A 144,179-nucleotide genomic window follows, 5' to 3' on the forward strand; every position below is an offset into this window, starting at 1 on the left:
AGAGAGAGAGTCTCTAGAACAGCCGTGGGCAAACTACAGCCCCGCAGGCCGGATCCGGCAGTTTGAAATGAATAAAACTAAAAAAAAAAAAAAGACCGTACCCTTTTATGTAATGATGTTTACTTTGAATTTATATTAGTTCACACAAACACTTCATCCATGCTTTTGTTCCGGCCCTCCGGTCCAGTTTAAGAACCCATTGTGGCCCTCGAGTCAAAAAGTTTGCCCACCCCTGCCTAGAAAGACAGTGGTGTCTTTCCCCAGAAGCTATTGTTTGTATTGAAAAGTAATTTTGCATGACAGAAACTGGCCACACCTCAATGGAATGGATGCAAAATGTTTCCTCAGGAGAGTTGGTAGTAAAATATTCCCTCCCCAGGTCCTGCAATAATGTATTCAAGTTCATTTTGTACCCTTCTGATGAAGCCAGCATGTCTCCCAGAATTGTCTTTCCTCTATAGCCATGGTTCCTTGCCTTCTTACTATTCCTCCAAGTGTGATGTACTCCCTCCTCTTTGGGACTTCACTCACTCACCATGTTCTTTGATTCTCTCACAACCTGGTCAGAAACTTAACTCTTCAAAAGGTCTTCCAAGATTAATGCTCTCTCTTCCATCATTGCTAAACTTACGAGTCCTCCTAAGTTTCAGGTCTTTAGTTGATGGTATATTATTGATAGCTGGTTATTTTTAATAACTCCCAAACTATTCCTTTTTTTCTTGTCCAGTGTGGCAGGCAATATAGTAGGAGTTGAGACCACGGGCCTATATTCTAACTGCCAAGGATCAAATCCCAGCTCTACCACTTGTTCTCTGTGTGACTTTGGGCTAGTTACTTCTCAGCATCTCAGTTTTCTCATCTGTAAAATGGGAATAATATTAGTGCCTATCTTATGGGACTGTTGCGAGTATTGGAAGACAATACAGGGGTGGGCAAAAGTAGGTTTCCAGTTGTGCGCATGTGAAACAGAGTTTATTCTTGTATTATTATTTATTACTTATTGTATTATTGATTTGTGCTACTAGTAAAACTGTAAAGCTACTTTTGTCCACCCCTGTATATATCAAATGCTCAGAAAGCACTCATAAATGTCAGCAGTAGTAAGAGAAGCTGTCTTAGCAGGACTTGTATGTGTAGAGAAAAAGGTATGATTTTGTTGAAACTCAGATCTGCAATTTAGTAGCAGAATGACCTTGGACATGTTACTTAAGCTTTCTGGGCCTTAATTTTCTGATAGTAAATGGGGTTAAGTATACTAACTTCTGGGCTGAACTGCTCATGGAATGACGGCAGGGCTGGTGCTTGGAGGTGGTGACAGAAGTCTGTTTCTTTCCTCTTGTCAACAAACAAAAACAACCACTGCTTATTTTCATCAAGATAATATTTTATTTCCTCATCATCTCCCCACCGATGCTAATCAGTTAATTTAGTGGAACTTTGGTAAAGAAAAAATTCATCAACCCGTGTATTTGGCATCTTGGAGAATGAACATACAGGTGGTTGACTTTTTCCCTCTGCAATAATCTGGATTCATATTGCTTGCATTACTGTCTAGATTTGTTTACTTTTTCCTAGAGACCATTCACATTCCCAGGTAATATTCTTGTGTCCACAGAATTCCCTGCCTTAATTAAAATACCTGTCCTAGTTATTTGTGAATTGGAGGCAGGAAAGTAGGTAGTCACAGTCGATCAGAACCAAATGGTCAGCTGCTTCATGGGGCTAGGGCAGTGGTCGGCAAACTCATTAGTCAACAGAGCCAAATATCAACAGTACAACGACTGAAATTTCTTTTGAGAGCCAAATTTTTTAAACTTAAACTATATAGGTAGGTACATTGTTATTAACTATTAATTCGGGTACTCCTAAGCTGGCCTTTGCTAAAAACGTCCTCAATCTGAGGGGTCGACCTCAGCGACCGTACCCCCACTTCTTCTAACGCCACTTCTTCAAAATAGACTCGCCCAGGCCGAAAACCAACTTCTGCGCATGGGCCACGAAGTTTCAATCGCACTGTATGTGCGTGCCTGCACGTGGTATTTTGTGGAAGAGTCACACTCAAGGGGCCAAAGAGCCGTGGTTTGCCGACCACTGGGCTAGGGCATTAATCTAAATGGCTGATCCTGGAACCTGATTTTAGTTTTGCCATGGTGTTCACATCCTCTGTGGATATGGTCATTGCATCTAGGTGCATCCCTATGGCTCTCATGACAATGATGACAATGAGACCAAATATTGTGGTTGCCTTTTTGTCATTATACACCGAGAATAAAGGTAAAGGGTTTGGGGCTTTGTCTTATCACATAATATAGACCTCAGGTTTGTGAAGTATCCTTTAGAGTCTGTGATCCATGGACTGCCAGCATCAGTATCATATGAGAACTAATAGAGATGCAAATTCTTTTTTTCTTTATTGATTAAGGTATTACATATGTGTCCTTACCCCCCATTGCCTCCCCTCCATCTCCCCACTCATGCCCTCACCCCCCTAGTGTCTGTGTCCATTGGTTAGGCTTATATGCATGCATACAAGTCCTTTGGTTGATCTCTCTCCCTTAATCCTCCCTCCCCTACCTTCCCTCTGAGGTTAGAGATGCAAATTCTTGCACTGCACCCCAAACAGACTGAAGAATCTCTGGGAGTGAGGCCCACCCATCTGTTTGAGCAAACCCTCCAGGTGATTCTTGTGCCAAAGTTTGAGAAGCCCAATGCTCCAGAATATGACTAAATCTGGGTGACTTGTAACAAAATGCTTTACAAAGAGGAAACTATTTTTAGCCCTGGAAACCTAAAGAACGTAGGCTTAGTTTAAATTTATATTGTTGAATTCTCCAAACCCTGAATCACTGATTATTCACTTCAGATTTTATTTCAGTGCTGGAGCTGTCTTTCAGTGACCTTGAAGGTTGTCATGGAATTCTAAAAAGAAATTGAAACCTTCAAAGCAAAATAAATGTTAATATAGTTAAAAATAAGCCACTTTAGGGCATAATATGGAGTCCTTGGAAATTAAACAAACAAGGGTGGTATAATTTTGTAAGTTTGAGAATGCCTGTCCTCAGTATTGGCCAGATATAGTTTATGATTGTATCATGAGTTGTACGTGCAAACATGACTTGTGCTGCTGTTTTCTCTTTAAACCTATGCTCAATTGTAATCTGGTCAATTATAGTTCCTAATGCAAAAGTGTTTCTTTATACACCAGAAATGAGAAATAAGTCTGAGTGGGACAAATAAGTACACAGCATGCTGGACTCCCATGGTCCAACTCCTTCTTGAATTAGCTTTCATTCCTTTGGTGGAATATATAATGTCAGGGCAACCTGCCATAATGAATCCAAAACAAAAATAACCCATTAGCTGCCAGGCGCATCTCTGTGGTAGAGGGAATGATTCAGACAGACTTCAGCATTTAATGAAGCCCAGTTGTTTCCTAGAAATTAACTGAGTGCTATTAAATTTTGCTTATAGAAAATAACTGCTCTGACCATGAGCCCCCTTCATTCATCAAGTTTGAAAGGCAAGCAAGGATCCTGAGTGACACAGACAAGAGAACAGAACAGAGACAAAAATCCCCTAAAGGAAGTAATCTTTTATTGCCTTGTAACATGTTGGCCTCCATATAGAGATACTGTTGATGCACTCACTGCCCTAGGACAGGCCATTTGAGTAGTTTTTACAGTGCTAGGGCAGAGTTACAGGGATAAATTATGGCTTAAACTCCTTTCAGAGGGGAAGTATTTCAGAAACAAAGCCTGGTACGCATTGTGGGCATTGGAAAAAACGACAATTGGGCAGAAACCATAAGAGGGGCTGATCTCACCCTGCTTGCCAATGAGAGACGCCTGTGACTGGTTTTATAGCTTCTTCATCCTCAGTCACTTCGTCTGTTAATGAACTGGGACACCTGTAAGCCCTCCAGTGTTTTCTTGAAAAGGAAGTACAAGGAAGAAATGATCTGAAGTGGGGCCATGCCTGATGAAGGAGCAGAAGAGCAGTAGGATGATGCCCACTCTACTGATGGGGTTGCCCTTGTTCTCCTTACTTCTGAGAGGTGAAACCTGAGGAACGGGAAGACGTGAGGATGGCAGGGAAGTGGAGACTAGATGGTGGCCATAGGTGAAAGTGGTGGGCTCCCAGACAAGTGCATTTTGAGAGTTACTTCTCAGTGGTGCTCTCCTGTCCTTGGTGATGGTACAGAAGTGTGTGTTCTTGAGTCCTTTGACTTCCATTCTACTGGGCAGTTCTTTCCTATATGCTCATGTTTCCCAAATCACTGGTGTGTGAAATTGCCTGGCGTGCTGGATATGTCAATCAGAGTCCTGTTGTAGCCACAGGCCCTACTGACACTGTCTAGCCTGTGGCCAACTATTGGCTAAAATAATCCAAACTGTAGATTGTGCTAAGTGAAATAAGCCGGTCAGTGAAAGACAAGTATCACATGATCTTACTCGTATGTGGAATCTAATGAACAACAACAACAACAAAAATGATGAACAAAATAGATCCAGAGACATGGAAGCATGGAACAGACGGTGTATCTCTGAGGGAAGGGGGATGGGTGGGAAGAGACCTACCAAAGAACTCATATGCATATATGTATAACCCATGGACACAGACAATAGGGTGGTGAAAGCCTGAGGGGAGAGATGGGAGCAGGGTGGAAGGGGTTAATGGGGGGAAAAGGGGACATCTGTAATAGTTTTAACAACAAAGATAACATTTTAAGAAGTGGCTTATTTTGTTAAACAGGGAAAGAGTATTTCGGAACTCAGGTATGTATGTGCCATGCCCTCACCTATTTTTCTCTTTAAATTGTCATCAATAAGAAATTCACTTGTGTAAAAATAAACCCAAATGCTGGCATTGTCCAGAAAAATGTAACAGGTTTCTTTGTATTTTTATAAAGTTGAACTGCTGAAACTTGTTCATGGAAACATTTTGACTTGCATTAATGCTTTATTTCTCCACGTTGATATCTAAAAATTCACACACAAATGAAAATTGAAACACTTGCCAGTATCTGATTTCTTCATTTTCCACTTGCAGTCATATGCTTAAGTACCTTTTGACCCCATGGGGAAGCTAGCAATAATAGGAAGAAGATAATTTTTTTGCAAGAATGAAATGTTTCCCATCATAGTGGATTTTTAAGCACATTCTCCAAGCTTGCGGCGTGCTAGCTGGATGTCTTTTGGCATGATTGGTACACATTTGGCATGGCTAGCACACAGGTTGGTGTCTTCACAAAGGCCCACCAGATGGGCCTCACTTGCCCCTGCAAAGCACCAATAGCTACACTCTGGAAGTGCACATCTGTTTCCCCCCCCCCCCCCAATGTTTTCTTATTGGTTTTAGAGAGAGAGAGGAAAGGAAAGGGAAAAAGAGAGAGAAACATCTATGTGAAAGAGAAACAGCCATCCGATCAGTTGCCTCCCATACGTACCCAACCGGGGATCAAACCGGCAACCAGAGTATGTGCCCTGACCTGGAATTGAACCAGCAACCTTTTGGTGCACGGGATGACAAGGCTCACCCAATTGAGTCCAGATCTGTTTGAAGTCCTGAGCAATTTCTTGCACCAGACCAGGGAAGTTTGCCAATCAGAAGTGCAGTGGATATCTGATAGCATCTAATGTCAGGAAGTGCCACAGTACCAGGCCTGTAATGATGAGGTTTCTGCACTCCTTCAGTAGAAGGCACACTGTTGTGAGTGGCTTTTGTAGTGGGCAGTTGGCTTTCTACAGCCATGGCGTAGAGACCTCCTTATTTACTCTCTTCAGCTGGAGCTCCATGAGCTAGAGGCGGTGCTAACATTAGAGAGTAATGGCTCTCTAATGTCAAAACACCAAGTCTGGGCTCCCTTGATACGTGCAGTATAAGAAGAGCCATCAGGAAGGCTGGAGTGTGGACAGAGGCTTCTCCTTATAGAGGAAGATTGCTCCTCTGCGGTCTTCCTTCTCCAGCCTGGTGCCCATAAAAGTATTTCTGTGTAGCTGTTCTTTAATCTTGGAAGTTTTGGTTCCATTCCCAAAGTTGCTTTTGGGGAAACTGACCCTACCCTTGGCACTATGGCTGAGATCTGTCACTTAGGCCTGAACTCCTCGGAGTAATCCTGTTTCCTGGTCATAGATATGGTTTCAGGGATGAATTTGTGACATAGTCCTAGGTATTCCTGGGTAAGAAGCTTCCAGGCTCTTTAAGGCTAGATTGACTCCCTATCTTGAAGAGGATGTAGCTGTGGGAATTACTAGAACTATCTTGAGTCCAGAAAGGGAAAAGCAGCTTCATAATGAAGTTGACACATGGAGGAAAGAACGTAGAACTTCAATTTCATAGAATCAAACCTGCCCTGAAATCTGCAAGCCCTGGCACTGGACTTTCAAAGTACATAAGCTTAACTTTAAGCTTTTACTGCTTAAATGATTTTGAGTTGGCTTTTCAGTCACTTGCAATCTAATTCATCCTCTTAATGAGTGGAAATGGGATTCCAGGCATGCAGTTAACTTACGACAAATTTCCATCATGCTTTGCAATTAGCAGAGGAGACGTCTTGGGAGTGTGGAATTCAGAGGTGGGTAGAAGGCATTGCACACATCAGTGTCTTGGATGCTTGTTTTGATGTGCATAGCATTTTATTCTGTCTAGATATAGGTTCCCTGGGGGTTTTCCTCTCATAGCTGCCTGTCATTGAGCAGATACTCAATGACCATCAAATGTGACTACATGAAACCAATGCTCTGCTACTGAGAAAGAAGCATGTACCATACACCTCCTCCATTCACTTGGTTAATTTAGTAGTGTTCCAAAGAGGTCATATTTCCACGGTCCATCAGATCCTGAGTCATTTGGGCTTTCTAGTGACGAGTGGATCGTTGGGATTAAGGGTGATGACCCTTTGCGGGACAGTGAAAACAGATAGTGCCATAGAGCAGAGGAAGGGCAGGCAGCACAAATTAAGCCTTCATTCTTGCTGCAGTTGCTTCCAAAATGTTTTGTTATTCCCTTGCCCCCTTGAATTCTTTTCTAAGTTGGATTGACCCCTAGTGTCGCCTGTGCTATCTACTCATTATTCCTGAATGAGTGTGTGTCAGGGAACTTCCACTTTCTGTAAAGCCAGTCAAGAAAAAATAGCACGCTGTTTGCTCCTATAGGACGTTGGCAGTCCATATTTGCTGCCAGTAAGATGACTGAGATGTGTTTCTCTTGAAGAAGGGCGTCTCCTGGTATCCTTCACAGCCTCTATCCTCACCATGGGTCCCATCACAAATCACGCCCACCACAGTGTAGGGCCGGCAGCTGATGTGAGTAGACGTTCCTTTAAAATAATTTACATAATATCTGTTTCCCCAACAGATGTTACAGTAGGCCTCCAAGTCAATGCTGCAATGAATGTAATCTATTTTTGGAATCACCAGGTTAGGTAAGAAACAATTTTAAGACTTTTAATATATAGGATACCCAAAACAATCCCTGTACGGTTTGAAATTTTAATATATTTACTTCTATATAAGATAAACTATTTACAAAAAGCAACAGAGAAAGCATGGGCACAAGATTTAACTAGAATTGTTAATGATTCATTTGTTCTAAAATTTATTTTTATTTCTTATGTTATAATCATAGCTATATACAAATATCTGAAAATGATGGCAGACATGAAAGCTAATATTACCACAATTCAATCAGCTAAATCTGGAGTTTTCCAACAGGGGTAAAATTTACAAATATCCTTTTCCATAAGAAATCAAACTTTCTTTGATTTCAGGAAATTATTTTTTACTTTTCATCATCTGAAGCAACTTACTATCTTACTAGTGAATTAGAAGCTAGTATGGGCAGGAAAAGTATTAAATCCCACCCAATTTACCACCTCATATCCCTACTTGTGTCACAGATTCTGAGTATCCTCTGTGTTTTCTTTGGTGGGTGGCTTGAGGGAAATTTAGGTGACTTATGTAGGAGGTTGGATTGTTTGCTAGGTGAGTGGATGTAAGGCATTTAAGAGGAATTGCTAGTAGTAGCAGAAATTACGACTTGTGTGCAACACCTACTAATCGAGTTCATTCCTTATAGAGGACCACTTTGCCAGATATACTATTTTTCACATGGACCAATTAAGAGATAGCGTTTGTAATCAGGCCAACAAAGCATTTTTTAAAGATCTCCTTGTGAGTAGGTGGAAATAACCTTGCTCTCTTGAACCTCTCTTATTTATTTTTTTAAAATATATTTTTATTGATATTGATTTCAGAGAGGAAGGGAGAGGGAGGGAGAGATAGAAACATCAATGCTGAGAGCGAATCATTGATCAGCTGCCTCCTGCACGCCCCCTACTCGGGATCGAGCCCACAACCTGGGCATGTGCCCTGACCAGAAATTGAACTGTGACCCCCTGGTTCATAGTCAACGCTCAACCACGAGCCACACCAGCTGGGCTGAACCTCTCTTTTACAGTGATATTATGTTGTGATCCCATTTAACCAAGAGATTCCTTGAAATAGTAGGTTCTCTAATTAATTAAGGAATTCATTTGCCAATCAATAGTCAAAAGACTGTTGGGCAGAACAATTTAAACCCAAGAGTCACTTAGTTGAAAATTAATTTCAAATTAAGAAAAAATCCTTCTGGAATGATAATATAAATCAGTAGGGTTGCAAAAGAAAACCATCCATTTAGGGATCTTTTAACAATATTATGTATTTTTAAGAGGTATGCTTCCACCATTTATAAATTGGAGAATAGCTGGAAGTTCCAAACAGCCAAATACCTCATGAGAAAAAATACTGTGTTAAGGAAATGAAATTTTTATTTTATTTTTTTATTGATTTAGGGAGGAAGAAGAAAGGAGAGAGAGAGAGAGAGAGAGAGAGAGAGAGAGAGAGAGAGAGAGAGAGAGAGAGATGAGAAAGAAACATTGACACACCAGGGCTTGAACCTGAAACCTGGGTATGTGCTCTGGAAATCAAACCCGCAACTTTTTCGTGCATGGGATGATGCTCCAAGCTACTGAGGCACACCGGCTAGGACTAAGGAAATGAAGTTTTTAAATATACAGATTAGGTACTCCACTCTTCCTCTCCCCCACACCCCTTATCTCCTTCTTGTCTATCAAATGCTCTACTAGTAATCCAGCAGTGATTCCTAAGTGACAGCCTGCCATCTTAAATTTTATGACTGTCCCTGGAGCTCAGTTCAGTTTTGAGGTGAAGCTGAGGGTTTAGAAGTGTTGCCTGGGGACTTAAAGATGCAGGAAAATGTTAAAGCTGACACATTCTTGTTACCAGGAACCAAGAGTGAGTACCTGGGAAAAATACACCAGGCAGTGTTCCTAATCGTTCAACAGCCAATTGTTCTTGTCTGATGATTTCTTCTGCTAATAAGAAGTACCATCTGGCTGCTGTGGACACAATGATGGGAGAGATGTAGTAGGCAATGAAATGTTCTGTAGATCACAATTTCTTCAAAGTAAAATCTGTGAGGGAATAATAAAGAAATGCTTCTATTTGAATACCTCTTGAAGAAATGTTGGAACTGTATGGAAACGTTTTTGTTATTCACATCGCTATTTTCTGCTTCAGATGAGAGCAGAAAATTATACAAGGGAGTTCAAAATCATTGCCTTGATCAGAGGCAAAGAGCAGCTACTGTAAAGAGAAGCGCTAGAGCAGTGGTTCTCAACCTTCTGGCCCTTTAAATACAGTTCCTCATGTTGTGACCCAACCATAAAATTATTTTCGTTGCTACTTCATAACTGTGATGTTGCTACTGTTATGAATCGTCATGTAAATATCTGATATGCAGGATGGTCTTAGGCGACCCCTGTGAAAGGGTCGTTCCACCACCAGAGGGGTCGCGACCCACAGGTTGAGAACCGCTGCCTTAGAGCATTGGCAGGTTTGGCTCAGTGGACATAGCATGTTAGCCCTTAGACTGAAGGGTTGTGGGAGGATTTTTAAAAGAGAGAAAGAGAAGCCCTAGAAAGATAAAAATTGTGAGTTTCTGGATGGTTCCTTTTTTCCAGGTTGTCCTTTAGATGCTTCTGAATACTAGAACTTACAGAGCAGCTATGTACAAATAATTGGCACTTTGTGATTTTTAAAAAAATATTATTTAAAGTATTACATATGTCTCCTTTTCCCCCCATCGACCCCTCCCCGGCCACTCCCAACCCCCTAGGACAAGCCCCCACTGCCCCAGTGTCCGTGTCCATTGGTTATGCTCATATGAAAGCGTACAAGTCCTTTGGTTGATCTCTTACACCCGCCCCCCCTCCGCCTTCTCTCTGAGGTTGACGGTCTGTTCAGTGTTTCTCTGTCTCTGGACCTATTTTTGTTCATCAGTTTATGTTGTTCATGATATTCCACAAATGAGTGAGATCATGTGATATTTATCTTTCTCCAACTGACTTATTTCACTTAGCATAATGCTCTCCAGGTACATCTATGCTGTTGCAAATGGTAAAAGTTCCTTCTTTTTTACAGCAGCATAGTATTCCATTGTGTAGATGTACCACAGTTTTTTAATCCAATCATCTGCTGATGGGCACTTGGGCTGTTTCCACATCTTAGCTATTGTAAATTGTGCTGCTATTTACTTTGTACTTTTTTTATCCTCTCATACTCCAATAGACGTAATCAAGAAGTTCTTTGTCATAAAACATGGGAGGCCCTTATTGGCATGGCTCAGTGGTTGAGCATCGACTTATGAACCGGGAGGTCACAGTTCGATTCTGGGTCAGTTGGAGCACATGCCTGGGTTGTGGGCTTCGTTCCCATTGGGGGCCATGTAGGAGGCAGCTGATCAATGGTTCTCTCTCATCATTGATGTTTCTATCTCTCCTTCTCCCTTCCTCTCTGAAATCAATAAAAAATATTTAAAAACAAAAACATGGGAACAGAAGAACTCAACTCCAGATTGCTCCCTTATCAGTGAAGAAGTGTGGAGAGAATTTACTGAGGTGCAAGGAAATCTGAAGAGTATGTAAGAGGTGACTTAGTAACTTTAAACTTCTGTATCATCAGAAAGAGACAGGGCAAGGGGAATATTTTACTTTGAAAATGGACCTGTCTTTCTTTTTGAAGAAACAACCAAGAAATGGGATCACCGTTCAGCATGAATCTGGAATATAACTAGTGTAGCTATCAGGGAGTAAAATGTACTTAAAAAACACAGGTTTTAGGTAATAGAAGTAACTTGGGAGGCAATAATTATTTTAAAATATAGTTATGGTGCCCAGCCTGCATGGCTCAGTGGTTGAGAGTTGACCTATGAACCAGAAGATCACTGTTTGATTCCCATTTGGGGCACATGCTTGAGTTGTGGGCTTGATCTCCAGTGTGGGGCGTGCAGGTGGCAGCCGATCAATGATTCTCTCTCATCATTGATGATTTCATATATCTCTCTCCCTCTCTGAAATCAATAAAAATATATTTTAAAAAATAAAATAAAATAAAATAAAATATGGTTGTGGTGAATTCGAATTAGTGGTGTGCAGCTGTTTGTGCCATTGCTGGCAGAAAAGTGGAGGCTTCTTATAGCTATGGGTGACAGTGACCTCTGTTAGGGTGTGATGGGAAGAGGCAGGGATCCCTGAACTCTGGGTGAGGAGGAAGCTCGATGTTGTATGAATGGAACATGCCTCTCTGTTGAATTGCAGGTGCAACAGTTTGTTCATGGTTTGAGGCAGGCAAAATCTGCATTAGCTGCAATATCCAGAAGAGGGTTGAGCACAAGGCTGTGGTGCCATAAGCGCTCATTTCCTTAAGTACTCATGACAGTTCTAGGGTCTTCTGCTTTTGGATATGAGTGCAGTTTGATTTTACTTATAAATACACTAGAGGCCTGGGTGCATGCATTCGTGCACCGATGGGGGGGTCCCTGGGTGTAGCCTGCAGGGATCGGGCTGAAACCAGTAGTTTAATGCCACCTGCAGCTCCTGCCTGCTACTCCTGCTAATCCCGGCCCTGCTGCGCCTGCGGTCTCCCTCGGTAGGCTCGTTGCACTCTTCGGAGGTCTCCGGGCTGCAGTGGTCAGTGTCTGGCGCCCGTTGGTCAGCTGAGTGGCGCTCCCACTGTGGGAGTGCACTGACCACCAGGGGGCAGCTCCTGTATTGAGCGCCTGCCCCCTGGTGGTCAGTGCGCGTCATAGTGACCAGTCAACCAGTAGGTTGCTTAGGCTTTTTATTTTTATTTTTTATTTATTTATTTTTTTTAATTAAATCTTTATTGTTCAGATTATTACATTTGTTCCTCTTTTTTTTCCCCCCATAACTCCCCTCCTCCCAGCTCCCGCCCCACCCTCCTCCCTCACTCCCCACCCACTGTCCTCTTCCATAGGTGCACGATTTTTGTCCAGTCTCTTCCCGCATCTCCCACACCCCTTTCCCCCCCAAGAATAGTCAGTCCATTCCCTTTCTATGTTCCTGATTCTATTATGATCACCAGATTATTTATTCACTTGATTCTTAGATTCACTTGTTGATAGATGCATATTTGTTGTTCATAATTTGTATCTTTACCTTTTTTTTTCTTCTTCCTCTTCTCAAAGGATACCTTTCAGCATTTCATATAATACTGGTTTGGTGGTGATGAACTCCTTTAGCTTTTCCTTATCTGTGAAGCTCTTTATCTGACCTTCAGTTCTGAATGATAGCTTTGCTGGATAAAGTAATCTTGGTTGTAGGTTCTTGGTATTCATCACTTTGAATATTTCTTGCCATTCCCTTCTGGCCTGCAAAGTTTCTGTTGAGAAATCAGCTGACAGTCGTATGGGTATTCCCTTGTAGGTAACTGGGTTTCTTTCTCTTGCTGCTTTTAAGATTCTCTCTTTGTCTTTTGCTCTTGGCATTTTAATTATGATGTGTCTTGGTGTGGTCCTCTTTGGATTCCTTTTGTTTGGGGTTCTCTGCGCTTCCTGGACCTGTAGGTCTATTTCTTTCACCAGGTGGGGGAAGTTTTCTGTCATTATTTCTTTAAATAGGTTTTCAATATCTTGCTCTCTCTCATCCTCTGGCACCCCTATAATTCTGATGTTGGTGCGCTTGAAGCTGTCCCAGAGGCTCCTTACACTATCTTCATATTTTCGGATTCTTTTTTCATTTTGCTTTTCTGTTTGGGTGTTTTTTGCTTCTTCGCATTTCGAATCTTTGACTTGATTCTTGCGCTCCTCTGGTCTGCTGTTGGGTGTCTGTATAATATTCTTTATTTCAGTCAGTGTATGCTTAATTTCTAGTTGGTTCTTTATCACAACATCGAGGGTCTCATTAGATTTCTTGAGGATCTCACTACATTTATCGGCGGTCTCACCAGTCTTTTCGAGGGCCTTACTAAGTTTATCGGCAGCTTCTAGACAGTTCTTAAGAGACCTTAAAAGTGTGGTTCTGAACTCAATATCCTCCATTGACAGTTTTGTCCTGTTTCTTTGTCTCCGCATTTTTTATGCTTTCTTGGTGCACCCCCTAGTGGTCTTTGTCCGCAGTCTTGTTGCCTTTAAGCCTTGATTGATGTCGGCAATACCGGGGTGATTTGACCTCCAGGCTAACTGTCTATGAGAGTCTGCTGTGTCTGTAGTGGGAGGGCTTCTGTGCTGGATCTCTAGGGCGGTGCTAATCTAGCGTTTGCCTGAGGCTATCCGGCAAATGGCGCTGCACAGGGCTTGGGCGGGGCGGGTCCCCGGGGATCTCCAGGGCGGGCGGAACAAGCAGTTATGGCGACTCTCAGTTCCTTCCCCAGGGGCTCTGCCTCTCAGAGCCCCAGCAATGGCTGCAAACCTCGGAGAGAAAGCTGCCTTCGAGTTCCGACCGAAGCCAGACAGTCCCGTTTCTCCCGTTTGAGTCTCGGTCCCCAGAGACTCGCCCGGATCTGGAGCTCAGAGTCTGAAACTCCCTCCCGATTTAAAACAACAACCGCGCCCTCCGCCGCCAGCCCGCTCCGCGCGCACACTCCGCACCTGAGTTTTTCACTTCAGCACTGCGCCTCCTCTGAGTCTGGGTATGATATTCTCTTTCCTCCTAGTTGTAGAATTTCCACTCAGCCAGCCTTCCCGTGGTTCTGGGTGATGTCCGTTCTGTCCTTTAGTTATATCTCTGAAGTGGTTGTTTGAGGCAGCGATCTCCGGCGTTAACCTATGCCGCCATCTTGGTTTCTCTCTGCTTAGGCTTTTTATATAGATAGTGCAAAGGTTAGTGGATAAGCTATTGGAATAGCATGTAGAATGGAATGGAATATAGACACATTATAGATGGGAATGTGCAGGTGAGAGAAAAGGACTGCTAAAGTCTGGCCCAGAATCTTAATTCCAGACACAAAGGAATTCCAGACACCTCATCCCTGTATAAGACTACTCATTCAAGTGTGAGCACAAATGAGCACAGTGAGGTTTAAAAAAAACCCTCATGTTTAAGATCAGACACGAGTTTTGTCCTACTGCCCTGTTGATCTTTGCCAGCTGAAACATACAGCTCTTCATCCCGTCTCTGATTCCAGAAAAAGCTCAAATACTTCTGGAGTTGTAAAACTCACCACCTTTGCTGAGGCATGTAGTAAGAAAAATCATCATCTATCATCCATTTTAAAGTGAAATTCTTTTAAAAGAAATCCAATTTTTATCTTTTTTTATGAAAAAAGGGAAGAGAATTGGAAAGTAAAGTATTCCCCCCTATCAAAAATTGTCTATAGAACGGTATCCAGGTTGCCTGATGGCATAATTGGAGGGATATGGAGAGAGGCAGTATTCTTTCTTTTTCCAAACTTAATGTAGGTTTCAGCAGTGCCCTTTTAGAGGCAGAAACTTGAGTGTTGGTCTGTCTTCAAGGGAGACAGAGACTATAGATCATTTACTAAATAGCTCCATAAATCTGGAATATGCTCATATTATTTTGCCATTAAGATGGAACCTTAACTAAGTATATGTTGAAATATTGAAATGAACTCATTCATTTTCTCTTTTTCCTTGGCTCTTATTTGCTGGGCTATTTAGGGAAATGTCAATGCTTGAGAGTAAAGCAAAGTGGGCAAAAATCCAAATGGTGAAATTTAGTTCCTGTGGATGTCTTCCTACCATAAAAGATTTCCAAGTTAGTTAACTAAGTTAATTGAACATGTGCTTAGGAAATGGCATTCTCTAAGGCAGTGGTTCTCAACCTGTGGGTCGCCAACCTGTGGATCGCGACCCCTTTGGGAGTCAAACGACCCTCTCACAGGGGTCGCCTAAGACCATCAGAAAACACATATATAATTACATATTGTTTTTGTGATTAATCACTATGCTTTAATTATGTCCAATTTGTAACAATGAAAATACATCCTGCATATCAGATATTCACATTACGATTCATAACAGTAGCAAAATTACAGTTATGAAGTAGCAACGAAAATAATTTTATGGTCGGGGTCACCACAACATGAGGAACTGTATTAAAGGGTCGCGGCATTAGGAAGGTTGAGAACCACTGCTCTAAGGCGTTGGTAGCAAAGGCCTGGTGTGATATGCTTACTTTTCTGACCTGGGTTTTTCATCTGCATTATAGGTTGGCTTCTGAAAAAGGAAGTCCGCCTGGCCTTTCTTCCATTTGTTGGAGAGTTATCACCTATGAGAGAGTGTCCACACAGAAACTATCCTGTGGATTCTCTCTCTCTCTCTCTCTCTCTCTCTCTCTCTCTCGACAGTATTTTCCTCTGAGAGAGAGAGAGAGAGAGAGAGAGAGAGAGAGAGAGAGAGAGAGAGATCTGATTTCAGTTTCCATGGGAATAGGCTAAATAAGGACTCTAACAGACAGCAGTATGAGTGTAACTTTTGCTATTCCCAGCTCAGAACTATTGAGCCAAAATCTGAAATCATTCTAGTCCTTTACATTACAAGATCAATATTGTAATTTGGTACCTGTGGCATATAAGTTTGGATTCCAGCTTTCTTTGGGACAGTGATCATCCTGCATCCATTCAGTTAGCCTTGGGAAATTAACTAAAAATAAAAACCCGCCCAGATGTAAGGGAGGCAACCGATCGATATTTCTCTCTGACATCGATGTTTCTTTCTTTCTCTCCCTTCCTTTCTCTCTCAAATCAATAAAAAACATATATATATGAAACCCCACCCCCCACCCCAAAATTGATTTGGCACCACATGCATACATATTGCTTCGCTACTCCTCTCCCAGGCATTCCTCCTCCCTCTCCATTCAGTTATTGAACTATAACTAATACATCCAGCATTTCCTCTTGCCTTTGCAAGACCAGAATTCTACTGAAAAGAGAGGCCAAACTTATATTTTTCATGGGCTTCTGTTCACTTCCGTTAAGCACAGGCAAATAGGTACATAGGGTGCTTCCTGCTACAATTTTATTTCTCTGTTTGTGATTATGTACAAAACTAAGGCCAGGACATGGGTTTTTCTTTCTTCAGGGACAAATGTATAGCATTGTGACCATTAAGCCAAAGAAGGGACCATATGCAAGGTTTTATAAAAAGACATGTGCTGCTAAACAAGCGAAACACCCAATCCCTATCTGTAAGAAATGAAGTCATATTAACTTTTCTGATTGCTCATCTGGAAAAAATAGAACAACAAAAAAAGAACACATGCCAATTGCTGTTAAAGAGCATTTTCTACATCTGGACGTAGAAAAGAAAGAAAAGGGGGAAAAGGTAAAACTGAAGATATTCCCGGCCCACTGCCATTTCACTTTTTGGTGTGTGTCTAGGAGAGAATAGGGACATCTGTAAGAGTGTCAACAATAAAAAGAAAGTAAATAAAGTTAAAAAAAAAAAGAAGATTGGGAACATGTATGAAAAAGTGAAGGCAATAAGTTTGAAATCTTTACACTTGGAATTTGCTATCTAGTTTGGAAACAGGATGCTTTATTAAAAGGTGGGATTTTAATATGAAAGGGTAGTCAATTAAGGATTGGGTGTATTTGGCATGAGCCACTTCCCAGGGTTCATGTGCTTAAATGGCTTGGGGGTTCGACAGTCTCTAAATTCCGTGTGCACACCTGAAACGTTGCCCTCTGATGGAAGCTGGTCAGATGGACAGGAACTGTGGGATTGCCAATCAGCAGGATGGTTTTCCTGCTGATTTTGTTTTTGTGTAGGTGTGGGATGACGTCAATACATATTTTAGGTGTCAGAGAAACTCAAGTCGTGCCAAATATGGGACATCATTGTTTCCTGAAAGAGCTAGTAATTTCTTATCACGTTGATTTTCTTTGGACATCTAAAAAATATCTTTTTGTGTGTGGATATTTTTCCATTGATTTTTAGGGAGAGTGGAGCAGAGAGGGAAAGACAGAGAGAAACATCGATGTGAGAGAAACACATGGATTGGTTGCCTCCTGCACGCACCCCGACAAGGGTCCCAGCCAGGGAGGAGCCTGCAAGCAAGGTATCTTCCCTTCACCTCAATCGAACCCAGGACTCTTTGGTCTGCAGGCTGACGCTCTATCCACTGAGAGATACTGGCCGGGGCTGAAAAGTATCTTGACTTTAGGTAAAAAAAATATAGTTTAATAATGCTCCTTTATGGACAAATGTTTTAACTCTCTGTGGGAAATTTTTCTGGGTAAGTTTTCAATCAATCCCCTCTGAGCAGGTGCTGCCCGTCATGGATCAAGGTGGCATGACTCACACCTTGTCAAGCTCCAGATGCAATTTTGGTAGTTTTCCGTACAGGGTTTGATGTTTATCTGTCTCCAGACTGACCACGCTGAACTAATTATGTGTCCTAGAATTTAGATATCCTTACTTGGTTTAAAAGTAATTTATTACTCCTAGAATCACCTATTTGCTAGTGTGAAGAAACCCAACTAAAACACTGGGAAGCACAACATATTGTTGGGGTCTCTTGTGGAGAAGTAGATAAGATTTCTGAATGCTGTATTAGTGATTAATCTGAATGATAAAATATGATCTTATGGCCGAAGCCGGTTTGGCTCAGTGGATAGAGCGTCAGCCTGCGGACTGAGGGGTCCCGGGTTCGATTCCGGTCAAGGGCATGTACCTGGGTTGTGGGCACTTCCCCAGTGGGGGATGTGCAGGAGGCAGCTGGTCGGTGTTTCTCTCTCATCGATGTTTCTAGCTCTCTATCCCTCTTCCTTCCTCTCTGTGAAAAATCAATAAAATATATTTAAAAAAAATATATGATCTTATGATCAATTGACATGGACACAACTTAAAAATCCATTTTGATTTAGCCAAAAATTTCATAAAAATAACATGCAATTTCAGGAATTTATTTCATTAGCCATGACAATAAGAGAGGGACCTCATTTTGCTGTTTAAACTATTTCATGTCTAAGGGTGAGGATCGTTTCCACATCACTAATTATTTGGACTCTCTTCCCTTTCATCACCCACTAAAATTGAACTACTAAAGGTACATTTAACTGTTACGACTATTTCATTGTTAATAATTATCGGGTGCATCGCCTGGCTGGCATGACTCGGCGGTTGAAAATTGACCTATGAACCAGGAGGTCATGGTTTGATTCCTGGCCAGGGCACATGCCCAGGTTGCAGGCTCAATCCCAGTGTGGGGCGTGCAGGAGGCAGCCAATCAGTGATTCCCTCTCATCATCGATGTTTCTATTTCTCTCTCCTTCTCCCTTCCTCTCTGAAATAAAATAATAATTATTATTATTATTACTATCTTTGCTGTTAAAAAAAACTAAATGCATTGGCTACTGGACACACTTTTTACAGCTTTGCAACTTTTGCACATTTAGAGGAATGAGAAATTTGACCAAGGAACTATGAAACCCAAGCTGAAACTTCTCTTGTTTGCGCCTACCATTCAATAATTCTGCTCACAGCTCTAAACTGGAGTATGAATACAGAACCAAGAGTGGGTGGTTGAATTATGGAATCATAGACAATAGGAATAGAACTTAAGTATGTTCTTGCCAAGTTACTGGGGAGGAATTATGGGTGGAGAATTTAGAAGAAAATGTGAGGTCCTTTTACTTTATTTTAAAAAGTACAGACTCAGGCTCCATATCTGTATCTTACAGAGATTTCTGAACAACTCCATTATTTTCAGTCATTCCATACAAATTTGATTCTTTTCACCTTACCATTAATTACTTTTTTCCTGTCACAGTGTCTAAGTTTTTGGAACTGCACTAGATCTCCTCTTCCCAGTTCCTCTTAATGTTCACTCCGTGTGTGTGTGTGTGTGTGTGTGTGTGTGTGTGTGTGTGTGTGTGTGTGTGACTTGTATGACTTTTCTCCCAAACTGATGTTTCCTATCACCAGACTTCCTTGGATGGTGCCTGCCTTCCCTAATGTGCATGAAACACATTGACTTTCCTATCAAACTAATGCTAGGGATAAATGAGAAATGCCTATTCCCTCTTAAGACTGTAGGTTGGCAAGATGGAATGACCATCCCATATGTCCTTCCTCCTGCCCAGACCTTGGGAGAGATCTCTGTGGTTTTGGCCTTTGCTGTTTTCATCTCTGTCTTAGAAAATTCCATCAAATGCAGTTTCCCAATATAAAGCTGCTAGTTAGCAATTTGTAAATTCTAAGAAACATTCGCTTTTCCAGCTTTGTTTTTTAGTGTACTGCGTGGCTGGTCTCAGACCAGCTCACAGGAAAGATAGAAGGGGAAGGTAGTATGTGTGATGGGTTCCTGCACATAGCTGAAGCCCTGCCCTGTCAAACCCCATAGAACTACAGGGCTGGGTCTGCTAAGGCATTTTGTTTTATTTTTAAAAAATATGTTTTTATTGACTTCAGAGAGAGCAAGGGAAAGGAGGAGAGAGAAACATCAGTGATGAGAGAGAATCATCAATCGGCTGCCTCCTGCACGCCCCCTACTGGGGACCAAGCCAGCAACCCAGGCATGTGCCCTGACTGGGAATCGAATCATGACCTTCCCAGTTCATGGGTCGACACTTAACCACTGAGTCACACCGGTCAGGTCTGCTAAGACATTTTAAATGTACCTCAAATGTGTCAGGGATGTTGTAAAAGGCAGTGTGCATGGGTGTGTGTGTTATGTGTATGCATGAATGTGTGGACCTGTGTTATAAGTGTATTGAGCGTCCATGCATTATGTGTGCATGTGTGTGTATGTGTGTGTGTTTGGGCCTGTGTTGAAGGTTCACCCTGGAATTTATACTGTTTTGCCAAAGAGAATCATGTGGGTTTTTCCAAGGATGAGCCTGGAATGGGTAATAGAAAAGGGGTGAGTCTTTGCCATTGTTTAAGGACTTAAACAAAATACTTTATAGATCTCAGTGAACAAAATCTTCAAGCTTCACTCAGATGCTACCTAGTGGGACTAATATTTCTCCATCTCAGTAGAAGCCTTCCCTTGTCATGTCTGGGCAGAGGGTTATGCAAATGGCACTGGGCAGCAGCCAGCGCCTCCCTTGTGCTTCAGGGAAGGCCAGACAGTGATTCCGCCAGCCTTGCCTGTAGGACAACCCAGGTGCATTCCATTGTGCCTGAAGTTACATCAGAAAAAGCACAACCCACAGGTACAGATAGAGTCATTTATTGTCCAACTTCCTCCATCAGTGTACACTGGATCTAGCTTATGTTGAGGAGTCAGGATAACTGGGCTTCTATTTGCATATCTGTGTCTAAGACACATCTGTCCTAAACTGTAACCGTATGTCCATGGCCATGATTTCCTATTTGCTAACATCCTACATTTATTGCCAAGATGAATGAAACACATTTTCTCCTTGTTGGAGAGTCAGAGGCTGTGTGTGCATACTCACCAATGGCGGATGTCTCAGAAAAGGGCTCACCTAGGAGCAGCCCTTCCAAGGATGGGATATGCTACTGCCATGTTCCATATACCTATGCCACTTGGAACTAGGCTGCTCTGCCCCTGGGTCTTTAACAGGGCCCACTTCTTTGTGCTGGCTTTGCTGGCTCCTCGATATATGTATGTGTATGGTATGTGGTTACTGTCGTTTTGAGGTCATATATACTTTGTTGCAACAGTGAGAATGTGGTAGCAGCCTGGTGTTCGTTCTGCCAAGAAGAGCACAGCACAGTGGGGTCCTTTCCCCAGTCCTCTCCTGGAAAGCATGCTTAACTGGTGCTGGGACAGAGACTGGACAGTCGAAATATGTTTGCAGAATAAAGGCATAAGGAACAAATGAATGGAAGTGGACACTTGGCTGAGCAGGAAGAAACCAATATTTGGCAGCAGTTTTGGCTCCTTAGAGAAAAGATGGTGGAGAAATTCTTGACTTCCCATTGGTTCAAATGAGGACACCAGGACCCCACTCTCATTGAGGTCTTTATGGATTTAGGACAGTGGTTCTTCACTCTTTTTGGATCAAAGACCTCTTTGGGGAACGGATGACAACCAGGAACTGCACTGGACATATATGCATATTTTTGCATATAATTTATTTTTAGGGAGCTCAGAGTCCCAGCCTCCCACGGACTCATTCACAGACCCCAGGTTGAGACCCCATAATTGAGATACACAGAATTTGGTAGTAAAGTGGCAACGGGGAGAAAGGACTGAGACTAGGAACTAGGAGACTTCAGTTATAGTCCTGTGTCTGCTTCTAGCTAGCTCTGTGCATGGAATTTCACTTCTCCAGGTTTCCCTTTCCTGACGTTAAAAATGAGGGGGTAAGCTTAATTCTACCCAAAGATTCACGTGGTGTCAACACTGCGGAGCGGAAGAGGCTGGCACATTCCACAGGAGCTGCATTCCTTTCACTGAACTTGCTCTGTTGGCTGCCTCCTCTGTACACATGGTTTTCTTTGTACTTTGAAAAGCCTTCTTTCCTCACTGGGTAGGTTCCTCCGAACCCTTGCGGTGCTAATTTTAATCTAACTTGAAAAATTTACACAGAGGCCATCGCTCTCTGGTCCCCTAACTTCCTCTTCCGTGCACAGTGCCCTCAAAGATATCAAAGAGGACTTCAAACACATCCCTTGGGCAGAAGCAGGGCAGGTGAGAGGCAGGCGGGGGTGGGGTGGGGGGATAGCCTCATGCTGCCTATCGAGGTGAACAGATTTCAGCTCATTCACTTTCCTCTTTGCCGTCCCCCGGACTGGCATGACACAGAAAGAAACAATTTTAACCACCATAGGGAGGAACTCTGCAATGGCCGAAGCCATTCTCAGTTCTTTGCCAGAGATTGCAGTAGTACTAATTAAATCTGTTCCATTTTGTCACAGCTTTACCCTGCTTTTCAATAAATGGGAACTTTGTTTTTAAATACCCGGCGCTTTTTCGGTAGCACAAACTTCAAAGCAAATTGCCCAAAAGGAATGTTCAAATGTCTCCAGACAAGCTGGGCATAGTAATTAAGTTGTAAGTGCCCTCCCTTCCCTGCTTCCATCCCGAAGTTCCTGGATCCCATTCCTTCAAGGGTTGAAATCCAACTCCAACATCTGGAGCTTATGCCCCCTTTACAATTGCCCTACTGAGTGGTGATCTAGCTGAATTTCAAATGTCCTAAAATGACCAGGGCAGCTGACGGCATCTTTCTGTAGCCCTAATCCTGGGCCCAAGTCTACAGAAATCTACTTCTCTGTAGCTGTGCATGTTGAGCCCCACTGTGGAACAGACACATTACAAATAATCATGTCTTCAGTTACTTTTGTATGCTAGGTCTTGCCGTGAATGTATCATCTCACTCAATCCTTCTAGTGACTCTGCATCGTCACTCAATGTAGGCTCTCCGAGGGTGGCTGGCTTGATCTGATTTGTTCACTTCTGTCCCAGTCTTGAACAGGATCTAGGTCAGTGATGGTGAACCTATGACACGCGTGTCAGAGGTGACACACGAACTCATTTTTTTGGTTGATTTTTTCTTTGTTAAATGGCATTTAAATATATAAAATAAATATCAAAAATATAAATCTTTGTTTTACTATGGTTGCAGATATCAAAAAATTTCTATATGTGACACGGCACCAGAGTTAAGGTAGGGTTTTTCAAAATGCTGACACGCTGAGCTCAAAAGGTTCGCCATCACTGACCTAGGTGATATTAGGCACTCAGTAAGGATCTGCTGGATTTAAAGATAATGACTGTCATTATCCCCATTTTACAGACGAGAAAGCAGAGAGTCACAGACACTGCTACAAGCTGCAGGACTACTTTAATAGGATCCGAAGGAATAAAGCCATTGGGAAGAGGGTACCATTTGTGTCCAAAAGGCTCTGCCTCTTGCCAAACCCCCAAGGTGGCTGCCCAGCCCACCTGTTGTTGAGATAGACACAGCTGGGGCTGGAGGAAAGTGGTGTTAGGGTCCAAGAATACCACTTAGAACAGTTGGGTGGTGGTTAGTTACAATGAAAGGGTCATCAAGGGCCTTGTATAGAGCAGTATATTGCATACATAACTGCAGCCATGGAGGATGGTTTCGGATTATTTCACTTTTCATTGAAAATTGAAGGGGTAAAAGTGGTAGGAAAGGTGAGAACAAGACAGCCAAACACAAACACCACAAACCAAACCACAGCAAAACAAAAGCCAGAAAACCTCCAACCCCAAAACCAAACCAGGACAAAACGTACGAGCTGGAACAATGGAGAGGGAGTTTCATGAGGGTTTGTCTTGTTTTCTGTGGAACACATGTAGTCCTTTTAGCCTGAGGAGCCCTTATGCTACGTATTGGACCATTGCTAAACAATAATGCCCCATTTCAAGTATCATTTTCTGTCTTGCAAAACCCAAGTTTCTTGGGAATTTATGTCTTCTGCTGAGAGAATATAATCCTTACCCTGACTTTTTTTTTTCCTTATTAGTGGCCAAGAAAGCCCAAGTATCACAGTTTTTTAAAAGTTGACCAGGAGAAATGTTTGTGATGAATGGAATATTTTCTTTGGTAAACAAACACCAACTCAAAACCAACCAAATGAGTTTCTTTGGTAAAGTGAATATTAATGCCTTGGTTGGAATTAATTGAAAACTAAAACTTTTCCAAGTGTTTGCTAGGGTCGTTCTTTCCCTCTTTATAGCAATTGAAAAAGTAAAACTTCATGAAGTAAAGACAAATTTTATATGGATGTGATTTTGAGTTACTTCTAAAGTGTCTTCTCCATGGTGGGGTTAAGCTGGGGCTAAACCAATGCTGTCAGAGCAATAATCAATAATCATTATTAACAATTAAATAATGACCTAACAATAAATAATTGGTAATAAACCTTGGCATGCAGAGTCCCCCAGTAAAAAAAAAGAAAAGTCATTCCACAGTCAGAATTTCATAAGCCTTGATTTCAAGTGTTGAAAAGAGAAGTTGATAAGGTTGAAAAGTCCCTTCGTTTAAAAGTACATTATCCCAAGGAATACAGAGTCTCAATCCAGTTGGAAAACTGTCGTAAAACAAAGTTCCACAGTAAGTCCTTCCGGTTGACCACATTGAATGATTAAATTCTCAACAAAATCCGCTTAATCGGTGAGTGTGTCGTATCAGTTTTGTGGAGTCGTTTGAACCCGAGGTGCTCCACGTGGCCGACACTAAATCAATGGCTGATTTAGAACACACTGTTCAGAAAATGATTTAGCAACATATGATTTAAGAATAAAAGCAATCCCCTCTTCAGCTGTGTTTGATAAATAATAGCCTTGTTGCAGGCCCCTTGGAGAGAGAATTGATCGCCGATCTATTATGTGAACTTGCCCTTTTTTGAGGACTGTTTTTGTCCTCAGATTAAAGCTCATTATCTTCTAGTTGAGCACATACCATGCTGGTATGATCGCTTCGTGTGTCTGCAGGAGAGATTGGACAAGTGTGTAATGTACTAGTGATGATCCCCTGCACATGTATTTACAGCTGTGTGAACAACAGTACATGAAATAGAAAGCACAGGTTTGCACTTGGTGGAGTACATCTGAATCATTTGGGCATTTTTGCTGTTTGGAAAGACAGTGGCAAATCTAAATCCCAAACAATTACCCAGACGTTTAAAAAAAAAAAAAAAAAAAAAAAAAAGCCTGCCCTGTGGCCAACAAAGTCCCGTGTTCCTTCCTTGGAAATGTACTTTGAAGGGAGTAATAGCCCTCTTATGAGAAAATCTAAAATTGGCCTGCCCTGTCTTAGACATGCTAAAATGATAGAAACCCTCTGGTGGTGTGACCCTGGGTGAGTCGCTTTATCCTCCTAGGTCTCAGTTTCCTCCTCTGTGGAGGATGGGAAAGTTGCACAGTACATCCGCTAAAGTCCAAAAAGGTAAGGTGCTTTTGGGAAATGCTTATCACTATAGATGTCTAAGTAAGCTACATCTCTAAAAGGGAAAAAACACTGTAGACAGTTGCCTCAAATGTGACCAGCTTTTAGCTTAATTTGTACAGACTTAAAGAAACGCAGGGGCCTGGGGCAACATACATAGCCTCTGCAGATCAAACCTTTTCTGTTTAGATCCTGCAGATACTGCAAGTCAACAGTATAAGCATCTAGGCTCATTGACGTGCAGACGGGCCATGCAATGAAGTAGACGGGCAGCAACGAAGGCTTGGGGCGGGGCAGGAAGATGAAAGTGCAGCCAGTTTAGCAGGAAAGTGTGACTGTCATCATTGATAGATTTATATCAGAGATTACATCTTCCGGCCATTCCATCTATCTCCCTTTCCATCCTTTATCTCCCTGCCTGCGCTTTCTTGAAGTTTCTCAGCTTCAGGACTTGCGCCCACCAAAGCACCTTGTGTCCTCCGGGTCTCTGAACAGGCATGTCTCCTGGCACAGGCGCACTGGCACTACAGTTTGGAGGCTATGGCAGATAAGCATCTCAGTGTTCCTTTCTCCTTCCTTAGCTAGGCGTGGGCAGGTTTTGTTTCTGGGCATCCACGCACAAAATGCATGCAGGGCCAGACCACAAACAGCTGTACCAGCTGGCCATTTTTTTCTTAAAATGGAAACACTGTCCCTGGGTTCAAGTAGACACCTGCTTGTCCTCCGTCGTGCCAGGTATTTGGGTTTGGCTCTGTGGTTTTGGGTACTCAGAGCCTCCTGCCAAGAGCTGTAACTAATAAAGCAGATCCATTTGGTGACAAGCAACAGGATATTCCAAAATAGAATCGCCCAACTCTGCATTGCTGGAGCTGTCACTGGTTTAAAGGTATAGTAACCGAACCAGACAAATGTGAAAAATATATTGAAGGGGGGGGGGGGCGGGGAAGGGATAGGATCAATTCATTCTACACAATAAAACTGCTTCACCTGGGGGAATTGAGAGGTGACTCGATTTCAGCCCCTGGTGATGGCTACTCCACCATATGTCTGCTTCTGAAGTTTTGGCTTGCTTTTGCTGGCCAGAGCTTTCACAAGCATCTCCTTGGGGTGTTGGGGAGCTAGATGAGATGACTGAAACCTCAAACCACAGAGCCTGCCTGGAGCTACTGCTCTGCAGAAGTTCTGGAAGCCTTACTGTTTGAACAATGCTTAAAGCTATTTCTGCCTTGGCAGCTGACCTTTCAATCAGTAGGTTTTTGTCACAATACCAGCAACATCTGCAGTGTGAATAAAATGGGATTCTGCTTGCTCTTAAGCTTTCTTCTATTTGATCTTAGTTTAGGAGACTATAAGTCTCCGTGTGTGTGTGTGTGTGTGTGTGTGTGTGTGTGTGTAAAGTCTTTCTGATAACAACCTTTTGTTTAAAAGGTTGAAAATATGCAATGCCCATTTCCCCCCCTTGTCCTTTACTTTCTTTTGGCAATCAATGCCTGTTTCTTATCCTTACAAAAGAAAGAAAAATTCTAAATCTGTTTCATTAGCATCATCGCTTTGCTCTTCGTAAGACCTAGGGTGAAAATATAACAAGCAGACACTCTTACACTGTTGTGATCTGGTCAACCACTCGGGTACTATCCATATCCACCATTTCGACACACTCAATTTCCTCCCGGTTTTCAGGATTTTTCTTATCTTTCCTTTTTTTCTTAGAGGGTGGCAGGAAAGTCAGTATCACAGGTAAAATGGCAAAGCAGTGAAAGAAGGTGACAAATGCTATTAAAAACAAGCACCTGAACAGTGTACAGGTCAGATTTGAAGGCACAGCTGCGAGAGGAATCAGACCAACAAGATAGCAGAGGTAGCTCTGTAAAATAGCTACCCCGTGCACTTCCAGGGCATTTTTTACCCATTTAGTTCTTGTGAGGTCCTTGCCAAGAACAAATGTGGATAATAGTGGAGCACAATTGTCAATTGTGTAGTTAATTCCATAAATTAAGCATAGCACGGAAATGCAGTCTAGTTCGACTTTCCATAAGGTCATGAAACCTACAACTCCAAACTCCACGGACACGACCGTTAGAGTGAGCCAGACATTAATCAGGGAATCTGCCACCAGGAATGCCGAGAAGAAGAGCAGGAACAAAGCACTGATGCAGGAGTTGTGCAGGGGGGCGCCCAAAGATGAGGCGTATCGATCCATGTACACGAAGGATGGATTGAAAACAATGAACTTCACCTTGGAGGTGACAGAAAGTCTCCTCAGGGTCTCCAGGAGATCGTAGAGTTCTTCTCTGTTGGTTTCCATGGTCTTAGCCACCAAAAACATTCTGGAGGCCACTACGTCGAACTCATCGTACTTTTTAGAGAAGATGATGTCCTCTTGAAAATGCGAATATTGGGGGGCTTTCAGGAAGGAGTTCCTCAACATGTCTGTGAAGTTTTTCTTAGGCAAGCCAGTGGACACATTGAGTTTCCGAAGGTAATTTAAATAGCTCTCAAACCAGGATATCCGCACAAACCCCTTGGTGTATTCCAGGACATCTTCTTGGACACTAGTGTTCCAGTATTCGATGGACTCGTATATGTAGAACCCAATCACTGGACTGTAGTTGCTGAAGTACTTTTGCTGGGCAGTAGTGTACTCAATGGTTTGTGTCGCAGTCGCTACGATGTTACTAAGGTCTGACCCTTCACTGACCTGCAGATAGCCCATTAAGGCAAAGGAAATATAAATAAGGTAAAAGAGAACTACAAAAGGCTTGACATAGGTGTTGGTTATCCAGTCACAGTAATAGCGTTTGAGGAAACATACCAACAGGTGACTCTCATAAGTGTTTGCTTCCTCACCGTCACTTGTGTCCTCACTGAATCTGGCTGTCAGGAGGAACCTGTACCATGCCGGCTTCTCCTGCAATACATCGGGCTTTGGGACTTTTCGACAGAAGATACTATGCTGGTAATTGTTTTCTATGTAGCCAGTGAATACCAGGCTGGAACCATAAAATGACAGTACATAGAGGTAGTTGAAAAGGATTGCAATACAGGAATTGCAGCAGAAGATTCTGGCTGCCTCAATGTTCGTGAAAGGGCTGGCCCCTATGCCAAAGGTGACCAGGTACATGGCAGTGGTGAGAGAAAAGGAGAGCATGGAGTCGGCATAGACCTCTGCAGTTCTCTCTTTAACGTGTTGGTCTTCTCTAGTTTTCCTCCAGGAGGATAACATTTCAAAAGTCCCATATAATCCATGACCTGAGGGGGCAGAAAAAGACCAGATCAAAAGTTTGAAAAATGGATCTCTTTAAAGAGAGGAACCAGCTTGGTTATGGGCAACTTACTGGGTCAAGGGGAGTAGAACCAACCCTAGTGTGACCAGTGTCAAGTAAATGCCAATGACGTCTCCGGTGGAGAGAGAGGCCTGTGTTGGGGTGAATCAGAAACGTTAATGGCTCGTCAAAGGGCAGCCAGAGGAGCTAAGATCTTTGTGCTCCCTCCTGGCTTAAGAGAACTGGATGGATTTTTGCCTAGAGCAGTGGTTCTCAACCTGTGGGTCGTGACCCCTTTGGGGATCGAACGACCCTTTCACGGGGGTCGCCTAAGACCATCAGAAAACACATATATAATTACATATTGTTTTTGTGATTAATCACTATGCTTTAATTATGTCCAATTTGTAACAATGAAAATACATCCTGCATATCAGATATTTACATTACGATTCCTAACAGTAGCAAAATTACAGTTATGAAGTAGCAACGAAAATAATTTTATGGTTGGGGGTCGCCATAACATGAGGAACTGTATTAAAGGGTCACGGCATTAGGAAGGTTGAGAACCACTGGCCTAGAGAAAGCTGAGTAGACTTGGGCCTATGTCTCTTGGGGATTGTGTAGAGTGACAGTTTAAAGTTGTTGGTGTAGTCTGCAGAGTATCTGTTTCCCTTGGTTGGTGGGACACACCAGAGGAGAAGCCTAGTCAATCATTTTGCTTGTCATCCCCACAAAGCTGGCTGGAGGTCAGCACAGAGGAAGGCAGTGGGCAGTGGGTCCTGAGTTACATCTCATCATCTCAATTAAGTCTGGCCAAGTGGAGGGATTTAGGGAGAAGGAGGCACTGTATTTACTTTGAGCATTGACAGGAACTTAAATCACATCCTCTTTTATGTTTCCTTCCCTAAATATCAGTGCAGGAAGCAATAAATCTGAGAGACAGACGGAAGCAAACACAGTAGGAACAAGTCTGAATGAGTAGGAAAAATGAAAGAAGGCACAGAGTCATATGAACTCCCCCTGCAGTTGATCAAAATCAAAATCAAAATCAAAGGGGAATATCTGTAATACTTTCAACAATAAGGAATTTAACAAAATATTTAGGTTGAAAGTTTATGGCTTGTATTTGGTCTCCAGGGATCTGTTTGACCAAGTTTTGTTATTCAAAGATGATGAATCAAGCAGGTGGTGACTTCTGGCTTCTCAGTATTATTTGGCAATGGCCTCTGAGGGAGACACCAAGATTAGTAACCTCTTTGCTTAATTCCACAGCGCCTTTGCCTCCTGGGTTGGAATAGTAGAGGCCCATGTTTTCACTCCATTCTACTGTCTGAGACCAGATCTAGCTGGACTTCTCTTACCTCTCTTGGTTGGAGCCAGGCACTTCCCCAATGGGCCTCCCATCAATGTGACCCATCGTGTTTTTCAGTAACCCCCTGTCTTGGCACCGGCATCAACAGATCTCATTTTCTGCTTCTCCGCCTTGGCATATTCAATCCCATTATTGAGGATAATAAAATCTTTACCCTGTGGTACAATAGTCTTGTTTTTAAAAAGGAATTTAAAATCTCCAGCCAAGCGTAATGCTGAGGGAAGTGAGTCACTGTGATGTTGTGTATACAATAAAACTGAGCGCGCGTCTTCCCTCGTGCCCAGGCTGGTATTTATAGCCTTCTTGTGAAATCTTGGCCTCAAACCCGAATGCCCATTTGATAGTTATTACATAGGCCTGTTTCCTCAGAGGGACTTGGCATTTATCTTAATTTACTAGCCATCGTTTTACAGCCACTTTTCGAGGTCAGGTCAAAATTGTCAATTTGATAACTAGCTCTGCGGCCCCTATTAAATTGGAGGCACCTAAACTCTCCGTATGTGAAGCAAAAAAAATGCCCTTGTTGCCTGGCAGGCTGTTGTTAATTATGTTTTAGGTAGCTAACAGCAAGTCTCAGGAGGGAAAACTGGTAAGTCTATTTCCACTGTGTTGTCAGGAAGGATCAACTGACCTTTGGTTAAAAGCAACGTATCCCTTGACAACAAAGGTAAAGGTGGGTTAATATCTCTGAGGTGTCTGCACCCCGGGGAAACAGTATTGACAATTTCATCTAGAGCCACGTAGACTAAGTTCCAATGGGCAAAACAATTTAGCGTTTCACTGAAAATGGCAAATGGAAGTTTTTTACAGTATTTACTTGTTAGAAAAAAAAAGTTTTAAAACAGGGCTTTCATACTGAATCATTAAATATGGTAAGGAAATAAGGATGCATATAGAAGGATTTTAATCAGCCATATAGTAGAATTTAAATGAAATCTGTTTCACACTCCTTTCTTAAATTTGGTGTAATATTTTATAACTAGAGGCCTGGTGCACGAAATTTGTGCACTGGGTGGGGGGTCTCTCAGCCGGCAGTCAGACATCCCTCTCGCAGTCCGGGGCTCTTGCAGTCTGGGACCCCTTGCTCCTTACCACCCACCTGCAGCGGAGGCAGGAGAGGCTCCCACCACTGCCACTGCGCTCGCCAGCCATGAGCCTGGCTTCTGAGAGCAGGGGTGGTGGCGGGAGCCTCTCCCGCCTCTGAGGCAGTGCTAAAGAACAGCAAGCCTGGCTTCTAGCTGAGCAGCACTCCCACAGGGACAGCACACTGATCATCAGGGGCAGCTCCTGCATTGAGCATCTGCCCCCTGATGGTCAGTGCATGTCATAGCGACCTGCCATCTGGTCATTTTGCATATTAGCCTTTTATTATATAGGATGATATTACCTGACCCTGATGGGAAGCTACAACAAGAATTCATTTCTTACCTTGCCATTGAATAATCTTAGAAGCTAATTGAGAAAAGATATTTGCATTAACAGAGCTATTAGGTAAAAAGGGTGGTGCTGGAGGGTCCAGAATGAAAATAAATTCAAGGAAAAGTAGAAGTAGGCTATTTGCTTGTCTCTTGTGTTCTGTTGCTACATTTTAAATGCCTTGTCCTATAGTTTGGTTATTTTTATTGAATTTTAACTGTTTTCACACATACTCTGGGGTCTGAGGGCAATTCCAGAGAGAATTCTGATTTTATTCTTAGGCTTTTGGAAACTATGCCTTTCCTTTGTTCCTCTTGCGACAGGGATGTGCATGCAGATACTCATAGAGGCCAGCAAAGGGATCCCTGAGAAAGAATATGTTCTACTGATCCCTCAGCATTGGTTGCTTGCTATCATTTGCCTTGCCCCCACCCATTCCTGATAGGCTAGGACTGTTGTTTCTCAAGCCACATCTCACCAACAGATGCCTTTACCTTAAACCCAGACCTGGAGTTGTGCAGTATCTTCACAGAGCTCTTTGGTTTTCAGGAACAGCTGCCTACACCATAACCAGGCCTCCTTCCCAAAGCTCAGTCAATCAGGGGAGGGATGAGTGCCAACAGAGCTGCCTCCCTGGGATTAACAGCCTGGAGTGCCTAGCTGGCACTAGACCTGATTCACAGCTCGATATTGATGTTGAAGAGGTCAATTTATGACCCTAAAGCAGAGCTGAACTGTAGGGCCCCTGTTTCCTGGCCTCTACTCAAGGGGAGACATATTCCCAGAGCCTTAGGACATGAAGAGTGCCCTGCATCCTGGGATGCTGGTCTGCCCATAATTATAGCCACATTCCCTTTGGTTTTGACTTTCAAGGGTATCCTTTGAAATGCATCCCTCTCCCCGGAACACTGAGCTACCAAAGCAGCTTCCCTTCGGTCTGGGGAATGGGACAGAGAGTAGAGATGAGGAGGCTGTGAAGAGGAAATCATAAGCAGGTGGATTTCGCAGGGAGAAGACTCCTTCATACTTTTCCCTCCAGCCTTGTCTTTTATAATCACTTCCGAACGTGGAAACTAAGGAAAGGCAGGGAAGAAAGAGTTCGGTAGGCTCGGTCCCTCCCCACTTTCCTCTCTCGGCAGTTGCCTCCCTTCTTCAGCATCACCATCATCCATCACTCTCTTAATTTTGGGGGCTGGGGTCCGGCAAGCAGGACTCTGAGGTGACAACTTACAGATGTAGGCGAACAGATACTGCATGTGGATTGAAGAGATTTTTCAGAGGTTTGGCTATTGTTTTCCCCATATTGCAAAGGTGCTTTAAAAACAAAAGTATTGCTCTCTGCTCTGAACTCTAGTTATTAAATTTTCTCTATGAACTCAGAGCTCTATAAGCTTTCCTATTACATCTGACCAAGGGGCCTATGTCATTGGCACAAAGCATCTCTTTGGCATGGGACCATTTTCCGTCTCCAGTGTTCACGAGGACTCCCGGGTAGCAGTGTTCATGCGGGAAGCTACCTAACAGGAAGTTCCAAACAGATTTAGCCCTTGGTGACCAAGACCCTACTGTGGTAATGGGAGCCAGGGCTCATCATCAGAGGGGCAGCTCCATGGCTGGAAACTGTATCATAGTCAGCATGCCAGGAACTGACCAATCTCCCAGGCCATTCCTCTTACAGTCACAGCATGTAAGCCCGTGAACAGTTGCCAAAGGGAACTGTTAAACAACACATACTGATGCTATCACATTCTGAAGATAAAGAAGCCCTTAAAGTATTCACTTGACTTCTCAAAGTACATTCAAGATATTTCTTTCTCTTGATTCCATTTCACGTCTGTAGAGTTACATGCATATCAGTGTGTGTCAAGACACACACCCAGGTCCAAGTTCTAATTATTCATGAGTGAATGCTTTGAAGGCAAGTGGGCTTTTAGCCAGGCTCCGGGACAAGGACAATAGACTTAGCTCTTCACCAGTGTTCAGACACAGTTTGTACCAGGAGTGCAATTGAAATTTTATTAGCAGCAGACTTTGGGATTGTCATCTAGTAAACTCAAATACTGAAGGGTTTAGGCTGATCATTTTTCTTTTTTCCCAAAGAATTTTATATCTTTATATGCAGTTACGTTCAGGCTTTGGAGCCAATGAAGAGAAAAAGTAACACAGGTGATAAATAACATGAATGGCGGCAAACTTTCAACGGGCTAATCCTGAAGCCATTTAGGGTGAGTCTCAGGAACCTCAGATTAAATCTCCCTCTAGTCCAGCCCCTTTTCTGGGGCCTGACCAAAGCCTTCAGCGTTGTTTACAATCCACTAACAGGAGGAATTCACTAACAAATAGCTAAGAATTAACCCAACTTCACCCAGTAGATCTACTTCTGGGAAGTTACTCAGAAAGTGAATCATATTTTAAATGTAGTTGATGGCTTTGCTATCACGGGCAATCTGGGTGATTTGGATTTTTTTTTTTTTGGGTCCTTGAACAATCATGGGCAAATTGATCTATTTTGTGCATGTGGCTTTTGTAAGGCAGATTTTTCTTTAGGCCCAGATTCTCCCACCTTCCCCAGCACACACTGCCATAGGCAGAGGCTGACACCTATAGGCACAGCTCACATTTTAACCCTTTCCATACTGGCTGGGTTTCCTCACCCTGGCTTCCTAAAAGTAAGCGATAGCTGAGAAGATGAGGAGGTGAAATGGGATAGTTTGCTGATGGATGATCTTTCGGTTTCAATGTGAAAATTTTTCATACTAGGAAACAGTGGAGCCAAACCTCATATAAGGAAGTAAAAAGATTACATTCTTCTAGAAAAGCCACAGAGTATAAGGACTGCATGAGCAAAATCCACTTAAGACATATTTTATTCTTAGATGAGCTTGACTAAGTAGCTCATGTTTATAAAATGCTTTTCTTTGACTGACACCCACATAAATTTATGATTTTTGTTTTTTTTGAGAAGAAATTTAAAGTGTAGGTATGTCTGGGTTGAGTAACATCTATTTTCAGGGGGAAGTTCATTAACTGGGTTACATTTACACTTTGCCAGTTATAAACATTTACTTTCTATGCCGAATTGTTTGGTTTATCACAGCCTGTTTTGTCTCACAGTTAAGAGTGAGAGTAAAGGTCTACTCTGCTTAAGTTAAGACGGATGCTCACAGCAAGATGAACACACACATCTTATTCTTTTTACCAGAGACCGGTCATATTTTCATAATTCTGATCACAGTGCTGGGTTTTTATTTGAGAAATGATTTTCCTTCACTAAGAAGCTGCAAATAAGAGTCCAAGAAATGACTTTGCTCATAGCTCTTCCTTATTTAAAGATATTTAGATACTGAGTGTGTGCAGCATTATATAAAATTGGTGTGTACAAATGTGGCCCATAATATATGCTATGGTCATTGTGAAGACATATATAAAATATAAATATATGTATATGTAGCTTATCCTATTCAAACATATTTTATATATTTACATATAAAATGTGTGAATATATACTATGTAGTATATAGATAAATATATAGTATTTGTATTCAAACATTCAACCCATATACACTACATAATATATGTTATAAACACATAAATACATCTGTATACACACAACCTGAAGTTATTGCATAATAAATCGTATCGCATATGATAGCTAATGTGATATATAATATATATTATGCAACCAGGTTATACACACCCACACCCACGATGAATAGCAGGCTGATGTGAAATTTATTTTTCTGGTAAGGAAAAGAAATGGTAGTGTTGCTACATCAATCAACGCAGAGAAGGAGCTAGATTCCCTTTCTTAGGTTCCATCTACATTTTGGCTCTTGCCTGGTGAAATAGCCTCTATGTCCGTGGTTCTCAACCTTCCTAATGCCACGACCCTTTAATACAGTTCCTCATGTTGTGGTGACCCCCAATTTCATTGTTACAAATTGAACATAATTAAAGCATAGTGATTCATCACAAAAACAAGATGTAATTATACATGTGTTTTCCGATGGTCTTAGGCGACCCCTGTGAAAGGGTCATTTGACCCTCAAAGGGGTGGTGACCCACAGGTTGAGAACCACTGCTCTATGTGAAATGCAGGGTTGCCTTAACAATGACTGCGAATCTACTTGGTGGTGAACTCCTGTAGACCCATGTGGTGAAGACTACCCAGCCAAGCACTGACTTGCTGAGATGTTAGTCCAAATGCAACACCACACTAGGTGTTTCCCATCATGGTTTAATTTTTACCAGCTTAGTGTTCTGATGTTGTACCCTACTGCCTGACCTTCGTAGAATCTGCTACTCTCCCATTCCCTAAAGTAGGTAGCTAGGCCACCCAGAGTGTACTTAAGGAAACCTGGGTCAAAAAGGTGGCGCTTCTGCATTCCTCTACGTAACTGAGCTCTGCCTTCCTAGACCTGCAACCCCAATCCTGTTCTTGGCTTCCTTTATGGTTAAGAATAGAACAATAAACTGTATTTTGTTCAAACCTATTTCTCCCCACCTACCCCTTACTGTAATAAGATTTGGTAGAGCATGAGAATAAGAAGCTGAGAACTATCCACAAACTAGATTACATAATCTCCTTGTAAATTAGTCCCACAATAACCAGAGACCATTACAAATAAGGTTTTCAGGGAAAAACAATTGAAAATATTGTATGAATTACTCTTCTTCCCAATCAGATATAAATAAACATGGGAACCACAAAACCTCTATAGCCTGGCTGGCATGGCTCAGTGGTTGAGCGTTGACATATGAACCAGGAGTTCCAGGTCAGGACACATGCCCGGGGTTGTGGGCTCAATCACCAGTGTGGGGCGTGCAGGAGGAAGCCAATCAATGATTATCTCTCATCATTGATGTTTCTTTCTCTTTTTCCCTGCCCCTTCCTCTCTGAAACAAATAAAAAATATATAAAAAAAACAAGCCTCTATAAACCAGCTTTTTCCTAGAATCTACTGAACCTATTAGTGATTTATCTCTAAGCAGAGTATTTCCACAACTCTCTATTTTACCGTGTAGATTGTCATATTGTTGCAACAATGGACTTCTACAATAATGTGTTAGGTTGAACCATAAGAAATTATTGCTTTTGTAGTTCAAAAATGGTTGGATATTGGTGTCAATTTTATAGATCAAAAATAGTTGAATATTGGCAATATCATATGGTTTGGGCTTTATTTTTTTAATCTGGCGGATTCCTGCCCTTCCCCCAGTTTCTCATGATTTTAGGAATATACCAGAATACTCATCAAGAAAGCAAAACCTTTCAGGTGTGCTTAAGTTAAAGAGCAAAAATTACTGAGTTGCAATTTCTCATTTAGAACTACATTGCTTGTATAGGAACTTTTACCCCTTTATAAGACTGAGCTCCATATACTACATCATATTCTAGGTGGCACCAAATTACAACAAATTCTTGGAGAACTGAACTTGATCTTCTAGTTTCTGCTAAACAAATAATTTTAGAATGTATATCTGAAAGAAGCCAAACATCCCTGCTATTATTTTCCTCCTAGCACTTAATCACATTCTTTCTTCCTTTCCCATCCTTGAATATGAGTGGCCTGGCTGGGTTATTCAGAAGGAAGAGGATCTGGCATTTGACCTTCTCAAAATCCTAAACATTTGAAATGACTTGAAAAATATTTTTCTTGAAGAATATTTTTGTCTCATCTGATCTTCACCACTCTTGTATCTTGGTAAATGCAAAGCAACCATTTTAAATGAGATGAACTAATACCCAAACTACCTTCTGTACAACTTCAATTCTCCCCTTTAAGTTGGTCAGTATATACATGCAGCAACAACCCTTCCAGATGAAGAAGGAAGAAAACCTTCCTCCTGTTCCCTTCTATATTCTCTAACATTCCTTTCCTTTCCTTATTTGTGTCAGATCAGCAAATCTGTGGAAATATTAAGCCTGTAAGGAGAGCTTACATGTACAAAACCTATGCTAATTTCTTAAACCACACACAACTGCAGTACAGTGATGTAAATCCTCATCCTTTAAAGGAAATTCCATAATTGGTCAAAATGATGAGTGTCTTATGTTTTCAAGTGGCAGTTCAAATATCTTAATATCTGATATGAATATAGTTTGGAAATATAAGCTATTACTTTATGCATAAGGGCTATGGATGAAATAAACTCCTCTCCAAATTGTAGTAACTAAAAAATGTCAATGAGCATGTATAATACTGTAGACCTTTAAGGATTTCAGCTCTAAATAAACTGATCTGAGTCATATGGACAGGGGTTTTGCCAGAAGTGGGATTGTCTAATATGCATGCTGCTGATTAAAAACATTCTAAATCATGATGTATCTGCTTACATAATTGCCAAAATGATTCATCTGTGTAGGATATATTCTTATTGCCAGAGATGTCACGTACCGTCTTGGCTAGAAACACACAGTCATATCCCATTATGGTGAACTCTCAGAGTTTATCCAAATTCTTTCTTATTCTGGAATTTTGTCAGGTTAACACTGCTTGACACACGTGGTCTTAAAATTTTCCATTCTAAATCTACTGCCATTTTGGCATTTGGCTGTGTCTGGCCTTATGTGACCGGCATTACACTGAGAATGTTTAGTTTCTTGAATCTATCACATTGTAGACCTGTTGTCAGCTAAGGAAATGTCTATATTAGAGACTTTTTATGAGATTATTTTCCTTCTAAATGAGGCCATATATTTTTAAATTTTTATTTGATATTGTATTGAGGTAACATAAAAAATCAAGAAGTTTTGCTTAAATCTGTTTAGGTTAAGCATAGTCATTTTGTATCATAGACAGGCAATTTAAAAAACCAGACAGTTTTTGGCTCAGTGCAAAACCCTTAGGACTGTATTTCTTCTTGGTCATTTGAAATATTTATTGGCATTTAAAGATTGGTCATCAAAAAACGGAATTTAACATTGGCCCTGAATACATTGTCATACGTGCTATTGCTTGTATTTTATTCAATCTCGGAGAATGAAGAGTTTATCTGAGAAATACAGAAGGGCAACAACCATCCTAAATCAGGCACTGTTGGCTTTATGAGCATATTAAGCACCCATTACATGGTGCAAAGTATTTATTGCAAATGGGCCTTAGCTACTAAAATGCATAGCTTCCTCTCATGATGTGACTAAGTCATTTGCGACCTCTTTGGACTGAAAATGTACAGAAAGGTTGCATACTGACTGTCAGCAGGGAAAACTGCCATCCAATCAATGCCTGTAACATTCCTCACAAATTGCAAACAAGCGTGTATTGGGCACCTGCAGCGCTGGGTCTCTTTCATTGCAAATGCCAGCTCTTTCTGAATTGAACTTGGACGTGAAGTTCAGTGATACTTGGTCTCTGCAGGGCTGTGACGCTACTATTTCTGGATTTGTTTTTCAAAGACACTCCCCTGTTAACAGCATCTTTCCATCTCTTACATCCTTCTCTGCCTCAGAACTATCTGGTCTATGCCTTTCTGTGTTGACCTCTACTTACAATATTTTAAATCTCTCTAAAAAGTACAAATGGAAGTTTTAAGAAATTGTCAGTGTTATAATTGTTTTGCCTAATAAAATTAATTTAATGAAGTTTTGAATATTTAATGTCATTTGCTTAGTGAAATAGATGTTTTAGTGAAATTAATTTGAAGAAGTTTTGAATATTACTATTTTAATATCAATATTAAGAAGCACTAAATATTGTAATTTTATTTTACTGAGTGCAATTAGTTTTTAGGGAGGTTGTGTGTGTGTTGGCTGTTGTCATTTTTTTATTTGACAATCTAAGGAGAAAGAGGTCAGTGCCCCAGACTCAGTAAGGTTCGGGAGTTTTAAATATTGTATCATACTTTGAACTCACTGGTAACTACCTAGAGTTTCATAAAACCAGAGACAATAGCCCCTTTTCCAGCCCTTTTTCTTCACCTTAAGAACCTTACTGTCTCCCTTCAGTTCCCCACCCTTTTCTTATTCCCATTTATCCCCACCCACTAGCCCCCACAAAAATAATCACAACAAAAACCACTATTTTTAAAACGAAAGCTAAAAAAACAACCCCAGCCTGTGACTAAGCATGAGCAAAACATCTGAATTTAAATCTTGACTCAAGCCTCTGTGGAAGCTACAAATACCCAGTCCTTACTCTTCAAGAAACCACCCTGTAGACCACCGTATACCCACATCGTCTGGGGGTTATTTTAAAGAGACAAATGAAGCTGCCTTCTTAACAGATTGGAGTCAGGAGGAAGCGTAGCAGCCTCCTTCTCTGTTGTGTTCAGCAGTGATAAGTAAACCGAGCTGGTAGAGCCGCAGCTTGCTCAAGTCTCTTCACAGTGCCCCACTTTCCCACAGAGGCTACTAATGGATGTTCCTAGCCTAGGTCTAAACTCCTGCAGCCGCGGAGCAGTGAGGCCAGCAGGCCATTCTGTGGCCTTGCAGCCCCGCCAGCCCTGCTTTTCACTTAACCAACCATAACGCAGCTGAGATTTCCCAAGGAAATTCTTTTCTCTTCAGCTACCCCCAACAGGGCAAAAAGCCCACTCCATCATACTTATTTCTCAGTCAACGAAAACTGCCACTTCGTTTGTCATCTGATTCCCAATATTTTAATTTTGCTAAAGGAATTGATGAGAAGCTGCCAGAGAAAAGGGAGAAAGAGAACCGTTTGAATCCTGGCCCACAAGGGCTCTGCCATCAGGCTTGCTGGGCATGCCATCTTCAAAACCAGATGGACAGAGTCACTGATGTGATGTTATGACCATTATGCCTTTGTCTTTTATTTGTTTTTTTGCTTTTTAAAATATATTTTTATTGGTTTCAGAGAGGAAGGGACAGGGAGAGTCAATGCTCGACCACTGAGGCACAGCGGCCAGGCACCTAGGCCTTTGTTTTGAGCATTATCTTTATCAGGAAATTCCTGCAGCCTCCATCATTTAAAAAAAATTTTTTTTTATTGATTTCAGAGAGGAAGGGAGAGGGAGAGAGAGAGAGAAACATCAATGATGAGAGAGAATCATTGATCGGCTGCCTCCTGCACATCCCCTACTGGGGATCAAGCCCACAACCCAGGCATGTGCCCTTGGCTGGAATCGAACCTAGGACCCTTCAGTTTGCAGGCAAATGCTCTACCTACTGAGCCAAACCAGCCAGGGCTCTTACACCATCATTTTGAAACATTCTCCTGAGTTCACAGCAAGGACAGGAAAAGTTTCCTTCTATTTATGTCTCACTTGTTGCTTTTAAAATCCTTGTACGTTTACTTATGTCCTTTTGTGTGATGTTCACATCCACTCTATCTAGAGGGCGGGGAAACTGAGGGTGGCAGACACTGTCAGTGCTCAACCCAGGTGCCCTCCTGTTCACCATTCTAAAAGTCAAGGAAGGCTTCCTACTGCAAATACCCGTGACCAGAGGGATTTCTCCAGCTGTATGAATGTGCTGGGTCTTCCCTGTAAAGAGCTTGGGTGTTAACGACCCTGGGAGAGCCTTGATGAGTCATGCACAGGGCTTCTGGGGACACAGCCCAGCTCCCAGCTTCCTCACTCCTGAAGGAGGGCCTCTCTGCCGAGTGTCCTCTGAGGTCTCTCTCTCAAAGGTCCCCAGTGGGATTAAGCCACAGATGCCCGCAGCAGGAACCTGTTCATTCACATGCCCTGAATTGTCTTCCTATCCTGTCTCAGGTTCTCATTCCCACACTGTGGCTTCCTGGGCTCACCTCCCAAATAAACGACTTGTATCTAAACCCTTGTCTCACAGTCTGTTTCCGGGGAGGCTCAACCTAAGACACTCTGGCACAAAGATGAATAGCTGCCAAATGCCACATGGCTACTTAATGGAGAGCCAGGGCTGGAGCCCATGACTTTGGACTTCTGGCACCTTTACCAGAGAAGGTTGCTTCTTGCTGACCACCAGGACTTTTTACAATTGGTCCCAGGGCTTCTAGGCAAAAGGAAGACACTGAAAATGAAACAAAGTTGTTAGATGGCTGCTCTTTGCCTTTTAGGAACCCAGTAACCATTACCAGCAGGAGGAACCAGAAAAATGAAGGGCAGTAATTACCTAGCATGACGAAAGGGACTCCCAGGAAGGTGGAATTGTATTTCCCACCAGTAAGATTGATGATCCCGGCTGCGGTGAGAGTGGCCAGGGTTATGGTCACCAAGCCGAGTAGGCCTAGCCAGGGTTTGCTGCGGACGCAGTCCTGCATTGAGCAGCAGAGGATGGCCATGGTGACCACCAGGATCAGGCTGGTGACCAGGTAACGTTCTGACACGCGGCTGGTCTTCTGGAAGTCTTCCCTCAGCGAGGAGGACGTGTAAGGGTATATTTTGATTTTGCTGTTAGATTTCTGGAATAGTCGGACAGTGTCGCAGAAGCTGGACTCCCACCTCTCAGCCACCATGTCGTTGAGACTGTTGATTGACTGCAGGTAGTAGGTGAGCTGGACGGCCTCTGCGGATTTCACCCGGTCCTTGCTGTGCACGGTGACACCTCCAAGCTGGTGCCCATTGTACACGGCCCTCCCGTCCTTTAAGTGAGTGATCGGGTATGTGATAGCAAAATTGGTCCGGTTGGTGGCCCGAGCATTCTTTAGCTCTTCCAGCACATGCACTATGTCATCCACGATGCAAGTCTTATCATTATTCAGGACACATATGTGGGCAAACGTGTAATTGAATCCAGGTCTTGGAACCTGGATCTTGGTCACAGCAGCATGCAACTATGGGGAAGAAATGAAAGTCAGTGTTTATTAGCAAAAATACACATGAATAAGGACATTAGCTCTGTGGATTCAAATATCTGTATGTTGGGGGGTGGGGAGTCATTCATGCCATCTCTATGCTAAAGAGTTCAAGTTAAATGTTATAACCTTACATCAGAAATAGGTAGTAAGGAGCCCAGCCTCCGTCAACCTATGAACCAGGAGGTCACGGTTCAATTCTCGGTCAGGGCACATACCCTGGTTGCAGGCTTGATCCCCAGTGTGGGGCATGCAGGAGGCAGCCAATCAACAGTTCTCTCTCATCATTGATGTTTCTATTGCTCTCCCTCTCTCTTCCTCTCTGAAATCAATAAAATATATTTTAAAAATAGGTAGTAAGGATGCAAAACACATATTTGACAGGTGGTTCTCATGGCGTGGTCCCTGGACCAGCACAACCTAGGCACTTGCTGGAAATGGAAACTCTGAAGCCCTACCTCAGACCTAGTGAATCAGAATCTCTGGGGTGGGGCCTAGAAATCTGTGTTTTCACAAGCCCTCCAGGAGATTCTGGTATAGCGGAAGCTTGAGAAGTGCTGGGTTAAAGTACCAGCATTATTTCCACAAGTCGTGTGCTTTGTTTGTGACTCGATTGGTCTATAAATGTCTGAAAACCTTATATAGGTCCACCGCTCAGTGTCTCTCTCTCGAAAGTGTCAAGTAAAAAGGGAATTAAGGTGCAGTCCCAGGTGCACAGGTCCTCCGCAGGCCCAGCCCTTGCTGCTGATTCACAGGCAGCTAAGCAATTTCTGCATCCAATTCAATCACTCTGTGCCATAGAAGAGGTTCACCTTGAGAGCTCTCATAGTCTCTGACTTTCCTTGTCTGATTATATGGGAAGGGAGCTGTCACTGCAAGAGTCTGGCTGGGATCCATGGGAGTTGTGCTCAGGGATCACAGCGGAATTGGTTCTACCCCCCTCACCCTCAGTGATGGTTGCCATGCCCAGGTTTGTATGCCTGCGATCACAGTGCACACGGGAATACACCCATGTAACAGTCCCTACGACATGCCGGGCACAGATTATTTCATTGAATCCGTATAAGAAACTGTGAAGTACAAGTGTAGCCTCATTTTTTATATGAGGAAACTGAGACATCGAGAAGCCAGATCACGTGCTCAAGTTCACAGACACAGTAAGAGAGTGAGCTGGGCTGTATCATGCAGTCTGGCTCCTGAACCTGTGCTCCTTGCCCCTCACACTGCACCTCTAAGTTGGCAATACCAGCAGGCGAATGAAGGCTCTTGCTAGCAACTAATTCCTGAATTTGTGCTTTCAATGCCTCACCCCTAAAATATCAGATGTGTAGGACTATGTGTAATCTACTGTCTAAGGTGAGAAAATAAGGCCTTCTGTGTGGGGATTGTGGCCAGTGTACTAAATCAGGCCAGCAGTAGACAGGAAGTTGAGTGTTAAGTAAATGAGTGCATGTAGAATGGTGCCTAACACTGAAGGGGCTCTCCCAAGAGCAGAGACAGCCATTATTGTATATCTGATGACCAAAGAAGAACATTTCATATGTAAAGGGAATAACATCCAGGGTTGCCATGCGGCCGCTATGTCATTAACTCATGACCTTCTGAGCATCTCCATGACCCTGATGTATTTTCTCTTAAATCTGTCCTAGATGGATTATTTGCTAAGACATTTTGCTCTGCGTGTGCCAGGGTGGGTGGGATATTTATTATTCTTTTTGAAAATGTCTGAGGGGTACCAGCTGTCAAAGTCCTTTAGTGAGCACAGAGCATGAGTGGTTAATCCTGATTCTCAGTGCCCCTCCCCCACATCTCCTCATGGGTGCCAACTTTCAGGTTCAGGAAACAGTTCATTGTGTTTGGCTGAAATATTTGGAGTTCATTTCTCTCTCTCTCTCTCTCTCTCTCTCTCTCTCTCTCTCTCTCTCTCTCTCTCTCCCCCTTTTTCTCCCCCCGCCCCCAGAGATACCCAGGAGACTATTTTCACAAAACTCTAACCATACGCTAAATTTTTGTTTTGAGATTAATGATGAGCAAAAGATCTTCAGTGGTTTTAAACTGTGAGAGTGTGTTTTCCTCTCTAAGCATGGCCCAGTGAATTTTGATTAAAAGAACTCATAACTACAAAAACATTCCAAAATATAAAAGGTTCTTTCGGAGGAGGCAAGAACCAAGAGGAATTTAAAGACAAGGGAGAATTTTGATGAGGCAAAAGCAAGACTTTGGGGAAAGGTTGAGAATAGACTAGAAAAGGAGTGGTATTAAAAGCATGCATATGTGTAATACTTAATGCATTGTTTGTTCCCATGAACAGTCTAATAAATCTTTCTTAGAGTGATTACTAAATATGTCAAGAGAAAAAGATTGCCAAATAAGATGGTGTTAAGCCACAGGGCCAAACCCAATTATAGCAAGGGGATGTTTTCCATCCATTCTCTAAGGTGGCCATGGCGCCCTGCTGCGTTGGGAGTTGTTAAACTATTTAGTGATCTGCTAACTCGGCTGATCTACTGCTACGACCCCGGGGATCACTGACCAAAGAAAGCAGACACCTTGTGAACCCCTGTACCACAAAGTCATAGGAGGGAGGCTTGAGAAATGAGAACTTACTGAAGTTCGGCAGGGAAGGTTTGTTAACTCTTAGTACCAGAGCTGCTGTGAGATGCAGCTGCTTGGAATTTCTGATGGAGAGGTGGGTAGAACATGTGTCACTCTTGCTTCTGAGTGGCATGGAGATGCTGAGTGACAAAGCAGCCAGAGAGGGGGTGTTGGCTGAGGCCACCCACCTGGCAGCGAGAGTCTATGGGATAAGAGGTGAGAGGTAATAAGAGGCATGGGAAAGGAGCATGAAGACTCCCTGCTGGGACTTCTGAAAAGATGCCGTTCTGATCTTTGGATGTTATGCCTACACAGCAAGCACACACACAATCTACTTACTTCTTGGCTGCCCACGTGGCCATGGGCAGACAGGCTGCACATGCTACCTGGACAGCTATCGCATAGGGTTTTAAAATGCCCTGATGTACACGTTCTAAAAGGAGCCCCACTCAGGACAGCAGATGCATTAGTGTTCTTACATATATTCACAGGGGAAAAGGGAAGCAGGAGATCAAAGTTATGATTTTTTTTGCTTTATACTTACTTTTCATTTCTGCACTGAAAAAGAAAGGGAAAGTAAAAATGATGACAAGTTGACTTACGGTGACGTCAGCTTTGCCTTTAAATTAATCTTTGGTATTGGGTGGAGAAGGGGGAAAGAAAGACAGGAAAACATCAAAGCACGAGAGTGAAATGGTGACTGAGACACCTTAGTGGACCACCTTAATCCACACAAGCTCATTACTGGGCTAGATAAGAGAGATCCTCTTCCCAGAAGAAAAAAACACAATAGTCCTAAGACTTCATACAGTCTCACTCTGTCATGTGAATCAACATATAATCCATGCTTCTATAACTGTGTACAGATTTTCAGTTATTTGATCAGCACACATTCAGTAAGTTATCAAATTTACTGTGCTGTCAATAGAAGATAATTTCTCTGAGTTTGGGGGATCACATCACACTCAACACATGGAAAATCTCACAAGTGACACAATGTCCAGTCTGGCTGGTGTGGCTGAGTGGTTGAGTGTTGACCTATGAACCAGGAGATCACGGTTCGATTCCCGGTCAGGGCACATGCCTGGGTTGCGGGCTCCATCCTTAGTGTGGGGCATGCAGGAGGCAGCCGATCGATGATGTTCCTGTCTCATCTATGTTTCTATCTCTTTATCCCTCTCCCTTCCTCTTTCTCTAAAAATCAATAAAAAAAGATTTTAAAAGAAAACCAAAAAGAGACATACAATGTCCAAAACAATGGGAAGATCCTAATAGCAGACAGCACCAAGTGTTCTATACCAGTAAAACCTAATCCGGTGTCACCCAACCGGCGTGGCTCAGTGGTTGAGCATCGACCTGTGGACTCAAGGGTCCCGGGTTCGATTCCTGGTCAGGGCACATGCCCGGGTTGCGGGCTTGATGCCCAGTAGGGGGCGGGCAGGAGGCAGCCGATCCATGATTCTCTCTCATGGATGTTTCTCTCTCTCTCTTCCTCTCCCATCCTTTCTCTCTAAACAAAATCAAAACATTAAAAAAAAACCCTAATCCGGTGTCAATCATGATCACAACATTTTTCAATTAATATTGTATTTGCTGCCAAAGAGGCCAGAACTGAATGCTAAGTTGAGATTCATTTTAAGGCTCTGAACATACTGTTTAAATCGTTGGCTTCTTTGCTCTCATCACCCTTCAGGTTCAGAATGATCATAGTCATTGTAACTAGTCTGCTCAGTACTTTCTATAGTTTTAAAAATGTACTCGATATAAGACTCTATGGAAATGCTTAAATCATTTTTCCCGTTTTATAGCTGGAGCAGTTGAGGCCTAGAGAATGGCAGTAACTCACCTAAGATGACCTGGTAAAGGGCAGATGCAGGATTCTCAGTTAGGCCCTACTCTACAGCGGGACACTTAGTCATAGACCAGCACAACTTTAGAGCTTTAGTGCATGAAGAAGACATAGGGAAGAATGAAGAATTGTCAGCCCACCCAGTTCAAATGATTGGCCGAGGACATGACTGAGCTGTAGGACAGCCACATTGGGGGATCTGGGGTCCATTCAGAGAGGCCAGAAATAATCCCAAACACCAAACCTCATCTGAGACAGCAACATTACATGGGGGACTAACAGGTGATGAAGGGGATGGGGTCTGAGCTTACTGACCTTTCTTATTCTCCATCCAGCCTCTGTAGTTGCCAAATCAAACTTTCACAGACGAACTTACCAAGAAAAAAGTTCATGAGCGCAATGGAGTCCAGTAATGAGAGGGTTGGGCTTAAGTCTGGCCTCTGCTACTTAGGAAGGAATGTCAGAGACCTGGGAATGTCACTCTTACTTCTTCAGGTCTCATATTTTTCAGTCAAAAGGGAGGTTGGCCCAGCTAATCTTACGGACAGATCCTTTCGGTTCTGACCTCACCTCCACAACATAAGCCAAGCAACATCCACAAACCATACAATCAGATCCTGGGCGAGAGACAGTGAACTTCATAAATACCAATTTGATAGTGATCACAGCTACTTGGAAGTATGCTTTGACAACACATCGAAATTCTTTTCAGGTCAATAACAGATCCCTTAGTAGATGAAACCCAGAAAGAAAACAACAGGGTAGGGTTACTGTGGGGGGCGGGGGGTGGAGATTCACTTCTATGAGTGATTTTCCCGTTCTGGGAGGCCCTGGCTCTTATAATCCCCTTCTGCCAGGGCCTGGGACAAAGCCAGTGTGGGCTGCCGGTCACGACAGGCCAGAGTCTCATTTCCTCTCTGCCTCTCCTTGGCACACTCCGATCTTCCTCAGAAGACAGCAGGGCACCTTGCGGAGGAGAGTGCAGAAGGGCTCCGGGCGGGAGGCAGTGTCTGCTCTGGAGAGGTGATTAGCGTAGGAAAAATACCTGTGGGCTCTGAGGACCTTTTGCAACACCTCTCAGCGCTTTTTGTACAGTATTTGCTTCTTGCTGAAAAGGGGGAGAGGGAGGGTGGGAAGGCCAACTCTGCCAGGAAGGGCAATTAACACGTCAAGCTGTCCCCCAGCAACCTCACCTGTGAGGGGAGATTCGGAGGAGGTGGGGGTTCCCCCAGGGCAGTGTCTGATGATACCACCTTTCTAGGCTGCCCTGCTTTCCTTGTCTCACCTTCCCACTCACTCCCTCCTACTGCCGCTCCCAAATACGCTGCATAGCATGAAAACAGTTTCAAAAGGGAGGTCGGTGGTTTGCCTTTCTAACCTGTATCATGTGCCCTCTAATATTCCCTCAAAGTGACACGAAATCAAAACTGCTTTTAAATGCTTTCAAGGAATATCTAGTTTTCACCCCCAAATGAAATGCTTTCTTCACCGAGTCCCTCGAAATGCCAGGTCGTGATACGGGTCTATATTCTACAACTGTAAATGCCTAGAAACCGAGTAGCAAGGTATCCGCATCCAGGACACAAGAAAACACCTCGAAGTGGATGGATCTGGTCTCTAAAGTTCATCAATTACGCTAACTCCCTGGGTGTTATGTTCCGCCTTTGCATGATCTCACTCTCACCCACTCTCTTTCCTCTTCTTTTAATAGAAACGCATTACATCAGAACACCAGAAGTTGCGAGTTGGGGATGGTTACCGTGATTCATTTGTAGTACAGCCAAAAGCAAGTTAGTCATCCCTTAATAAGTGAACAGAAATATCATTTTGCCTTTAAAACATTACATGTTCGGAGGACACGAAATGTAAGTGGTGGATGTAGCCAAACAAGTGACTATCTATCCACACACTTCTTCTGTACCTGCCTGCCTAGCGTCATGGTGACCTGCTACAGTGACAAAAGACAAAATGGGCACTTCTATTCAGAGGTAGTGCCAGTGCAGGGATGGGAGAGTGGGATGTTTGTTTTTCTTGCTCTATCAGGGGGTAAACATTTTTTGTGGCTGTTGACACTAAAGACCAGTCAAGAGAGTCCCACACTGTAATTCCCCCAATAGGCTGTTTGTCTTTGCAGCCTTGGCTGAATACACAAAGCCACTTTGTATTTGAAGCCAATCAATCTGCTATTTTAGAAACCAAAGATAGTAATGATGAAGGAAAAGGCAACTACAGTAGCTCATGGCAACTTTTGCCCGATTCTATGTTGGTCTGGTTGAGAAAGAAAGCAATGAACCACGGGTCCCCTGCTCTCTTTTTCCCATCGTCTGGGAGAAAATATCACTTGATCTTGAATACAAAAAAGTTCCTTGATATCTTGAAGACCTCTGGCGATCTGGGAAGTTAAACATTTTTTTTGTTAGAGTGGTTATTTTTTCATCCCGTTGTCCTCTCTTGACTTTCATGGTCAGGCTTAAACTCTGGTGGAGCAAGTGTGTGGGTCATGCGTTTTGATAGATAACAAGGACAAGATGCTCTTGGAAACAGGAGAATGTTAAAGCTGTTAGCGGAGAGGCAAAGAGGAGTCCCAAGGAGCCAAAAGTCCGGGGAATAGGTAATAGCAGTTTTAAGATCTGGTCAGGAAACCACAACTAACTGCAAGGGACATAAAAAAGCAGAATGCCATGAGTCTGTTTCTATTTGTTAGTTTATTTTGTTCTCTAGTAGCCCTGCGCACGAATCCGTGCGCCAGTAGCTCTTTGCGGGGCCTGGCCGCTCTGTGCCCGCTGCCCAGAGGCCCATCCGCAGTCAGGCGTGGAACGCTTGCCTTGTTGCCACGGCGATGAAGCAAGCATTCTGCCAGGCTGCTCATGCTGCCCGCTCTCAGCGCCCGCCACCCCCCCTCCCTCTCGGGACTGGGGGACTCTGGCAGGGCTGAGAGGACTGGGCACCCCCATTTTTGTGATGGAGTGATGGTTAATTTGCATAATACCCTTTTATTAGATAGGATTAGATTCCACATATAAGAGGGCTGGTTGAAAAAGGTGAAGGGATTAAGCAAAACAAACAAACAAACAAACAAACAAACAAAAAAAACCCCACACACCAAAAAACACCCAACTCATAGACACAGGCGACAGTGTGAGGATTACCAGAGGGAAAGGGGGTGGAGAAGGTAGAAGAGGGCAAAGCGGGGATACATGGTGATAGAAGGAGACTTGCCTTGGGGTGGTGAACAGACAATACACAGATGATTTATTATAGATTTGAATACCTGAAACTTAAATAACTTCATTAACCAGTGTCACCCCAATACATTCAATTAAAATAACAAAACAACAAAAGAAACAGGAGAGCAAGCATACCCAGGTCTGGAGAACAACTGTGGACCCAAGTGGGAAGAGCACTGGGTCAGGAGTCAGAAAACTTCAATTTGAGACCTGGTTCTGGGTCTTGCTGACCATGTGAGTTAGAGCTACATAACCAATGAACCTCTGAAATCATATACCCAGCCACTTCCATGTTCCAAATCCTCCAATGCTTCCTCACTGGGCTGAGAGCAAAAACCTAAGTCCTAACAATAAGTTGGTACATTGCCCTTCCTGGTCTCTCCAGACTCATGCCTCACCACACCCTAATTTCACTGCCCGTCTTTCTTTTCATCCTTCCCCCAGCTAGCCTCACTTCCTTCACTACCCTCATCAAATGGAATCATCTTCCCTGACCCCAACACCAACGGAAAAAAAATAGCATCTCTTGCCATCACCATCATCTTTGCTTGTTTTAAACTGCCCGTGACACCAATGATGACATGACATTATACATCTCCTTGCATCTTTATTCTGCTTCCCCGACTAGACTATGAGTTTTACCATGAGTGTGCGTCTGGTCTACTACATCTCCATTAGCTAGAACACTTCCTGGCACACATACTCAATAGTTAGGGAGTAAATACATGCACATAATAATCTTGTAAGCGAATGGATTTTAGTCTGTCTCAGGGGCATGATGAGAGCCAAATGATGTTATGGCTGTGCATGCATTTTGTAGGCTAGAGCTACACAACTATGCTTATAGAGCAGGGAGGCATGGCACGGTCTCTCCTCTGGTGTCTTACAGGGGCCCATATATAATCCTGGAATTGATTCCCAATTCTCCGGGAGCCCCTGACCTTTCCCACGCTTTGACAACATTTTGTGCTTCAGTGGGAACGACATGGGTTATGAGGTCAGAATGTCACAAGTTCAAACCCTGCCTCTGCTAGTTCTGGACCAATTACTAAAAATAGTTCATGTATAAATAGCCCAAGCTTCCTTGTCCCCAAGGTGGGATGACCCTGTGGCATGTGTTCCTCCCTGTTTCCCAGAGTTCCCCAGAAGGTTTAGGCTCCAGAGTAACTGGATTGACAACATCCCTATAACTTACTACTTCCCTTCCCCATCTCAGGCTGCCATTCTCTTCCCAGTGCTTTCTGGGGTTGTCTTCCAAATATACTACTCACATGGAGTCCTTGATTCTGGGTCAACTTTGTGGGAAATCAAAACGAAGATAATGACTTTAGGCATTTAACTAAGTTTCATTGCCTTTAAAATGGGGATAAACCTGACCTCATAGAATCATTATGAGGATCAGCTGTGATAACATATAATAGGTGTCTGGCCTGGCATTTAGTATTGGGTTGAACCATATAAATTGCCATTTGGATAGGTACAAAAGGGGTTCCATATTGGCAGTTTTATGTGGTTCACCCTTCAGTAAGGGTCTGTTCTTTTCCCCTTCTAGCCCCTCCTCCTTTCTAAGAGTCTTGTCAGGTATAATTCCAGGATTATATCTGAGAGCTTTCATAGGGAGGTATCAGACCATTTTATTAGGTTTTCAAGGGATGGTCTGGAGGTACCAGACAGGCTTTTAGGAAAAGGACAACAGTTCTGAGCTAGGAAAGAATCACATAGCCACCCATTCCCTTTTCCACAAGCAAAAATAAGAATGTAGATATCGTGGGTATGAACCCCTGAGTGCAACTCAAATGCACACCAATAATAGCTTCAGCTTAAGAAAAAAAGAGAAATGCCAAATAGCCCTGAAATATTCGAAACTGCAAATAATAAGAACAATGTTAATTCTACAAAGCAATGAACAAGTGTCTCCATCAGAAGAGCTTCTTGGTGGTTATTTTTCCCTCGATGGATTTACTAAGTTTCTTTTCTTTTCTTTTTTTAAAAAAAGTATATGTTATTGATTTTTTACAGAGAGGAAGGAGAGGGATAGAGAACTAGAAACATCGATGAGAGAGAAACATCGATCAGCTCCCTCCTGCACACCCCCCACTGGGGATGTGCCCGCAACCAAGGCACATGCCCTTAACCGGAATCAAACCCGGGACCCCTCAGTCCGCAGGCCGACGCTCTATCCACCGAGCCAAACTGGTTAGGGCATACGTTTCTAACGGGCACTGAGCTTGCGGACAATGAACAGGAAGGCTGATGAAAGAAGAAATAAAAGAGTTCCACCTAGTGACCTGGTAATGGCACTCGTGTATGATGGACCACCAGCTTCACAGGAACGAGTACTTGATGTAATTCCTAGAAGAGTGCATTACCTGTTAGTACATTTTTTCCCCTGGAAATATTTTTTTCTGTTCTCATATAAAACTACTGACTTTAAAAGTCACAGGCGGCTCTAAGCGGCTGCCCTCTTCCAGATCTGAAAAGAAGTCTGAAAGAGCAAATGCAGCCTTGAACGTACTGGAAGGTGCTAATGATGTATAGTGTGGCGTGGAGCAGACAGACCGCGGGGGCTCACCTGCCAGCTTTGGTAGGTAGTAGATGTTTGACCCTGGACACTGTGCTGCTACTCAACAGCTCTCTCTGTGCCTCAGTTTCCTCATGTGTAAAATGGGGAAAATAATGGCACCTATCTAATTAGGATTGTTGGAGGATAAGTGAGAAATTGAATGTAAACTAATCAATACAGTCTCTGACACACAAGTGGGACCCAGTAAAGCAGTGGTTCTCAACCTCCTGGCCCTTTAAATACAGTTCCTCATGTTGTGACCCAACCATAAAATTATTTTCGTTGCTACTTCCTAACTGTAATGTTGCTACTGTTATGAATCGTAATGTAAATATCTGATATGCAGGATGGCCTTAGGCAACCCCTGTGAAAGGGTCGTTCGACCGCCAAAGGGGTCGTGACCCACAGGTTGAGAACTGCTGCAGTAAAGGATTGTGAGCAAAAACAAAGTGAACAAAACAATCCCTTAACTTTTTTTCTCTGATAGAACTTCCTCAGTTGTTCTTGAAAAATATATTCAATGAAACGTGTAGGTGACAGTTTTGTTCACGTGTTTACTGAGAGACTAAAAATAAATGGGGTTAATAGTGTGCATCAAGCCCTAACTGGTTTGGCTCAGTGGATAGAGCGTCGGCTTGCGGACCAAAAGGTCCCAGGTTCGATTCCGGTCAAGGGCCTGTACCTTGGTTGTGGGCACATCCCCAGTAGGAGGTGTGCAGGAGGCAGCTGATCGATGTTTTTCTCTCACTGATGTTTCTAACTCTCTATCCCTCTCCCTTCCTCTCTGTAAAAAACAAATAAAATATATTTTAAAAAATAGTGTGCATCAACACAAATAATTTGGCTAGTATGTGTTTAAAAACCGGCACTCTCTAATTCTATGGTAAGCTCCCAGCCTGAAACCATCCCACCTTTTTCAAGTTAGCTGCCAAGTTAGATGACCATGCACACCAGACTAGGTAGGGGACAATGGAGGGGGAGGAAAAAGGAAACAAAAAAGTATTAAGTACCTACAAAGTGTTGGGGCTCTGTGCAAAGAACGCTGGGTCTATCAGCTCATTGAATCCTAACAGCCATTCCGGGAGGTGGATGTTCTATTGCATTTACAGGTGAGGAAGCTGAACCGCAAGGAGCTTAAATAACTTGCCCATAGTCACAGATTTCATAAGTGGATCAGCCCAGATTTAAATCCTGGGCTCAGAGGATTGTTCCCTAATGGGAGTTCCTTTGACAAAGTAAAGACTTTACCCCCTCATTTTGCTGATTTGACCATCTGGATATTGATCAACTTGTTTTGGGGTATTAGGCTTAAGCACGGTTAAGCCATAGCAGGAGATGTTAGCAGCAGTTCTGAATTCAAAGTGGCGAGGACACAGCAAAGTCAAGGGGTCGAACATAAAGCAGCCTAGCGGAAGCAGCAAGAATCTGACCTATACTGAATGGTGAGGCCTGGCTAATGCCAGATATCCAGGACAGGGACCTCAGAGAGAAGCCACGACCCCATTACCAATGACAAGCACGTGCAATCAGCTGGGGATGAGGGAAACAGATGTGCGAAGAGATAAGACTTTCATCTGTCTAGATAGCATCCTTTGCATCTTGTATGCTTCCTGTGTGACTCCCTTGCCCTGCCCCCCTTCTCTCTCTCTCTCTCTCTCTCTCTCTCTCTCTCTCTCTCTCTCACACACACACACACACACACACACACACAGAATGGAAAAGAAAAAAATACTTTATAGAATATATTAGTGAAAAGGACTGCCAACTTGGGGTCTTATTGTAAAATATCAAATTGAAGTTGGGGGTGCTATAGTATTTGAGTATCGCCCCTCCCCAAAGGGAGTTTGACACTATAATATACTGGCTCCATGAAGGCAGGGATTCTGTTCCGCTCCATCCTGTATCCCTGGCATGTAGAGGAAGCCCAACAAGGATGTGCTGAGAACCTTCAATGTTTATTCCTTCTTGCTGATTTATGTTTTCTCTGGTGACATTGGATGATGTTTCATTTGTACCCAAAGGCTACTGTGCTACATGCATATCATTTCCATCTTAAATAGATGACATTGAATTTAGTCCTGTAGTTTACACACTGCAGACAAATGGCTGATCTCATTAGACAAATGGATACGGTTAGACTACAATCTAAAAAATATAAGAGCAGGAAAACAATTTAAGTAGGAGATTGGGACTGAAATAATTAGGTGTTATGTTTGTTTATGGAGTAGTTGGGTTTTTCATGTGTATTTGTTTGTTGGATCTCTTTTGTTGGAGGAGAAAAGTTTTTTAAAAATACAGAAAAGTTTAGAAACATCCTATATAATAAAAAGGTAATATGCAAACTGACCCTCACGCTGAAATGCTGTCACAAGAAGATGGCGCGCAAAACGGGGGCAGGACAGTGGGGAAGGGGCCAACGGCTGCTCCATGTGGCTTCCACCGGGGTTCTTGTGGCCCCATGGGGGTCCTGGCGCCTGCTCCGCGTGGCCCAGGACTCGGGGCCATCCCATGGTGCGCCAGCCATGCAGGGCAGGACTCTGGGACTTGGGGCGGTCCCATGGTGTGGGGTGGGGGTCCCAGGTCTCGCACAATTTCGCATGATGGGTCAGTAGTATTAACATAAGAGTGCCCATGTACCTATATCTAATGTCATGCGTATTTGAAGGTTTTGCCTGCTGTTAATGCTATTGGTGGTAGAGTGACCGTATAATTTATCAACCAGACTGGAGAACTTCCGAGAGTGCAAGAGGGCACTATTACTTTCACAGGAACACCTGGCATGAAGTGGGACCATCAACAGCAAAACAGGATGCTGTCCCTGTTTATGGGTGTCCCAGAGGCTTGTAACACTGATGTGACTTTATCCATTTATACCTGACAGTAGGCAGGAGATGGCAATCTTTTGGTTTCCAGACCCATCACTGCTGATGAAACCTTGACTATTGCACAAGATGCTATGCTATCATCAGATGGGCCTCCCAGAAAGGAATCGGGACAAACTTTCATCTCTATTTCCAACGACATCTAACCTCCTTCCATTGCAACTTCCTTCCTTGTCAAGGCTCTGATGCAGGATTCAGCTCTTCTGTAGCCCAGGTCTGTTCACTACTGCAGAAGAGGGGTAATCCCTGGCATCCTTAGAACATTCCATCTACCTTCCCTGAGCACAGTGGCCCTGCTGGAATTGACAGATGGCTTTTACTTGGTTGTCTCATTGACATGTGGCTTCGCCCACCAGGAGCAAAGATTGCTGTCATGTCCAAAGATGTCACTCTGGGTGATTCCATCTTGCTTTAATGCTGACAGTGCCTCGCAGACTTGGCAGATGTGAAATCTGTGATGAGTCTCAGACAGGTGGGAGGCCAGAGCATTTTTGCTTTGTTTTGGGAGCTAGAGGACGTGCAAAGAAAGTCTTCTGCATTTCATCACCAGTTATAACAATGAGCTATTTACTCCACATATATTAAGTGTCTACATATGTTGGACATTAATATAAACCCTGGGGAGGTTAAAAAACACTATGACACAGTTTTACCTTCAAGAGACCTAGAGTCTAGTGGATGTTAGGCAGACTCTCAGAATTGGTTCACACATATGAAACACGAAGTGAAGGGTTACAGTTCCATGACAGGAATACCTAGCAAGCATGCCAAACTCGCATTTGACATGCTTGACCTGAAGGGTATAATGGGGATACAGGGAATTTAGTCTGTCATGTGTGTGTGTATGTGCACACGTGCACATGCATGTTTGTGTAGCAGTGAGGGGTGCAAAGAAATACAAAGTTGACCATAGCCGGTTTGGCTCAGTGGATGTGCCTGCGGACTGAAGGGTCCTGGGTTTGAGTCTGGTCAAGTACATGTACCTCGTACCTCAGTTGCAGGCTGGCCCTGGTCGGAGCATGTGTGGGAGGCAACCAATCTATGTGTCTCTCTGTCTCTCTCCCTCCCTTTCACTCTCTCTAAGAAAATAAATGGAAATATATCCTCGGGTGAGGATTAACAAAAAAAGAAAAAAAAAGAAATACAAAGTTGGAGAGGAGACAGGGACCAAATGAGGACCTTCCCAATCAATGAATACAGGGTGGAGCAAAAGTAGGTTCACAGCTGTGAGTACGCAAAACAGTTTATTTTTGTGTTACCATTCATTCATTATTGTATTTTCCATATGAACAACTGTAAACTGACTTTTGCCCACCCCTGTATTTATTAGTAACTATTAGTAAATCTTATGTCAAGCCCTGTGAACAAGACAGATGGCTCTGCCCTCACAGCACATTCAAATTTTGGGAGATACAGATGAGCAATGAGGCAATAACAAAATCTCTGTGGAGTTCTAGATGGAAGATGTACTGGATATTAAGGGAAGGGCACCTATGCCAGCCTTGCAGACACAAGGGAAGACTTCTCAGAGGAAGTGAATTAAAAATATATTTTGATTGATTTTAGAGAAAGGGGAAGGGAGAAACATTGATGAGAGGTAAACATCGATTGGCTGCCTCTTGCATGCTGCCCTACCCCACCCCACTGAGGACGGAGCCCACAATCCAGGCACCGGGAATCCAATCAGTGACCTCATGGTTCATAGGCTGATGCTCAACCACTGAGCCACACCAGTGGGGTTTGGGGGAAGTGACTTCTAAATTAGCACCTGAAGAATGAGGAGAAATTAAGCACAGGCAGAGGCTTAGCATAGGGGTTAGGGGACTGGTGGAGAGAGTTATAGCAGGCAGACATTACAGCTTAGGAAAGTCCCAGAGACACAAAACAGATGTCAAGGGAAATGGAAGTGATTCAGGCTGGTGGAAAAATGAGAGGCAAGCAAGGTCCAAATCATACAAGGCCTTGTCTACTGAACTTAGAAGATAGGCTTTGTCCTGGTGGGCAATTGAGAGCCAATGAAGAGTTTCAAACAGGGGATGAGACGATTAGAAGTGTGTTTGGGGAAGGTCACGCTGTGGTAGCTGGATTAGGATGGGTGGAGATCAGAGACAGGGAGAGGGATTAAAACATTAATGCAATAACTAGTTTGTTGGTTAAATGAAGATCTGAACTACACTGATCAACTGGCTTGAAGGAGGCAATTTTCATCTCTATTTTTTCACAGCTCTGGAGAGTGTAGACCAGAAGTAAGCCAGACCAGAGAGTAAGCCAGGCTGGGTGCTCTGCACTGCTGGGATAGTAGGCTCACTCTTCCACCTTATTAACAGGGCCGCTGAATAGAATGTATCTGTGTACACTCTTCATTATTCAGGTGTAACGTATATACAGTAAAGTGCACCAATCTTAAGTTGATAAAAAACTTTTAGACCCATAGTGCCAATTAAACATTAGAACTGCATTTCCGCCGAAACCGGTTTGGCTCAGTGGATAGAGCCTCGGCCTGTGGACTGAAGGGTCCCAGGTTCGATTCCGGTCAAGGGCGTGTACCTGGGTTGCGGGCACATCCCCAGTGCAGGAGGCAGCTGATCGATGTTTCTTTCTCATCGATGTTTCTGACTCTCTATCTCTCTCCCTTCCTCTCTGTAAAAAAACCTGCACTTCCCAGGTTTGGGGCTCCACATGTCGCCTGTCGGTTGTAGATTTACGGATGTGCAGATCTAGCCGATGTCTGGCCTTTCCCTTCTCTGTATGTATGTTTCTAAAGTGCAGACATGGACCATACAAGTACAGAGGTTTTTGGCCACTTGCCTCCAGCCCCTCTGTAGCAGATGCAGCTGGCACAGTGTTCATATCCTCTAGCCCTTACCTCTTGAGAGCACACCTGCCTGACTTCGGATGCCAGCACCCACGCCTCTTTGTCAGAAAGCCCACTTTGCCATCTGCTTGGCAGCTAGACGTTCTGGGGAATTAACATCCCCAGACCTCAACCAATGACAGATGGGAGTCAGCATATAAATACCCAGCTCCCTCTCCATGGGTGGGATTACTCATGGGTGTGTTTTCAGCTGGTTCCCCGAGCTTCTGCGGTGCCTTCCGAGGTGCGTTGCGCTCCAGTTACCCACAGCCGTGGCTTCCCTGATCACACACCCTTTTAGGCTCCTTCCACTCTCCGACTCTCTGCCCTGTGCCTCTTCTGGTTGCCAGTCACTTCCAAATAAGCTGCCTGTCCTTGGTTTCTTGTTTCAAGGTCTGCTTCTGGGGAAACCCAAATAAGATGCCTAATCCTCAAAGCCTCTGAAATTTGAGTTTCTTAGTGTCCTCAGAACACTACACCACTTGAAAACCAACTCCCCTATTTCTTGTCTATTCAACTATGGTGTTTAGAAATAAAACAAAACTGAACCCTTAGGGCAGTGGTTCTTAACCTCTTGGCCCTTTAAAATACAGTTCCTCATGTTGTGACCCAACCATAAAATTATTTTCATTGCTACTTCATAACTGTAATGTTGCTACTGTTATGACTTGTAATGTAAATATCTGATATGCAGGATGGTCTTAGGTGACCCCTGTGAAAGGGTCGTTTGACCGCTAAAGGGGTCGAGACCCACAGGTTGAGAACCGCTGCCTTAGGGTGTTAGGACCTTCTGAGCTTCTCTTCATCCTCAGTGTTTTGATGGTGGATACTTTTTTTTTTTTTTTTTGATGAGGCCAACTTGTTTACAGTAGGTATACAACAAATAGTTCTCAAGCGGTTCTGCTGAGTTCATGAATGGAAATGGCCAGATGCTATCACCTCCCTCATTTGGGGCATAGTCCAGTCTTCTCATTAACGTTTAAAGCTAATCACATGTTGGGTCCAGCATGTATTGATGACAAGAGCGCACTGTAACTCCTCAAGGGCTTAGGCCTGCATCCTGCCTGGAGTAGAGGACTGTGAGATGAGACGATCTCTCGTCTTTCTTCTTGCTGATGATAAAGGGAGCAGGCATTTCTTTGGCTTTCGCTTTATTGGAAAAATCACTCAGAGGCTCTTTGCGTCCTTCTGGAACATCTCAGCAGGTCAGGCCTCAGACTTCAGTGTTGTCTGTTGACAGCAAATGCTAGAATATTGCCCAAATTGGATGAGAGCCCCTATCTTTACATTTCTGGATTTCTGCTGTTATGGTGGTAGGTGTGTGGGAGAGACAGCTGATGTGTTCACTGGATTCCTTCCCAGGCAGTGATGTGCCTGGGGATATGTGCTGGTGGAGGCACATTCTTCATGCATCAGCTCTGCTGCCAGTAAAACTGAGCTGCTTTGTCTGCCAAGATTCAGGCTACCTTTCTTCTTGCTGTTACTAACCATTGCTAGGTGCGCTGCACTGCTGGGATGATAGTCTCACTCTTCCACCTTATTAACAGGGCCGCTGAATAGGATGTGTGTGTACACTCTTCATTATTGAGGTGCAACGCATATACAGTAAAGTGCACCAACCTTAAGTGCACAGCTCAATGGATTTTATATGTACACACGCATATAAACATGGCTCAGATCAAGATCCAGTCGATACCCCCACAGCCCCTGAAGGAAACTTATTGACTTCTATCAACATTGATTAGCTTAGCTTATTCTTAAACTTTCCTCTCAGGTGTCTGCCTCCTTTGACTCAACACAGGGCCTGTGAGGTTCATCTGTGTTGTGTTTATGAGTAGTTTGTTATTTTTATTTATTTTTGCATGGCAATGTCATATTTTTTTTTTTTTTTAATTCTCCTGTTGGTGGCCCTTTTACATTGTTTCCAGTTTAGGGTTTTTATACCTAAAACTGCTATGGGCGTTCTTTGTACAAATCCTTTGGTGGATGTATACAGTCATTTCTCTCAGGTATATGCAGTGATGTGTTGGTAAATGTTTAACAATACGTCCTCTAGCAAAAATAGCTTTGATTTGTAAGCACTTGTATACAGAATTTCAAACTACCGTGGCCAATTTCAAACTACCAGGGGGATATGCATTAGGAAGAGATGTGTCCAATCAGCTTTCAGGCATCTGTAGGCACCAGTCTGAGAATTCCGCTGGGTATATAGACTCAGGGGTGGAATTTTGGGACTAGAGAAGAGGCATACATTTAGTTTCACTTTCCAAAGTGATTGTACCATTTTCCATCCCTATCAGCAATGTACAACAGCTCCAGCTGCCCCATATCCTCAGCAACACTGGCCCTGTAAGGATCTGTTTAAGTTTTTCATCATTCTGGTGGGTGTGTACTGGTAACTCATTCATTTTCATGTGTGTTTCCATGATGCCCGAAGTTCAGCACCTTTGCTTGGGCTCAATAACCATGTGGCAACCTTCTTCTCCAAAGTGCCTGTTCAAACCTGTTGCCCCTTTCGGTATTGGGTTGTTTTGCCTTTTCTTTATTAATCTGTAGGAGAATATCTAAATTCAAGACAAATGAGACTGGCTGTAAAGACGGCAAGAAAGAAGAGCTACAGAAGCAGCCTGTCTTGCTACGATGAACTTGACATTGGGTGCATGCAGACCTGTGTTTATATCCAACTAAGTCAGTGACCACCTGATAACCTTGAGAAAATCACCCTTCATGAGCCTCAGTTTCCTTACCATCAAATGGCAATGCTGTGTAGGAGTGTTTTTGATTTCTGAAACAGACAGTGCAGATACAGTGCCTGGCAGAGGAGCACAATGGAAGTTCTTAGTAAATGGTGGAACCTCTCCCGATTTTAGTCAGGAAAGTGTGGCTGGCACCTTTGACCATGGGTTTCCATTCACAAGGCACAGGCAGGTTTTAACCTAATGCCCAGACATCCCATTTTCCTCCTGGCTCTCTAGTGGTGTTCTTGTCAAAGAGCACACTGCCCGTCTCATGATGTGAGGGTTCTATTCTTTGCGAGAAGCAGCATTTGTCTTTTTGTGGGAGGTGAGAACATGTTATTCCGCAGTGCTTTATTTGCTGTGAGGCAGGAAGGATCTGCAGGGCACTTTTTATTTATTTATTCATTTTTTAATCCTCACCTGAGGATATTTTTCTATTTATTTTTAGGGACAGTGAAAGAGAGAGGGAAAGACAGAGAGAAATATCAATGTGAGAGAAACACATATACTGGTTGCCTCCTGTAAGAGTCCTGACCAGGGCCTGGGCCAGGGAGGGGCCTGCAACCAAGGTACATGCCCTTGACCGGAGTTGAACCCAGGGCCCATTGGTTCACAGGCCAATGCTCTATCCACTGAGCAAAACAGGCTAGGGCTGCAGGGCACTTTTTAGAGCCCTGTTCTTTATCTGGGGGGAGAAGCTGCTGCAGATGAGCAGTAATAAGAAACTGCAGTTACTTCAGGAAGGGCTGCAGAAGGAAGCAAAATTGCAATCCCCAGTCCTCCCTTTGAGGAGTTTGGACTTATGAGGAGTGATGGGCTCAGTTCTGGCAGCACCTCCTCCAGGAAGCCTGACCCGGAAATTCAGATGAGGTCCTCTCTGGACCCCTGTGTGTGAACACATCTGTCTCATCACCTGCCATATTATCCTATAAAATAAAACCCTAATATGCAAATTGACCAAACGGCAGAAAGACCGTCGCTATGATGTGCACTGACGGCCAGGGGGCAGACGCTCAACACAGTAGCTGTCCCCTGGTGGTCAGTGTGCTCCCACAGGGGGAGCGCTGCTCAACCAGAAGCTGGGCTCATGGCTGGTGAGTGCAGGGGTGGTGGCAGGAGCCTCTCCCACCTTCATGGCAGTGCTAAGGAGCAGCAAGCCCAGCGGTAAGGAGCAGTGAGCAGGCAGGCAGTAAGGAGTGAGGGCTCACGGACTACAAGAGGGCACAGACCAGGTTGAGGGGACCCCCCCCCCCGAGTGCATGAATTTTGTGCACTAGGCCTCTAGTAGACATATTCTTTTAGATCTTTGAGTCTTCTTCTTTTTTAAAATATATTTTTATTGACTTCATCAAGGAAGGGAAATGGAAAGAGATAGAAACATCAATGATGAGAGAGAATCATTGACCAGCTGCTTCCTGCATGCCCCCTACTGGGGATCAAGCCTGCAACCTGGGCATGTGCCCTTGATTGGAATTGAAGCTGGGACCCTTCAGTCTGCACGCCTACGCTCTATCCACTGAGCCAAACCACCTAGAGTTAGACTTATTCTTTGTTCTATCTCCACTCCCAGCACAGTGCAGACACACAGTACTCAAGACAGAACCATTCTGGACAAAATAACATACTCTTGTCTAACCGCCTTGGCTTCACCAGCAGGCATTAGACAGTTTCCACCTGCATGCCCTGAAGCCTAGTTAAACATTGAGAAGTGATCATCAGAAAGTACTAGCTAGTTCTCAAAGACTCAGGGGGAAAAGCAGCAAAAAAAGCAAACAAGAGGAACCAGAACATGTGGGGTAAGATGGTTACTTTTATGTCTCAAAGTAAAGATGCTGTGGTGATTTAAACACAACACCCCCCAGCAGGACGATGCTTCTCCAGCCCAGTCTCGAGGGAAGATGCAGGCAGATGTTAATATATACAGTTCTAGAAAGTATAGGACATTGAAATGAGCAATAAAGAGGTTTTTAAATTCTCGGTCTGTCATTTCCTGTCTCCTTTTCCAAGGTGAAGTAGCTTTATCTAAATCAACATAAACCAGCCTTGCCCTAGCCAGTTTGGCTCAGTGGACAGAGCGTCGGCCTGCAGACTGAAGGGTCCCAGATTTGATTCCTGGACAGGGCACATGCTGGGGTTGCGGTCTCAATCCCCAGTAGGGGGCGTGCAGGAGGCAGCCGATTGATGATTCTCTCTCATCATTGATGTTTCTCTCTCCCCCTCCCCCTACCTCTCTGAAATCAATAAAGAAATATTTAAAAATATGTATATATAAAAACCAGCCTACATATCTCAAACTAAGTTTTGGCTCATTTAAGAAATGGATGAGCATAGGAGTGAACTCATTACCTTGTAAATAGCATAGGCAGGAGAAAGAACCTGGAACACAGAAGTATCCCTGTAAATGCCATCTTAATGCTTTCTATCTCACATTAGCCGTTTAAGTAATGGTTAAACTATGCAATGTGCTTATGATGTTACCATGTACCTATACATTATTAGAATGTATACTAGCAGGCTTTGTAACTATTTTTTTAAGTGAAAAAGGGGTAAAAATGTTCTTAAAGGGGATGATTGAAATGCTAAAGAGCAGACCCTTTTGAAACTGAAACATTTTCACGGTGCTCTGCACACTTTAGAGAGAGAGATTCCAACAGGTAGCAAGCAACTCTCAGTGTGGAAAGTTCAGATTGTTTTTATGGGGCAGAGACTGGTGGCTTTGGCAGGTCACCTGTAAGAGACGTTAGCCATTCCTACTCAAGACTCCGAGGGCATGATGCATGGTCCTGGAACACCTTTCATGGAACCTGGGGGTTTATTAGCAGTGACTCGTGGCTGGGAGGCTCCCCTGCCTGCAGCCCTGCTGACTCAGGAGAGCGGAGGCATGGGCGGCCACACTCCGCACCTATTGGAGCACCTGGATGGATTCCAAACAACAGCCTCCCAGGAGCAAAACCCAGCCAACCCCAAATGAAAGACTTGCCCGCAGGAAGGTGGGACTGGTATCTGGGTGGTTTTAGGAGACAGGTTTGAAGGGGCTTTCTAGAATGTGCTGAGAGGCTGACAGCAGCAAAACCACAGAATGTCACCTTGTTCTCAAACCAGTCAGCCCAGCCTGCTAAGGATTTCTTTGTTTGTATAAATACCTCAAAATTGGGGGTTAATAGAAAGTTGTTGTTTGAATAAGATGAGGTTATGTTTAGACTAGAGTCCTGGTGCACAAATTCGTGCACAGCCGGAAGAGGGTCCATGGGCTGTTGGCTGGCTGGCCCCAATCCCTGGTGGAATGGACAATTTGCATATTAGCCTTTTATTATATAAGATAGATCAATTGAACTGTTCATTTTCATTTTAAAAATATATTTGTTTAGATGAGCCATGGGAAGATAACTAGGCTGTAACTCAATGTTTTACAATTTCATTCAACATAAAACAAGTGGAAAAGGAAGGGCTACCTCCCCAATTTAGCCATACTGTCTCTTTGCTGCCTCCTCCTCATCTTCTGCTGGTTCAGGCATGATGGATTGGGATTGGAAACCTGTGAGCTTTACCCTGCACTTCCTGTTTCCTCAGCTTGAGCCAGCTGCTCTGAACCCTGCCCATCTGAACCATGTGGGGACTTCTACAAACTCAGATGCCTGGGCTCAACTTCACACCTCTAAATCAAAATCTTGTAGTGAGCCCAGCCTCCGTGGTTCAATGGTTGAGCATTGGCCTATGAACCATGAGGTCATGGTCAGGGCACATGCTCAGCTGTGGGCTCCATCCCCAGTGTGGGACATGAATCAATGATTCTCTCTCATCATTGATGTCTCTATCTCTGTCTCCTTCTCTAAAATCAATAAAAATATACTTAAAAAAATCTCTGGGTGAGGGTGAGGGCATCTGTATTTTAAAGCTTTCCAGGGGCCTAAATACACAGCCACAGTTGACAATCCATATAGCATTCATCCAATCCTGTTGATTTTTATGTCCAACATCTCTTAAATCCATCCTCTTATGCTCCATTTTCATTGCTCCTGATTTGGTTCTAGCCCTTATAATCTAGCTGGATGACAGAAACAGTTTCCTAACACATCTTTTGTTTTCTTTGTTTAGTCAATCCTCCAAGCTGCCACCAGATTTTTCTAAAACACAAATCCAAACCTGTCTCCCCTCTGCTTTAGTTCTTCTAGTGGCTCCCATCCGAATGAATGATGGAGCCTGTTTACTTCTTAGATGATGATGGAGAACAGCTGCTCCTCATCCTAGGAAGGATCTCTTTGAGTTTAAAATGTTTTCTTTTTAACGTTTACTTTAAAATAATTTAAGACTCACAAGAAGTTGTGTCACCCTTGGAGGTCACGCCATCCCAACCTCTATCTGAACTATTCTAGGTCATTTGAGTCTTGTCTGATGAGCCATTCAAATGTCAGAAATCGCATGGAGTTTAACAAACCCCTTCTCTGTAATTCACATTCTTCTTCTGAAATGTAAATATAGCCAATGTGAACTCTCTCAACTTATCTTTCACTTCCACTTCCATTTCTTCTCTATACTTTTGCCCATGTTGAGACAAAGGGAAGGAGAGATAGTCTCTTTGCTTTCATACTCTGCAAAAGAGATTGCTTCAGATTTACTACCTAGTCTCTTTTCATTCCCTTGTCGATTACCCTCCAAGCCCATAGATATTAGACAAATGCTCACTTTCTTTAGCACTTGACAAAGGTATACTTTCGACCTTGTTTACTATTTTGAAGAGAAAACCCCAAGCCATCATGTGAGACCAATTCCTTCCATTGGGCTCTGGCTTTCCTTTCCTTCTTTCTAGTATTGTTTATCCCCTCTTCTCCTAAGTCCTCTTTTTCTACTAGTTCCTTCCCATGAGCTTTGAAATATGCTCATATCTCTCCCACATTAAAAAGAAGGCCTCACTAACTCCACTTCCCTTCCAAGTTCGGCCACATCTCCCACCTCCCCTTCTTCAAGGAGCAATTTACATTTGTTGTCTCCAACTATACTTTAGCGACTCATGCTTGCTAACTTCATTTCCTCACCTCCCACTCACTTCTCAAACCACTCCAGTCTAGACTCTATCCCAGCATCAACCAAAACTCAACAATGATTTCCAAACAGGTAAATCCAATGGCTACTTTTCACTCCTCATTTTCTTAAACTCTTAGTAGTTAACTAAAAAGTGTGGGGTCAAAGTAGTACTTGGGGTGGGAATGGGAGCTGGGTGGAAGGGGCAAGGGGGGAAAATGGAGGACATCTGTAATACTCTCAACAAAAATAAAATTTAAAGATATCTGATGGTTAAGCATGTTGAGATTTTCATGGGAATCCAGAGGGCTTCATTAGGCCTGGGGTATGGTTTCTTCACTGCTGTACCATCTACTATGTGCCTGACAAAAGTGCTCAATGTGTGTGGTGTGACTAAACCTCCTCCTCTCCCATGAATTCCATGACATGACTTTCTTTTCTCCTCTTACCTCTCAACTTGGCTTTCCAGTGTGTGTCTTACTGACTCCTTTATATGTGCCTACCTTAAGTTTGATATTGCTCAAGATTCTGTCTCTGGCACTTCTGATTTTATGACATTCAAATAAACTCTTCTTGGGCAATTAATCCCACCTCCATGGTTTGGCTTGCTATCTTTATGCTGACAAATCCCCAGTTCACATCAATACCTCACCTCTCTTCCAAACTCCAAATCCGAATTTCCATCTGCCTTCTAAAGATTTACAAATATATATTAATGGCAATATTTCAACTGGTATATATACAACAGCTGCATCTTTTCCTCCAAATTGTTCTACTTGTTTCCTGTTATGATTAACAGCATCATCCTCTTTCTACTTATCCATGTGGGAAATTTCTAAGCCACTATCACCCCCTTTCATTTGTTTATTCAATAAACCTCAAATCTTGTTGATTCTATTTCCTTCTTTTTTTGGATAGTATTTTCAGTGTGTGTTCTAAAGTACACTGGTTCTTTGGGATGTTAATAGGAGTCACCGAAAAAGTATACAGAATCTAAGATCAAATAAATTTAAGAAATGCTGGGCTGGACAGACTTAAGTAGATTTCTTTTACAGAGGAACTTTTTAGAGCCTTTGATATGCTAATGTAATTCAACATAGGAATACTACATGCATTGTTTTCAAAGTTATTTGGTCACAGAACCTTTTTTTCCCCTCAGCATCAAAGGAAACATTCCTAAAACACATTTTTTTGTAAATGGTGATCTTAATCCCTTTTTTTCTCCTTGTGCCACTATCCTATTCAAAGCCTCTTGCTAACAGACTTACATCAGTTCCCTGGGTGAAGGAGATCTCCCTATCTCCAATATCTTGTCTCTCCATCTTAACCTCTAGAGTTCTCAAGGAGCTATCTTTATAAAAGTTGGAATATGACTCTGCCCAGAGTATTATTATGTTGTTCCTTACCTCTGACTAAATATTCTATATCCAACTAGAATTGTGGGTTTGTCTATTTCTCCTTTTAGTTCTGTCAATGCTTGCCTCATGTATTTTAATGATCTGTTGTTAGGTGCATACATGTTTAGGATTGTTGTCTTCTTAGAGAATGGATTCCTTTAGCCCTTCTTTATTCCTGATAATTTTCTTTGTTTTGAAGTCAGCCATATCTGAAATATAGCTACTTCAGCTTTCTTTTGATTAGTGTTGGCATGATAGATCTTTCTCTATCACTTTATTTTTAACCTATCTGAGTCTTTATATTTAAAGTGGGCTTCTGGTAGACAACATATAGTTGAATCTTAATTTTTCTTAATCTACTCTGATAGTCACTGTCTTTTAATTGGTACATATGTCATTCATATTAAAGCACTTACTGATAAAGCTGGATTAATATCTATCATGGTTATAACTATTCTCTAGTTGTTTTACTTCTTTCTTTCCCCCCTCTTCTCTGCCTCGTCTTATTTTGAGAATTTATATTACTCTATTTTATATAACTCTTGGTATTAAACTTCTTTTAAAAAATTTAGTGGTTGCCCTTGAACTTACAATATAACCCAACCTAATCTAAATTCACCTTCAAATATACTGTATGCTTCATGTGGACTATGGTTACACTTGAGTATTCCCAATTTCTACCTCCTGTCCCAAGTGACATGGCTGACATTTATTCCACTTACCTGTATGTTATAATCTCCCAATATATTGCTACTATTACCGATTTAAAGTTATGTTTTAGGTAAGAATAAGAAAACTAAAAAAGATTTTATTTTACCTTCATTTATTCCTTTATGTAGATCTGAATTTTTTGACCTATTATAATTTTCCTTCTGCTAAAGAACATTTCTTCCAGGAAAGATTTGCAGGTAATGAATTCTCTCAATTTTTGTTTTTCTGAGAAAAATTTTTATCTCCTTTACTTTGAAGCATGATTTTGCTGGATATAGAATTTTAGGTTGGTGGTTTTTCCTTTCAACTCTAAATATTTCACTCCACTCTCTTCCTGCTTGTGTGCTTTCTGATGAGAAGTGTGATATAATTTTTATCTTTGTCTCACTATATTTGAGGTCTCTCTCTCTCTCTCTCTCTCTCTCATCTCCCAACTTCTTTCAAGATTTGCTATCTTTGGTTTTCTACAGTTTGAATATGATATGCCTAAGTGTGGTTTTATTTTTCCTGTGTTATGTGAGCTACCTGGATCTGTAGTTTAGTGTCTGTCACTGTTATTGGGCATTATTACTTCAAATATTTCTTCTGCTATATTCCCTCGTCTCCTTCTAGCATTTTCTAATTATGTGTAATGTTATACCTTTTGATATTTTCCCACAATTTTTGGGTGTTCTAGGGTGTTTTCACTCTTTTATCTCTTTGTGTTTCAGTTTTTGAAGTTTTGATTACCTTGAATTCAAGCTCACTGATTCTTTCCTGGACTGTGTTGAGCAGGGGTCCTCAAACTTTTTAAACAGGGGGCCAGTTCACTGTCCCTCAGACCGTTGGAGGGCCGGACTATAGTTTAAAAAAAAACTATGAACAAATTCCTATGCACACTGCACATATCTTATTTTGAAGTAAAAAAACAAAATGGGAACAAATACAATATTTGTATTTGTATGTGGCCCGCGGGCCGTAGTTTGAGGACCCCTGGTGTTGAGTCTACTGATGAGTCCATCAAAGCCATTCTTCATTTCTGCTAGTTTTTCTAGAATTCCTTTTGATTCATCCTGAGAGTTTTCATCTCTCTACTTACATTATTTGTCTGTTATTGATGTTGTCTACTTTTGCCATTAAAACCCATAATATGTTAATCATAGTTATTTTAAGTTTCCTGTCTGGTAATTCTAACATCTGTGTCATATCTGAGTATGGTTCTGATGCTTCCTTTGTCTCTTCAGATTATATTTTTTCTTTTGTCATGCTGTGTAATCCTCCCCCTCCCCCACAAAAAACCCTGGACATATTGTATCAGTTAATAGGAACTGAAGTTGTTACAGGAAGGACTTACGTTAATCTAGGAGTTGGGATGTATCTGATGTTTGTTGTGGCTATAGATACCAGAGACTTCAAATTTCTCCTCTGTCATTGTTTTTCTCTCCTCTTGACTTTGTATTTCTCTAGGTACTCTTTTCAGAGTCTGTGTTTTGCAGCTCTTTCAGCTATAATCTACTATTATTATACAGGAGCCCTGTTAATGTGATGGTAAGGTGTAAGGAAGGGAAATGATATTTAATCTTATGACAAAATCTCGGTTTTTAAGTGGGCCTGTGCCTTGAGGTTGTGACTTTCACAAATATTTCTCCAGTGATATAATTTTCCCTCCTGTCCCCTTACTCCCGTCCCTGGCTGTAGCACTCCTAATCTATTTACTTTAAGCCCTGACACCTGAGGACGCTTTCCTTCCTCCCCCACAATCAGAAGACAAAAGGGGGCTTCAGTGGGGAGGAATCTAGGATAAAGTTTCAGAATTGTGCTCTGGCCAAGTCCTCTTCCCTGGAGTGGAGGCCTTTGTTATGAAGACCACAATAGATTTCACAATGATTACCCTTCCACCTCTCCAAGCCCAATCTTCACCTTGGGAATATGGTGGGGTTTCTGGAGGGGAAGCCTAAGAAAGTGTGAGCCCTATGACCCCTGCTCCTACAAACATAGTGAGTGCAGCTCCCAGGAGTCTCTACCTCTCATGCTACTCTACACTCCGCCTCTAGCAATTTGTCCAAATTACCATTTAAGTCTTTGCACCAGAGGTTTCTGCTCCAGGTAAACAGACTGTGTGTCTCTATAGATGTGCCTGCCTCTACAGATGTTGGGATGGCAGTTTCCCCTATGACCTCAGTTCTTTGATGTAAGAAAAGTCATTGGTTCTCAGCTTGTCTAGCTTTTTTCTCCCTGTAAGGTTTGGCGTGATAACTTCCAAGGTCTCTACATGCTGAATCTAAAACTGAAAGTTCCCCCTTACTCTATTACTGATTGAAATACTACTTCAAGGCCATCAAACCCAAGGGGCCAAGCCTTACTAATCTATTTCTGTATTTCATGGAGGCAATCTGGTCTAGTTATTTTTTAAATGATGCTTTAGAAACCAGACCTGTTTGAATCTTGATTCCACCGCTTATGAGTTAAGGTATATGACATCAGTTATTTTATCTGTGAAAAGCAGTACCGTTGACTAGAACTTTCTCGGATGATGAAAATGTTCTTTATCTCTTCTGCCCATGACAGGCACATGTGCCTATTAAGCACCTGAAAAGTGGCTAGTGCAACTGAGGAAATGGAGTTCTTATTTTAATGAAATTTAAATCAAATAGCTGCGTATGGCTAGTGGCTTCTGAGTTGGATAGTGCAGCTCTAAGGCTTTAGCAGTGTAGACAGTGGATGAACAAATATGCTATTTTTATTCTCCTTGGGTCATTCAAAGTAAAAATATAGACTGATGTAATATTGCATCATCTGGGAGTATGAGGCCATGGCAGCAAAGCTTCTGGTTAGTAGAAGGTAGTCCCTGACTCTAAAGGCATTTTTTTTTTTTAACAAAAGAAGATTGTGATGTGAAATATGTCAACTAAGATGTTTATTCTTCTGGGCAGCTGAGGTGTTTATTCTTCTTCCCTGGGAATCGTTGCCCCAGACAAACGTGTGCATTCAGTGCAGACACTGAGATTTGTGTGGTTTTAGGCATGTTACACTTTAGTCTGTTCACACATTATCTCCCAACCCTATAATGATGATAATGTTGATTCCATTATATGGGCGAGGAAATGAAGACCCCAGAGAGGTTAAGTGACTTGATCAAGGACACATTCAAGCTTCACAGCCTCAAACACAGAAACTGGGGGCTCTGAAACAACCCCTATTCCACCATGCCAAAATCAGTCCTTACTGAACTTCACTGCGGTTCCATTTCATCTCTAACCGCACTGACATCAGACAGTAGTGGAAACTGAACATTAGCTTCCAGAGCCCTCATGGTGGACCTCTGGGAACCACAGAGCTGGGCCCTTGTCTCAGAAATGCAACATGTCCCTCCTATTTGTACCTGCTGTGTCTTCTGGTTTGATGTAAAAAAAAAAAAAGTTTCTGTAAAGGCAAGTGGCAGGTGACCTGCGTGGGAAGTCTTTGGAAGAAAGGAAGCTTTGGCAATCACACAGTGAAGGTAGCGACAACCACCACAGTATATGTGTGTGCGAGTGGGGGGTGCCTATCTCTTTCCCCTCCATCCCAGAGTGTGCTTTCTCCTATTCAGCCCACTTCTCCTAAAATCTCATACCTGGAGACAGGCAGTTCAGCAGGTGCTCTGTCCAATATGCTTGCCTTAAACTGCAAACGTAAAAGGCTCAGACTTACGTAGTACCCTTTGCAAATACCTATTACAGCACCATTCAGAATGAGCTGCTGCACAAGTAACTTTTGCACCTGACTTGCATCTCTTGGTCAGGAGAGAGAGAGAGAGAGAGAGAGAGAGAGAGAGAGAGAGAGAGAGAGAGAGAGAGAGAGAGAGAGACTCTGCATTTATTTTTTGGAATTAGTCCTGGCAGCCAGTTCCTAGGATGCTTTATAGCAGTGACTCTCAAAGTGTGGTCCAGCAGGAACGGCATCACCTTGGGAACCTGCTGGAAATGGAAACTCTCAGTCCCCACCCCAGACCTACAGATCAGAAGCTCTTCCAGTGAGACCCCAAGTCTCTGTTTGGACAAGTCGTCCAGGAGAGCCACTGCTTTAGAGTATGGAGGCAATTAAATGACACCAAGCAATGAGTTAGTAAGGCTACACAAAGGTTCCTCAGGCCCACGAAACCACTGCTTTTAGCCAGTGTAATCCTCACACCAGCAACAGCAGCAGCCGCAGCCCTGGGAGCTTGTGAGAAGTGCGGGACCTCAGGCCTACTATCCCAGACCCTACTGAATCAGAATCTGCATGTTTATCAAATTCCCAGGGAATTTGAAAATACATTCAAATTTGTGAACTACTGATCCTCACTTACACTGAGGTTTGTTTTGTTTGAAGAGTTTAGGCATAGAGAACCAGGGAGGCAAAAAGATTTTTTTGTGTGTGTGGATTTGATTTGGATCCTAAATAATGATAGATTTCTTTAATTAAAACTTTAGGAAAGGAGGTGGGGGGACACAATGGTCTAAATGATTAAAACCCCAATTAAGCAGAAACTTACACTTGACATTTCCACGTTGCCTGTCCCTCCTGGTCTCTGGCAACTCTGACCACACTCTCCCCTTTCACGTGCTTGCAGATCTATTTATGTTGGCAAAATTTCCCAGGGAAATTCTGTCGTCATGTAAATTTAGCAAGAGAGGCAAGTTATCAATTCTCACACGTAAAATACTGGAGAACCCCTTTCTGGCATGCCCCATTGCGAGAAGTGGTGAAGATAACATGGGAATAGGAGCCCACAGTCTCTCCTATGTGTGCAAGGCACTGTCCAGCATGAAGGTGAGGTTCTGAGCCCTGAGAAAGCACCTTAATGAGTTGAATGCCATCCTCCCACCCCACCGACAGCTCTGCTAAGAACTTAGGAGCTGCATGCGCAGCAGTAGGACAAATCCAATCGTCTATAATGACTCAGATGGAGTCATTAAAGACCAACAAATTGCCAATCTAAGCATTGAGAATGCAGATTGAGCGCCCATTATTGCCTTTTGGATCAAAGAAAAAATGCCTACGTGTGTCTTTACTCAACAGGCAATAATGGCTCTGAAAAAGCTGGCACACGTGAGGAAGTAATAGTCATTTTCAAAGCAATAATGATAACACATCTTACAAAACACCGAGGAATAGGGTTACACAGTGCCTCCACATACCCTATGTCATTGCATCCTTACCATGAGTGGGAGTGGGGGAAGCTGTTACATTCAGTGCAGATGAGGAACCTGCTTCTCTGGGAGGTTAGGAGACTTACCCCAAATCGCATACCTATGAGAACTGGGACTTGAGCTTGGCTTTTCAGACGCCAAACCCAGTGTTCTGTTCACAACAGCTGGATTTGAGCCTTGCTACTATAGCTGTACTCCACTGGACCAGCAGCATCAGTGTCACCTGAGAGCTTGTTAGACGTTCAGAATCACGGTCCCACCCTAGGCTGAATCAGAATCTGTATTTTCCCTACACACCCAGGTGATGTGTGGGTACCTTAAAGAGCCTAAGAGCAATCAAGCTTACTCAGTATGACCACTTGCTGTACCAAAACCAGAACAAAAACAAGTAACAGTGAAAACGTCACAAAATGAAGGGACCGAATATCACAAGATTGTTGAGAACTTATGAGAGTTCTATAGCAGAGATGCCTTTTGTCTTGAGACAATAGGAAGAATTGACAAAAGCTGTATTTAACACATTTGTGGTGCCCATGGGAAATGGGGAAAGGAATGTCATCTCCAGTGCTGAGAAATTAGTTCTAGTGCTTCCGTTAAACTTACTAGAGAAACACTGATTTTTTTGTCAGTATCATATTTTTAAGTTCACCTCTTAGAACAAATCTTTCTGTTCACATGAGCTCCCTTAAGAACGACTCAGTAACATCAGGATAATCTCTTGAACATTGGTGTTACATCTGGAAAAACTACTTGTCCTTGATTTTTAAAAATGTGCTTCAGCCGAAACTGGTTTGGCTCAGTGGACAGAGCGTCAGCTTGCGGACTGAAGGGTCCCGGGTTTGATTCCGGTCGGGGGCATGTACCTGGGTTGCGGGCACATTCCCAGTGGGGGATGTGCAGGAGGCAGCTGATCGATGTTTCTCACTCTCTATCCCTCTCCCTTCCTCTCTGTAAAAAATCAATAAAATATATTTAAAAAAAAATGTGCTTCATGTTTATACTAGAGGCCTGATGCACGAAATTCGTGCAAGAGTAGGCCTTCCTTCCCCCGGCTGTTGGCACCGGCTTCCTTCTGGCACCGGGGACCCAGGCTTCCCTCACAGTCTGGGCTTTGTCTGGAAGGTTGTCCGGAAGGACGTCTGGTCTAATTAGCATATTATGTTTTTATTATTATAGATTTGAGTATATTTGTGGCCTAAGTTTTGAGACTTTAGTTCATTTAATTAAGGACACGTGTAGTGGAGAGCTGACTTTCAGGGTGCTCCCTGGGAACTGCAGAGTGCTCCACCCTCCCGCATGGGAATGGGCCACTGGATAAGGAGGTCAAGTTTACATCTTTCCAAACTGTACTCGGACCAGAGAAGGTGGTCAGTTGTTCAGTTTCCTAAGAATTTCTCCTCATATAAAGTAAATGTCAGAGATCCTGAAGCAGAATGGATGCTTATTGCTTACCATCAAGTTTGGAACCAAGAATCAAAAAATAAAGACAGATTTAAAGAAGTTACATGGTCATGCTAGCAGACAAAATTATATTTGACCCAAATAAATTAATGGGGAAAAGAGAGAACATTTTCCATCCTATAAGTCATCGACCAGCAACTCTCTATTAAGCACCTACTGCACAGTCCACATTATGCTAGGTTCTAAGAGAGATTTGGAAATACTTTATGGGACATTGTTCCTGTGCTTGAAGCGCTTATGATCTTGCTGAAGAGAAACTAACATGTGACAATACAGCAAATTATATAATAGTGTATAGCTAAGCATTCAAGAATATGGATATGACTGAAAGCCAGACGGATTTAAAGGAGGGAAGGAGCCATTCTGGAAGGTCTTAGAAAGTAGGAGACATGTAAGTTTGACATAGAGTGAATGCAGTTCTAGAGAGAACAATAAAAGTGGATGTGTAAAGTGGCCATCTTTATCTCTTGTTACCATTCAGATGGAAAAAATCTAGAAACATGATTTCCCTCATATGTGGGGTATAAAACTGAAAGTAACAAATGAACAAACAAGACAAATGAACAAAGACGTATAGACACAGACAACAGTATGGTGGTTACCAGAGGGAAAGGGGGGAGGTAGAAAAGAGTAAAGGGGGTCAAATATATGGTTACGGAAGATTTGACTTTGGGTGGTTAACACACGATACAGTGCACAGATGATGCATTATAGAATTGTACACTTGAAACCTATATAATTTTAATAACCGAGGTCACTCAAATAAACTTAAATTTGTTTTTAAAAAAGTAGATGTGTGAAAATGGGGGCCTGTAGACTTCTCTTGTATTCCTAATAGGAAGAGGGAAGGGCGGGGTACTTAAATGTGTGTGTGTGTGTGTGGGGGGGTGGTGGAAGGGTTGGCATACAAAACCATAAGGCCCACTGGTGTCCAGGCCCCGTTTGGAATCATGTTTACCACCATCCAGTGACAAAACGCAAACTGGCAGTTGCTTATCAAGTTCAAGAATAAACCAAACAGCGATGCTGGATCATTCTTGCCTGTAAGCTTCATGGAGCTGGGGTCACGGCCATGTTGTTGAGTGAAGGGATGAACACCCCATAGGAATGTGGGCCCTCAGCTTCCAGATGTGTAACTCCAGGTGGGGGTTAAGATCCTTAGGGCAGATTTTCTTATGGCCTCACCACATCCTCTCAGTTCACACTCACCCCTGCACGTCAAGACCACTTACTGCAAAGCCCTGCAGCTCTTTTACTTGATGCTTTTCCACAACAACAACAGAACCAATTCTGATTATAGGGACACATATAGCATCTGAAATGGCCAGATATTTATTGAATGCTCCCGGATGCAGCTGGATCAACTACCGGTGTCCGGAGAGGTGGGGAATAAATATCCAGTTTCTCCATCTCAAGTGGGGATAACTTGGTCACATGTTCTACAGTGCCTCCCAGAGTTCTCCAGTGAAACGGAGTCCTGGGTGCCCACAGTGGACGCTTCCTTGAGAATACTCCCTTGACTGGCTTCCTGCTACTCCCTCTTTCAAGTCCCCATTCCCTTACCGGTGTTTTCGGACATTACCTCCCATGGTAACTGCTTGTACTCCAACCCTCATCTCGATTGTACATGGAACCCGCAAATTAAACCTAAAGGAGAAGACCTAACAAGGGGCATCTTTCAAAATACCAGAAACAATATGCTCAAGAGGATTTCTTCGAGAGCGAGGAGATAAAAATAGCTTCCTCATTCCCTCGTTGCCTCCTTTTGTTCAAAATCTGCATTCTGAAGTTGAAGGCACGGCATATTATTCAGGGTTTCCCATATGAAATACCAAGTGGTGTTGATTTCTGTTTTTTTGTGTGTGTGGTTTTTTTTTTTTCCTTTAAAGGTTAGAGATTACTCACCTCCCCTGCTGGTCATTAAATCAGTCTGGCAGGATTCCGCGGAAGTTCTGTGGCCTTCCGGGCATGTGGCGGTAGCACAGGCAGTGCGGCAGACAGGCCTGCTTGCTGTGATGTGCTACCGAGCAGGTGACTTCAAAGGTCTAGCTCACGTATCACTTGGGGCTCACACTGAGCCCCAAAGTCAGGTACCAGATGGCACGTCCCACAAAGTCAAACTTGATCAGATCCCCAGTACCTTGCATCTCTCTACCTCCTGTGCTAAGAGCTGCTGAAACCGCTGAGGCAGGAAACAAACCATTTCTTTTAGCTTACTTCTCCTCCTCTTAGTTATCCTAAGGAGTCGCCAGTTAAATGTGCAGCTGTTTTGTGAGGTTTCTAAGTCTGGCGAATCCTGAGAGGTTCATTTTTTGTGTTAATTAAAAAAAATCACCCTTCTCTAAGTCTAATATAGCATCCATCAAGATCCTATGAGTCATTAAGAAGGTGGGCTTCTTCTCACATGCCAGCTTTATATTTAAATTTCAGTTTTAATTAGCAGTTTACCCAAAGTCTGTCCCAAGTGCTTATACACATGGGGAAGTAAAAGACTGCTCTCCAAATCGAAATGATATGCGCCAGGTGGGCATCTGAGGATACTAGTCACACAAATGAAATGTACTCAGAAACCAGACAACCCTAGAAAAATATTATGCTTGGATTATTTGGATATTCCTCCTATGAAATCAAAGGGGAATGAAAAGCAATCTTGATCTCTTTTCAAATTTCCCCCAGTGCAAAAATAAAGCGCAAAGCCACACTATGCTGCATACCTGAAACTAAGGTCATATTGAATGCCAGCTATCATTGAAAAATTAAAAAACAATTTAAAAGGCAGTTGGCTGGTCCAGAAGATACACAAATACTGCCCTCAGAAAAGTCACCGAAAGGACTGGACTGCCCACGATGTCACAGCACCTGTCAGCAAACAAAGCACCCTGAGATGCTAAGAGCAGATTGCGGCATTAGCATCTGCGGAAATGACCTTTAAGGTGCCTTCCAAACCCAAGGGTCTTTGATTCCTTGTCCCTTAGATGCAAGTTCTTCTTTTGACATTTTATGTTCATAAACACAAAGCAGATGAACTAGGCAACAAAGCACCACCTCCCGCCTCCTGGGCAGGTCCCCACTCACAGCGGCGTCTTACACGCTCAGGACAAGCCCGGCCCAGCGGGTGACTGCTACAGAGTGAGGGTCAGAACTGCCGGGAACGGGCACTCTGACAAATCTCAAGGCCAGGGTCAATTCAGCAGCTTTGCCATTCAAGCAGTTACACTGCATTCCGTTTCTTGGGTTCCTCTTCGGTGGGACTTAGACCATCAAGGGCAGAGCTAGAGGAGAGAGCAAGATAACTCCACCTTGGGGAAGGCCACCCTGAAAAATCTGGCCTCTGCCCAACTGCCCCAAAGAGCATTTCCTAAGAGGTCATGCTATTTGCCCCCAAAGTTCTAGAAAATTTTGGCAGTTTTTCATTTTATATAATCATTGCAGCTGCAAGAAACCCCCCAAACACCCCCCCCCAAAAAATAAAACAGAGGAAACAGACAAGCAGGGTTGGGACCAGGTAATTCTTTGCTGTGCAGGGCTATCCTGTGCATGCAGGGTGTTTAACAGAATCCATGATCTCCACCCACTAGATGCCAGCAGCAACCCACTGCCAGTTATGCCAATCAAAAATGTCCCCAATCACTGCTGAGTGTCCCCTGGGGGGCACAGCTGCCCCTGTTGAGAACCACTGCCTTCGAGGTTAACAGCACTGACTACTTGAAAATGTCCTAGTAAGCAAGGTTTGGAATACAGGACAGGAACTTCTTCAGGTAAAGGACTAAAGAGTCAACAGTTTTGGCTTTGAGAGCCACATGCCATCTCCACCTCATATTTTTCTTTGTTTTTGTCGTGATATATGTTTTTAAAAATGTAAAAACTTCTAATCTTGGAAATAGTCTTACATATGCTGATCCTTATACTATAGGGAAATGTTGGCGAGTCCCTTAATGATGGGAAGTGCTGAGGTCGTATTTGGAAAAACTGGGATCCTGATGCAGCTACCAGGTCTTCGTGACCCTGAGCTAGCAATTATTCTGCCCTTCTTGGAAAACATAAAAAGTTTCAATAAAATAGAAACTCGGTATTTGAACAAAATGACATTCCCCAGTAAGTGGAAATACGTCTGCATTTCAACGCCTCCCTCCGTTTGGGGAAAAAAAAAAATCCTACAAAGAACCTATCCAATTTCAAAACTGAAATATACAGAGATTAACAAGGACAGAAAAATGATTTCTTGGAAAGAGAGAAGCCTATCAACTGCCTGAAAAGTTGTAAAAATAAAAAGGTCATTTTGAAAATCTATGTTAAAGTGGTTTCTGGGGAATTTTCTTGACCCACCACATAAGGTCTGAGTAAACCAGGGCTGGCCCATTTGATAAGTATTTGCTGAGGGTCCATGAGGCACCTGGGACTGTGTGAGGCACTAGAGTTGAATCATTGAACCCGGCCAGTGAACAGCGCTCAAACTTCAAATTGCCATGTTCCTCATCCAGAGATTTTTTTTTTCAGTAAAAGATTCGATATTTCGCCGAAACCGGTTTGCCTCAGTGGATAGAGCGTCGGTCTGCGGACTGAAGGGTCCCAGGTTCGATTCCGGTCAAGGGCATGTACCTGGGTTGCGGGCACATCCCCAGTGGGGAGTGTGCAGGAGGCGGCTGGTCAATGTTTCTCTCTCATCGATGTTTCTAACTCTCTATCTCTCTCCTTTCCTCTCTGTAAAAACTCAATAAAATATATTAAAAAAAAAAAAAAAAGATTCGATATTTCTATCTTTGGATAGCGCTCTTCATAAATATTTTGTGTTTTACTTTGGACACTCAGAGTTTCTGTACAGGGTGGGGCCAACGTAGGTTTACAGTTGTTCATATGAAAAATAACACAATAATTAATACATAATAACACAAGGATAAACTCTGTTTCAGATACTTAACACTGGAAGCCTACTTTTGCCCAACACTCTGTGGCTTTTCATTGACATCAGGAAGAATCGGTCAAGAGAATCTATAATAATAAAAGTGTAATATGCTAATTAGACCAGACGTGCTTCTGGATGACCTTCCGGACTGTCCTGAGTGCCTGCCACCGGCCAGAGGGAAGCCCTGGTCCCGGGTGCTAGAGGGAAGCTGGTGCTGGCAGCCAGGGGAAGGAAGGCCTACTCTTTTTTAAAATATATTTTTATTGATGTCAGGGAGGAAGGGAGAGGGAGAGAGATAGAAACATCAATGATGAGAGAGAATCATGGATTGGCTGCCTACTGCACGCCCCACACTGGGGATTGAGCCCACAACCCAGGCATGTGCCCTCGACTGGAATCGAACCCAGGACCCTTTGGTCTGCAGGCCGATGCTCTATCCACTGAGCCACACCAGCCAAGGCAGGAAGGCCTACTCTTGCATGAATTTCGTGCATCGGGCCTCTAGTTCTTATGATCTACTAACCACTGTTAAGAACAACTGTATGGGATGAGTACGAGACTTTGGTCAAATATCCTTCATTTGTGTAACAAAAATGTACATTTTAAATCATTCAAGTAGTTTATCATATGGAAGGCAGTACATTATAGTGAAAAGAGCACTGTGCTGGGAGTCAAACACCCTGGGTCCCAGTCCTGGCTCTGTCTTTGTCTTTTTTCATGGACAAATCAGCTAATTTTTAAAGAGTAGTTTTCGCACTTGTAAAATGGAATTGCAGCACTTTCCTGCCTACCCCGAGGCACTTACTGTATCTAAACATCCTGATGTTTACATTTTATAAATTGTTATAAAGATGATAGCATCATTACAAAGAGTGGACTGAACCGGTTCTTCACTGTCCGCAGATGACTCTGAAATAAATCAAGTATCGTCTTGATCACAGCCCAGAACAATTATCAACAAGACCTTCTTGTGCTTCATTTTAGATGATTAAGAAAAAACATCTCTATTAAAACTCGTGAGACCCTACCCAGAAATTTGCTCTGAGAGAAACATCGTGTATTTTCTGTTAAAATATGATAATGAGCTAAATTTAATCTTCTAGTGAAATGAAGACTTTTGAAGATCAACATTTATTTAAAGAGGTTCAGAAATTAATGGTGGATCCCTTAGCAGCACCATCAGGCTACTCACTTTCATCCAAAATGACATGTTTGCCACACAGCCTGCAGAGGAAACCACTGTGAGGAAGAGTCACCCCTCTCATAGTTTGGGGCTCAGTTCTATGCTGCACGGTCAGAGGATGGCAATCATATATCCCTTGCCCAAATTTCAGAAAGCTCCTCCAAATCCGATCAGCTGGCTTTTCAAATGTGGATTTTTTTTTTCTGTGATACTCTCAATTATATTTCAAAAACAACCTGGGTTTTTATTTTTTGTCATCATCCTAGTCCAGTCCATTTCCGATCAGAAAGTAGCCAGACTAATATCCCAAGAAGAATCTCCTTCATTGAATCAGCCTGCAGTGGGTATCTGATGTGAATCTGAGGTACGACCAAGAACGCTATGAGGAGTGAAGGACATGGCCCTGTAAGTCACTTCCTCTAGTTTCCCAGCGGGGCCTGAAAAAGCCTTGAGCCAACTCTGCTTTGTCCAATTCACTTCTAATGCAGTGCAATAAACCAGGCAGGGGCTGGCTGGTGTTGTGTACAATGTTAACTGTCAGTTGCTGTCCTTGATGCCAGCAACCAAGTATCAGCATAACACTAGTAAGGGCAGAAACAGTGACTCCCACTCCTGACACCTTTTGTAAAGGACACGTCTTCATCATGTCTCTAATAGAAAAAAAGAAAGAAAAGAAGCGCTCATTCTCACACTTTACATTACCATGACTACTGAAGGTCCATTTTTCTGTCCTTCGGCTCCATACCTACCAAATATAGGAGTTGGATGTAGAAAGAAAAAAATGGATACATAAAATCAAAGGCAATCCCCTCAGTGTCATAAGTCTGTGTTTTTATAAGCTGTTTGAATTTATTTGACCAGAGAGCCAGCTGCTGGAAATCAGTTCTGAGCACTATTCCACTGGGTTTTGATTTTTCCCAGACACCTAGAACATGAAAAAGCACTCCATTTCTTAAAACAATTCACTGGCAGGACTGTTGTCCTTTAAAGTTGCCCTTTAGACAGGGATGCAAAGCCAGTCTCCTCCTCTCTCCAACTTTCTCTTATAATACAGTTTTCTGTCTTGAACAGATCAAAGTCAAATAGGAGAGAAACAGTCCAGGTGAAAAGAGATCTGATGTGCCTGTTGATGTCTCATTAACCTTGAGAGTGAATGTAATTGGTGATTGCCTGTCACACAGGCATGGGGGTTTGTTGGGAGGGGGGAAGCCAGTGGAAACATCACCTGGGGGGGGGACCAGAAATACAAAGAGAAGCATCATTTAGTAGATCATCTAGCAAAACATGGGGCAGCTTTCCAACGATCAGGATTGGCTAAATTATAGTTTCCTTAAGCCTGTGATGAAACTACTACGTGTTTCCGTGAGAAAGCATTGGGAGCTGTATCTGTGTGCCAAAATACGTTCACTGAGGTATTGGGGGGAAACACTTTGATGTTGGAAATATAATCATGAGAAAAGCAAATATTTTGGGATTAATGTTACTAAGGCTCTGTGATGAGTGAGTATGTGTGATGTGTGTGCCATTAAAAATATCACAAGCCACCCAATGTGGGAATGCCTTGATTCCACTGAGTCCCTAGTCAGATTCCCCTCATTACTAATTACTGATTGATAATACGTCAACAGATAGAGGGAGGTAAGTTAGCTTGTCTCTAGAGATAAAGGGTTACCTGTGGAGGAAAAGAGGACAGAGTCCCCCAGGTTCACTGGCTGACTCCTCTTGGGATAAGAAGAAGAGCAATCTAACCAGCTTCTAATCCCAGCTCTAGACCAGAGACCCACGCAAAAGCAGCCCCTCCCATCCCTCTGCCCCAGGGCTCCATCTGGGACTGGTTCCGGTCTGCCCACCCCAGGGAAGCACCTTAAGTAAACAAGCCCCATAATGCCCCCCAGGGACTCCCATGGAGTAGTCTCACCTATTTTTGCTTTTCCCTCCCAAGGTCTCCGCTTCTCCATCTTTAGTCCCCACTCCTCTGCTTAGGAACTTGCAGAAAGTTATCACTATGAACCTCACTTTTCACACCAGATTCCCACCGCAGGCTGATGCTGGCACAACCTGTTTCCGTGAGAGTCACCCTCTAGCCAGCCGCTTGCTTCCCTGTGCTTTGGTCAGGGCCACACAGCCTGGCTCGTGTTCTCACCCTCTGGCTTTGCCCCTCAACCTCATGCCCAAAGGCGCCCCAAGAAAAGTGGATCCGCGGAATCCCCTCTTTTCCCAAAGAAGTTTCTGCATTTCGAAGGAGAGGAGGTGAAAGATGAAATACCTGTGAATTACAAACATCATTTCCTACCCGAGCAGACAGAGATGGCTACCTGGCTCCCGGGGAGAGGGCAGCAGGGCAGCCCCTGTCCGTGTGAGGGACCACGCTTCTTTCTGGGTGGGTGGGAAGGAGGCATTTTCCTCACCATCCCACCTCACATTCCTTTGCTCCTCATCGCCCCTCCAAAGAGCCCTTCTCAAAACACTCCCGGGGCCAGAAGGGAGAGAAAAGACGAGGGGCGGGAGGAGGTCTCTGAATCCCCTCATGCATAGTATTCAGTTTTCAACTAGCAGGACTTTTTAGTACGTATTTTCTTGTTCTGCTCCTTCCTGGCCCAGTTACCCCAAAGACGCCCAACCCCCAAGACCACGGCAACCAAAACAAGCGCACTGACCACAGCACCCTGGCTGCCGCCGCCCCAACTGTTGCAGCAGCTGTCTGGGTAGCGACGACGGCGGCGAGGGCAGCTCCGGGTCTGGACCCGGACACTCCCGCCCAGGAGGCTGGGAGGCCCCGGGCGGCCTCCGAGGGGCGCGAGGTGCAGGGGAGCCCCTGCGGCAGCCGCCTGGGATAGGAGAGGCGGCGCTCTCAGCCCGGACCCCGCGCACAGCCAGCCCCAGCCGCGGCAGCGGCGCCGGCGGAGGCTGCCCGCGCCCGTCCCCCTCTCACCTTTAAGATCAGGTCGGTGTGATGTTGGTCCAGCATGTTGGCTTTCTGGAAGGAGGTGACGATGACCCGGCCGTAGCGCCCTGGGGTCTGCAGGTCCGAGTAGAGCCGGTGCTTGGAGCGGTTGACCGGGAAAAGGCTGTTAACGAGGTTGCGCTCGATCTTGGCGAGGCTGTGCTGGGGCGCCAGCAGGTGCTCCACGCTCTCCTCGACCTGGTAGCGGCTGAAGCTGGCGCCGAGCAGGATGGAGATGAGCACGGGCGCCGAGGCGAAGAAGACGGGGTGACTGGCAATGAAGTGGCCGAGCCGGGAGAAACACGTCCTCAAGCCCCTGTGCAGAACCTGCCGCAGCATCCTAGAGCAGAGCGGGCGCGGGAGGAGGGCGAGGCGCACGCTCGGCGCGGGCTCGGGCGGCGGCGGCGGCGGTGGCGGTGGTGGCGCCCGCGGTGGCGACGGCGGCGGCGGCGGCGGCGAAAGCGAAGGCGAGACCCGGAGCTCTCCCGGAGCCGCGGCACCACCATCGGGGAGTCCCGCGCCGCGCCTCGGGCTGGTCCCCTCGGGCCAGAGACACGCCCTCCAGCCCGCGGCCCCGCCGGCCCGGAGAGCCCCCCAGCCTGGCGGCCTCCGCGCTGCCCCCACCCCGCCCTACCCCGTGCGCCCTCCCCACCCTCCGCCGCCTCCCCGCCCGAGGGGCTCCGCGCGGCTGGGTCGTTTCCCGGCTCAGCGCGGAAGGGGCCCGGGGCAGCCCCCGCGGCGCGTCATGACCCCACTCACCCGACCCCGAAGGCCAACGACGGGGTGGCGCGGGGAGCGGCGGCGGCGCTATCCCGGGGAGACTCTGCGCGCCAGCCTAGGAACACGAGGACTGAGAATTCCAGGCTACACCCAGTCCCCTCCCCTCCCCATGCTCCCCTCCCCCGGCCCGCCGCTCACGCCTTCTCCTCCCCTGTATCCTCCGGGGAGACCCAGAGATGAATAAAGAAATGGCCCCGATTTTCCAAACAAAAAGTAAAGAGTTCTCCCGGGGGGCATCAGGCGGACCCGCTCAGAGCCGAGCTCCCCCAGAGGCGGAAAGGAGGAGGCTGAAGACTGCGTGCGCTCTGGCTCTCGCCAAGCTCAGGTGGTGGCGCGCACTGGCTGGTGCGGAGAGGGGGTGGGGAGCGAAGACGCTCGAACGTGGAAATCACGCCTCCTTTCAAGTAAGAGCCATTTAAAATAGCCCAACACTGCAGTTTCCGCGGGACCACGGGGTCCGGTGCGTGTCTGGGGTACGTCCGCCCGAAAGGCGCCTGTGGAGAATCTTTATCCAAACCCTCATTTAGGATCGCTCCAGACGGATTGGGGTTGGGCAGTTCTGCTGCGCGCCCCTCAACCTCCCCGCCCCGTCCCCCAGTAATAAAAGTGTTGCTAATGATGGTCAGTCGCTGGAGCCACGGGTCACCAAGCCTCTGGTGCTTTCAGACTCTCGGCTCTCCGCCCTGCCTCCTCCTCCTCCTCCTCCTCCTCCTCCTCCTCCTCCTCCGCCTCCGCGTCGTCCTCCCCCTCCCCCCTCTGTCGTCACAGGCGGGTCTGGGGGACCTGGTGAGGCGGGGCTGGAGCGGGCGCCCGTGCGGGTGTAGAATGTTTGAGAACAGCTGGTCTGGGAGTCCGTAGCGTTACTCCCCTTCTCTCCTCCACCCGACTCTCTCCTCCTCAAATGCGCGAATGTGGGGAGTGGGGGACCCCTTATCTCAGACCTGGAGAGATACCGGTCTCTGAGCGTGCTGAGCCGCAGGGGGCGCGGGGGAGCCCCTGGGCGCCGAAGGCTCGACAAAGTTGGGCGTGTACGTGTGAGCACCAGCCTCGAGCTATCAGGCAGCCACTGTGGTTCCCCTCGAATTCCCCCTCCAGAGAATTCCCCGAGAAGGCGGGCACCGGCTTCGGGCCCGGGATAGACCAACAGCGGCGGGGACGGCCATGCACAGGTACAATTTAGCGCCTTTCGTTGCGCGCTCCCAGCCCCCGGGGTCCATCCACTGCAGCGCAGACCGAGCGGGATCTTGGAGTCTGGGCCACTGAGTCGCTCAGTCCGGCCATGGGGGTGGGGATTGGGGCGTGGCGAGGGGGTCCCCAGGCTTTCCTCCCCTAGCGCTCAGCCTTCGCATCCCAAAGCCTCTGGTAGCTCCTGCTTGGCCTCCTAATACGAAGGGTCAAGCCGCAAATAGAGGCGCGATCCCTGGACTGTGGCCCGCACTACTGAACATGGACATGCATATTAACCAAAGCTGAGGGACGATGGACTGGGCGAGGAGGAGGAGGACGAGGAAGAGGAAGAGGAGGGGAAGAGGAGGAGGAAGAGGAAGAGAGGGGACGAGGAGAGGGAGAGGGAAATGGGTGGGAGAACGCGACTCAGGGAGGTGTTGCTTCCCAATGCCAAGCGGCCCTGCACTTCTCAAACTGAACTTGGGAACTTGCAGGTTGGAAACAGGAAGTCGTGAGCTGGGAAATCCTCCTTTTTTGGTTTCTCTTCTTCCTTCCATCAGACTAGACACTCCTTCCTATAGTCCCTCACCAGCACCTAAAACTGCTACGCCGCCCAGCCCGGGGGTGCAACCGCTCTGCTCCGCCTGCGCTCCGTAGGTCCTTCCAGCCCTCTGTACTCTCCTTCACTTTCTCTGCTCACCCTCGCTATTCCCCACACCGCTCACTGCTTCCAAAGGCTCCTCTTGGGCGCCCAAGTTCACCAGCAGCAGCAGCCAGCACCTCCCCACGCCACTCCGTACTGCCTTCCCCTGGAGGGACATATTGGGAGGGGCTAGAAATTCCCCTGCTACACTCCGCTCGTGCCCTTCCCCCAGCATCTTCATTTCTGCTTGCGGTTCCGCTGCTGCTCTGCAGCGCTTTGCTGATTCACGATGATCGCGGAGGGAAAAGCCTCATTGACTTGTGCCCCTGCAAGCGGCGAGGCGAGCGCGGGGGGCTGCTAGGGCACCCGCTTTGGGAAACCACCCACCACTGCGCAGCCAAGGTGCTAAATGACAGGGTGGGTGCCCTTAGACCGAAAGGCAGGCGCAGGGGGCGGGGGGCGGGGAGAGGGGGGGACGGCGGCGGCAGTGGGAAATACCGGGAGCTACTTCTTTAGGCTTCTTTAAGGCTGAGCAGGGGGGCAGCTGGTGGGTGGGCACTTCTCAGGAGGCCCAAAGTCAGTCTCTGCGCGGGGAGTGAACAGAGATGTTGCACGTGCTCTGATGCTAGCTCAGCGGCAGAGGTAAGAGAAGGGAAACCAGCTCACAGGTCTCTTTGGGAGTTTTCACATTTTGGCGACGCTCCTTTTATTCTGAAGTCTTTGTCCCTCCCAATGGTTCCCTCCTAACCTTGGTTCTCGCCCATCCCTGGCATTTCTGGCCTTTGAATGTTAGCCTTTCAAGCTGGCTGAAGCGCTGGCGTCCCCTCTCTCCGTGCCTGGGCTGAGTCTTAGAGCGGGAGAAACCCAGCATCCCTCAGCTGGCCTGGTGGGAGTGTTGTCCTCCCACACGGAAAGGGCCTTTCCTTTGAGGCCAAGGCATGTGCTTCTAGTTCTTCCAACTCTTCCTAATGGTCCTTACGGAGGTCTGGGGAAACGTCCACCCTGCCTGCTTTAATTCTGAGACACCCAACAGCCTGCGAGTTGATCTTTCTGCCACTTTTTTTATTGCGTACAATCCAGTTAGCGTTGTCAAAATTGAGCTGGGGCAAGAAAGAGGAGAGAGGGCAGTGTCTCCTCTCTCGATCAGACATTCAGGGGAGCATTGCCACCACCACAGACTTGAGTTTGCATTTGGGACAGTGACCTTGGGAACAGAGCATCCATCAGTACATGAGTAAATGATTCCTTTTTCTGATTACAAATTAATACATACTAATTGTAGAAAAATTAAAAATAACAAGAAAAAGAAGGGAACAAAAAAATCTCTGTATCTCTGTACTCCCACCACCTTTCAAAGGTAACCTCTGTTGATAAGTTGTTGCACACACAGACAACATTATATATATAAAGGTTAGGGCTGTTGGTTCCATAACCATTAGGTTGAATCCTTACTCCACCACTTACTGTGATGATGCATTGGGTAAGGAATTGACCTCTTTATGCCACACTTATGGAAAATGGCAATAATAACAGTACCCACCCCATAGAGTTGTAGTGAGGATTACATAGGTGAAAAGATATAAGGCACTGCCTGGCTGGTGTGGCTTGATGGTTGAGCATTGACCTATGAACCAGGAGGTCACGGTTAGATTTCTGGTCCAGGCACATGCTGGGGTTTCTGGCTTGATCCTCCATGGGGGGCATGCAGGAGGCAGCCGATCAATGATTTTCTCTCTCATCATTGATGTTTTTCTATTTCTCTCCTTCTCCCTTCCTCTCTGAACTCAATAGAAAAATATTTTTTAAAAGACATAAGCCACTAAAAAGGCATGGAATATCACAAACACATAGTAAATGATATTTGTTATCATTCTAGTCTTCTCTGAATGTGTGTGTGTGAAAAATAAAATCAACCCCTGCCATCCAAAATTGGCCTGGTGTTGTCAGCTGGACTTGGTAAGAGCTGACATGGGACTCACATCTAAACTTTGGTGGGCTCTTATTGAACAAAACCCATTCCCCACAACACTGATACCAGATAAAGTCATCCCATAATTGTGATGGATCCAGACAAAATTAAAACCACTTCATAATCATGCCTGAACACAAACATGAACCTTCTCCAAACTATAAAAATGACCAAACATGTCCCTATCCTGGCTAATAAGAGTGACTATTCTATTTTTTAAAAAACAAACGACAGCTTTAGACTTGATCTAGTCTTTTCTCCTTTTAGCTAAAGATTTATTAAGGCACCCACCCATAAAACTACCCCACATCGTGACAGCTGCCAAATCCAGAGCAAGCCCTGCTGCCTTAAACCTTCCTTAAAATCACTTAACCCAAGGCCAGATCCCGCAAGTCCTTCCTAATACCTTCTTGCCCTCAGTTCTCTGTGGTGCATGTTTTCCCTCACTGCAATGAAAAAATAAACCCAGCTTGTTCAACTACTGGTGTGTTCCTGGTACTCTTTTGGCAGAAGGGCTTTGCCAATGTATATAAAATGTTTACACACATTTTTCCCCCCTAAAATTGAAGGTCATTATAAGCGTTCTGTTTGGCAACTGTTTCCCCCTCCCCCATTAAATAGATCATGAGCATTTTCTCATATCAGTTAATACTGCTTTTAAACATCCAAATAGCTGCATAGAATTCCAACATATGGCTGAACTTCATTTACTTAGTTTATACCATATTGTTGGACATTTAGGTCTTTTAAATTTTACTAATATATATACAACACTGAGTTGAACATCCTGTACACGAATCTCTACCTGCATCTCTATTTTCTTAGGGTCAAATATCCAGCACTATCTTTTAAATAGACTGCTCCTAACCAATGCCTGTCTAATTACTGTTAAATGGTAAGGTACAAGGGCATTCCTTCACAGGGATTAAATCTCTATATATGAAAGGCTAAGCAACTGCCTGACCACCTGGTAGGTATGACGTGCACTGACCACCAGGGGGCAGATGCTCAATGCAGGAGCTGCCGAATGACAGCAACTTTGCAGGGTGCCCTCTTGCACTCTGGGACCCCTCGGGGGATGTCAGACTGCTGGTTTCGGCCTGATCCCCGCAGGCCAGGCTGAGGGACCCCACCTGCCAGAGGGTCCCCGCTCACTCCACAGACACCCTTCAAGCCCCGGCGCCACCCTGGGGAGGGACCACCGGAGGTTGGCTCCAGGGTGTGTCCGGCCCGTCTTGTCTAGTCCCGGCCCATCTAATTAATTTCCTTTCAATGTGCATGAATCCATGCACCAGGCTTCTAGTATGTTGATAAAAATAAATGATGTATTCCCACTGGGGGGTATCATCTGTTACATCTGGAATCAGTCTCTTGGCTCAGTCTTGCTCAGAGATGCAAAAGAGATTGATTATGGTGTGGAGAGAGTGGGGACTCAAAAGAAAAGCTTATTTGGTTGGTAAAGTTAGAAACAAGGGTCTGCTTTTGTCTAGCAAGTTTGTCAATCATTAGCTTTCAATGATCCCACCACCATTTTCTGCCTGAGGAGCAAAAAATATTTTCATGCCTATGTCTTAAATCTAAAGAGGTCTGTGTCAATTATGAAATAACTATGCATAGCAGGATCATGGAAAGGATATTTGGGTGGCTGCGGTTGAGGGTGGAACTTAGTATAGAGTATTTATCATTACCTGATACTTTCCTGATCTCATTAACACTACAGTATTTTTAAAAGTGCTGAGTGTTTCTGCCATTCTAAAAGATCTAGGTAAGATCTCTTGGAGAATAGAAACATATGCAGGGAAGGCCAAAGTATAACAAAATTATGCTTTCATGGGAGGAAGCTCCCCTGACAAACATCAGCATTACCTTGAGTGGGGATGTTTCCATGAAATATCTTCTGGGACTTAGACCTGTTTTGACCAAGAGGCTGTTTTATGCAGAGCAACACTACACTTCAGAAATTTTACCCAAAGGGGGACTACTGAAGATAGTTTAAACTTGCCATTGAAGAGGGAACACATGTGTGACAAGTCTTAATAGGTTGCTTAAGATGAAGAGACACACTGTTATGTATAGATCATTTCTACTCAAAAGTGTGCTGATTGGATATCTAAGTCTTTCAGGATATTCTGCCAACTCAGTAGGCTCTCCATATCATCATGAATCTTTTAGAAGAATGATCCATCATGACATAAGAAAAAAAGTAAAGCAAAATCGTTTTTCTGAATAAACATAAGACTCAGGGCTAAGAGAGGAATATTTCATGCATGGATCCAGGGAGAAACATTTTGGAACACACTCTCTTGGTGTCTGTGCTTCTAATATAATACAGAAGGTTGAACTGGACAGGTGCAAATTTTTGCTTTGCATTTTTTCTCTTAACAGAAAGCATGACTTTACCTTCTTGCCAGTTTTCAAAATACTTTCAATCTTCAAGGTTCTCTTAAAATCCTAGCTCACATGTAGAATAAGCTTTCTCTGACTGCCACACCAACATTGATTAATTTAACTCTAGTGAAAAATTTTATTGGAATTTCAGTGAGCAGGTTTCCTACTGTGGTCGACAACTATGAGAAATTGAGCAAGGGATTCCCTGCTCTCAAGGAATTTGTAGTCTAGTACAGTTGAATAAATCTACTGAGAATTAAAATATAAGCCAAAGTAAAGGAAATTCTAAAGGAGAGGTCACAACAATGTGTGAAAAGCTCAAAAAAGGCATAGATGATATCTGGTTTGTCTCTAGTCTTCGAATAGCTTTAGCCTAGAGTTAGCATCTTGCTGTTTTGAGCTTCTTTGTTATATAGTGTTTTGTATATATCAGTTTTTTGATAGCCCTTTGATCACTGGGCCCGACGGGTTGAGGTCCCCTTCTCTCTTCACTTGGCATAGTCCTAAAGTTTTGAGCTTGGCCAAAGAAGGTGATACCTCCTGATTCTAAGAATTCCTGAGTATTGCCCCTTTCCTGATATTAAACTAAGTGTATGTGAGGTTTTTCATTAATTTAAAATAGCTTTTCTTCCACAGCATCTAAATAAGGAGAGTTTAGGTCATTTCATTTCAGCACCAGGGACAGATCCATTTAAACCTAGTTACTCCCCCCCCCCCCCCTTTCCGGCCCCCATCACTTGGTTTTAGAGAAATTTTAGAGCTAAAGAGGTTATTTAAACTAATATAATCCAGGGGGTTAATCATCTTTACCTTATCCAGGACAATTAAAGTGGAAAGAAATTTAGATTAGTGGCTCACTAAATCCAGTATGTTCATATTTAAAATTGTGCCCAGTACTTTTATGCCCTTGCGATATGTTTGTGTGGGGAGGACATTTAAAGGTAAATGTTAGAACTGAATCTAAAATATAATGTCTTGAATTTTAGGAATAATTTTGCCTAAGACTTACCAAAATGATAGAAAAAGGGAAAAATAATATTTTATGTGTTTTATGTGCTAAGTTTAGCCTCAGGCCCTTTCACATATCTTGGTGTATGTACTTTGCAAAATCACTCTGTAGGCTACTATGCATTGTCAAACCCATTTTAAAGAGAGAAGACTGAGGATTAAGGAGATTGAATATTTTGTGTAGGAAGATCTTGTAATGGAAGTACTGTATAAATAAAACCCAGGCCTATCTGATATTAGAATCCATATATTTTTATTTTTTGCTTAATCCTTTCACGTTTTTCACCCAGCCCCCAACCCCCTCTGCTTTGAAAGCTGTCAGTCTGTTCTCTTTATCTATGAGTCTGTTTCTATTTGTTTGTTAGTTTATTTTGTTCATTGGAGGGGTGTGGGGAGATAGGAGAGGGTAAAGGGGAGATGAATGGTGAGGGAAGGAGAAGTGACTAGGGGTGGTGGACACACAATATAATATACAGTTGGTGTATTATAGAATTGTACACCGGAAACTTACATAATTCTATTAACCAATGTCACCCCAATAAATTCATTAAAAATAAAAATAAAAAATAATACATGTTTTTCTGTCAATCATTCTTCTTTTAAGCAGAAAATTACTTGTTTCCTCTTCTAAAATTCCTTGACTGGATATAATAATGTGTCAGAAACATCTTAGTCATATAACATAATATGCCATGAATATTATAAACTATTTAATGCTATTTCTGTATTTACTATTCATTTAGTAGTGTTGTAAAGTGGCAATATTGTGGCCTATCCATTAATCAGTTTTTCAGTGTTTGGATTTATTTCTGATGTTGGTATTCCTTAGAGGAGTTCTGTGGACCAACAAAAATATTGTTATGGAACCCAAAGTGTTTGCTGATCTAATCCAACCCACTCCTTTTGCAGATGGCAAAACTTATGCAGTCCTTGTCTGGATTCTACCATGAAAAAAAAATCCCTCAAAATGTTAAAATGGAAAACTGTCAAGTGGTTCCAAAATACATAACAGAAAAAGCAACCAAATAGACTCTGACCTTCTGCCTGTTGAAGTTCTTCCATTTTTTAGTGGTTCAACAGTAGTCATTATAGCGCAAAGGGAAAGATTCCTTAATTCTTTTCCTTTACTGTATAAAGGGAACAAAGACCGCTATAATCACCAGATCCATTGTCTTATGTATGAACATAGGGGACATAAGAAAGCAGGGGGTTTTCTGATAAAACTTTTAGCTTCAGGGCAGTCTCTCTTTGATGTTTATATATTTAATCCCTTTAAAAATTGTACTCCAGAGCATAACCTAAGAACAAAGCACTTCATCCCTTCTGTTATTAGAACTGTGTACTTCTTGCTTTGACTTTTAAAAATGACAGAGCTACAAGGCATTCTGTTCCCCATGGCTGATCACTTCCTTCTAGTGAATGGCGTTGTGTTGGTGAATTAATTAATAGTAAAGTCTGATTTACATATTAACAAATATTAGACTTGTAGGAAAGTTGCATCAGGAGGCAGCTCCTAGGATAGGTTAAGTGAGAAAAGAAAAACATTTTAAAGCTTCCTTTTTCAGACAAAACACCGGACTTGGCATGTCTAGGGCTGCTTTGCTTCCAGCTTCAGGCATCTTCTGAACATGATAAAGAGGATTATTCCACATGTGGGAAAGTCTGCTCTACCATGGGTGGAAAGGTTGAACCTCAGGTGAATGCCGTTACCTCCCGTAGCCTGCCAAGCAACAGAAACTAGTTTGGTTCCTGGCCAGGCCATTAGCAAACAAGGTCTTTCATTCCAGCTCTGTCTCATCCCTGTATTTCAGATTTCCGTTCACCAAATCAGAATAATAAAGATGATGATGATATTCCTCTGTTAAGGAGATTTTCAGGTGTAAAACATGATAATGAATGTAAAGTGCATTGAAACAACCACACACATTATTGGGCTTGATAGGTGCAAGGCACTTGTTAAATGCGGAGCATGAAGACGTAAAGACCGTGCCTTTCCGGTGTCCACAGTGCAGGGTAATGAGGCCAACAAGTGAAACAACAAAATTGTGTAGTGTTGCAAGGACATATGTGTTATGGGACCGATGAGTAGGTTCCCCTAACCTAGCCTGAAAGGCAGAGGTAGGGTTTGGAAAAGTTTTTTAAAAAAAATATATTTTATTGATTTTTTACAGAGAGGAAGGGAGAGGGATAGAGAGCTAGAAACATCGATGAGAAAGAAACATCAATCAGCTGCCTCCTGCACACTCCTTACTGGGGATGTGCCCGCAACCAAGGTACATGCCTTTGACCGGAATCGAACCCGGGACCCCTCAGTCCAAAGGCTGATGCTTTATCCACTGAGCCAAACCGGTTAAGGCTGGAAGAGCTTTTAAGAGGATTTATAGAGATGCTGTCTGGTGCTCCATCCTTATCCTCTTGGTCCACTTGGCCCTCTAGCTAGTTCCCACAGATGGCTTCCTGCCTGTCTGTGTGAGATAGTCCCTGCCCATGGAGCAGGCCGGAAGTGCCAGGGAGCTAACACCTCTAGGAGATACCTCTAGGAGGGACAGGAAAAATAAATACCCAAACTTCTTTGCCTCTCTGCGGGACAACTTAGAGATGTGCTTTGCACAGGCTCTGAGAGACTTCCCCGCAGAGTGGTCCTCTGGTTGCCCATTGCAGTACCCCACTCATGAGCACACCCTTGGCTGGCTTTTCTCTCTTCTATCTACCTTCTCTGCTCCCCCACTTTGTTTCTGGGACTCTCTTCCCCAATAAACCATTCACACCCACATACTTGTTTCAGGATCTGTCTTTGGGGGAACCCAACCGAAAAAACAGTAGATGACATCCTAATGGAGTCTCAAAGGTTAGCAGTTAGTGAAGCCTAGTGAATTTAATGGTATGTAAATTATACCTCAGTAAGGCCATTTGGAAAAAAAAGAATTAGTCAACCCACCATGGAGGGATAGAATATTCCAGGCAGAGGGAATAACATTTGAAATTATAAGGATGAGATAGAGAATTTAGTTTGGGGAACTACAGAGTTCAGATTGGATAGGCAGTAGTTTGGAAAAGCCGATTGGAGCTGCGTTAAAAGGGGACTGATAAGCCTGGATAAAGAGCTGAATGTTTATCCTGAAGGTGATAGGGAGCCATTTCAGGGCTTTAAACAGGGGAGTTTATGGCCAGGTTTATGTTTTATAAAGTTTCTTGGGTGGCCCTGGATAAAAAAGGGCAGAGGCAAAGAGACCAGTTAGGAAGTCGTGATAATAGGACAAGAAGAGATTAGGGCCTGAAGCAATATGGTAGAGGCCAGTAGGATGGAGAGAAAGGGAACAATTGATATGTTTTTAGAAAAATAGAATTGGCAAGACTGAGATGATTGCAGAATGGAGCTGAGATACTGCATCATGGTTTCTGAAGACATAGTATCATTTCAAAGAGCTGTGCTAAACCGTACTTAACCCTAGAAAATTTCAGTTTATTTTTACCAAATTCTATTGGAGAACAGAGCTTCTCAGGGTGAGGAAGAAGAAAAGGTGGACTGCATGGGTGAGATTCCATGGAAACCTCCCTCTTTGACTCATCTTAATTCTCTTCATCTTTACAAAGTACTAGAGGCCGGATGCACAAAATTTGTGCAAGAGTAGGCCTTCCTTCCCCTGGCTGCCGGCACCAGCTTCCCTCTGGCACCTGGGACCCGGGCTTCCCTCCAGCTGCCGGCAGCCCTGGCTTCATCTGGAAGGTCGTCTGGAAGGATGTCTGGTCTAATTAGCATATTATGCTTTTATTATTATAGATCATTATAGATACCTGGAGATTTTCTGTCTATTTGTTTAGAACCCATCCATCTCTGAGGGTGACCAAGGCCCAAACCCTCTATATGTCGGCCTCTATTCTCTGGTAGTAGCTTATACTTCTATTAGGAAACACACACACACAGACACACACACACACTGCACATGTTTTAATTTACACAATTAGAAATCACATTGAAAAAAATAGGCACCGCCATTTTACAGTGTTACACACGCATTCTTTCACTGACGCCTGCATGGGGGCACTGTAAATATGAGAGCACTTTAATAAAATATTTTTAGTCTTATGAATTATGCTGCCCTGAACATTAATGTACCTGTTTTTGTATGGATATATGTTTTCATTTCTGTTGGGTGTACACCTAGCAGTGGAATAGCTGGGTCATGTAGTAAGTCTATGCTTAACCTTTGAGGACCTACTGAATTGTTTCCAAAGAGCCTGAACCACTTTCCATTCTCAGCAGCAATGTGTTTTGTTCGTTTGCTTGTTTGTTTTAATGATTAAATATGCTGGTCTTTCTCTGCTTGTTATTAGATGTTAGTTCCACAAAACCTTTGCAGTCTCTTTCTTGATTCGCCCATATTTTAAATTCTCCTTTCTTGGCGAAAGACTTTTTACATCTAAAAATATTACTTGAAGATTCCCATAGTGTCCTAATAAGAATTATGATCATGTAACTTACATAGATGTGGGCAGCTCTTGTCTGAGGATACAGGGATTTCAGATGGATGTCCACATCTTGCTATGGAATCCCAAATTTGTGGAATCTCCAATTTGGTGGAATTCTTTAAGCCATTGAACAGCAAAGATGGAATATGAGGACCACTGTGACACTCTCTTTTTTTGACGCAGAAGGGGAAAGAAAGTGGAGGTGTCCAAAAGGAGCTGAAAGTCTCAGAGTTTTTCTTCATTTGATTTTCAGATTTACTTGTTGATAGATATGTATTTGTTGTCACTTTGTTCATAATTTTTTTTCTTTACCTTTTTCTTCTTTTTCCTCTTCTTAAAGAATACCCTTCAGCATTTCATATAATACTGGTTTGGTGAATGTAATAGAATCAGGGGCATGGAATTGGAGTGGACTGACAATTCTCAGGGGAGGGGGGCAGGGAAGGAGGTGTGGGGGGGTTCAGGAAGAGATTGGACAAAGATCTTATACCTATAGCCTCGGACAGTGGGGTGGCGAGGGCCTGGGGTGGGGTGGGAACCGGGTGGAGGGGAGCTATGGGGGGTAGAAAGAGGAACATCTGTAATAATCTGAACAGTAAAGATTAAAAAAAGAAAAAGAAAGTCTCAGAGTTGTGGAAAGTCCACAAAGACATTACGTTATTTATAGCTCTGATGGTAGCCACAGGGCTTGTGTCTGAGGTCCAATAATGAGTCTGGCTTGAATCCACTGGGATAAAGCTTACCCAATTCACTTCTTCCCCTATCTCCAGATCAAACTATTCTCCCCAATTTACTCCTTCAAGTTCCACCCTACATGTATCCATCCAGTACCCATCACTCTGGCCAGTGGGTGGTGAGGAAAAGTAGGAAATGGGAAAAAGAGAAAAATGAGAACATGTGTTCATGTTCCCTCTCCCACTTCTTTGTCTCCCTATTTATTATTAGTTCGGTAGTCATTCTGTTTAATTTGCCTCACCTGAAGCGATAACACTTTGGTCTCTATAAAGCAGTAGTATCACCTAAGGCACAGTAATGAACTCCCCTGTAGAACAATAAAGATGAAATAAGGTGGTGACAAAATCCCACGGGAAGGACTATTAACTAATGTTATTAAGTGATACTTTCTTAGTGAAAATTCCCTCCACTGTAGTATTTCATTATTAACAGTCCTTGGGAGTTCAAAGAAAAGAAATACCTTTTTATTTCTCTGGCTTGCTCTCCTGGTACTCATAAAGGAATGTAGACTATGCTTTATGATGCCAAAACCATTGGTCAACCGAGTCAATTTGATAACAGAACAATAATCAACCACATCATTTGGCGTTATGCAGGCAAAACAGCTAATTGTTTGACTGAAATATTCAAATGCAAATCAGTTATTTTGACATCACATGGGCACAATCCAAGTCAATATTTAGATAGTAATTAAAAATCATTAATTGGAACCATATTTGTTGATTATCTCATATATAAGAATTTTTCTCATTTAACAGATGGCTTTGCATCAGCCTCATCTTAGAAATTAGTAAACACAGATTTTTCTAACTGGAAAGTAAATACATAAGAAGGGGCTATGGAGAAAGCTTAAAAGATGACTTTGAAAATTGCAGTGGTGGTAATTCTTTTTTTTATTGTTTATTGTTTATTATATACAAATAGTAGTATATATGTACAAATAGTACTATATATACAAATAGTAGTATATATGTCTCCTTTTTTTTTCCAATTGACCTTCCCCCAGCCTTCCCCCCCTCACCCCGCACATGCCCTCACCCCCCTCCCAGTGTCTTGCGTCCATTGGTTATGCTTATATGCATGCATACAATTGCTTTGGTTGATCTCTTATCTCCCCCAAGGCCCCAACCCTCCCCAGCCTTCCCGCTGTAGTTTGACAGTCTGTTTGATGCTTTTCTGCCGCTGTATCCATTTTTGTGTATCAGTTTATAATGTTTTTTATTATCCGTAAATGAGTGAGATCATGTGGTATTTTTCTTTCATTGACTGGCTTATTTCACTTAGCATAATGCTCTCCAGTTCCATCCATGCTGTTGCAAATGGTAAGAATTCCCTTTTTACAGCAGCATAGTATTCCATTGGGTAGATGTACCCCAGTTTTCTAATCCACTCATCTGCTGATGGGCACTTAGGCTGTTTCCAAATCTTAGCTATTAGTGGTGGTAATTCTTTAGTGGTGGTAAGTAATCTGTGCAGGAGATGGCACTTGACAATTCAAACATTGGAGATGCAATGGTTAATCTGGTGTATTAGTATCCTAGGGCTGCCATCACAGAATACAACAAAGCTGGGTGGCTTAAACAATAGACATTTACTGTCTCACAGTTCTAGAGGCTAGAAGTCTGAGATGAAGGTGTCCATAGGACTGGTTCCTTCTGAGACCTATGAGGGAGAATATTCCCTCCTAGCTTCTGGTGGTTTGCTGGCAACCTTTGGCATTCTTCAGTGTACACTCATCATGGTCACATGGTGTACTGTGTGTGTGTGCGCGCGCGTGTGTGTGTGTGTGTGTGTGTGTAAACTATGACCTTTAATAAACTATGACCTTCTTGAGCTAGGGATGATCTCTTACTTACAACATATATCAGTTCTCATTTGGGAGCTGGCACATATCAGTTCTTCATAAATATTCGCTGAATAAATCAAGAATCTTATCTCCCTGCCAAGATATCATGGTGTGCTTCGTGTGCGTGTGCGTGTGTGTGTGTGTGTGTGTGTGTGTGTGTGTGTGTCCTTGTTTTGAAGGACATCAGCTATTTTAAATTAGGGATCCATTCTATTCCAGTATAATTTCATCTTAACTGAATATATCTGCAATTGCCCTATTTCCAAATACTGTACTGGGGGTAAGGACTTCAATATATGAATTCTGAGGGGATACAATACAGCCTAAAAAATCTGATGACATCACTAGATCTGTCATAGGAGGTACTATCCCCCCCCGCCAATTTTTGTATTTTGAACCTAACAAACGCTGTTTCAGAGTCTTACTTTCTACTTTATTTGAAAATATGTGCTCTCGTTGCCCAGCTTACCTGCTGCATCCCCTTCCTCAGCCAATACCACTCTCATCTTCACCCCATCCTCACCCTTAGGTGACTTTCTGTTTGCATGTGGGAGAGTCACGTGGCTACCATTTCCCACCTGGAAGGAAGGGAACAGAAGTCATCCTTTTAAATATGCTAAACACCCAAGTTAGAGCCATCATGTCTGAGTGGTTAGCCCTTGCCAGGAGTGATGGGTGGTGCTTTGCAAAGCCAGCTTTCTTGAGAACATCACTAGCGATGTCATGGTAGACTTTTGGTGGGTGATGTCACAGGATATTTGCATCAGGGTGAAGCTGGTCTTAGAAGGCACCTTGTTCTCACCTATGGGAAACCCTCTCATCTTGCTGTGCTTCATTTGAGAACGTTACCAGAAGTGGCTCCTTTTAATTGTTGATGAGTGTTGTTGCAAAGCTTTTAATTATAGGATAATAGAGGCAAGATCTGCCTAATGCAGAAAAAATTGGAGGGTTGAGTCAACCCCCTGGTCGCTTGGTGGGAAAAACCTCATTGGGCCAAGCTTTCATTTGGCACCTCATGGCCAAATGTTGTATATATTTATACATGCATATTTCAGTATTAGATGTTTGTATATGTGCATATACAAACAAAGTCATGTTCCTTAGTTGTCAAGTGGAAATCATTGCTGTAAATCACAGTTGTCTCTCTATACAAATCAATATCATAAGCCCACTGTGTGCATTATTAGGGGGTTGTGAGGAGCCAAAAATCCAGATTCCTGTTTCAACAAGCTTGATATCTTGGCAGGGAGATAAGATTCTTGATTTATTCAGCAAATATTTCTGAAGAACTGATATGTGCCAGCTCCCAAATGAGAACTGACATAAGTTGTAAGTAAGAGATCATCCCTAGCTCAAGAAGGTCATAGTTTACTGGAGAATGTAGAGAAGTTGACAGAAGGTGGCAACAGTGTGGCGAGGACTTTAGTGGAGAAAGGCATAGGCCATTGCAAGAGTTCGTATTGGAGGATGTAACTCAGATTGAGTGGCTTAGCGGGGCTTCCTGGAGGTGGAAGATAATGAAGAGCAATGCATAACAGTGCCATTTGTGGCCAGCAATAGATGAGTGGTGCCGGTGTAAGTGGCATTCAACAAAGAGGGTGGTCCCTTCATGCTTGGGTGATGAAGAGGAACTTCTTAGAGGAGTGAGGTTTGAGCTAAACTGTGAAAGTTGATGTCATAACTGCACACATCTGGCCACTCTTTAACTGTGCATTGTGGAAACTCTCTGTAGGCAGTTGGGGTGCTGAGACAAGCCTGGGATCTAGTTTAGGTTGGAGCTAGGCATCATTAACCAGGAAAGGACATGACATTGAATATGAACCCAGGTAGTAGTTGTAGCTAAGGGTTGTCACCTGTGTCGGCAGGATCTGTGTAGGCTGGCCGTGGTCGGCAAACTGCGGCTCTCGAGCCACATGTGGCTCTTTGGTCCCTTGAGGGTGGCTCTTCCACACAATACCACGTGCGGGCGTGTGATTGAAACTTCGTGGCCCATGCGCAGAAGTCGGTATTTTGTGGAAGAGATATACTCAAGGGGCCAAAGAGCCGCATGTGGCTCGTGAGCCACAGTTTGCCGACCACTGGGGCGTAATGAGGGAGAGGTGGGCCTCACATCATGTGAGTTTGGGAATAAAGCAGTGTGTTTACTTTGAGTTGATGGACAGATATTGGAAGGAGAAGGCTCTTCTGATGGATGAGGTAGGAATGCTTTTGTCTGCCAGTTAGGAAAACCCAACTAAGAGCGGCTTTAGCAAAAAAGGACTGCTTTTTCCTCTGGAGTGCACAATCTGGAGCTAGACACTGGGGTATTGGTTCAGACTCTGAACTAACCTGTGGGTCGCGACCCCTTTGGGGGTCGAACGAACCTTTCACAGGAGTCGCCTAAGACCGTCGGAAAACACATATATAATTACATATTGTTTTTGTGATTGATCACTATGCTTTAATTATGTTCAATTTGTAACAATGAAATTGGGGGTCACCACAACGTGAGGAACTGAATTAAAGGGTCGCGGCATTAGGAAGGTTGAGAACCACTGGTTCAGAGGCTCAAGAAAGTTAGCGATGGCACCTACACCATTCTCTTGGCCTTCCCTTAATGTTTGTTGCCTTATGAGTGAAATATGACTATTTGTTCCTTTTATAAAGAATATAGTCTTTTCTCTAGAAGCACGCTGCAGATTTCCCTGTTATGTGTTAATGTGCAGACCTGTAGCACATGAACAAAGAAAATCAAGACAGGTTGAGAAAGAGAGGAAGAGATTAGGGATTTCAGCTTGTTGAGAGAGAGAGAGAGAGAGAGAGAGAGAGAGAGAGAGAGAGAGAGAGAGAAAGTATTACCTGGGCCTGGGTGCAGGACTATGTGCAGTACCAGCAATGGCCTCAAGGGGGAACCAAAGAGAAGGCCACACAGCTGGGCCCCACACAGTGCTCATTTCAAGACTCTTTGGGGCCCACTCCTCTCCACCATTGATATTGGCTTTCTCTTTGATTCTGTCATTGGCCCATTCTCTTCTAACTCTGCACACACCTGGAGAACAGTCAGGAAACCGACAGTGGCAGGGCCTGAGACTCCTGCCAGGCCTAGAAACTGTGCCAACCATGAGCTCCCTCTGGGTAGGGTTGGCGGTTGCCGAGTCTCACATCCCAGCCAGACGGAGAGGAGGAAAATGACAGGGGCTTGAGTGTCCAATGATAGTGCCAGGCCAGTCATTGTGAAGCCAGACTGGAGTTACCCTGGGATAAGAAGTAGGTTTTCTGAAGACAAGGCCAAGAGGATGGTATAGATGCCATCTCTGGACTTCTGCATTTTCTCCTCAATGTCTGCCTTTCCATTTAGGGTCTTGCTAAACTTTGCCAGAAACCCCGCCCTTGGCATCTCAGATCTAAAATAAAGACTTGCCCACGTCTCACCAATGAGACCCTCTCCCTTACCTCCCAGGCCAAGCATAAGAGAAGCCAACCCGTCCTGACTCATGATTCTGGTAAGAATAGGGCGGTTAGTGAGGCAAATACCTTGGAGAGGGGAGCCAAGGGCAAGGGTGATTTCTACTGTCCTCCCACAAGGATATTCATTTAGAAGTGATTCACAGCCAAGGTTGCTGGTGAGATTGGGGAATCAGAATTTTTGATTAAGTTGCCATGTGATGGTTTAAAACAGAGCAGTGCTTTGCCCATTGAGTGTATTTTAATCACAGCATTTAATTTGTTTTGCATTTCAGAGAGTACTGAAAGTGGCCAGGAATGGCCTGGCTGGTGTGGCTCCAAGGTTGAGCGTCGACCTATGAACTAGGATAGCCATGGGCAAACTACGGCCCGCGGGCCGGATCCGGCCCGTTTGAAATGAATAAAACTAAAAAAAAAAAAAAAAAAAGACCGTACCCTTTTATGTAATGATGTTTTCTTTGAATTTATATTAGTTCACACAAACACTCCATCCATGCTTTTGTTCCAGCCTCCGGTCCAGTTTAAGAACCCATTGTGGCCCTCGAGTCAAAAAGTTTGCCCACCCCTGAAGTAGGAGGTCACAATTCAATTCCCATTCAGGGCACATGCCTGGGTTGTGGGCTCCATCCCCAGTACAAGGCATGCAAGAGGCTGCTCATCAATGATTCTCTCTCATCATTGATCTCTCTCTCTCTCTCTCTCTCTCTCTCTCTCTGTCTCTCTCTCTTATCCTTCCTCCCTAAGATCAATAAAAATATTTTAAAAAGTGAGCATGAATGTATATTACAAGGTAGCATGGCCCACAAAAGCTGAGAAACAGTAATACAGGATAGACTGGGGCATGCTGTGGAGACAAATGAGAGTAACCTGATCCACATTGAGGTGTTGCCTAAGACAAAAATTCGGAAGTATCAGTGAAAGGCTTTGGCTGCTTTAATGCAGGACCTAAGGTGGGAGCTCGACTTGTGGAAGCCTGGTGAAGCCTATGAGCTCCCTCTCAGAAAATGTTTTTTAAATGTGTAAAATCAAATGCATAGGATAACAAAGCACATCACTTATACTGAAATACAGTTATCAAACTACTAGAGACCCAGTGCACAAAATTTGTGCACTGGGGGAGGCGGGGGGGGGGGGTGTTCCCTCAGCCCAGCCTGTGCCCTCTTGCAGTCTGGGAGCCCTCGGGGATGTCGGATATTCTTAGCGCTGCCGCCACGTGAGGCAGGAGAGGCTCCTGCCACCGCTGCTCTTGCCAGCCTTTGAGCCGGCTTCTGGAGCACACTAACCATGAAGGGACAGCTCCTGCGTTAAGCATCTGTCCCCTGGTGGTCAGTGTGCATCATAGCAACCAGTCGTTCTGCCATTCGGTCAATTTGCATATTAGCCTTTTATTATATAGGATTAAAGAACCAGATTTGTGATAGATTAATGCACATGCTTCTTTATTAATGTTTTAAATAACAAGATCTAATGACCACTGTAATTTTGAAGTAGTGACAAGTATTAACACTATTTTGAGATATCTGCAACAACTGAGATGTGATAGGAGAACAACTGTGAATCTTATTGGTGACAGTCACAGGTACTGCTACTACTGCTGAGGTTTTTTATGTTGAGTTGAAGAAAATGCCAATGTGAAGGGATTAAGTAAAAAATGTGGATCCCCTTTATCCTCTTATACCTCCCCTCACCCCCCTTTCCCTCTGGGGGCATAAATGGTGACAGAAGGAGACTTGATTTGGGTGGTGAACACACAATACAATATACAGATGATGTGTTACAGAATAGTATACCTGAAACCTATATAGTTTTACTATCCAATGTCACCCCAATAACTTCAATAAATATATAAAAATAAGCTGTGGTAAGAACAAAATAAAAAAGAAAGAAAAAAGAACTTTGCCAGAAGAAAAAGAGATTGGAAACAAAAGGTAAAAATTTCCCATCCAACTTATGGACCCTCTGCATTCTACCCATAGATCTCATGAGGATCCACAGGTATAGTACCAGCTGCAGAGTGGAGACAAGATGGACCCACACAGAGGCAGGTTAATGTTGCAATTAAGGAGGGCAGGCAGAAGACCAGGCACTGACCACAGCAGCAGCTTGTCATCTGTCCTGGGCACTGTCCATCCTTTTATGAAGGGCCTGGAGTAAAAGCCACACTCCATTTTCTGGGTCTGTTTGGACTCCAAGATAACACCACATGCAGGAAATGGTGGTGTTAATTTTTTTTATTGGCAGTGGACTTGGTTATCTTGCAGAAGATTAATGGACTTGGAGTTTGGTCCAAGCCTTTGAAGGTTTGCGGTGACATTTGCTCCCAGCCTTCCTGCACTGACTGGATCTGATGTGCATTCACAAGATGTCAGCTGGTGGAATGTTTATTTGCCTCCTCCCTGAATGTGCTAAATGCAAATGAAAAGCCAACATCAAATGCAAAGGGAAAGGTGCAAGAAAAAAAGATTTGGTTTTGGGTCATTTCTCTTTCTGAATATGGCACTGGGAGTCTAATTGCTAACATGCATTGAGCCCTCAGTCAGAAGGTCGCCTCAAGACTCCTGTTAATCATTATTCTCATTTTTCGAGCAGAGAAAGAGGACTAGGGATGAGTTCAAGGCTGTAGAGCATGTCAAACAGAGTGTGATGAATAGAATTTCCAACCAAAAAATCACAGTCCTTCTGGCCATGGATGCAGTTAGTTACACTTTTAAAAGCATGCCCACCCGTAAGCAAGTAATTATCGAATGCCTCGCACATGACCAGCGAGGTAAGGGTGGAGGCCTCTTCAGCTATGATGATCAGGCAAGGCCTCTCTGAGGAGGTGCCTTTGGAGTTGAATGCTAAATGAGGAGAAGCAGACAGCCACACAAAGATGTGGCTTCAAGCACCCCAAATGGCAGGAATAGCCTGGAGGAATGCCCTGACAGAGCAGCAAACATTGAGGGCTAGGTGGAAGGCAGTGTGGGTGGGTGAGAGGGAGCTTTGCAGGAGATGGAGCTCAGAGCTTTAGAGATAGATTCCTGGAGGTCACAGTGAGGAGGCAGGACTGTGGTCAGGCTACCAGGGGAAACCTCTGGAGGGTTTTAAACAAAGCAGCTTGCTTGATATGACTTCCTTGTCCCACTGTAGTTCTGTCTACTGGGTACAGACTGACTGGTGAAGGCAAGAGTGTGAAGGAGGCGAGTGCAGTCTCCTGGTAGGGAGTGGTGTGATTTGGATTAGGGTTGTAGCGGTGCAGGTAGTGAGAAGTGGCCGGGTTTTGGAGCTATTTTAGAGGCATGGACCATAGGAGTTACTGATGAATTAGATAAGGGCCATGAGAGGAAGAGTGGTATCAGGGATGGCTCCTCAGTAATGTGGGGAGAAGTTTCTGAGCAAGGGAAAATGATGAGTTATGTGTGCCACGCCAGCACAGCCAAGGGTGAACCTGAGGAGGGGCGGTGAAGGATTGAAGAAAAGACAGACAAGAGAATACAGCTGGGGCTCGGTGGATCTCCTGTGCCTGGATGAGGACACAAAACACCCAGCCTGCAAGCTGATGCTTTATTTTATAGTCTGATTAAAACAAGAGTAGATTAACATGTATACAAAGGTTTTTGTTTTGGCAACACTTGCTGCACCTCCCACAGCCCATTAGCTACTTAGGAAGGAATTAGGGAGGGCTACAAGGTCAGGCTTAATTATGCTAGGAGAGCTCTGCCCTCCAGGCCTGGACTTGTTTGTGGCCCTGCCACAGGTCAGCCCGAGGCTTGACCCTAGAGCCGCTCCCTACAGTTTGTAAAGTTTGTCTTGTGTCCTCTGATATGCCACCCTCCTCCCTGACCTCTCAGTGCCACCACCTTCTCAGTCTCTAGTTTCCTTTGGCTTCTCAAGGGTTGCAACCATATACCTCTTTCTTAGAAAGCCGCATGGGGTAGTAGATAAAGGATAGGGTTTAGAACAAAGGACTAAAGTTGGACTCCTACCCCCCACCCCATTTGCTTGTTGCATGACCTGGGCATCTTGCTTCGCTGAATATCAGTTGTTTTCCATCTATGAAATGGGATGAAAAGAGTGATCTCATAGAGTTTTTTGGATACTGATTCACACAATGAATGAAAAGTGCCCAGCCTAGAGCAGGCTCTCAGCAAACTCATCCCCATTTCAATTCAATGGACCTTTCTTGTATCCCATTTGGGCCCTGGCTTAGTGGCAGGCTGGATACCTGCTCATAAACTCAATCATGTTAAGATATTGCCCTGGTTCTCAAAGCAGGCCACACATGACAGCAACTGGGGAACTTTAAAAAAATACTCAGGCCCATATTCCCCTTCTCGGGTTTCTGATTTGATTGGTTGCGGGTGTCAGAGAATCATACTTTTTCAAAGCCCCCCAGGTATTTCGAATGAGCAGCTGGGTTTGAGAAGTCCTGTTAAATTAGTGGACAGTTTCAATTTAATTAATGACCATCAAGTAGGTACTAGTATTTCTAGGAAAATGTTCTGGGCTGTAAAAATTTACCCCAAGATGGAGTTTTCACTTGAAGAAGTGAGAGCTTTCTATTAGAAAGAAAAGAGTCCCTCAATAGCTAATAATTATTGCATACTTCTGATGTGTTGTTGTCAGCGTGTCAGACAATGTTCTGAGTTCTCTTTTTTTCTCTCTGACCTTGACCACATTGGCCTTCTTTCTCTGCCTCCCCAGGGTCTTCACACATGATATTTCCTCCAGCCTGCCCCCTTTACACTCTCCTTTCTCTGAACTTGATTCCTGATATTATTTGAATGCACCTTTGAATGTATCTACCTGCCTGCCTGCTTCTTGAATATCTGTCTTCCATACCCTACTGTAAGCTCCACAAAGGCATAATTACATTTATATGCTTTACATATAACTTTCCAACAGTTCACAGGGAAAAGATGAACAGGTTTAAACTGACCAATTTATCAAAAACTAATTTTTTGCCTGTTTGATACAGGATTAAGAGCTGTTACCCTGAGTGCAGGTAACACTGTAAATTAGGGTTTATGATACCAGCCCTACTTGAAAGGCATATGATGAAGAATTGAGAAGAGCAGTGGTAAATAATGTAGGGGATGTTGACGTTCAGGGCTCTAGACATGTGAAAATCATGTGTGTCATGTGTTGGAGGCTAGGTGGGGGTAAAGAGTAGAATCGAAGTTGCACCAGCGCTAGACTAAGTCATTGGTTAAAATAAAAAAGAACCATTGCGAAACATTTGTCTTCTAGTCTATTTCTTTTATATGATTTCAGGTATTTTCCCCACTAAAAGGTGAATTGAAGCCAAGGCTGGTAACTAAAACAGTTATTTATCAGGGTAAGGCCTTATCCTGTCACACAAATGTCAACGGGAAACGTAAGAAAAAAATATTTATTTTAGGGGGCTTGTATTTTGCTTTGGATTATACTGAAAACCATTAGCAGTTATTTCCAACTCCCCCCACTGCCTCTAAATCACTGAGCCAAAGACTGGCTTCATTTTTGAGGTTATAGTAGCTCTGGGGATGGGGGTTCAGTGGTGCTGAGAAAGGAAGATAAATGATACAGTCAACATCTGCCCAAGTTTCATTTTATTTTATTATTTCAAAATATGTTTTTGTTGATTTTATAGAGAGGAAGGGGGGGGGGGAGAGAGAGAGAGAGAGAGAGAGAGAGAGAGAGAGAGAGAGAGAGAGAGAGAGAAACATTGATGTGAGAAGGAAACATCAATCGGTTGCCTCCCATATGCACCCTGAGTGGGGATTAAACCTGCTACCTGGATATGTGCCCTGACCAGGAACTGAACTGGTGAACTGGTGACTTTTTGGTGTAGGGGACGACGCTCCAACCAACTGAGCCATACCAGGCAGGGCTGCCTGAGCTTAGTTTTAAAGTGCTCACCTTGATTCATTGCATTAATAATTTTGGAAGTGATTTTTTTAACTAAAGTTATTTATTTAGGAAATCATCTTGAAATAGTTGTTGGTTAATACTTAATCAAAATACAACACAACCAAAACCCCAGAGCAATAAAGATACCCTCCAGATAAAACGACACAATCCTGGCATTCATGTGTAAAAACCAAGACTAAAGGATTTCCATTTTTCAAAATGATTCCTTTAGCTCAACTTCATTTCTGGCTTGTTAAATGTCAGGGGTTAGTCCTAACTGGTTTGGCTCAGTGGGTAGAGCGTCGGCCTGTGGACTGAAAGGTCCCAGGTTCGATTCCGGTCAAGGGCATGTACCAGGGTTGCGGGCACATCCCCAGTAGGGAGTGTGCAGGAGGCAGCTGATCGATGTTTTTCTTTCATCTTTGTTTCTAACTCTCTATCCCTCTCCCTTCCTCTCTAAAAAATCAACAAAATATATTTTTTTAAAAAAATGTCAGGGGTTGGGAACGTTTTCCTGAACCCTGGGCTAAGGTTCTGTTTACTTTTCTCCTCTGTGGGGTTGACTGTGTCCTCATGCCAGGGGATAGGCATGATGACATGTGTGGCCTCTAATTCCTGTTAGGGCTGGCACCTTGCATGCCCCTCCGATGACTGGCAGGTGAGGACAGCCTTTGAAAGGAATAGTGAGGGATAGATGATTGTCCATGGTCAGGCGTCATTACAAATCACCCACATTGACACGTGGATTTACCTATGGGGTTACTGCATACAGGGAGGGACTCCTTGAGGACCCCCTAGATCTCTTTCATTGGCACCACCTTGTGTACTGGCAATGGAAAAGTCCACCTCCTTCATTCATTGACAGTCACTGCCTTGGTGAGACTATCAGGACCTCGTGAAGAAAAGAGAAACTACACTAGGAATTTAAATGGAAGGGCTTGAATGCAGGAATTGGTTACACAGGTGTTGGGAGGAGACTAGAGAGCAAAAGGGGGAAGCCTAGGGAAGCCAGGGACGCAGAGTCGCAGGAAGCAATTACTACCCTGGGCTGAGAAGCTAAGAGGGAGATGTGGTGTCTTTGAACCCAAGAGCTTGGAAAAGGATCCTGTTGGGCCTGGATCTCTGTGGAGTAGGTGCCCTGCTGCTGGCACTGGGGCCCACAAGGGGGTAGCCAGTGGATGTTCCGTGGCCCAGTGAGTGAGGGAGAACAGATGACTGATCCTTCAGCCACTGCTGGCACCTTGCAGTGACGCTAACAGAAGCTGGGAAAGAAGTGCCTTTCCCCTCTTCCCACGTTCCACTTGCCTCCAGGAGATCCTTGGTGCTCAGTCTCCCAACTGGCAGAACTGGATAGGAAGCCAGCTCACAAGGGAGCCTGGGAAATGTGGCTTGCAGAGTCCCCTGCTGGGTGTTGCACCAAAGGAAGATGGCAGGACTTTGGTTTCTATGTAATGTCAGCAATATTTTCTCCACTCCTGCACTTCTGGATGACATGCTGAAGCCTTGCATGTTTAATTGGATGGAGTAATAGAATTTTGATTTGACTTTAACATAAATCATTAATTTAGCCTCACGCGAGGATATTTTTTCCCACTGATTTTTTTTAGAGACAGTGGAAGGGAGAGGGAGAGACAGAGAGAGAGAAACTTTGATGTGAAGAGACACATCAATTCCTTACCTCCTGCACTGGCCCCTGGATTGACCCTGTAATAGAGGTATGTGCCCTTGACTGAGAATCGAACCCACAACCTACCTATAGGTCCTTGGATTACTCTCTAACCACTGAGCAAACTGGCCACAGCTAAAATTTATCATTAATTTAAACAAGATTCAAGAATATTGAGGCTTGCCGAAACCGGTTTGGCTCTGTGGATAGAGCGTCGGCCTGCGGACTGAAAGGTCCCAGGTTCGATTCCGGTCAAGGGCATGTACCTGGGTTGCGGGCACATCCCCAGTGGGAGATGTGCAGGAGGCAGCTGATCGATGTTTCTCTCTCATCGATGTTTCTAACTCTCTATCTCTCTCCCTTCCTCTCTGTAAAAAATCAATAAAATATATTTAAAAAAAAAAGAATATTGAGGCTTGAGACAAACAAGGAATGAAAATGAACACATTGCAAAAGTTCATCTGTTCTACCTCACTCAAGCAATAGATGAAGGCATCTCCCTCATAATCCCATATAAAATACTTTGCTATTTACAAGGCAAAGCATTATTTTTCCAATTTATTTGAGGAATTTAATGAGATCTTAAAGTTGTTCTGCTTCACTTTTTTAAAAAATTAATCCTCATACAAGGATATTTTTCCCCATTGATTTTAGAGAGAATAGAGTGGAGAGGGGAGAGAGAGGAACATCAATGTGAGAGGGACACATCGATTGGTTGCCTCCCCCATGGTCCCAGCCAGGGCCAGGGATCAAACCTGCAATCCAGGTACATGCCCTTCACCAGGAATCGAACCCGAGACCCTTTGGTGTGAGGACTAATGCTCTAACCACTTAGAAACACCAGCCAGGGCTGGTTCACTTTTAAATGAACCAGCAAGCTATAAGGTTGGTTTCCTTTGGTCCATGTATGCAAATTGATCTTTGAGGCTAACAATGGAATTTTCCAACTGCAAAGCAATATATGCTTAATTATACATGGTATTGTTAGAGACACCTATTTTTATGGAATTATGAAGGTTTCATAACTTTGGCAAAGTATTTAATAAAAGCAGTACTGAGATTGTGGCACTGATATTCTAAGTAACATCTCTAATCATCAGTGATTGGAGTTTATAGGGGTTTTAAATGTGTGATAAATAACTCCCTTTATGGCTAAGGCTATGTGCTTTATTAAAAACATTTTCTGTTTGTCAGTGAAACTTTGTGATGAGATAAGCTGGCTCAGTGGCTGATGTCATCCTGTACCTTCCAGCAATCAGCATACTTTACTTTAGGAAATATTTGAGGAAGGAAAGAAAGAAGTAGAGAAAAAGTTTATAGGGAGGAGGATAAATATTTGGGTTGGTAATTCATTTCAACAATTATTTATAAGGTGTTAGAGCCGATAAACTCTTTTTTGAGTCTGGAACTTACAGACATAGATTTCACATCAAGGAAATTAGAACCAATGCCCAGATAAGGCCATTTCATGTTCTACTTTCGCTTTTTAAAATATATTTTATTGATTTTTTACAGAGAGGAAGGGAGAGGGATAGAGAGTTAGAAACATCAATGAGAGAGAAACATCGATCAGCTGCCTCCTGCACACCCCCCACTGGGGATGTGCCTGCAACCCAGGTACATGCCCTTGACCAGAATCGAACCTGGGACCTTTAAGTCCGCAGGCCAATGCTCTATCCACTGAGCCAAACCGGTTAGGGCAACTCCTCTTTTCTTACTCCCTGTCCTGGGCACATATATTTCTTCAGTCTTCTCTCAAATCCCCAAAGATTGTCCTTTATTTGCTGGGCTGGCAAGCATCATGCTTTTCTCTGTCTCTTTTAATCGGATTTTTTTCAGAAAGACGGGAAGGGTAGTGGCATGTGGTTTTGGGTCAGGGTGTGCCTCCATCCACTTCAGATCATTTGAGTACCACAGATTTCCTTGTAGATAAATTAGGCACTTCTGAAAACAGGATGAGGTCTTTCAGTCCTACAGCTATGCTTAATGATAACACCTTATATTTGCATGATGTTTTAAAGTGTACCATCTCCTATAAAGGCTCTTAGCTCATTATATTTTAATTGTATTGCTTACAGGTTTGTCTCTCTTAATAGAAAGTGAGCTTTTGGAGGGCCAGAAATATATGTATTTCTCATTTGGCAGGCCCAGTGCCTGGCATATAATTAGTGCTTTAATAACCATTTGTTGAATATGGGATAAATCTTGTACTAGCTTTACTCACAACATTACCATGCGAATTAGATGACTCATTAGAAGGAAAAACCCTAATCACTGAGCCTGGTACATAAATGGCTCTCAGTAAATGCTTTCGGATTAAGGAACAATTTCGTGATGCAAACAGGATACTTGTAAGGGATGGAGCCCTGGAATGCAGCTCTTCAGCTTCTTTAAGTGAGGGTTTTTCTATACTACCCACAGATTCTCACATAGACCACCCATACCCCAAGGGCAGAGAAGAGTTATTTCATTGGTTTTCTAAATAAATTCAATTATTCACTTGAATGACTATAATATACTAGAGGCCTGATGCATGAAATTCATGCAAGAGTAGGCCTTCCTTCCCCCAGCTGCCGGCACCAGCTTCCCTCTGGCTGCAGGCAGGCACCTGGGACCCGGGCTTCCCTCACAGCTCTGGCTTCATCCAGAAGGTCGTCAGGAAGGACGTCTGGTCTAATTAGCATATTATGCTTTTATTATTATAGACTAGAGGCCCGGAAATGCAAAATATAATGGGCTGGCAGATTTGCCTTTGTTATTAGATTTTGATTATAGTTGTAACAGGCTGCAGTGGAGTTTTTGTGAATTTTTTTTTTAAAAAATTATATTTTTATTGATTTCAGAGAGGTAGGGAGAGGAAGAAAGAGATAGAAACATCAATGATAGGAAAGAATCATTGATTGGCTGCCTCCTGCACGCCCCCTCCTGGGGATCGAGCCCGCAACCTGGGCATGTGCCCTTGACTGGAATCAAACCTGGTACCCTTCAGTAAACAGGCTGATGCTCTATCTACTGAGCCAAACCATCCAGGGCTGTGAATGGATTTTTAACCTTCGTTTTTTGACTGCAAACTCCAGGAGGCCAGCTTCGGTCATGGTCAGCACTGTTTCCTCAGTGCCTGGCACTGTGCCTGAAATATGGTAGCTGCTGTTGTAGACTTCATTAATAGGCCCAATTCTTCACTCCCCCCATATCCCCATCCTTTGCCAACTGATTTTACAGTTTGTCCCATTAAAGAGGTGGAATTTATTTTGCTGCCTCTTGTCTTTGAGTTTGGCTATGTGACTTGCTTTGGCCAATGGATTATCAGCAGGCCAAAGGCTTGGAGAGTGTTTGACAAGCACTTGAAAATGAGGCTCATCTCCTTGTACATCAGCTATTGCTGTGAGAGGTACACACCTGGGCTCCCTGTTTGCCCCAGGAGGAGGATGAGAGACACATGGAGCAGAGATGTAGCACCACAGCCACACCCAGGCTAGATCAGCCAATCCACAGCTGAGACCAGCAGAGTTGCCTAGCAGAGCCCATCCTAGATCATCTGTCCCTCAACCAACACAGATTTGTGAGAATGTAATGACTAGTGTTTAAAGCCAATTAGTTTGGCATGGCTTTGGAGTACTGTTGTGGCCATGGCTAATTGACAGATGCTTAATGGGTATTTGTTGAAAGGACACATGCGTAAATGGTATTGCATGGGCAGCTGTTCTTCGCTACCTATTTTTTTTCTAGCATCACTCCTCAGAAGAAGCTGTCAGGCAGTGAATGTGGAAGAGAGTGCCCAGGGCTCTGGGTTAGGCGACCCAGGTTTGAGCAGTGGATCTGCCAACTTAAGCAGCTTCCCTGAGACAAATCTATTAAGTGAAGATACTTGTACCAAATATATGTCCTGGCAATTTCATAGGAAGGGTTCAAAGATGAAACAAGATTGTAGACATTGAAAAAGGTGAATGTCCTCTACTTATATTGTTACCAGGTTTTATCATAATGACCCATACAACTGACCTCATCAGAGAATGAGATATCTCCCGAAAGAACATTTTTCAGCAAATATAAATTTATGTGTGTAAATGCCATTATACTTATTTTTTTACCTTTTTTGTAGCCTTCTTAAACATAGTATCTTGACATAAGCATTACTTCTTAATGACTCCGGATTGTAATTATGAATAGCAATAGTTTTGTCACTTCATCAACCCAACTGTAAAATAAGGACGGGTTGCCCTAGCCCTGTGGTTGGCAAACCGTGGCTTGCGAGCCACATGTGGCTCTTTGGCCCCTAGAGTGTGGCTCTTCCACAAAATACCACATGTGGGAGCGCACATACAGTGCGACTGAAACTTCGTGGCCCATGTGTAGAAGTCAGTATTTTGTGGAAGAGCCAGTATTTTGTGGAAGAGCCACAGTCAAGGGGCCAAAGAGCCGCATGCGGCTCGCGAGCCGCGGTTTGCCGAGCCACAGTTTGCTGACCACTGCCCTAGCCAGTTTGGCTCAGTGGATAGAGCGTTGGCCTGTGGACGGAAGGGAACCCTGGTTCGATTCCGGTCAAGAGCACATGCCTGGGTTGCAGGCTCGGTCCAACATGCAGGAGGCAGCCAATCAATGATTCCCTCTCATTGTTGTTTCTATCTCTCTTTTCCTCTCCCTTCCTCTCTGAAATCAATAAAAATATATTTAAAAAAATAAAATAAGGAGGGGTCTAGGTGGCCTCCAATGACCTCTAGTGTCCTTTATTGTTCTACTAGAGGCCTGGTGCATGGATTTGTGCACCGATGGGATCCCTCGGCCTGGTCTGTGCCCTCTCGCAATCCAGGACCCCTTGGGGTATGTCGGATAGACGGTTTCAGCCCGATCCCTGCAGGCCTGATCCAGACAGGAGGGAGCCCAATCCTGTACATTGAGCGTCTGTCCCCTGGTGGTCAGTGCATGTCATAGTGACTGGTCAACCAGTCGTTCAATCATTCAGTCGCTTAGGCTTTTATATACATAGAATATGGTTTCTTTATTGTGCTGCCACACAGTGAAGTCTTTAGGGGCTATTGAAACATCAAGGACTCAGATGGCCCATTCACGGAATGTGCACCCCTCACCCAACTGCTCTGCTTGAGCACTTCTACTTGCTCTGTGATCCCCTGTTCCTTGTCCCTGGTACACTTTCTTTAGCCATTAGTGGGCTCTGTGTCTAATCTACTGCTGTTTTTTACATACATGGTCATCTGGAGGAGGCCAGTGGGATCTCTGTATATTTCTATTCTAATATTATTAAGTTTCCAGCTTTTGGGTGCTTCCATGCTGCACAAAAGTCCTTTAAGCTAATTTTGGAGTCCCCTGGGTTAAAACTGGTTGAGGCTACTGCAAGTGGGACCTCCTGGTAGGTGAGATTTTCCTGAATTGTTAGACTCCCATCCACAGCTATGCATTAGCATAGCCTTGAGTGTGTATCCAAATCATTCACCTCCCTTCACTCCACATTGCTTTATGTGCTTTGTAGGGGAAACAAAGCCAACTTTTCAGAAACCTGGTTTGTGTCCCCTCTGTTGATCTTCTATTTTGCCTTCAAAGGGAGAGCACCGTTTTACATCCTACCCCACAAGAATAAACTTGGACATGTTGATCATGGTTGAGCCACTTTAAAAAAAAAATACATTTTATTGATTTTTTTACAGAGAAAGGGATAGAGAGTTAGAAACATCGATGAGAGAGAAACATTGATCAGCTGCCTCCTGTACACCCCCTACTGGGGATGTGCCCGCAACCAAGGTACATGCCCTTGACCAGAATCGAACCTGGGACACTTGAGTCCACAGGCTGATGCTCTAGCCACTGAGCCAAACCGGTTAGGGTGGTTGAGCCACTTTTGATCTGTGGCCCAACTAAGATTTTCCCACATCAGTTATGTCACATGGTGTAGTGGAAAGATATAATTGTAAATTCAGATAGACATGGATTCATATATTCACTTTTTACCTGTTGGCTGTTTCATCTTTTCAGCTGTGCAAAGAAAAATCTCTTACTTATAGTTTTTGCATATATAAAATGAGGTTAATCACAGTTCCTATGTTATTGTCCTGTTTTAAGGTTTAAATGAGGTATATGTAAGGAAATGTATCACAATGACTGGCAGATATAAGAATTTCAAAAATGTTATCATCATTCATCTTATTATCAATATATATTCATTGTAGAAATTTATACAATATGCAATAGTACACAATAAAAATTAAAAATAGCGGAATTCGACCCTTCCTAAAGGACTGGGGAGGGGGCGGGTGTTCATAGTTAAATCATACACAGCAATTAAAAGCTTCATTTTTTCAAATAATTTGGCTTGAATTGATATTTTCCAGGCATGTGCTACATGGATTACACATAGCCATTTCTATGTTTATCCTAGATGAAACAGCAAGAGTACAACTGCTCTAGATTTTATTTTCTTTTTATGCTGGGCTGTATGTCCAAAGGCCAGCAATTTTCCTGGATGGGATGGTAGGAATTATCTGTTAGAGAATAGTTTTGTTTTTTGATAAGGGACTGCTGTCTTTCCCTTGGAGATACCCCACATATTAGGCAGCCAGAAATCAAGTTCAATGCTCTAAAATGTTAACATTTCCGTTGACAAAGAAATTATTTCAGTGTCATGGTGTGAAGTGCAAAGCAGGCTTCTTCCTGGAATTTTGACTAGAACTCACATCTGAGAACAAAAAGCACCAAGTCTCCGGTGTTTTGAATTCAGAGAATTACCAATCTGTGGAATAGTCATCTCCCTCCAGAGTCTGCTGCTGAGAGGCAGCATTTCAGCAGAACAGGCATCAACACCTCTCGTCCATCTGCTTGCTTCCCCTCCATCAAGCAAAATGTAGCTTTAGGCTATGAGGCCATCTTTTTTGGGGCGGGGTCGGGGGAGATTAGAGATTCATGGAGTGCTAACCATCCTTGTCCCTCCCTTCCTTATGAGGCATTCAACTTGTCAACTCCTTTTACAAGATTGAAGGTGACAGCCTTAGCCGGTTTGGCTCAATGGATAGAGCATCGGCCTGCGAACTGAAGGGTCCAGGTTTGATTCCAGTCAAGGGCATATGCCTGGGTTGTGGGCTTGATCCCCAGTAGGGGGCGTGCAGAAGGCAGCTGATCAATAATTCTCTCCCATCATGGATGTTTCTATCTCTCTCTCTCCCACTGTCTTCCTCTCTGAAATCAATAAAAATATATTAAAAAAAAGATCGAGGGGGACAGAACTGCCACAACCTCCCCACCCCAAATCCGAGAGTAAGATTATCTCCTGAACTGAGATTGCTGAGTCACCAAGCCATCAGAGTGCCTGATGCTCTGGGATGATGATCCTGGTGCCCTGGGTAATAGCTGAGACGAGAACTCCTAACTGACAGGTAGAGTGCCAGGTGTAGTCAGCATTCCTACCTTTAGGCATGACAAGAGGGACTTGCCTGTGCTTGAGTGGACACCAGGGAAGGTGGCTAGAATGTAAACTCTCTTGTTCGTGTCCCCCATGAGGGCTAAGTGAAGGAAGGAGTCCCCCACCATCAAGTCACCATTCCCTTTACTCAGCAGAATTTTGGTTCTTTTCTGATTTGTGGTTATCACTTGTTTCTCTTTTTCACCTTCCTTTTTGAGGCTTGGAATAAAGTTACTGTGGGATTCTCTGCAGATATTATAAAAGAAAATAACTACATACTTACTTATGTTTTATTGCTATGAGAGAGAAAGGGAGAGGAGAGAGAGAGAGAGAGAGAGAGAGAGAGAGAAACATCTATGTGAGAAAGAAACATGGATCGGTTGCCTCCCGTAAATGCCCATACCAGGGATTGAACCTGCAACCTAGATATGGACCTGACCAGGAATTGAACCAATGACATTGCAATGCATGGGACGACAATCAACTGAGCCACACTGGCCGTGGTGAAAATAACTATATTTAAGTGAAATTAGTAGAATCAGGTTCTAAACAGATTATGAATCCTTTTTTGCTATAGCCAAACTCTTTATCAAGGCAAGATGGAAGATGGCAGTTATTGGTAGCCAGACATCTTCATGATTAGGAATGCAGACCTCTTGTAGCGCCTACACCAACCTTGACATGGCTACCTAATCATGGGTCCTAGGTTTGAAGGCCAGCACCTCTCCCTATTTTTTCCTTTTGTGCTAAGAAAGCCCCCGAAGTGCCATGTTCCCCCAATTTCAGGAGAGAAAAACCTTGTGGAATAAGTGGGAGAAAAGTGAGAGAAATTGACTTTGTCCAGGAAGGAAGTCTGTAGCAATTCATAACCCTAAGGAGGTTGAGGGGAGTTCATCTATGTTTAAAGATTTTCGCCCTGGCCTCCCTGATGATAAAACAAATGCAAACAAAGTAGATGGGAATTTTGAGGTTGGAGAGCTGACAATTAAAAAAAAAAGTTTTATTGATTTTTTAAGAGAGAAAGGGAGAGGGAGAGAGAGATAAAAACATCGATGAGAGAGAAACATCATCAATCTGTTGCCTCCTGCCCGCCCCCGAATGGGGATTGAGCCCACAACCTAGACATGTGCCCTGATCTGGAGTCAAACCGTGACCTCCTGGTTCACAGGTCGACACTCAACCACTGGGCCACACTGGCCATGCAAGAGAGTTGATAATTTTTAAAGACAGGACCTTTTAAAATGGACTCAATAAATACTGATGTATGTGTATATACACACATAGGTAGAGTTCATGCATTTTGTTTATAATTGGTTGAACTATTATTTTAAAAATTCACTCTGGATGAGTCTGCATAGAATTTTTCAAGAATGCAAAAATACCTGCTGGGAAAATTTGTACTATGCAAAAATATGTTTCATGAGAGAAGTTCTCAAGAGGAAATTGCAAAAGCAATGAGAAGAGCCAAAGTCTTTAAGAGAAAGGAAATGTCATAAATAGAGACACTGCAGCATCTTCTCCTCTTGACGCCCTGGTTCCCATCGCATTTCCCTTTTCCTTACTGCTGTCAGTGATTTATTGGAGGCCAAGGGCAGATGCTGGGATGATTTGTGAGGCCTACCTAATGCCGCAGTGATGGGGATCAATGGTTTGCTCTAAGAAGTAGTCAAACGTATCATCTCTATTGAACAAACGATATTTCTAAAAATATTTTGCTAAGCATAGGAGTAAAACTTGAGATTTACTGTCAGGAAAGGAACATTAGAAAGCGATTCAATCTGCCTCATGACCCAATTGGCAATTCTCTCAATCAAACTTGATCTGTCATCACCATGGAAAGGAAACAGGTGTCCCCAAAAGGTTTTTATTTCTGAAGTCTTCTTTGGAGGAGAAAGAACTCTGCTCAATAACAGTGCATTTTGCTGTGTCACTCCTTTTCAATAGGAAGTTGAGGACAAGAGACTGCTAGGGCTGAAATGAACCCAGACCAACCTTACCTGTAACAATGTACCAAAAGCGACATTGTTTATTAGTTATCTTTTACTTTTTCTCTACTTCAAAATGAAGCTGATGCCCAGTACAAAAAACTCAGAAAACCCAAAAGAACACAAATCAGACCACCCAAAGGTAACCTTCTTATGTGTATCATTTAATATTTTTTCTATAGTTCTGCTTTATTTTAAATAGTCACAGGCCATGGATTTCAAACCAGAGGCTGGAAACCTGGGAAATTTATACTATTGGGGAAGAGAATGGGGTGTATAGAAAATGATAAGAGAAGCAAAGGATTTTAAAAAGAAACTTGGAAATGTAGTGAGTGTATTTAAGACATAGATTGCAAGTTAAAGTTTTGTTAGAGATAATTGATACTTTTTCTCTTCTGGTAAAATACATCCATATTTTATGAGCAAAATATGATGTATATTAACGACTGTATATAATTAGTGATTAGGACTATGTTAGACCAGGAACCATTAGGTAGTTGGGAAGTTAGAATTTTTCAAACGCCACACATGGAGTACAGAAAGAAACATTTATTTTAAAATATTACCAAGTGTTATAACTTGGTAATGTATGTGAAAGCTTTTTGTCAATTCTAATGTGTGCTGCAAATGCTGTTATTAGCACTATTATTAATTACTATTATTCTTATGAAATATATGGAGAGGAAGTCAATGTAGGAAAAACTAAAATTACACAGAAAAATGTCTCCTGATTCTTCAGAAGAGCTAATGGCTGGAATATACAGTATTAAGAAGAAATATCTGAAGGGTGGGCGTGTCAAAGAGGGATTCACACCCTGACTGGTTTGGCTCAATGGATAGAGCGTTGGCCTGCAGACTGAAGGGTCCCAGGTTCGATTCTAGTCAAGGACATGTACCTTGGTTGTGGGCACATCCCCAGTAGGGGGTGTGCAAGAGGCAGCTGATTGATGTATCTCTCTCATCGATGTTTCTAAACTCTCTATCCCTCTCCCTTCTTCTCTGTAAAAAATTAATAAAATATATTTAAAAACAAACAAACAAAAAAAACAAAGAAGGATTCAGTTTGAGCTTATGAATGCCAGGATAAAGACTTTGGGCAGTTTCCTTCATTTAAACTATCACTTTAGAGCAGTGGTTTTCAATCTTCCTAATGCCGCGACCCTTTAATACAGTTCCTCATGTTGTGGTGACCCCCAACCATAAAATGATTTTTGTTGCTACTTCATAACTGTAATTTTGCTACTGTTATGAATCATAATGTAAATATCTGATATGCAGGATGTATTTTCATTGCTACAAATTGAACATCATTAAAGCATAGTGATTAATCACAAAAACAATATCTAATTATATATGTGTTTTCTGATGGTCTTAGGTGACCCCTGTGAAAGGGTCGTTCGGCTCCCAAAGGGGTCACGACCCACAGGTTGAGAACCGCTGCTTTAGAGACATAAATACTAAATTAAGTAGCAACTACCATGGAGCCATCTTGAGTTATTTCTCTTTTGGGAAAACCTTTTGGTCTCTTCATGTTGAGCATTTTCCCCAAGTCAGCCTGTTCAAATGTTTCATGTTTTAGTTAGAAACATTTCCAGCACTTGAAAAGCAAATACAGTATGTTCATGTCGTCTAAGAATCTGATAGCTCTTTGCTTGTCACCCACCAATGTTAAAACTACATAATTTGTAGCAACCCCAAATGGCTGAGATTTCAGAAAGTTTAGTTGTCTTCTCTTTGAACATTTAACATGATTATCACCAAAGGGTCTTTATTTTATTGCTCCATATAAATGAGGGTTGGATAAGTGTCATAACAAACCATTCAAAAAATCTCAGTGGCTGAGTACAATGAGAGTTTACTTTTTACTCATGCACACTGTAACTCAGTAGGGGGTGTAGGTGACTTTATTCCACTCAATCATTCAGGGATCCAGTCCCCTTCCATCATGTGGTATAAATCACTTCTACCCACATTTCATTGGCCAGAACTCAAGGACACAGCCCCTCCTAACTGTAATCCAGCTGTGTGCCCAGGAGGAAAAGAAATTTTTTATGAATGCATAGAGATCTGTGTCACCTCAAAAAATTGGAATGATATGAAAAAATGTCTAAAATCTTCTAGATAATTTCTTTTTTTAAAAAATATATTTTATTGATTTTTTACAGAGAGGAAGGGAGAGAGATAGAGAGCTAGAAACATCGATGAGAGAGAATCATTGATCAGCTGCCTCCTGCACATCTCCTACTGGGGATATGCCCGCAACCCAGGTACATGCCCTTGACTGGAATCGAACCTGGGACCTCTCAGTCCGCAGGCCGACGCTCTATCCACTGAGCCAAACCGGTTTCGGCAAAGATTATTTCTTAAGATAGAAAGTCACCATCAAAATCAGAAGAATGGTTATGTGGTAAGCATTTTGGCTTTGAGGCGTGTCCAGTGTATACCCATGTATCTCAGTCTGGTTTTAGGGAGACTCAGTTGCTGGGCTGTGGGGGCTTTGACTCATGATCATGTATCATCATATGTCAGAAGTTTCTGACCTGGGCCCCCCTCCCCCTGAAAATTTTAGAAATGGATTCATAAATCCATATGTAAAAACTCATTTTCGGAATCAGCCACTGAACCAGGGCTGGGGACATTATATAGTAATGTTCAAGAGCACCGTGCTGTTCTTTGCTAATGATACAATTCTAAGAATTGAGTTGTATTTCTTGGAGCCTGGTTAAGAGGGCTTACAGCAAACTGAGGGGTGTTCAGAGAAGAGTGACTAGGGGACTGAGGGCTGTTCAAGTAACGTCATTTACTCAACAGTATTGCAGGCCTACCCACATGCCATTCACTGTGGTGCTGGAGATCCAGGGAGAACAAAAGAAGCAGTGTTTCTGCCTTCATGGAATTAATAATGATAATAATGAACAAGATAATAAATGTATGAGCATGTTAAATTTAACTAGCTATAAATGCCTGAAGAAAATAGTGATGTGCTAGGGAGTGTCTAGTGGTGATGGAACATCATCAGACTGGGTAAGCCAGGGAAGGTCTTGCTGAGGAGGTGGTATATTTTAGTGGATATCTGAATGATCAGAAAGATCCAGCTCTGTGAGGAAGAGCATTCCGGATAAAAGCCTGAAAGTGGGAGGACTTTGGTGTATTTGGAATTTACTCGCAGTGTGATGAGAAGTAACTGGAGAGTTTTAAGTAGGAAGGCAACATGGCTGGGTTTGTAACTGGACAATCAATGGGTCCGTGCTGCCTGTCACTTCTTGAGCCAATTCAGCAGAGACAGGGTTGAATCATATATGAGTGTTTCTTCCAATACTGCCGGCAGTAGGGGAGAGCAGCAGGTCATCCACAAAAATCTGCTCTGCAGCGCCCCCTGTAAGCCAGCTGCTTATATTGGGTAGGACAAGGATTACATGGGGAAGCAGGAATCACAGGCATGGGGAAGTAGGCCAGATGGGCTCGGAAGGAGCTGGGGCAGGACTCCATAGTTTGGGCAACAAGGTTGTTAATCTTTCCATGATATTAGGTAGTTCTTGACTAGGGATGCACCGCATTCCAAGGTTGACTCCCAGGTCCAAGGTTGACTCCCAGTTCCCGGGGGCACACAATTCTCAGCCAGGTTAGGATGTCCTTTCTTTAAGCAGAACAAGGCAATCACAGTTAACAGAACATGTCCCCAACATTCTATTTTTGCCCCTAACAGGTTTACATTATTAAAATGGCATGCTGGTTGCTGTCTGGTGAATGGCATGTAGGGATGCAAGTGTGGAACCGCAGCAACCAGTTATGGGCTGCTAACCACGAGTTGAAGGATGATGGAGCTTACAGAAAGTGGCAGCCTTAAAGTGGGAGGCAAAATAAACTGATGGATCTTTTTTGGAGGTTGGATACGCCAGGAGGGTGGCTGTTAGAGAAAAAGGAATGCAAAGTACTCCTAGGTTTATGGCTTGAACTACTGGGTGGAACTCTTTTTGAAATGTTGAAGGAGGGTTCAAGTATTGGATGAGGATTGGTCCAGATGAACTTTAGGGTTCTGTAAAACTTAAGGATGAAAGACAAAACAGGAGCTGGGTGGGCATTGACCCAAGTGATGGGAGCCTGGTGATCTTGCTCCTGGCGGCTCTGTCCCATAAAGGTTTTTTTTAAAAAAATACTGAAATCGGAATTTTAGGGGAATATAGGCAGGTTTAGGGAATTTTTAGAACTGGGGGGGTCCATGTAAAAAAACACAGATCTACAGACTGGGAGAAGTTATATTTTCGTAAGACAAGGGAACTGGGAGAAGGTATATTTCTATAACACAAGGGAGTGGCAACAGTTACATTTACATAAGAAAAGGGAAATGGGAGTAGCCAAAAGGTCTATATTTACAAAATAAAGGAGGAAGAAAGCCCAGAAGGAATAGGAGGACAATGAGGGAGGAGGGCCTTGGAGTTACTATAGTAACCAATTCAAAAGGGAATATTGACCAATCAGAAGGGATATCAGGACACAAAGACTTGTAGCCTTTATAAACCATGGAAACAGGAAGTCTGTGGGACTCTTCCCCCTCCCCACTTGGTTGTCTGTGCTGTGAGATTCTTTCCCCTTCCCCACGTGGGAGTCTGTACTTTTTCTTCAATAAAATTTCCACCTTTGCTTTACCAGCTTTCATCTGTGGATTCATTGTTCGATTCCATCCTGCCCAGGGGGAACACTGCGTGTTCCAGTCCAAAAATTCTGTTTCAATATATATATTTTTTTATTGATTTCAGAGAGGAAGGGAGAGGGAGAGAGAGATAGAAACATCAAGACGAGAAAAAATCATTGATCAGCTGCCTCCTGCACACCCACATTGGGGGATTGAGCCACAACCAGGGCATGTGCCCTGACTGGGAATCGAACCGTGACCTCCTGGTTCATAGGTCGATGCTCAACCACTGAGTCATGCCAGCTAGGCTATCCTAAGATTGAAGTTTTGACCACAGGCTTCCATAGGTACCATGGCTCTTCAGCTGCAGTACTGATCTTTGGAAGGTTGCACTGTCCACTACCTTCAAATACAAAGCTGCCATTTTGTATACTGGAACACTCCTACCTTACCCTTCCTCCTTCTCTCCTGAGTCATGTGGCTAATTGCCATTCTTTTTCCTTAGTTAAAGAAAGTGCTAATCTTATTATGGGAAGTTACATTCTGGCTAACATACATTTCCATCTCCTATTATTGCTAGGGGTGGCCTATGAGACGTAAGCAAAACATGTTGGGTGGGGCCAATAAGAAGACTGTAAGAGGGAGAGTTCTGCTTGTAACACCAGTGTGATGGCTGGAGATGAAGCAAAGGTCTTGGCCTGAAGCAAGATTAAAGAAGAAAGCCATGAACTCAGGAATTTAGGAGGGGGGAGCAGAAAGGTGAAAGGAGTCCAAATTCCTTATGACAACAGGGAACTTTAGTCATCTTGGTGTTCCTGTATCTCTGAACTGCCTATCTCCACACTTCTTTTATGCAAATGGAAGAAACTTCTGTCTTGTTTAAACCACTTCTATTTTATTAGCAGCCAAATGCAATTCCTAATGGATATGCTGCTCATCCCCAGCTGAAACCACTTTTTTAAAAATATTTTATTGATTTTTTACAGAGAGGAGGGAGAGAGATAGAGAGCTAGAAACATCGATCAGCTGCTTCTTGCACACTCCCCACCGGGGATGCGCCCGCAACCAAGGCACATGCCCTTGACCAGAATCGAACCCAGGACCCTTCAGTCTGCAGGCCAACGCTCCATCCACTGAGCCAAACCGGTCTCAGCTGAAACTACTTTTTAAAACAGTATCTTCTAACTTCTGTGAGCTGCTTTGTGACAAAAAGTTTCCTAGGGCAAATGAGTTTCATAAATGTTGCAGCATGCTATATCCTCGCTTGCCTTCCCCAACCACCCTATTTAAAAGTGCACCCCCAACCTCCAAACCTGTGCTCCTCACCCTTATTTCCTGCTTCATTTTTCTCCATGTCTCTTATCGTTATCTAACATACCATATGATTTATGCATTTGTGTTTACTGCCAGTTTTTTTGCATTTCTCCCCACAATTTAAAATAAGCTCTGTGAGGATTGTCTGCTTCATTTACTGCAGTACCTTCTGATTCCTCCCAGGCTATTTAGCTTGTAGAGAAATAAACAGGGAGACTGACAGTGACAGAGAAACTTCTATTCCTCTTTTAGCCTGTATTCATTCATTCTTTCACATTCATTCATTTATTCTCTTCATTCATTCACTTATTCTGTCTTTCTCTCTCACACATACACATTATGCATATATTTTGTTATCAGTTGGCTTCCATTCTTCAGTCTTACTGGATAAAAACACACTTTAGAAATAAAGGTTAAAAATTAATTGGCACGGAGGAGAAAAGACAAAGTTCCTGATATTCTGTTTCTTGTTATGCTGGAGCTTTATGTGTGATGTGAACTTGTTGGGAAATAGCCCCCATTTTCCTGCGCCAGGCACTAACGGTGACCTTCATGGGCTGTGTTGGCAGAGGTCAAATGACGAGGGAAGAAAGGTTCCCTGTCATTCTCTATCTGAAGGGAGCTGGCAGTCCGTGGGGCTGAGATGTTGGGCTCAAATGAATGGGGAAACTTGCAAGCATCTTGCTGCCCCTAACTCTGTATTAGCTGGCCCAGATGTGTTTTCAGCGCCCACCCTCTCTGTTACTCTCTTGCCCCTTTATGACATGAATTCAATAACAAGAATTACGGTTTGTCTGATAATACAAGGGGCACTGCAGAGATCACGTGACCCCAGCCAGGGGACTCCATCTTTGGCTCCAGGGAAAGGAAGACATGCTTCCCTGGTCTAGGCAGGGTATGTTTGAGGAGCTGCAGAGCCCTGGGTAGTCAGGTCACTTTAGAACTTCCGCCTTTTGTTAGTGAGGCAAGATGGTCCACTGACCTGGATCTAGTCTGGGATGCCAAGGTCTTTTGTTCTGGTTCTGCAGTCTTTGCACCTCCTTGGGAAAAATCTGTTGACCTTCTCTTGCCAGTAGCCCTCCTGTTCCTTCCTCAGACTCAATTTCTGCGGTTGTAAAAGGGAGATGGGAAGGTCTGAGATCTGCCTGCTCCACAGCAGTTCGGGGAAATGAATTTACAAAACTTCAAATTAACCTCTTTCCATGATATATTGCTGCTTAACACATTGCTTTCAGATGCAATGGCTTAAAACAAAGCAACTTATTATTTCTCATGGTTTAATGTGAGTATAAAAGGAGATGATGTATGCATAGCTCTGAGCACAGTGCCAGGCACAGAGTTGGCACTCAATAATTGCTATTTCATACTAGAGGCCCGGTGCACAAATTCATGCACTGGTGGGGTCCAGTCGGCCTGCCCCGGTGAGGGCTGATCAGGGATGGGGCCAGCCAGGGCAAGGGGCCGCAGTTGTTCTGGTCATTCCGGTTGTTCTGCCATTTGGTTGCTGGGCTTTTATTAGATAGGATAATGTGGAGGATGACCTTGCTCATGAGAATGCCTAAGGCTATGCACCACTTTGAAATTGCATATTGGAGCAGCACAGAGGTTTGGGACTGCTTGGTACTAGGACCACCCCTAAAGTGTGTGAGGCCCCTGAAAATATTTTGTGTGGGGCCTCTATCTATGTGAGCAATTTAAGAAAAATTCTATTACAAAGATTCATGAATGCATATGAGGTATAGTGTTTTACTGATGAAGATTTAGGACAGTGAGTAGAGTTGTGGTATTTACATATTTATTCATTCTCACATCAGTACACATGAAGATTCTTTGTTGTGTCCAGCCATCATCTTTTCTTGTTCAGGTTTAGCTGCCATCTATTAATGTTATTTATTGTCAAATACACCATTCCTGGATGATATCACTTTGCCCCTCACTCCCTTCATAAGAAAGAGATACACCCACAAAGCCATGGCTCTTTGGAACCTGTTTATATTGCAACATCATAGATCTTGCTCTACAGTCCCTAGAACCCTTTCTGTAATGCTGGCTATGTCACATCCCATGACACAGCATCAGCCACCATGCTGCCATGAATTCTGGCTTCCCGTGATTCTCTCAGAGGTTGTTTACCATGCTTGATTGATGGTGGCAGTCTTATTGAAAGTATGCAGGAAAATGTGAATGAGAACTCATTTTCTAGTCATGTTAGATTTACCTTCAGAATTTCATGATATAAATGCACAAAGACACATCTTCCAACTGCGTGTTCCCTTGAATTCTTTAGGCCACAGGCACTACATTCCTATAATGCGAACTCTTTTGGTGTCAAGCAGCACCCTGGGTGCCAGTGGTGGGGGTGGAAAGGGTGGTGTGCCCACTGCTACCCCTGTAAACCAGAGGTGAAACAGGAATGGGTGAGTTGTCCCACGTACCCACACGTGTGACTCAAGCCCCCTTCTACTTGTCATTTTCTCTCTCCCCTTGAATAGACTTAATGGCCAGAAAAATGAAGGTTTTGTATCAGTTATAACATTGGTCAGGGATGCTACTAGAGTGTTATGAGGGGTTTGGGGAGAGGGTAGTTTCAGGAACTTAAGTGAAAGGGGGATGGTTTTCTTAGCATTTGACAGTTATAATAGCAGATGCTCAGTTAAATTTGAATTTCAGATAAACAATTTTTTTAGTATAAGTTTGTCCCATTAGGCATATTTGTATTGAAATAGTATTTGTTGTTTCTCTGAAATTCAAATTTAATGAGGCAACCAGTAATATTATTTTCAAAATACGGCAACTCTACCAGTATTTAATATCTAGATGGACATAGATGCCCACATTCAGTCTATAAGTTACTTGGTCACTATCATATATCCTGTGGGAAAACAGTTGACAGTGGTCCTATGACTCATATACATGCCACTTACTAAAGTTTACATGTACCTGGTTGAGGGGCTTATAAATCTTAACTGGTTTAAGAAATATGTTATTATAGGTATTAAGTTACAAAGATACTAGATTTTTTTCTTACAGCAGGTATCATGAAGTTTTTAAATTATCCTTACTTCTTCCATTTGGATGTATATTTCTTTGTGGGATATCTCTCTCCTTCTCTCTCTGTCAAAAATTTAAAAATCAAGTATCACCATAAATTGAACTTAGCATATGACTTATGAACTAAACTAAATTAAAAAAAATAAAATAGCATGTTTGATCAAATTGTTCTAAACATTTTTATATTTTTCCAGTGAGAGCAGGGTGATCTTTGTACCTTTAATAAATGAAACAAAATTAAGTACAATTAAATATATTGCATTTTAACTTTTAATGTTTTCAAGATTTCAATTTTGGGAGCAGTTTTATAATGTACAATACTAGAAGCCCACTGCACGAAATTCATGCAAGAGTAGGCCTTCCTTCCCCCAGCTGCCAGCACCAGCTTCCCTCTGGCACCGGGGACCTGGGCTTCCCTCACAGCCCCAGCTTCGTCTGGAAGGTTGTCCAGAAGGACTTCCAGAAGGATGTCCTGTCTAATTAGCATATTAGTCTTTTATTTTTATAGATTAGTGTAAGATAATGTGTACTACTATGTGCTTTATAAGTAAAGGTGCATATATTTGGCGGGGGGGTGTGCAAATTTTTTTGTATCTTTGAGATGCTTGACCCAAAATAGTTTGGAGACCCCCTGGCTTATTATTATTTTTTTTAAATATTCTTTTATTGATTTCAGAGAGGAAGGATGAGGGAGAGAGATAGAAACATCAATGATGAGAGAGAATCATTGATCGACTACTTCCTGCACGCCCTCTACTGGGAATTGAGCCCACAACCTGGGCATGTGCCCTTGATCAGAACTGAACCTGGGACCCCTCAGTCCACAGGCCAACAATCTATTCATTGAGACAGACTGGCTAGGGCTATTGTTTTAGAAAGGGTGTGTATGCTTGTGGGTTTGTCTTAGCGGAAGCATCTACTTGCTTTAAGAATAATTGCAGTCAGTAACATTCTTGTAGTTGAACATCAGATTGCAAAATTTCACCAGATTTAGACTTAGATGCCCCCAAAGAGAGAAATGTGGAGGCCCTTTAGCATTTATGTGAAAACTCCAAACATGTGGCCTCACTGCTTGGGAGAGCAGCTCAGAGTCCTGTGTCACAGAGACCTGGAGGTTTACAAGAAGACCTCATTCCTTAGTTCCTGGATGCCTCAGATTCATAGTGAGTTCCCCAAGTGCACTGTGCCTCTGTGCACATAAAGAGTTGATCATAAAATCACCCCCAGTATCAACTACAACAATCAAGGCTTAACTACAACAAGACTGTGCACAAAGACCACTAGGGGTGCACCAAGAAAGCATAAAAAATGCAGAGACAAAGAAACAGGACAAAATTGTCCATGGAGGATATAGAGTTCAGAACCACACTTTTAAGGGCTCTCAGGAACTGTCTAGAAGCCGCCGATAAACTTAATGAGATCTACAAGAAATCTAATGAGACCCTAGATGCTATGATAAAGAACCAACTAGAAACTAAGCATACACTGACTGAAATAAAGAATATTATACAGACTCCCAACAGCAGACCAGAGGATCGCAAGAATCAAGTCAAAGATTTGAAATGCGAAGAAGCAAAAAACACCCAACGGGAAAAGCAAAATGAAAAAAGAATCCGAAAATACGAAGATAGTGTAAGGAGCCTCTGGGACAGCTTCAAGCGTACCAACATCAGAATTATAGGGGTGCCAGAAGATGAGAGAGAGCAAGATGTTGAAAACCTATTTGAAGAAATACTGACAGAAAACTTCCCCTACCTGGTGAAAGAAATAGACTTACAACTCCAGGAAGCACAGAGAACCCCAAACAAAAGGAATCCAAAGAGGACCACACCAAGACACATCATAATTAAAATGCCAAGAGCAAAAGACAAAGAGAGAATCTTAAAAACAGCAAGAGAAAGAAACTCAGTTACCTACAAGGGAATACCCATACGACTGTCAGCTGATTTCTCAACAGAAACTTTGCAGGCCAGAAGGGAGTGGCAAGAAATATTCAAAGTGGTGAATACCAAGAACCTACAACCAAGATTACTTTATCCAGCAAAGCTATCATTCAGAATTGAAGGTCAGATAAAGAGCTTCACAGATAAGGAAAAGCTAAAGGAGTTCACCACCACCAAACCAGTATTATATGAAATGCTGAAAGGTATCCTTTAAGAAGAGGAAGAAGAAGAAAAAGGTAAAGATACAAATTATGAACAACAAATATGCATCTATCAACAAGTGAATCTAAGAATCAAGTGAATGAATAATCTGATGAACAGAATGAACTGTTGATTATAATAGAATCAGGGACATAGAAAGGGAATGGACTGACTATTCTTGGGGGGGAAAGGGGTGTGGGAGATGCGGGAAGAGACTGGACAAAAATCATGCACCTATGGATGAGGACAGTGGGTGGGGAGTGAGGGTGGAGGGTGGGGTGGGAACTGGAAGGAGGGGAGTTATGGGGGGGAAAAAAGAGGAACAAATGTAATAATCTAAACAATAAAGATTTAATTATAAAAAAAATAAATAAAAAAAATAAAAATAAACAAGCAATGCCAGCCAAGTGGCTCAGTTGCTTGGAGTGTCGGTAAAAAAAAAAAAAAAGAGTTGATCATAGGGCATAAACTTCCAGTTATAATATGAATAAGTCTTGGGGAATTGAATGTACAGAATGGTAACTATAGCTAACAATACTATATTATACTAGTGACCTGGTGCATGGATTCATGCACAATGAAAGGAAATTTATTAGAAGGTGGCGGATGGGGTGGGACTGGGCAAGAGGGGCCGGATATGCCCTGGAACCAAGCTCCTGCAGTCCCTCCCTGGCATCTGCGGGGTGAGTGGGGTCCCTCCGGCAGGTGGAGTCCCTCGGCCTGGCCTGCGGGGATTGGGCCGAAACTGGCTGTCCGACATCCCTGAAGGGGTCCCAGAGTGCGAGAGGGCACTCTGCAAAGTTGCTGTCGTACAGAGTGTGGATCGCAAATGCAAGTGTGCAGTAAACCAGATTCAGGGCCAACAGTGCCCCAGCAACAACATAACCCATGGTTGAAGGTGGAATCGCGCAGCCCCGCAAGGAATCAGGCTCCCTCCTCCCTGGTTTTGGGGTGTGTCACCTGAGAACTGCCGCTGCCAAGTCACTGCAGCTCGGCAGCTCCTGCGTTGAGTGTCTGCGCCCTGGTGGTCAGTGCACATCATAGCAACTGGTTGGATGGTAGGAGGGACACTTAGCATATTAGCCTTTTATATATATAGACTAGAGGCCCAGCGCACAAAATCGTGTGTGAGTAGCTCACCACCACTCGCCGCTCCATCCACCGCCGCTCATCTTGCCGCCCCGCCCACTGCTGATTGTAGGTGGGGGGTGGGGGAGGGACTGAAAGGCAGTCAATGCACCTCAAGGCAACTGGTCGAGCAGTCATTCTGGTTGTTATGCTTATAGTCCCTGGCCTTTTATTATATAGGATACTTGAAAGTTGCTAAGAGAGTAGATCTTAAATGTTCTCACCAAAAAAAAAAAAGATAACTATGTGAGGTGATGGAAGTGTTAATGAACCTATTGTGGTAATCATTTTGCAATATATAAGTGTATCAAATCATCACGTTGTACACCTTAAACTTACATGCATTATATGTCAATTACCTCTCACTAAAGCTGGAAAAAAAGTGGGTGGGGTGAGGCAAATGTCAATAGGGGGTTAAAACCAAGTTCTTTTCCAGGAAATCTATTGTAGGGGCATTAGCATACTGGGTTCCTGGGTTTTCTTTGGAATGGGAGACTCTGGAAGACACAGCCTATCCTGGCAGCCATGGAAACAGGTAGCCCCCACTGTCTTGGTCATTGCTCTAGAGATCAGTGGTGGGCATCCACGGGAGGGTGCCATGACTCAGTCCAGTGCCCAGGATGATGGGTAAACATTCATTGGGGCCAGATTCCCCCCCCCCAACACACACACTTCAGGGCTGGAGCAGCAGTGCCCTCACCACTGCGGCAAGAGAGGATTATCACAGCATGGGTGGCAGGAGGCTTGGCAGCCTCACGGGATGTCTGCAGATACCTTTCATGTATGCAGTTTGGCAGGGCAAGGGTGCAGAGAGACAGCATCCTGGGTTTGCCTGGAAAATATCGGCCATGGAAGCAGACTGCTCAGGTTGGGATCTTGACACTGAGTCCTAGAACAGTGTGGGAAGGGCCATGGCATTTCCAGAAACCCTTCATTGTTGCTGGCCAACAGATGGTGACTTCCTTATCTGCAGTGCAGTCAGGTGCAAAAAGAAGAAAGTATTTAGAGCACTAGTAGAGCCATTATTTGAATAGTATGGAACAGAATGGTTTCTTTGGTAACCAAGCCAGGGAGACACCCACACAAAGTTAGAATGCACTGGGCTCATTTCTGTTCCCCACCCCACCCCCAATCCAACCAGATTAAAATAATATAAAGAGAAAAGTGAGATGCAGCAGCATTTTATACAAGAGGGGATTTGTTCCCTATGAGAATATATTAATGACCTATGTTTTATATTACGGACAACTAGAAATAGCAGTTTTTAGCTATGACACTCTGTTTTCATGGTCAGTCAGATAGTTTACTTTCTGCCCAGACTTCAGTGCTTATGTGTAGATAGTACACTGAGAAATATGAGACAGAAACCTGAGAAGCATTTAACCCACTCTCTGCTGCACATATTCTTAGTACTAACCAGGAAAAAGGCAGCACATAGAAGGCAAAACAAATGAGTTTGAAAAGAAATCATTTGTCTTTTAAGAACAATTTCTCTTTAGCTCTATAAGTAATTTCTCTGCTCTGGGAGAGGGTTTAAAAGTGCCATATAACAACCAAAAACACCCACAAACAATCCAATTAAAAAATGGGCAAAGGACCTGAATAGACACCTTTCCAAAGAGAACATATAGATAGCCAATAGACATGAAAAAATGCTCAATGTCACTAATCATCAGAGACATGCAAATTACATCCACAATGAGATATCACCTTGCACCTGTCAGAATGGCTGCCATCAATAAATCAATGAACAGGAAGTCCTGGTGAGGATGTGGAGAAAAGGGAACCCTAGTTTGCTGCTGGTGGGAATGCAGACTGGTGCAGCCATTATGGAAAACAGGATGGAGTTTTCTTAAAAAAATTAAAAATGGAACTGCCTTTTGACCCAGCAATCCCATTTCTGGGAATATATGCTAAGAATCCCAAAACACTGATCAGAAAGATTTATGCACCCCTATGTTCATTGCAGTGTTATTTAAAATAATCAAGATTTAAAAGCCACCCAAGTGCCCATCAGTAGATGAGTGGATAAAAAAGCTGTGGTACATTTTTACAGTGGAAGTAAATATTACCTTTTTGGGACAGCATGGATGGACCTGGAAAGTGTTATGCTAAGTGAAATAAGCCAGTCAGAGAAAGACAAGTACCATATCATTTCACTTACATGTGGAATCTAATGAACAAAATAATATAAAATAAACTAACAAAATAGAAACAGACTCATAGATACAGAGAACATACTGACAGTTGTTAGAGGGGAGGGCATTTAGGGGGCTGGGTGAAAAAGCTGACAGGATTAAGCAAAATAAAATAAAATAAAAGTGAAAATAACAGGATTCATATGGAAAGAGTTGAAAGGAAAAGACCCTCCTACAGAATGTTCTATGATAATGGACATGTTCTATATCTGCACCATTCAATGAGGAAGCCACTGATATTGAAATTGTAAGAACTTAAAATTTAATTTGATTTAAAATCCAGTTCCTCCGTTGAAATGAAATGGCCATGTGTGGCTAGTGGCTTCTGGATCAGAGAGCACTGGTAGAGTTCAGAAAGAAAGGATGATTTTCATTATTGAAAAATCAGCAAATAGCAATTTTGTCCTTCATGCTTTATTTTTCTGTTTTTTTTCTGGTGTCAGCCTTGATCATCTGGAAGTCACCTACAACTTTCCAGAAGCAATGTTTTACTTAACGGGTCTAATAACAGTGCTTCCAAGGGCCTCCAAGCACTCCGCAAACATCATCTCATTAATTCCTCTGAGCTCCCAATGGGACAGGTAGGGCATGCAGATAATTATGTTTAATTTTATAAAAGAGGAAAGCAAACACTAGTCTAAAATGTAAATTATTAGCAACGAAGGGCCTACTGGAATCCCAGTTGTCTTCTGTTGCTTTCTTTGTCTTTTACAGCAAGAACGTGGTGTTTTCTCATGTCAGGGGAAAAAATTGCTCAAACACGTTAGGATTAAATGAAAGAACTATCATATTTGGTTATAGATGGAATATTGTTTGAGTAACATTAGGTCAAAATAGCTAAATATTTATTTCCTTCTCATTCCCACTGTAAGACTTTGGACTGTGGTTTACTTCTCAAGATAATCTATAATAATAAAAGTATAATATGCTAATTAGACTGGACAGCCAAACGACCTTCCAGACAACCTTCCAGATGAAGCTGGGGCTTTGAGGGCCAAGGCAAGCTACTGTGGCTGCGAGGGCCGAGCCCCTTGCAAAAATTTTGTGCATTGGGCCTCTAGTTAGAATATAAGAGAGGGGCAAATGGATCACAGTGTGGTGATTGCGGGGGCTGGGGTGGAGGTGGAAGAGGACATAGAGGGGGTAAATGGTGATGGAAAAAAATAAAAAGAATATGCTATTTGATGAGAGTAGCAAACCCTTCTTAACTTTTGTTTGCCTTCCTTCATGCCTGTTGCAGGGATAAAAATACTGTTATTGAAAAATCTATTTCTTTATACATAGTCTTTACGAGAATGACCTGGAATCATACTGATACACTAACCAAAGATGCATAGAAATTGAGGAGCTCCATCCTTTATTCATAACAGGGATATTTGTGAAGCCCTTACTATGAGTCAACCAGTATGGTTGGGACTGTTTATACAAAGTCAGCAAAACCAGACAAGTTTCCAGCCCTCATGTTTAAGGAGCTGGCAAATATTAATCAAATAATCAAGATAATATACAAACAACTGCACCTATAGCAGGTGCCATGGAGGAGAGGTACTTGAGCTTGTAATAGGGAGGGTTGATATACATGGGAGATCAGGGATGGCTTGTCTCAAATAGGGGCCAAGAGCCAGGAGATGAGAGTAGGAATCAAGTAGGTGAAGAGCAGGATGAAGAGAGCATTTTAGTTAGAAGGAGTAGCATGTGCAAAGGCCCTGAGGTAACATGGAGCATGGTAAGCATGAGGAACTGAAAGAAGGCTGCTGTTGGGAAACACACAGAGAGAGAATGAGTGGGGTGCAGGATAGGGTTAGAGAGGTCGGCAGAAGCTAGATCAGGCAGCACCTGCAGGCAACTTTAAGGAACTATATTTTCACTTTATGAGCAATGGGTGCCATTGAAGGGTTCTCGGGGAAGAGGGGTGCAGTCCATGACAGAAGTACATTTTCAAGCTCACATTAGTTGGTCGTGGCGAGTGGAGAACAGATTGGAAGGTGGTCAGATCAGGAGGTGGTTTGCAAAGACTATTCATTTTCTGCAGCTGTGTTTATTCTGAGCCTCCTGGGCAGTCTCAGAACTTGCACTTAACCATATTCTTTATATATTGCATTTTTTGATTTAATGGGATGCCCAAACTTTTCCGATAGAGCTAAGCACTGCAGCAGTGGGTGGGGTAGTGGGGACATTCTGGCCTACAGTGTTACAGGAATACCTTCTGTGACTGATGATTTTAGCATCTTAGCGTCTTTTCTTTTCCCTTCTTTGTTGCTAGTTTTCTCCAGAAAAGGTAAACACTATTATTTCCTTTTTCACTTTGATGTCTTGACTCCTTCAACATATGCTGAATTGAAAATACTATTTCAAATTCATGTCCTGCAGGGTTTTTGTCTTATTGTGTTCCAGGCTTTTGAGACCAACTACAAATCTAATACAAGGGTTTCTGGGTTCATGCTTGAAATATGATAATTTCAGGTGATTTATATAATGAAAAAGGAAAAAGATCCTGAGGTTCTATTGTCCTTTTTTGTATGTCTATTATAGTACTTGTTCATTCTGGTTTGCATTACAGTTATTTACGCACACACATTAAATTCTTTCTACAGCCCCACCCACCTTCCTTTTTGCCACCTACTCATCCTTCAGATTCATGTCATCATCACGTCTTCAGGGACACTGTCCCTAAGCTCGCTCGGATTCTTCCCTATCTGATATGCTTTTGTGATGCTGTGAGCACTTATACTAATTCCTTTGCTGTGTTTGACCAGTGCCTGCCTATTGGATGGGATGGAAAGGTTGCTGGAGGCTTTCACTCAGGTTTTGCTAATGAATGAATAACTACACTTACATGAATGTCCTTGGAGTCAGGGAATTATTTTTCCCATGATCGACATGCTTGTTTTTCTTAACACTTAAGGAATTGATATAGGCTTCCTGCAGGCTCCCAGGGTCCCAGGTCCCCATCTCACCCTGGTGTATGCTGACTCCAGTAGCCCCTGGCCACCATTGCGGCCCTAGGTGGCTCCCACAACCTAAGGTGGTGTCCTTGACACCAGGCTCCTGGCGGACTCCTGCAAAACCAGGCTTCCAACTCCCCCGAGTGCTTGCAGATTCCAGTGGCCCCAGGCTCCCGATGGGCTCTTGTAGACTCAGGCTCCCACAGTTGAAGAATGGGAGATATGTATAAACCATCTAGGCACCAGGAGCCCAGATCATCCTGGTGCTAGCTGGCTGCTGTGACCCCTGCTGGCTCCCATGACACATGACTCCTAGCATTTGCAGCACCAGTCAGCTCCTGTGGCCCTGGACAGTTCCTGTGGCCCCAGTCGGTCCTTAAGAACCCAGGATCCAGGTGGCCACCTGCGAACCCAGGCTCCTGGGCAGGCCTAGTAGCAGGCCTACCCCCACAGACCCTGTCACTAGGCTGGTCCCTGTGTGTCCATGCACCAGGCCTGCCCACCAACACCAGATGGCTCCCCCAGAATCTCTGGAGAGGCCGATCAGGGAGGGGCTTTGCCCAGTACACCAGTCTGTAAAGATTGGAAGAGTTGTTTACTTCTTCAAAATACAGACACCAATGCCAGGCTACAAGAATCATGAATAAGCGAGGAAACATAACACTAATAAACATGAAACTAATTAAAACTCCAAGGACTGATCCTCAAGAAATGGAGATCTATGAACTGCCTGACAAAGAATTCAGAATTATCCTCTTAAAGACATTCAGTGAACTACAAGAAACCACAGACGACCAAAGAAATTAGGAGAACAATGAACAAAGTGAGAGGTTTAGTAAAGAAATAGAAACCATTAAAACAAACAAACAGAATCGTACAGTTGAAGAGTGGGAGAATATTTATAAACCATCTATTTGGTTAATATCCAAATTCTATAAGGAACGCATACAGCTCAATAGCAAAAAGCAAACAACCCAATGAAAAAAATGGGCAAGCCCTAGCCGGTTTGGCTCAGTGGATAGAGCATCAGCCTTCGGACTGAAGGGTCCCAGGTTCGATTCCGGTCAAGGACACATGGACCGGTTGCAGGCTCGGTCCAACGTGCAGGATTCTCTCTCATCATTGATGTTTCCATCTCTCTCTTCCTCTCCCTTCCTCTCTGAAATCAATAAAAACATATTTTTAAAAAATGTGCAAAAGATTTGAATTGACATTTTCCCAAAGAGAACATACAAATGGCCAACAGGTATAAGAAACAATGTTCAATATCACTAATCATCAAGGAGATGCCGGTCAAACCCACAATGAGATATCACCTCATGCCTGTTAGAATGGCTACCATCAATAAAACAAGAAACAAGTGTTGGTGAAGCTACGGAGAAAAGGGAGCCCTGGTGCACTCTTGGTGGGGATGTAAATTGGTGCAGCCCCTATGGAAAACAGTGTGGAGGTTCCTCGAAAATTCAAAATAGACCTACTATTAGATCCAGTAGTCCTACTTCTGGGTATTTATCCAAAGGAATGGAAGTCACTATCTTGAAGATTTTTTTGCACACTCATGTTTCATTGCAGCATTAGTCACAATAGACAAGACATAGAAACAACCTAAATCTGTTCATCCACAGATGGATGGGTAAAGAAAATGAGGTGTATATTTACAATCGAATATTATTCAGCTACAACAAAAGAAGGAAATCTGCCTTTTGGAAAAATATGGATGGACCTTGAGGGCATTATATGCTAAATGAAATAGTTCAAGCAGTGAAAGACAAATATTGCATGTTTTCACTTATCTGTGGGCATCTAAAAAAGGTGAATTTATAAAAACAGATCATACGGTGATGGTTACCAGGGACTTGGGGGTGATGAAAATGGGGAGATATTGGTCAAAGTGTACAAGTTTCCAGCTATAAGATGAAAAAGTCCTGGGTACCTAATCTACAGTATATGGTGTTTATAATCAACAACACTGTATTATTTATATACTTGAATGTTATTAAGAGAGTGGATCTTAAATGTTATCAGCACAATAAAATATAATTATGAGAGGGGATGGAAGTGCTAACTAAGCTTATTGCAATAAACAGAAAAATTTATGAGTATCAAATCATGATGCTGTACACCTTAAACTACATTGTATGTAAATATTATCTCAATAAAGCTGGAAAAAGGAATTGATGTAACACTTGTATTATTGATTTCAGTTATCTCACATGTAATTTTCAGCAGCGATATCAATATTCAAGTGGTCCGAGCTTGCCAGTAGCTATAAATACATTAAATATAGTCCATGTAGAATGGGAACAAGATATGAAACAACATAAAATATACAGGAATACAGCAAATTGTTAAGAGCACAGACTCTGAATCCTAACTGTTAGGATTCAAATCATGGTTGCGGGTTTTACAAGCTGCACGGCTAAGTGCCAGTTGTCTAACCTCTCTGTGCTTCACTTTCCTCATTTATAAAATGGCAATAATGATTCCTACCTCAAATAATATTATGAGGTATAAACCAGTAAATTTCTGCAAATCCTTCACAGCGATGCCTTCATTAGTAGTTAGCTCTCATTATTTTGTGACTGCTATTAGAAAAAAGGGCATGCCATGCCCGGGCTGGGTGGGCCAGTTGGTTGGAGTGTCAACCCATACACCAAAAGGTGGGGGGCTCAATTCCCAGTCAGGGCACATACCCAGGTTGCAGGTTTGATCCTGCGGTGTTTTACAGGAGGCAACCAATCATTTCTCTCACATCAATGTTTCTCTCTCTCTCTCTCTCTCTCTCTCTCTCTCTCTCTCTCTCTCTCTCTCTCTCTCTCTCTGTCTCTTCCTCGCTCTCTAAAGTCAATTGGAAAAAATAAAAGCCCTTTAAGAAGAGGGCAGACCATGTCATGTTGGTTAGGCCGATTCAGCAAAAGTGCTAGGTTCTTCCATGGCTCCCTTTTTGTAAGTTGAAAACAAGGAGCTTTGAGTATTCTCAGTTTATACTTTTGCTCAATAAGTTGATTTTTTTTTTCAGTTTCCACATTTTAATATGCAGATGGTAATGGAATGATAGTGTTTTCCCACCAGTTTACTGCAAATGCTGGAAAGCCAGCAAAAACTAAGGGTATTAAGATGACAGCCTTGTTTTGGTCATGTACATTTATTACTTATTAAAAATTTTTAAAAATATTTTTATTGATTTCAGAGAGGAAAGGAGAGGGAGAGAGAGAGAAACATCAATGAGGAGAGAGAATCATTGATCTGCTGCCTCCTGCACACCTGCTACTGGGGATTGAGCCTGCAACCTGGGCATGTGCCCTGACTGGGAATCAAGCTGTGACCTCCTGATTCATAGTTCGATGTTCAACCACTGAGCTACACCAGCTGGATGAAAAAAAAATTTTTAAATAAAGCTAATCCTTGCTCAGAAAAAAAAGGGTTGACAGTGATAGTGTCAAATTATTTGAGAAGCTTAAAAAAATGGTGTTGGAGGGCCCTAAGGCTGCTGAATTACTAGTAGGCTCCTGGGGGAAGTGAGTGGGTGTGGATGACATGTATATAGGAAGGCACATACACATCATACATGTACGGACTGAATTTTCACGTGTAAACACACCCAAGCAACCAACACCCAGATCAAGAAACAGAACATAATGAGCAGCCCAGGAGCTATTTCCATAGATTAGTTTGGCCTGTTTTTGTTGTTTAGTTAGATAAAAATTATACAGTGTATGCTCCTCTATGCCTGGCTCTTATTATCAATATCCTGTATGTGGGATTCCTCCATATTGTTATGTGTAGTTGTCTATTACCCATTCACAATTTGTATATTATTGCGTTGTGTGAAAATGTATTTCCCATTCTATTGTTGAGGGGCACTTGAGTGGCTTTCTTTGGGGCTACTGTGTTCTGATGAGCATCCTAATCCATCTTTTCGTGGATTTCTGTTGGACAGTGCCTCAGAGTGGAATTGCTGGGTCATGATGCTCAGCTTTGGCGGATTTTATGTGTATTTTTTACACTCTACAGGTGATTTTGATTCCTGGCCAAGGCTATCTATACTCTCTACCCAAAAGGAAGGTTGAAAGCGACACTATCAAAGCATGGATGAGCTCATTAAAGATGGAATATTAAGATGAACTACAAGGATCATTCAAAACCGCCCCACAGATAATGCCAATAGCTCTTGCTTCAATAGTTAGCTTGCCTTTTCCGCAGGGGGTCGGAGTGGGTGGGTTAATGCTAGATCCTGGCTCTCTCATGTTCTTTTCTCCCTCGGTTTGACCCTGATTTCTCTCAGGTTCAGCAAAGTGGAATGCCGGCTGAGAACTGAGACGGAGAGAAAGCATTGCCAAGTGCTGTTAATTATTAATGAAATGAATTTGCATCAAACCAAAGGGGATTAAAGTGGCTTAAAATGAATAGCAAGTTCTTGATAAGGCTTTCCCTATTCTCAGGCGACTGGAATGATGCACTTGTATTGGAGCACATTAATTTAATAGAAGCGCTGCTTCCTCCAGTGTAGCTTGGAGCTGGATGTGAGCCCAGCCCGGGGACAGCAGGCTCCGAAGCAATTTCTGCTTGTGTGGCTATGGTGAAACGAAGTGGCGTGAGCACAGCACAGCAGACTGAAAACTGCTTTAAACACAACTCAAAGCAAAACATCCTTTCACTACCAGACCTCAAGCACTGGGGAGAGAAAGGGACCTCCCTTACTCTGTCAAGCAGATGGTTCAAACACCTGCTCAGAGCTTCATAGGATGTCTGACCTTGGGCAAGCTGCTTAACCTCAAGGTATCATTCTTATAATCCTCATTATACAGATGAGGAAACTGAAGCAGAGAAAGGTTAAGCAACTTCCCCTAAGCTACACAATCGTGAATGGAAATCTTGGATTTAAATCCTATCTCAGTTCAATGGAAATGGAAAATAGACATTGAGTTCCATTCTGGAGACACAGTGTGTGTGTGTGTATGTGTGTGTGTGTGTGTGTGTGGGGGGAAGACAGAGCTTATTATCTATATACTAGAAGCCCATTGCACGAAGATTCGCGCAATAGGCCTTCCTTCCCCTTGCTGCTGACACTGGTTTTCCTCCGGCACCCAGGACCTAGGCCTTTGGTTCAGCCACAGCGGAGAAGCCAAGCCTCTTCAGTTTTTAGTCTTCAGTCTTCAGTCTTCAGTCTTTAGTCTTCAGTCTTCACACCGGCTGGAGCCTTCAGTCTTCGCTCTGTGCCTGCATATGCAAATTAACCGCCATCTTTTTTGGGTTAATTTGCATAGTCGCTCTGATTGGCTGATGGGTGTAGCGGAGTGACACCAATTTGCATGTTTCTCTTTTATTAGTATAGATATAAAAGCCTAAGCGATTGAATGACCGGTCGACCAGTTGCTATGATGCGCACTGACCACCAGGGGGCAGACACTCAATGCAGGAGCTGCCCCCTGGTGGTCAGTGCGCTCCCACAGCCAACCTCCCATGGCCGGCCAACTTCCCGTGGTCCCTCCCTCTGGCTGGCCAACCACCCACAGCCCCTCCCCCTGGCCAACCTCCCATGGCCCCAATCGTGAGCCAGGCTGAGGGACCCCACCTGTGCACAAATTCATGCACTGGGCCTCTAGTAATGTTTATAGTAATCTTTTCATCTGTAAAATGGGATCATTATATGTATCTCAATAGATTATATGTAAGCTGCCTGGTTCACAGTAGGCACCAAGCAGATAGCAATTATTATTGCTTATGATGCTGTGAGTCCCACTGTAGAGAACATACTTGTGTAGTAGGAAAGAGCAATGGGGAAAAGGTGGTGCACTAGGAGCCAGCATTTGGACAGATTGCAGGCCAGTATAGAACATGGAAAAGTTGCCTGCTGCTACAGATTCAAAGAAGGTCTTGAGTCTGTAAAGCATAAAGGGATCGGCTACCAGAATTTTCTGTTAATTCATTATACACCCAGGCACACAGATGTGCTAAGGAAATATGAAAAGCTAAGTTTGAAGACTGCTAAGGATGCCAGGGTGGCTTAGCAGGGTATTCTGAACAGGTCAATGTCGTGACTAAGATATCCCTCGAGGAACACCATTTCCAGTCAAAGGGAACTTACCTAGGTGGCCACATCCTCATTGGCCACAGTTGACTTAACCTTTGGTAAGTGTCGACACTGGGGCTCTGTAGTCCTCATCTTTTAAGATCTAGTTCCAGGGTTACCATTTATAGAAAGCTTTCCCTAACAGTTTATGCCAGTAGGATCGAACTGACTTAGATGGGGTTGTGATATGATGGGAAGGAGTGAGCAGGCAGAGGGATAGCCTGGTTATTCCATCCACGCCCAAGACACTAATTGTCATGGAAAGGACAAGGGTAACAACAGTGCAACATTTATTGAACACTCATTTTGTGCCAGGCATTAAGTTTAACATTTCTCATACATGATCTCTTCTGATAACTCATTAAGGAAGAAATGATTATTTCCCTCATTTTAGACATGAAGAACCTGAAGCTTTATGTAGTTTAGTGACTTTCCATGCCGGAGGCAAGCACAGATCTTGTTGCTTCTAATCCCATGCCCTGAAACCACCCCTACCCAGCCTCACCATTAGTGGGTGACAATGCCATTGTGGCACCTGAGCTGGGAACGGCTCTGTAGTTCAGTAGAAACATGTTCAGCATGAGTGTGGCATTTTTGTATGTATTCCTCATATTTATTTGTTTATTTAGACCAGATTATTTCAAGTTGTGAAACATTACTTTTGCTTAGTTAGTAGCAATTCATTTGTTTCACAATTAAAAGATTATTCTTTTACACTTACACAACATAATTAAAGAAAGTCCTGTTGCAGTACTATAAGACCCAGGACCATATGATAAACATTTGAAAAGCCTTTGGTATTTTTTCAAATGGCCAGGTCATTAATTGATTCATTCAAACACCCCTTATGTTGTGGGTGAGTAACAGTACAATCTATACAGGGAGAAGTTAAAGAGGCCCTAGGAGATTAACATGTACCCAGGTTCGCCACTGAAGAAGAGAATGCAGGCTCAGAATACAGCATTATTAACCAGTTCCTTGGTACTAAAAGGAAGTGACCCCTGGAGTAGCTACATACATTACAAAATGGTTTCAATACTTGAACTATATGATCTTTGGAGTTAGATTTACAGACAATTCAACGCTATCCTCAATACTTCCAATCTATAATTTTAATGCTGGTAGATTTCCATCAGTTAGTTCATTCAACATATATTTATTTTGTAACTAGAGGCCCGGTGCACGAAATTTGTGCACTTGGGGGAGGGTGTCCCCAGCCTGGCCTGTGCCCTCTCACAGTGCAGGAGCCCTGCGATCGATCTCCCCAAAGAGGTAGGCCCCACCCACTCATCCGGGGCTCCTCAATGGATTGCCACAAAGAGGTAGGCTGGAGCTGGGTGTCCCACCCCCAGTGTTGCCACACTGAGCCTTTGGGCCCTGCCTCCCTGGCATTGCCGCATGGAGCCACTGGGCCCTGCCTTCATGGCCCTGCCCACCCTTGCGCTCCTGCTGTGCATGCAGCCTCCTGGTGATGGATTGTGATGGCGTGAGAACATCATGGCATGAGGGAGTGATGACCACATAGGCTTTTATTAGTACAGATTATCATGTGTAGACAATTGGGTTCCATTCTGGAGACCCTGGGCAAGACAGAGCTTACATTGGGAGGTGCAGACAATTATGTGGGGCTGATGAGAGCTGCGCAGGACACACACTGAAGAAGTGGGAAAGTGGGATGTAGCTGGGGTGTATGAAGCGTATATCTGCTAAAAGAGCAGTTTTGCTGTCCCAGACTATTTTCTACCAGTTACCAGGACCCAGGACCCTGCAGATCAGTGGTTCTCAAACTTTGGTGGATATAAGAATGACCCGGAACCTGGTAAATAACAAGGCTCAGACCCTGCCTCACTTAAACAGAACTGGGCCTCTGTGGTCTTCATCAGCTCT

The 144,179-nt window shown here is 43.4% G+C and overlaps 1 protein-coding gene across 1 annotated transcript; it reads right to left on the reverse strand.

Annotated features, from left to right (window-relative positions):
- Positions 1 to 23,081: 23,081 nt before the first annotated feature.
- PTCHD1 (patched domain containing 1) lies at positions 23,082 to 84,016 on the reverse strand. The gene is made up of 3 exons (XM_036305968.1): positions 83,415 to 84,016; positions 41,269 to 41,929; positions 23,082 to 28,409 (listed from the first exon to the last, which is right to left on the reverse strand). The coding sequence occupies exons 1-3, from the start codon at positions 83,763 to 83,765 to the stop codon at positions 26,758 to 26,760; spliced, it is 2,664 nt and encodes an 887-aa protein (XP_036161861.1). The 5' UTR covers positions 83,766 to 84,016; the 3' UTR covers positions 23,082 to 26,757.
- Positions 84,017 to 144,179: the final 60,163 nt, after the last annotated feature.

Source organism: Myotis myotis, unplaced genomic scaffold, assembly GCF_014108235.1.
Source record: "Myotis myotis isolate mMyoMyo1 unplaced genomic scaffold, mMyoMyo1.p scaffold_m19_p_4, whole genome shotgun sequence".
Classification (NCBI taxonomy): Eukaryota; Metazoa; Chordata; class Mammalia; order Chiroptera; family Vespertilionidae; genus Myotis; species Myotis myotis.

Excerpts from the sequence above, each read along its gene's own strand:
- PTCHD1 (XM_036305968.1), bottom strand. The coding sequence starts at position 83,765 with ATGCTGCGGCAGGTTCTGCACAGGGGCTTGAGGACGTGTTTCTCCCGG. Across the intron at positions 41,930-83,414 it reads ACACCGACCTGATCTTAAAG|TTGCATGCTGCTGTGACCAA; the intron begins GTGAGAGGGGGA and ends TCTTCCCCATAG. Across the intron at positions 28,410-41,268 it reads AGTCCCTTTCGTCATGCTAG|GTCATGGATTATATGGGACT; the intron begins GTAATTACTGCC and ends CTGCCCCCTCAG.